Raw genomic sequence first — 132,637 nt, 5'->3', positions numbered from 1 at the left:
GTGTACACCACTTTTCCAGCTTCAGGCCTCTCTGCTCCACTTCTCCCCTCTTCTTCTGTCTTTCCTCCCATCACCAGGGCTCCCAAGATTCCCACAACCCTCTCCTCCTCATTTTCTTACTCTCTCACTCTTTTTCTCTGTGTCTCTTGCTGTGTCAGGATCCCAGTTGTGAACCTCTGAGGTGACTGTTTTTCCGTATGGTAAACATTTCTATGGGGCCCGAGGAGGAACATCAACATGACCAGAGGGTGGTGCCTGCAGCGCTGTTTTATTTTCTCTGTAACTGTGAAATGAATTCAGGGATCCCAGGTATCCAGCCATCACAAACGTCCTTGGCTCCCCTGACGTCTAAAAGACCCATACTCATCTCACTGCTGCTCCCTCCTTCCTTCCCTCCTTCCTCTGTGCTCTATGTAAATTTCTTTTATGTGGCTCTCCGTCACTATAACCTGCTCCCTGTTTTCCATCCCCTTTATGGCCCCGGGCTCTGCCAAGATACCCAACTGCTCTATGTTTCGACCTGCCATGACTAATTCACAAACAAGCAGTTTAACAGCCATGCAGCATCCCATTACTCCTGAAATGCCCTACCTGTGCTTCCACAACTGTTTCCAGTGATTCAGCTACCAATGTGAAGCTGTTCAGTGTTAATTCTAACCCAGCAGACTGGCCTTTCATGAAATGACCCTCCAATTCGGTTCACTTTAGCAGGCTTGTGTCTGGCTTGTAAATGGTTAAAAAAAAAAGCCATTCTCAGCAACTCCAAACACTGAACGGGGTATTTCACAAAGCTGTTTGGCAAGGCTGTAGCCAACAGGCAATGTGTTTAACATGTCACGCTCCAAAAACTGCTGTTTATTCCCCGCTTTGGGCGCCTGAAATGCAAATAGTGTGGCTTTTTTCCTCTGCAGTGTGTAGAGGAGGCTGTTCTGTTTCAGTTTTTCCTCATGATTTGTTCTCTTAATTATCTGGCTAACGTTCACCTCTTTGTCGAGCCTTTGTGAGCACCCTTTGTTCCTGCTGGACTGTGTAGAGGTGTGCTAAGCATAGAGCACTTCTAGAGGTGGGGATAAAATATTCACAACGGGAATGGATAGAAGAGGCATTCTTGCTGAAAACTGACGATTCCCAAAGGTTTTGAATGGTGCGCAACAAAGACAGATTTTTGTCGCTGAGGAAGTGAGCATCTGTGAACTGTGTGTGTGATCAAAGGACTGATGTTACCACAACAAGGAATCTTTTCCACCTGACAGCCAAGTATCTCAATCTGGAAAACAAAACCGCCATCACTTCCTTTCATTATCAAGTCAGTGAACATCAGCTGTCTGGGGTGCACCAAAGGAAAGCAGTACATCAAGGAGCATCATTTCTGTCTCTCCAATGATTCTGCATGTATACAGTAAGAAAACCTGTGAGAGTTGCTTCAAATCTATTATTTATAAATGTCTATTTTATCTATCAGTGAGTGATATCTAACAGAACCTTTCAAAGCCAAATGTCAGTTTGTGTTTGGCAACTTTTCTAAGCGTCTTTGAGACATGAACCCCCCACTTACACACATTTCCACTACAGACATAGTGCTGGTGGCGTCATACGTGGCTCGTGCAATCCTCCAGATACCCAGTCTTGTGATTTTTAGTAGCATTTAGAAATGTGGTCTTTCTGTACCATGGAAGTTAAATAAAGACTCAACACTGGCGTTTTAGCTTTGTGTCTATCTGTTTATTTCTGCGCATGTTGAATGAATTCCCCTGGGAGCTGGGCGACCCGCAATGCTTTATGGGAGTAACAAAGCTTTACACCGTGCATTTTAATAGCTACCCCTGTATCCTAATCTTTCTTCTCCCTGAAGTGAACATTTAGTCCACCACCTTGCATTGATTTTGAACCATGAGCTTGGCATTAAAAAGTCCTGTATGTGCCAATCATGTTTTTACTAAAGAGGAGCAGCTGAAAAGGAAGAATAAGGCGGCTGCTTGTGTGTGCGTTTCCTTATCTGCCCACCTCATATGGATTCCTCTCGCTGCAGAAAGATTAACAGGATGCTAAGCAAGAATTTCCTATGTACAGTTTTTCAAACAAATGTCAATAAAATCAAGGCTGGCGCAAGTGGAGAAATGCCACAGAGCGTATTGTGATTCTCCACCAGTCTGCTGCACAGCTAGGGCTTTCCATCTCTTCTGGGCATTTTACTGATCAATCAAAGTAATTGATTGGCTTTGTTCCACGCGGAAGTTTTAATGACCGTCTAGTTATGAGACACATATCAGCAGACGCTGCAGCAATCTGGAAACCACGGTGAAAAAACAACAAAACACTAATGCGGAAGTGAGGTGCGACTTGTGTATGCAGAACCATCGCTCAAACGCTCACACCTTTAATAAACTCACATGACCCGCCTGCCTCTTTCTCTCCAAATTACACATGCGTCAGCTAACCCCTTTTTCACCGAGAAACACGTTGAGAGGTGTACAGCTGTTAGAATTCACAGCTCCAGTCTGGTAAAGACTGAACAAATGAAGATCAATCACACTGACTGAAATTAACACCACTATTTATAGAGGTGAGAGGGACGTTGGAGGGGAGGAGCGGGATGGAGAGAGATGCGGGGGTTAAATGAAACAGGATCGTAATTTCCCTGTCAATTTCTCTCTCACTGTTGCTGCTGGCCAGCTAATTGCAGGATGACGAGCAAAGAATTTTGAGAAATGGACAGGGCAGGCATGATGAAGGCAATTTTGATAGCGTGATGGAGGTACAAGAGAGGGAGGCAGGCACTTTCAACAGGCAATTTTGACATTGAAATGGAAGCTCTGGGCAAAACATACTCGTATGAAATATGAATGCACTTTGTGTGTGTGGATGTGTGTGTAGCCATGCTGGTTGCGCACTGGGGAAGCCTCAGCTCTATAATACATTAGTCTCTTTGGGGACATGCCCTAATTAATGGCTTGACCTCCTAACGGGTAGCCCCCTTCTGCGAGTTAACATTTAGCTGTGCAGCCTCCAGAGATGCACTTTGAAGTGCATTTAATAAAAGAAGTGACAGTGACATTAATGAGACAGTCGGGATAAGTACAGGGCTTCGTTTTATTTCCCCGACAATTTATATTCTGATTTTACATGTCTCAACTCAGCAGAGAGAAAAAATACAAAGCAACATAGAATTAATCTAAACCATAAGAACATTTTTAAACCAACAGAGATACACACATACGCATCAAATACACTGATCCTGTTTCTGGTCAAAGGCAACTGACTCCTGCTGCAGACTGTTCTGTATTGATGTGTTACAAGTGCTGTGTGTGTGAGTGTGTGTGTGTATGGTGTGTGTGTATAGACGCACACACTCACAGGCAGCCTGTTAGGCTATTAAGAACTGCTAGAGTGGATGTCACACCTGTCATTTCCATCAGCCAGTGTGTGCCTCTGAATCTTTCAAGGTGAGTTTTCGGTGACAAGAAAAGTTCCAATGAAGCTTCCTGGTTTTACTGGTGAGTGAGTGTAGTGGGAGAAGGGTGTCCGTCAACGTTGGTCACATTGTTAAATGTATCCGTTTGTCCGTCAACACGTCCATGTGTCCGTTAATCAGTGAGTGTCCATCAGTGCCGCCGTCTCCACATCTCAGTCTCTCGTCTTCAGTTGGACTTGGACCAGATCTTCCCACTGCCGCGCAGCCTGAGCGGGAAACAATCAGTGAGCTTTGGGATTTATCAAAGTAATGTTGCAATTTACATCTTTACTTTCCACTTGCACTACTAAACCAGCATTTTACTGACGCAGCATTGGAGCAAAAGTATCTTTGTGTTAGACTATGTAGTATCAGCATTTAGTATTTTTGCATTTTGAAATTGATCTCAGTGGATTTTCTATTTCTGCCAATTAAAAAGAATTTTTGCAAAGAACCTACTTCTAATAATAACTGCTGCACTATCAGTCCCATCCTTTAAATAGCTTCATAAAAGAATGGTGTCAAAACTCATTTTAATTTGAGGATTGAGGTTAAGCTATCATTAATTTGGATTTCAAAACATTAAGTGGATCTTCATTTGAATGAAGTGCAGTGCTGAGTGATGAAAATTATGGGGCTGTATGCTTCATCAAAATGTGACAGGCAGCCAGAAAATAATCACTGCTTTCTGTTTGGCAGCGACAACATTAACAGCGGATGAGCAAAGCATCTCCTCTGATCACTGGAGGGGGACACAGTTCTTTCGGGAGGAGACGGCGTGGGGCTCTTGTATATCCAGTGACATTTCACAATCCAGGACAGATATGAAATTAGCCATCGGTAATTGGGCCGGATGGAAGCAGAACAGAAAGAGTCCCTGATAGCGAGGTTAGAACACCGCTGCAAAACACTAATGTGCATCTGATAATAAAGCTACTTCATGCAGACACATGCTCACACACAGACAAACCACTTACACTGGCAGCTGGCTTTTTAAAGTTTATGGAGAAAAAAAAATTGGAAACATAGAGGTTCTCTGGTGAATTAACTTTGCTCTCTAAAACATTGGACTAATGGCTTTAATTTAGTGTTTGAAGTAGAGTCTTTCTAGTGCTGTGGTTATAACTAGGTAAATTCGTATTTATAAAGCACCTTTCAAAAAAAGCAGTTACAGAGTGCTTTACAGAACAAAAGCACGAGCAGCAATATGAGAAACTTAATGTACAAAACATCCACATGCAGCTTTTTGTTCCAATTTTGTTACTTGTAAGAATAAATACTATTTCTCGCTTGAAAAAACTTCAATACAAACTTGATTTAAGAGCGCAACGACAATTCTGAATAAAACATCACTTCAGTAAATTATTCTACATGGCCAAACATATTTTATGTGTTCAATTTCTAAAATGTTTGGGAAAGCCTCTGAAAAATGAATGCAATTTCTATGCAAACTCTTGGCAGTCCCTTGTGAATAAAACAAAGTACATAAATATGATGCTCAGAGAGGTTCGTTCACGGGACTGTACTTGGCTGCCTCCCCATGCGGAGCCACACACCTCTGCACAATCACAGAAAACACAAAGGTGATGTCACAGTACTCACCCTTTCACCTTTGAACTTTTTTTGCCTGGTTGTCGAGGTTCCTGAGAGGAGGCAGGGTCTCGTGGCTCCGCAGGCTGGTCGGCGTCCTGATTGGAGGCAGCTCCAGCAGGGGCGGGGCCTGATGACGGAGAGGCGGCACTGGCCTTTAACGTTTTCTGTAGGTTTGAGACCTGAGGGAAAAGTGAACACAGATTAACAATTAAAAGAGACGGGATGCGATAAGGATAGGCTCACAATCTTACAAGTCTGTCTGAAAACAATAGCCAGATCCCCGAATGTGCATTGAAGCAGGTTTTGTTTGCTGCAATTGTTGCTACTGTTTAGACTGGCCATGAAGGGTTAGGGTTATTCCTATTCCTCATTCCTATTGCACTTCCAATGTCAGTGATGAGGACAGTCCTCATTCAGTGTAAAAATGTATTGAAACGTTTATATATTAAACTAATATGAAGCTTCAGCAGTCTGAGTTGGTCAAATTAAGTGCATTCCTCCTGTGGTTACCGTCCATTTATTACAAATTTCCCTCTTTGTGTTTCCACAGACAAAAGTTTCCTCTTTTCTTGCTGAGCTGCAGAGACACAAAAACTGAATTTTGTACTAAAAAGACTGTAACCTTGCATGACATGAACATGAATATTTCCCCTATCAATTTCAAGCACATTAGGAGGGGATCTCTTCACAGGCAGTATGACCAAGAGTAATGATGACAGCAAGCAAAATATGTTTCGGTGTTCATATGGGCACCTGGCTGTTGTCTTATGACAGACGTGCACAACAGTGAGCATACCCATTAAAGTTAGGGCTATGAACCTGCTGCTGTCAAACAAGAAGCAAAAAAGAGGAAGGCTGTGCAGTCAGAGAGAACTAAAATACCACGAGTAGCTTGAAGCTTAAAAACACAGATGCGGAAGAGGGAAAAGTCACATTTATTGGATTTTCTGGGGGGAAGGAGTGAGAGAACTGCAGGCTGAAGCGATGAGAGACTGACCTCTGTTTCCACTTGGACTTTGACCTTTAACTGGCTCTCTCTGTATTGGTTTGCCCTCGAGACCTGCTCCTCAATACCGCACAGCACTGCCTCACACCCTGTACACCTGAGGGAGGAAAGGCAGGCGTGGTGGGAGGTAGAGAGCCGATTGTTAGTTAGGAAAGGAGAAATAAATCTAAAGTGTGTGCACACAGTGTATCTCAGGGGTGATACTGACCACTCCTGCAGTGTGTTGACTATGTTTGGGAGCTCGTTGGGGCCGAGGTCACGACCCACGCTGCAGTCTACCTCCACCTGCTGATTCCTCTGGTCCAGCTTGCCCTGGATGATGTCACAGTAAACGGCCTCTATCAGCAGGTCCTCCAGCTCCCGCACATTCTTCAGCTCAAGCTGTTGCAGGAGCAGCGAGTACGGCAGGCACTGAGGGGAGAAAACGACACAACAAGGCTTTAATCCTCATACTCTTCCTTTGTAACCAAGGTATACAGGCAGATAATTTGATTCCATTTTAACGCTTTAATGGAAAATGACGTAAAATGTTACAGTAAAATTGCCTGTTTTGTCTAAATGTCACTGCCGGAGGAAGATGAAAGGAGAATTTGGACAATTTAACAATCCTCCACTAGACAATTAGAGAGTTCAAGCCTACAAGCAGGGAGAGCAGTGACATATTATAGAGAAAAACAGGGGCAGGAGCGAAAGGAACAGTGGTAGTGGAAAAAAAAAAAAAGGACAGAGCTGGTGAGAATAATGAATCAATTATTTATGAGGAGCAGAGAAAGAAAAGGGCATAAGCTGTATGGTTGGAAGGTTCAAATGAGAAATGTCTTTAAAAAAGAACATTTAATACTTTATCATGCTCATGGAGGGAGGGGAAGGAAGTCCAAAATGACATGAGCAGCAGTGGCTGGTAACTTTTTACTGGGAAACTTGAGACTGAAAGGCTTCTTGTTAGCTGATGTAAAAACAGCCATGAGCTTAAAATCACAGCCAACCTTACATTAACATTTTAAAATCATTTGGATCATGTGTCTGAACAAAATAGCAAAGCCATTTTAAAAGGCAGAGCTGTTAAAACATCATTAACATCTTGCTTCATGAAGCCTAAAGCAATATGGTGGCTGCGCTTCTCTGTGAAAACTGCAAAGAGAAAAAAGTGCAGCAGTACCTTGAGGTTAGACGCCAGGCTGATGATGGACAGATGGCGGAGTTTGTTTCTCTGTGCGGGGGTCAACTCTGGAAGTGAAGCTGCTCTCTCTACAGCAGCAGGCAATAAAGGAATAAGACAAAGAGAATTGAAAAAATATACCAGTGCAGTGTGTAAGTGTCACTTTACTGCGGGTCAAACAGTCACACATAATCGAGGCACTACTTATTACTTTGAAGTGTAATGTTACGCAGAGACACGCAGCTGAGCAGTGGAGGTGTTTAAGCAGTCAGAGTGGAGAGCTGGGAGGCAGTCGGTCTCCAGCGACCGTGTCTCCCGCTGCCATGCTCCCCTGGTGACAGGACTCAGCAAGACGGCAGCTCTGACAGCTCCTCTAAGGTCTCCACTACGCAGCTCTATGAAAGTAAATGTGCTCCCTGTCGGCTTGACTCAAAGAAGGGAACAATAAAGTAGGCTACATTCTTTTTCCAGGCTATTGGTTGATGTTCAGCATAAAATTAGACATAATTAACATTCTACTTCTTGTTGATGCTTCCCGATGCATTACACAGACGGAAAATTAAGTCACAAAAGATCAGTATATTGTCTGTTTCTGCCAGTACTGCTGCGAAACAGACAATTCTCAGCCAATCAGACTGCTTGATGAAAAGTTTCCCAAATAGAAAACAGATAAAAGCACTCCGGTAACTCTGTCTCTAAATAACCTGCCTGCAGTGTCTCAGGTGAGGGTGTTTAAGCCTCTGTGTAAAGGTGCCTGGCTTGCAGCAAAGCTCATAATAAAAGAGTTGCAGGGCTGCTCTATAACTTATTAACACTGTGCTGCCACTGCAATACCTTTGTAGTCGCAGTAGGTTCCGTAGGCAAAGAGGTTGAGGAGCTGGTACACTGGTGCATGAGGGCCATTCTCCAGCTGCGGTTTAGAGAGAGGGAAGATATGTGGGCAGAGAAAGAGATGTGGCAGGACACAAAAGTAATGAGACTCTACATAGAAACTGTATAACTTCATTTTATCCATGCACAATGAACAACTCTGAGGAGAGGTCTTGCTCAGTGAGTGAGAGAGAAAGAGAGAGAGAGAAAGAAAGAGAAAGAGAAAGAGAAAGAGACCACATGAAGACCTGACTTTTTATATTCAGGCTGGATTCATCTGAGAAGAGCTGCAACCACATCAAAATATGTCTCAAATGACCTTTTCTGATCAAACTCCCTTTTCAATTATTCCAATAACAGAATGAATCATTTCCACAGTGTTTGCTGACTCGATGCTATCTGCTAAAGTCCTTCTTGGCCAGGGAGTTTTGCAGCATTTTATATTGTGATTTAACTGACCCACCATATGAATTCTTCACTCTGTTCAAACGGCTTCACCTGTTACAGTAAACACCTGGAGAGGAACTGACTTAGCTTAGCAAAAATCCCCACCACAGGTGCAAACTGTTACGTCACCACAATTATTCTATTTACGTGTCCATGATCTGACACATCTGATTTCTACGAATGCAACGCTGATTTGACAAGTGTTGTGCACGTCATGGAAAACAGCAAAGAGCAAAAGAAAGCGCTGTTAAGCCACAAATATTCTTTGAAAAGAAGATGCCTGTAAATGCAAGCATTTATTCATCCCCCAAGAGGAAGGTTGTATGTGGGAAAATATTGAGCTATGAAATGATAAAACTTCAGAAATCCTCTGACTAGATTGCTGCTGCAAACAGATAAAAATAATATAACAGGCCAACTTCAGAAGTATTACCGGCTGTTTCATTCATATTCCTCAGGACCGGACCTGCTATGAGTCATTAGGGAAACAGCGAGGTAAAGCATTGTGTTACAACAGTATTTTCATTGTCTGAACCATCAAGACATTTCTGTGTCTTCACTGTGTCTCTCTGTGTTTCTCTCGCTCACTGTTTTGACATGGCTAGTCTCCCTCCCTCTGTGAGTGGCCAATGAAACAGTGCTGCAGATTTTACACCTGCTTTTTGCAGACATTAAATTTCACACACTATGTGCCTGTACATTCTGCATCTTCCATTTTACCTGTGAAAACATTGGTGTGGTCTTTTAGTAAATAAAGACAAAGGCAATTAGACTGTTCAGTGCATGAAAAGGAACCCAATGCTTTGTAAATATCCCCGCTGGTCTGGCTTTTTCTCCATCGTTTCCAGGGTTGTCCTTAAAGAATGGAACAATAGTGCTGCACAATCCTACTCTACTGAGACGTTTCACTTCCAAAATAGGGTGTTAACTGCGTATTCTGATGCATGCTTAACATCTATCATATTCCATATATAGATTGGGGGGAGGGGGGAGTTTGGTGCTTGAGCATTGGTGCTCAAAATCATACGCATTTCCACTTGCATCACTGATAAAAATGGTCCAGTGTGGTTAGGAAACACACTTGTGTTGTGATGTTACACTTAACAGTGTGGTCACATGCATCCCCCCCCGAATGTGGTGTGGTTGATCAAATTCTCCGTGTGTCCTGAATACATTAAGACTTATTGGATTAACAGTCCAGTTGTGATTGAGATAGATTTTTTACATGGCAGGTCTGAAAAGGTCCCCAAAAGACACAAGTGGCTGAGGAAGATAAAGTGTGAGAGCTTGTGTTTACCTCTCTGACATTTGGCAGCTCCAGGATGTCAGAGAAGACGTAGAGGCCGGGGGTCTCCAGCAGAGAGCTGACAGCCTGGGCCAGTGCTGAGCCTGACAGAGACAGGAGCTGCTCCACCTCCATCTGACGCCAGGGCACACGGGACAGAGACACGGTTAGCAGGTTAGACAAGTACTACAGGGAGGCTCATAAGAGCAGGGGATGTAGGACGCACACGTGTGATAGAAATCATGGAAATAACATCTCTCTTACTGTCTTGCCACTTTGTTATGGGGGTGGAAAAATATCGTCTAAGGGCACCATGTCACAGTCTTTCATGAATACACTATTAACAATCACAAAGCTCTATTAATGAACAACAGGACTCCTCAGCATGTAGGTATCTTTGTCATATCCATTGAAACATAGTCCAGCCAATTGCGGCTTGTTGAAAGGACAGAGAATTGAACAAACAATAGTCCCTTTTCATTTAACGTCCAACAGCCAAGTACTCTTGACCAAAGCACTTAACCCTCAAATTACCTGGAGAGCTTTTCAGATAGTGGAAGAGCAGCTGCACTAGGTAGCACCAATGCGGGCAACAAATGTAATGAATGCAAAGCAGTGCATGTATATTCATCAGAACCCATTCCTTGCACAGAGAGACGATGCAAATGCACTTTGGGCTGAGGGCAACACCAGAATAATTAGCTAAATGGTAACAGGAATCCGCCTGTGCCTCGGGCTGATAAATCAGCCTGCAGAAAGCGAATCCTGGAAAAAACAAAAACAAACAAATAAAAAAATAGACATGTCCTGACGCCAAACCTCATGCCAATGCTTGTGTAGTTTGTCCTGACTCCGGCTTTGTAATAAAAATGGCCCACATATAAAAACAGCATGGATAGGATGTCAGTCTGATTCTATTTGTGCATTCCTCCAATTCAAAACTGACAAGAATCTCAATGTGAAGAGATGTCCTGATGACTTTCATGGGGTATTTTAAGATATGAATCCCAGAAGACAAATTTCGAGACGCAAGGGATATTTAGTCTTGCAGATGCACGATAAAAATCATTGCAGTTGCATCAGACTGGTTTTATTACCTGAGGCCATTTCCTAAAATTAATGCATCAGAGAGTCTGGACTGACTCGACCGCTGTGATAAGACTAGTCTGACTGGTTCTTATTCATTTGAGTCTGTGCTGATAGAGCTGATGGATTGCACAATGTAAGATCTTATGAATCTAGTGCACACATGCACATCTTGCATATGTTGTCCCACTGGCTCACCATCAAGAAGGTCTAAAGACCATTTTCTCAGGCAAGCTGAACAGACGAGCAGGCATGTGTTGCAGCCAAACAAATTAACCTGCACTATTTGAGAAACAGCACCTCTTTTAATTTCAGGATTTTTTAAAAGTCAAATCAAGCTCTGTGAGGCTGGATCGGATCCATCTGTGTATTTCTATTGAATTTAAAAGTGGGGAAAGAACTGGCTGCATATCAGTGAGGGATAGATGGAGGTAGTCAATATGCAGGATGTAGCTGTTCAGATACAGTGTATACTGGTGACCACTGATATAAACATAAATACCAATAAAATAGGAAATAACACTAACAATGCTAGAAATAACTCATTTAATTCCAAGACTCCAAAAGGGCAAAGAGAGACATAGTTACTCACTGTGATACATTATTTTGTCATGCAGCAATGGCCTTAGAAAATGACTGCAATATTGTTGCTCTACGCTGTTCTCAATTCATTTAGCCGTACCAGCCTTAATTTATTGTCATCTAGATGTTTTAATTACATACATACAAAAATAATGTATATACAAAAAACTACTGTTCACCCAGTACCTCCTTTGTTTTGCTGTTATCATTGCTTTATTGTTATTTGTACTGTTAAGGAGCTTTGATTTAAAAATAAAGTTAATAAAGTTTAATAAAAGATTTCATAAAATCATTTTTAAAAAAGCAAGGCTACTACAAAAAAAACTGTTAAAAAATGGATTTGGAAGCTGTCAGCTTCAACTGTTTTATACTCATTATAACAGCACTTACTCCAATAGACTCCCAACTCTAATAAAAAGTGGAACATGTATCTTTTCCTTAATCCTCTTCTGCCAAATTGGATGTTAAGATCACTGCAAGCCACTTCTCACACTTGAGGAAAAAATTTACCAAGTGAAACTTTGTGAATTAATTTAACCCAGAATTTAATTTCAACAGATATGTGCTGGTTTGCTGATGAGCAAGCCGACTTCAGACAATCATATCCTCGTACAATACAACTGTAACTCAAATTCTCTCCATACAGCAGAGAGAGAAAAAACCCTGATTTAACCCCTTAACAATGAGCAGTCTGCAGTGGATCAGTCAGTGAGGGACAGCCAAACAATGTCTATACAAAGAAAGATCTCAAAACGTTACCAATTCTGTCAGGCTTAACTTTGGGAAGGTGAGTAGAAAATGATGTACAACACGTGGATGTAATAACGCAGTCATAAAAACATGGAGTCTTGAGTTTTCACTCAGCATGAACATCATATAAAGTCAATGAAACAAGCCAAAACAGAATATACAGTAAATTATTCTGTCAAACAGTATTTGATATAATGACTTTTATAATCTTATATCTGAAGGCTACTTAGGGGAAAACAAAATGGTAAAATTATTCTAAATGGTTAATTACATGTGGGCAGTGGTCATATGAGCATTACAATGTTCCAGAAAGAAGTGATACTTCTAAAAATGCTAAAAAAATATATGGGAGAAAAAGTTTAGTTTCCGGAAAATGTCTCAGTAAATCAATGTTATTTAAATAATCTGTCAATCTGTCTTTTCACTTATTTGATCAGACAAATCAATCATCTGCTTGTGCTGATGCTGTGGCACTTTAAGTCTCAGACAGTCACGGGCAGACTTGTGTTAACATTGTTAAATGGCACAGTCAAACAGATACTATTTGCTGTAAGCACTCACTTATATATTAAAAAGATAGAAATTCAACCAAAACCTTAAGTGTTGCTTTAACCGGTCATGTGAGATGTTGATGAGGGAATCAGGTGGCTAAATAGTTAAAGTCAGGCTTGCTAAGCCGAGCCCCCAGCCCTTGTATCAACGTTAGCTACACCGCTAAGTCACCCTGCATTAAAGCTAATGACCTTATCTGTCAACAAACATTAATAAACATGGCACATGACGTTCTTAATGTACAAAACCTATATGTCGTTTCGGATAAGAGTGGTTTTAAACAATCTACTGACTGTTCTCATTGACATTTGTGTTAGTTTAAGCTCAATGTGTCATGCTAGCTTGGTTGCTAACGGCTAACCAACAGCAAGGCTCCACTTGACCGTTGACGTTAGGCCTCAGTTCATTTTAAGCCACTCTAGTGATTTAAATCATACCGCCACACTGCATGAATAACCGTGAAATAAGATGCACCCGTACATGTTTCCGTAAGTGTGTTGAAATAGGGCTGTGTGTGCTGAATTTTACCTTGTTGTGTCGGTTTCTGGCAGACAGCCTCTCTCTCTCTCTCGATTGTTCAGTTCCGCTGTCAGCACACGTACGACAACAAAGCAACGTAAGCTTTGATTGGATGATCCAGTGCGGTGGGCGGGACAAGCGGAGCTGTCAATCAGCATCTGTTCTACCAGCGGATCAGGGAGAACAGCGACATCCAGCGGTGATGTGATTTATATCACCTGGAGCAGTAAACATGGAGATTAGGAGGCCCGCGATAAATCTGAGGGCTTCACAAAACGACTCCAGATTCATTCATGTCATGTTATGACTAGACTAAGTAACTATTTCTAAAATAATTTGCAGTTTTAAGTCTCCCAAAGAGGATCTGCTGAGACAGACAATAATTACGCCTAAACGTCTTGGACACAGTGACACCATTCATGGCATTCAACATTGCAGGCCAGTATGAAGAGTTTCTTTCTAACATCAGACCTAAATGATATCTCAAAATCAAACTATTTTTGATTTGAAGGCTATTTTATTGTAAATTGATTCATTCCAAAAAGTGTCCCTGGTGTCATTATCAACCCAAGTCTCAATTTCCATTTAAATTTGACATCCTTGTTTAAAGTCATAGCAATGTTTTGTCTTTTAGATTTACTTAATTACTCTGAATAGATTAAAAAAATTCCTCAAATAAGTGGTATCTCAACAAAATGCAGACAGCTTTTCCACAACAACAAAAACATATCCAGTGTATATCTTGTATGAGTCAAATATTACCTTTTGCTATGCAAACATTACAGACTTCTATTTACTGTAATCCCAAACATGTTACCATTGATTTTAGGTTTTTCTGTGATATCCCTGTGTAGTTTCCAGACTGTCTGGCTCTGCAGTATTTTCAGCTGTATGAGGATTCAGTTGAGCTGAATGGCATCCATCTGGCAGATCCGTTCATAAATGTGATCACAAGGAATATCAAACCATGTCTCTGAGTGGCTATCCATGGTGGCACATTCCTCTCTATGTCCCCCCCACCTTACTGGTGGTTATCTGGCTCTGAGCCCCACTGATCCCAATATCTGTGACAGACGGAGAGAGGAGGACAGGGGGGCTGATAGGGTAAGCTACAAACAACAACCGTGAACATTTCTGACAAATGTGAAAAACAGGCTCAGCTGGACTAAGCCTTTGATTCACTGATGACATTCTTGAACTCCAATTTATCTGAGATTTTGATTGGGCATTGTTGTGTTTTTTTTCATGTTTCTCGATCCATTTTTAATTTCCCTGTGTATAGGCCAGGTAAAACAAGCTGTTTACTTAGCTCTGGATGGTGCAGCTTCTTCCTACACAGTTTATTCACTATCATAAAAATCTAAAGTTTTAAATTAAACACACAAGGAAACACACGTCATTGACATTCCCTAGACTCAAACCCCAAATCCTCAACCTAAACCTATTTTTGATCTAAACTCTAAACCAAGTTTTTTATAACCTTTACTAGTTTTTTATAGGAGGGAGGACTCTTCATTTTCCAAAACAGTTTAGTCAGAATAAACCTCTTCTCGACGTCAGATTACAGAGCACTTACAGGTTGGATTTGGATCATGGAAACGCCTTTTTCATGTCACAGTAGGGAAAAGCACAGGTGTAAATAATAACATTAACAATGGCCGGATTCTATTTAGCTGCTTCAGTTTCAGGGTCCTGCTGACCTTCGTGCCAGCTTGCTGTCACGCCGTCATGGCTTACTGTGGGACACTTGAACAGAACAGAGCCATCGCTAATGTTATAACACCTTGTGCTTCTCCTGCTATGACAAATCAAAATGTCTGCTGTGTCCTTAATTTAGTCCTGACTTCTTAAACTATGCCTTTGGCAAAAGTAAAGATGGGATAAAGTGACCTCGTCTTGAAAAGGTGTCTTTAAGTTTCCCTTTTTTGTACACAAATACACACACACACACACACACGCACACACACACACACGTCTTTTTTTCTCCGACCCAATTAAGGGGAATGAGGAACACCTGTGCCAGTCAGCAGGACTCCGCATAAGTGTTCATTTCTGTCTATGAATTTTGTTGATAAGTTGTGTTGAGTTCAGCCTTACACAAACTCTCTCTCTCTCACACACACACACACACACACACACACACACACACACACACATGCTGTTCCATGGAGTGCAGTATGATAAGATGGCTGTGCTGTAGATAGATAGATAGATAGATAGATAGATAGAGTCTTATAGTTTTTATGATATATCCCCTGGGAACCATGCACGTATTTACAAAAATTTCATGACAATCCACCCAGTAGATGTTGATGTTGCCACCCAGCATGGATGGGTGACTAGCGTGACTAAAACCTAATGTAATTTTCAACTTCTCCCTCTTCAAATACGCAATGCTCCTCTGCACAGTCTGTGAATCTAAGATTTTATTGCTGCTGTCGCTGGTATAATTGAGTTTATATGAGCTCCCTTGCGGCGGTAAAGAATTAACATTTACAACATGAACTTCCTCTGGTTTCATTGCCTGATATTTTTCCACATTTGTGTGTCCTCTGTTTATGTTGTCGCTTACCCTTTGCCTATTAAAACATATTTCTTAATGTGTTAAGAAATGATGATGTCTAAGAAGAGGGGTTGATGTGATAGTTACTAAGAAAGACAATAGATATAAATATATTATCATTAAAACATAAAGCCAGACACAAACAATTTCTCAGGATGAGTTAAAGTATATACATATGATAAAGTATTACCACTCGTCAGGTTCAAAGAAACTGAAAGTCACACCTCGTACTGTCCCTAATTCATTCAACTCAATGTGTTTTATCTTGATTAACTGTAAGCATGAGTGTCACTGTGGTTAGTGAATTACGTCACATTTGACAAGAATGATGAATATTAGTTCTTCTTGATAAAACGAACAAATCCAAGCCCTCTGATGTAAACACACAGGTGCAGGTGTGCGGGTTCAATGTCAGTAATAGGCTACCTAGATTTCACAACACACCACTGCAGTGAACAACACATGTGGTTTACTGTGCAGCTAATGTACCATTATAAAGCAAATAAAAAGCTGTCTACCTAATTAAAGTGAAAGCATTTATATTAAGAGATTACTTGACCCTCAAAAGAAATATCTTACCTCTAGGAATACTGGCCAATTCATTGTGATAGAGTACATAATGTAGGCCTCTATTCCATATTCATAAAGTAGAACTAATTCTATTTTCCTATAATATGTTGCAAATCCAGTTAGCACAGAAATTGTTAGATGTCTCTTTTTTTATTTCCTTCTCTTGTTGCAAGTCATCATTTTCAGATACTAAAATTGTGCTCAATAGCTTCTGTGTGTGTCTGTGTGTGTGTGACGGTAATAAATCAAGCACGTACATCCCCAGTGGTGTTTGTTTTAAATGAGAGTGTGTCCTCACAAGCACATTATCAGGCTGAGCTGCCAGAGACAGTTGGCCCTGCAGGAGAAATATTTCACAATTATGGACTTTTGTGCTTTTTCTATTACATGACCCTCACTGGACTGGAGAGAGCCCTTTATCTTTTTTATTGCCAATTATAGGTGTCCAAAAGCACAGTGAGCTGAAATAAAGAGGGAATAATCAGCAAGAGTGAGGAATGGAGCGAGACTTACAGACAGAGAGACAGACAGGCAGATATGCATTCTTAGACTGGAGCGCAGGAAGATGTAAGACAGTGTTTACGGAGCACTGTGAGCACAACGGTGGCGCAGATGGAGGCCAAAAAGCCAATAACCATCAGGACAGCAGTCTGACTCCTCAAACACTCAACGCCCCGCTTCAGTCCCCGGGAGCCTGATTAGACACAAAACAGTCCACAGCATGGTGGCTGTCAATTCACCACTTTGGTGGGGGGTTTTTTTGGACTATGAGGAAAAGGAGACAGCAGAGCAGAACTATTTGACTGGAATTTTGCTTCATAACATTTACTTTTCCCAATAGATACATCTGCACATCTGCTGAAAGTAGCATCAGGTGGATACTTGATTTGTGTCTATTAATATTACATATATGCATACAAATACAAATTCACAAGTGGATGTAGACCGATTTAGACATGGCAAAGTAATCAGATCCTTCACGTAGGTAAAGCTAGCAATGCCACACTGTAAAAATACAAGTAAAAGTCCTGTATTGCTACTTTTACCTAAGTAAAGAATCTGAATACTTCTTTCACCACTGTATACATAGCGGAGTACAATAAAACGTTCAGTGTCCGACCACTGAAATGCAGTAAACCAGAGGTTGCATTACAAAGAAAGAAAATGTAAAAAAAAGAATATAAAATTGAACTTAAACGTACATATATTCTACCGCTTGTTTTCTCATACATGAAATGTCTCAGTATTTTTGATACATATATGCACAAAATATCGTTGCTGTGTTTGGTTTATGTGTTTATCGCTGCTCCCTCCAGGTGTCGCCTCTGTGAACTCCTGCAGGCTGATGTAGTTTCTCTTTCCTCCATGGCTGTGACGCCCTTGTTAATGCCCTATCTCACTTTGTCTCTCTGCACTGTACCTCCTCTGGTCCCTACAGGCTTTGGTATCTCCTTTCCCAAGCAGTGATATTTCTCCTTGAAATTGAATTTGTCCCTGCTGGTTGATTTATCAAAGCACGTCCCTCCACCTACAATTCTGCTGCATTGCTGTAACAAGTGTGTCCAGAGCAGTCCTGTGTAGTTAAACCATCCTGCACCCAAAGAATTTCAGTTATTTTCTGGAGAACAAGAGACTCCTAAATTAATCCAAACTGGACAGTTCTTTCTGCAGTTCGTTGGGTCTGTCTGGTGTATTTCTGGTTGTTGCTCTGGCGATTCACTGTCATCTTGTCCTCTATTGCGTAGTCTCTGTAGCTTCTTCACTCCTGTGCTCTGGAGAAAAGCAGTGATTCTGGATGTACCAGATGTGTGATAGATTACACAGCACTTTACATGGGCGTATGGGTCAGTATGGGAGAAAAAAGTTTGCAAAGAAAAAAAAAACTGCCAGTACCTTAAATTTCCTGACATTAATTAAAAAAAACTAAAATTGGTACTGCGACAGGGACAGCAGCAGGGAGCTGTGTGCGTCCTGTGTGTGAGTTGTTAAGAAAGAGGGGGCCAAGCTCTGAATCAAGCACAAAATACACAGATTCAGTTGATGAGAATTTGTGGTGATGTGCAACCACAAATTTTAGCTTAGTAGTCACTGCAATGGGCTCAGAGATAAACACTAAATACCCCATCCTCTGACTTAATTAGTTTTGTTTGAATAACAAAAGCTCGTGAAGTAGAGGAGCTGACAATGGACTGCCAGAAGCTGCCAAGAAAAAAATAATAAATGGGACATATACCAAAAAAATGTTGACAGTCTGTTGGAGCAACAGAGTGGGCATCTGGTGTGTGTGTGTGTGTATGTGTGGTGTAGAGGTGATATTCTTGCAGCTGCTCCACTAACGAAGAGAATACAAATAATTCTCAACACACACATGTTTACTTAGGTCACTTTTGGGGACACTCATGTTCTGGAGACCTACCCTAACCTCTACTTGCCTAAACATGACCCATATTCTAACCTACTCTAACCTTATCCATTGACACACAAATATGTTTTACCAATTGGGGACACAGCTTTCGCACAATCCCTCACAACTCAAATGGTCTTGAGTCTGATGTGTGTCCCTGAAAGTGGCTTAAGTCAAACCCACACACACGAGATGGTGATAAATGCTAAGTCATATTTTTATGCCTCCATCTTTGCCTATTTAAAAGAAGCAGGAAACAGGGAGGCAACTTTGGTCATGTAAATAATGCCCGACCTGCACGCCAGAGCACCATCATCAAATGTTTGTTCGTTTAATCCAATATGGCAGACCATTGATGGTTTGGCTACAAGACACTGTACCATCTGAGTTTACATGCTTTGATGATCACGAACATGCCAATCTGTCTGGTCGGTCTGTGCAATCTGTACTTTCTGTCCCCTGCTCTTTCGCACACAAACTGCTCTACAAAACACCCAGAGAGCAGAGAGACGAAAGCAAAGTTTGTGATATTCAACTAGCTGACAAATATGATGTACCTCATCAAAAAGATCTGTAAGACCGCCTTATACAGTGTGCACAAGTGATGTGTGTGGGTCTGGTTGTACGTACCCTAATGCTGTATCTGCACGGTTATACTCCATGCTATCCGACTCTTCAGGGAGTCAGAGGCTATACCATCCTTTATGTTCTGACCGGCCTGCTGATTTCTGAAGACCCGTGTCAGGCTGCAGACGGTCCAGAGGGAGAGCTGGCTTTTGTAAAGCTGAGACGGGACCTTTTGACGGCATGCTGCCGACAGCTGTTGGTGCATTACTCCACCCTGCCATCCAACTGCCTGGCCCCAGGTGCTGTATTTTCCTCTTCCAGCAGATGGACGATAAATCATCAATTGTTTGTATACGTTATTCTACAATCACACAAGTGTTCTGCAATTTTCTGTAAACCATCTGTAAACTTGACTTTTTCTTAGTTAACCAGGGTTTGCTTGTTTCAGTGACACATGTAGTCTCCCACAGTGATCAACAGGACCAGGTGTCCTGACGGCTGGCTTCATGAAAGGGACTGATGCTTCTTCCTCAGCACTGACTGAGTGAGTAAAGCCTGGCAGACATCTTGCCATCAAAGCATTAAGTATTTGTTTTTTCTATATTTGAACTAGTGGTAGATCCTCTATGTATGAAACAACTAAAATTAAGACTCTTCTCATTATAAGACAATATGCTGCAAGTACTTTAAGTAATTTTCAGTCATGAACAAAAATAATGGGTACAAATATCCCAATGAATTAAAGTCAAAGCCAATGAAGGTTCAATGGCTGCTGACAGTATTTCCTAATTTTAAAAAAAGTCCAAAATTCCCACTGAAAAAAAATTGAATACGTCTACAAAATGAAACAATCATTTTGAACCCGGCTCTATCCACTGTTTAGGTTTCTGTTCTGCATATGTATGCAAATTATTACTAAGCATATTAAAATATAAAATTTCAGAAAATTTGTAATACAAAATAAAATTAATGAAGTTAATGTAAGTGATTAAATGGGGAAGTATCATGGTAGTATCTGTCAGTTAAAATATTTACACTGGTCACCTGTAGTGTGTCCCCTTATGTTAAGAACTTCATTCACACAAACACACAATCCCTCACTGATTTTTTTTTTTTTTCGGTCTGCCCGCTGTTTAGATTTTGGAAAGTGAGGACAAAAGAGCCAGACAACAACATGCCTGGTGGGGCTGATGGAGAGGACAGCTACACTCTGAGCTGGTACGATGTTCCCTGTTCCTTTTTGTATCGGCGAATCTGTCAGAAGGACGTCATCCCGCTCCACTGAGCCCCACCACACCACTGCAGGACCACCAGTATGAAAGATATCGATACTTTATTCAAAAACTTAAGTGGCAATGTTTTTACAGTTACATTCTGACAAGAAGGCCCTATTTTGATTTAAGTAATAAAGCATCCAAATTGTGTATTTAGTATCTATAAATGCAATATTATAGAGCGTCCTATGAAAATACATGACATTGCATGACAAAAAATAAATGTGAATGAAATGAAAATATAATACAAACAGTTATTAATGGTAGTAATCTTAAACAATTATGTTCAAATGATAATTAGATGGAACATGAGTTTCCTTGATCAATTCTGTGAAACAATACAAATATAAAAACAGTCCAAAGTTTCCCATATGTACAACTGTTAATCACACATTTTTCTAATAACTCAGTTTTACCTGACACTTCAACAATGACTGAACTTTCAGATCCTTATCAAACACACATAACAGAGGATCACTATTTAGTAGATATGACATAAAATCCATCTTATCTGGACAGAAATTCAATTGCTTGCGACGTCCTCTTGAAAATGTCTTTGTGCGAGATATCATGTTCTGTAGAATCCTTTGGGCTTGGGGCTGAAACAGAGAGTCAAGAGGTTTCCGTTTGAGTTGCGGAAAGAGACGTAGAGCTACAAAGAGCAAGGTTCACATGTTTATTTTGTTTTTTTTTTGTTTGTATCTTCAAAAAACACCTCAAGGCTAAAAGTATTATTCAAATGTTCAGTGCTGGTGAGTGTGAATGTGTGCTTGGAGCCATTTCAGCAGCCCAGGAAATGGTTGTTACATACTTTTTGCATTGGCAGAGTCGATGCCTGAGGTGTGTCAACTTCCGCTAATGTCAGCCAGAGAGAGAGAGAAACAGAATGAGATGAATGTTAATGCCACAACACTAATCCACTGTGATGTGACATAAAAGGAATATGGATGGTTTGACTGTACCTTTCTGCGTCGGTAGAGGATGAAAAAAAGGATGAGAAGGATGATGATGACTGTGACGCTACATATGATCACCAGCATCCACACACTCAGTTTGGCTTTTTCTGTATACAATAGAAACAGACAGTCACCAAACGATAAACAGTACAGAGAAGACATCATGTAAAACCAGGTTTCTGCTGTAAAAGACTGTGGCCACAAGGTCATGCTCATGTCATATTTCCTGCTCCCCTCTGACTTCCTGCACTCACCGATCTTCAGCGTTATCACAGCCGACGTCAGCAGTGTGTTGTTCTGCCGCAGCTCACACCTCCACTTTCCGCCATCTCCCATCCCCACTTCCGGGATGGTGAGATGGGTGTGTTGATGGTCAGGTCCCAGAGACGACAGGGACGATTGTTCAGGTGGAATCCATTTCAGTTGCAGGTCAGAGGGCAGAGAATGGCCGATGCCGCAAGTCAGATTGACCTGCTGGCCGGAAATTAATTCTTTTCCCGGGGTGGAGATGACTAGAGAGAGAGAGGAGGGGCACAAAGGAAGAACAAAGACATAAAAATATTTGTCAATATTAATACAACAGGCTTGGAAAACTGTGCGCTGTAAAATCATCTGCAGCCCTAAAGTAACTTTGTCAAGGCATCAATACCTTTCATTTGATTTAGTTTTGTGATGTAGGATCCTACTGGCTGATTGGTTAAAAGCATCTTAGTACGATGTACAAACAGATGAACAAGCATTGGATGTCAGGTATCATAAAATAAATTAAATAATTGAAATTCAAAAACCCAAAGTTTTGTACAGTCATTGACACATAATATACCAGTATCTACATCTGGGCAACCATTCATGTGACTCTTTTTTCAACTTCAAACTGACACCAACTAAACGACGCTATTCGTTACCTACAGCTATACATAGCAATCAGTAATTTCTAACCAATTTAGAACAGTATAAATTTCATCCAGCCAGCTTGAACACAATTAAACAAACCAATCACAAGCCGCTATAGATATACACACATCCACTTATAGCACCATTTTTGCCAGGGGGCTAAAGTGGGAGAAAACCACTAAAACTTTAGTTGGACTCCAGTGGGACTTAGTAAAACTAGCAGGTTCAAAGGCAAATCAGGGGATCCAGATTTGCTAGATGTACCGCTGCCTGAAATTAATCCATTACATCTGTGGTTTCTTATCAATGTTCCTGATTAAATAATAGTTTAGATAAAAATAAGAATTCTTTGATTTACACCATAAATCCTCGGAACAAAGAGTCCAATTAAAATTCATTGTGCTATCACACTCCTCTGACAGAGGGAAAGCTTGTTATACTCTATTAAAGCAAGTGGAGCTCGACAAGTGTATTAGCTACTGAATTAGACACATGTCACACCAGGGACACTTCCAAGTAAACTTTGCAGCAGAGAGATGAAAACACTTGCACATTATAACAGAGCACAACCAGGAGGGGTGGTTGTCTCCACCTTGTTATGAATTACAATTAGGAGTGAGCAAAGAAAGTGGACATCAAAAAGATAAACGAGAGCACTGCGAACAAACACAATTTCATTTGACAAATGTGAGGGCAGCACAGAGCCGGGCGTGTACAAAGCAATTTGTTTTGACTTACTTTGCAGCACCTTTACGTGTATGGTTCTGTTCAGGGCCAAACCATTGTTAAATTCCAGGGTGCACACATAGTCTCCTTTGTCCTCTTCTTTCCCTCGATTTCTGGTCAAAGACAAATTTCGTCCTTTTAGATCCTGTACAGGAGTCAGTCCTCTGTGTTGGTCTGGCTTCCAGGTCAGTGGATCCTCCAGAGACAGGGAGAATAGCCTCTGAGGATTCAGGCCTGGTTTAGGGAAGAAGTCCCAGTGAATTCCTTGGATGCCCTTAGCTTTGATTTGTTCCCAGGAGATGCGAGCAGGAATGGAACAGGGGATGGTGAGAGGTGAGGATTTAGATGTATACTGATGATGTGGTGAAGGTGGGGAGAGGTCTAAATAAAGAGGAAAAGAGAAATAATGGTAATTATATAAATTATAGTATACTAATGTAAAATGAATGCAAACATGCTGTGTACACAGTTACTCACCCATAACTGTAACAGAGATTTTGGCTTTGTATTCTTTTTTATCATTTGTCACTACACAGGTCCACTGGCCATTGTATTCACCACTGGCTCTAACGGTGAGCAGTCCACGGTTATTCATTTTCTGTCCCTGGGGATTTAGCCAGTATATCTGCGGCTTCCGCTGATGAGTCTCCACAGTGCAGGCCAGAGACAGACTGTCTCCAGGCAGCAGAAGAGAGTGTGGGCTCATAGTCACTAGAACAGAAATTGAGCCAGGTATAGGAAACATACAAACAAAAAATAGGATTTTCTTTCTACATGTTGTACATAATTCTGTATTTTGACTTTTATTTGATTGTACATCTCCACAAAGTACGCATAATTTAACAAATAGAAATACAGGTAAGAACTTAATCAACCTTTTAGTAAGTAAGAAAACAGCCTTGTTTTTTGCTTTAATATCATGTTTTATGAGTTTGCCCGTTGGACTTGGAAAGGCCAAAAGGTTGATACATTAAACCTACAGCTCTTAGCTCAAGAAATGAAAAAAGTTGAAAAAAATGAAAATAGATTTTATTATTATTATATATATACAGTATATTATATTATTATCAACATAACCTGTGGGAAATCTGTATGCCGTTCTCCTGTATAATAGCCATTTTAAATGAAAATGTATCAGGGTGAATGAGACATGAACAGATCACCTTTTGCTCTTACCATTGACTCTGAGTAATCTATATGTGGCGATTGGGGCTGGAGTATTCAATATTTTACACAAAACAGTCACAAAGTGTTCTTGTTGGATGTTTTTGATTGTCAGTGAGTGGTCGGACATGGACAAATGGCCAGTCCAGTGTCCATCTGCAAGGCAAGAATTAAATGAAAAAAGTACCTTTATTTGCAAATTATAGTAAATAATTTTATAATTTAGAGCTGTTTGGTTTGTTGATGGTATAAACATATTAAATCTGTGAGTAGCTCAACACATTGTTCACCTGCGTTGATGTTGTTTGCACCATGGGGATGGCGCCAGCCAAGTGAAATGTCTTTACCATACAACCAGTACAAATAACTTTGAAAATCATTGTCCACTGGAGCCTTAAGGGTAACCGTCTCTCCCACCTGAGCATATATCACCTCCTCTGCCCCTACGAATGAGAGGGATGTTATGTGTTAGCACACAAAACCAAACAGTTCTGTCCTCAAATGAAAATAAATTAATCATCAGCAATCAGTGCATCTTACCTGTTGTTGACTTGAGCACAGCGATGAGAATGAGGATGGACTGAATTAAGTTCTTCATCTCAGTCACATGTCTGAAAAACAGTTATTGCAGGTAAGATACTGTACACTTGATACACTTAATTTGTATAGCAACTTCCATACATCCAATGTAAGTGAAAGTGATTTACGCGATATTTACATTACAAAAATGTAATAAAATGAGTGATGAATTAAAACTGTTTCTTAAACCAGCTAGTCTAACAATGCTAGAATTTGCTCTTTTACTCATTTTACGAATAACAGCTGCATCTATATACAAAATCAAGTCTATTCACTGTCTATTTGAATGAATCAATTTCTTTGCATCAAAACGTGCTCGACATAGTATGCGTTTTGTTATATTTCTAAGGTCTTTGAGCAGTCTGTGAGCTTTCTTAAGTTTAAGATTAATTATCCACACTTATCTTCTGCATTTCAAGCATTTTGAAACCACTGAAATTTCTGCCTAATTTAATACAAAAAATGTTATCCATCCGAGATGTAATACTCAAGCAGTCCAGTGTTCATCAAGCATTGTAGATATATACAATTATATGATGTCTGCATAGCTGTGAAATTTCACAACATATTGTTGTATAGCTTTGCCAAAATAGAGTGTGTGCAGTAGGAAAAGCAGTGGACACCGTCAGCACTTTTGAAGTCATTAAAGATTCTCACTAAGGAAGTTTTTGTGCTCTGGAACAGTCTGGAAGTCTGATTTTATAATTGTTGTATACTCTTGTCATTTAACTGGCTGTTTAAGTGTTTAAATACTGCTTTTTTATGATTTGGCTTAAAACTTTACTAAACCAGCATTTTTTGCAGTCCGTTTTAAAAACCTTGTAATAAATCTCAACTTTGTGAAGCTTAGACTAAGCTTCATGTTTTGACTGTACATAAAAGAAATAACCTGTTGCATGGTTCTTCAGTTGGATTTAAATGGATTGTAAAATTAAGCATCAGAGCATGCAGTTTGAACACTTGATTTAATAAGTTATTGACAAATTTAGAAATAATATCTGAAATGTAGTATTCCAGCAAATTAATAATGTAGAGACATCCTTACTTAATCATATTATTTAGCATATATACAAAACTTTGCTGCAAAGTGAAATAAATCAGCAGGAAGCAACGAGGAGTTTGTGGTGGTCTCAGATTTGGAGAGATTGGAGAGGTGTTGACAAAGTTGAGAGTAGGCGGCCTGTGGTGGGTTTTGAATGAGAAGAAACAGACAAATGTTGAAGGGAAGAGACACAGAGCGTACGCTGTGGTGGGCCTTGATTTAGTTAAGGTGCAGATTCTTATCCCAAACCTCCCCCTCTGCCTCACACACCCTCTCTCTTCCTCCCTTGTTCCACGAAAGACGGATCTCTCCACGCTTAAAAAGAGAAAAGAAAAGAGACCACAGCACCAGTAGCAGACCTAGACTGTGGTTTAAAGTAGATGTTTCTCTCTTCTCTCTACCTGTCTCACTCCCTTCTCTCCTCTCTTTCTCCCCTCCACTTTTATCTCTAGTGTATACAGTATGCCATGATCGTGCACTAAAAACATTACTTTATTTTCACCTTTAGACCCTCTAAATTGATCATTTTCAGATCTATTTTGAATTAAACCACCTAAAATAGAAATAAAAATGAGAAATCAATGAATACAATTTCTAGTTTGTTTGAATGACTCTGAATGTAGTCATACAGACCAGACAGTTTCACATGATAAAGATAAAGCTGTTGGTTCATGGTTAAGGCCAAAAGCGGGCGCAAGAGTTAGAATTATCTGTTAAGATTTTATTTTACACTGTGATTAAATAAAATCTTACATCAAAATCAACACAGTTTATAATGTTTGTTAGGTCTTTTGCCTCTCGATAAAAATACATTATTATTACATATGGGTGGGAAGACATGATGAGTATTGGTCTCGGGTTCTGTTGGTACATTTGTGCAAAAACTAACAAAACAATATCTAAGCTAATAGAAATAGGAAAATTAAAGTCCAACATTTGCAGATATTTAGATAATTTCATGTACTAATTAACTTTTAATTGGTTTATCCTCTCTCTCTTAAACTATTACAACAACACTTGAAACTATGCATATCAAAAAGGCTTGCAATTGCTTTTAGCAAATATTTTTGTGGCATAAAAATATTAAAGTTTGAGCACTATAGTGGTCTTGGGGTTACGGAGTTAACTATAGACAGATAGGCCACAGTTTGTGTCCATCTGGCATTTTATTCTTCATTTATCTTGCCTCATTTCGTGTCATAAAATGCCCAGAAATTATCTCTTTGTCTCACTACTGGAGGCAGAATCTGTTCAAAAACAATATGCGATGTTCAGTGAAAATCAAAGTCATAGGATAAGCATTGCAAATGTATCAAATCCACACAGTCCTTTTTATTGTACTTATATCAACACAATATATTGATAAAATCCAGCGCATGGTTTTACATTATATGCTGTAATCATCCATCTGGGGCCTCACATTTAAAATATGGGAACGTTAAGGTACTTAGTTGTCAAAACTGTTTAAAAAGCTTTTGGTTTGCTACATAATTTTAAAAAAGTCGCATTAAACACTGAAATGTGAGGTGCTGTGTGTCAAGGAGAAATATCTCAAAGCAAGTGAGTTATGTATGTTTCCAATGTATCTATAAAAGTTCAAGGACTGTAAAGGTGTGAATATGCTATATGTTTCAAAACTGTCAGTTGATATTTGATAGAGAATAAATAAATAAATTAAGTTAATATTATTTATTAGATCTGAGATCAGAGTTTGTAAGCAAATCAGAAAAAGGGAAGACTGGAGACAGGCTGAAGTTGATAGACGTTCAAAGTCACCACACCTGTGGAGCTTTAACCCAGAAACTAAGAGGAACGTATCTGTAGTCAGTGTGGAGCTTCAACAAAGAGCAGAGATGGAGGGGGAAGGGGAGGGGGAGGGTCAGACACAGTGGAGAGGTGAAGGAGGGGAGGAGAGTGAGCAGAAAAAGAACAAGGAAACACAGGCAGGATTACTGTATAATTTATTGACTCCTGGTTTTCACTATTCAAATTCTTGCTTTAAAATCTTCCTTAATCAATTACACACAGAATTCGTTTAAGTAGGAAACAAAACAGTTGGAACAGAATTAACTGAAAACTCATTAAGTTTTCTTGCAACCTGTAAATTGTTTCCGATATAACTACCACTGAAAGATCAGTGCAATACAAATTAACATAACGGTATGTCAACATATTTTGTCTACTGTCATATTGTAGTAAAGGTCCATGTAAAACAAATATACCAATATAAGTACTTACAAAATGTCCTAATAAATTAATTTTGACCTTATAATTCATAAATTGTGTGTCTAGCGTTTGTCCATTTTGTATTGGTCACTTGGCCCGAGCTGAGATGGCTGCTCGTGAATTTCAACAAAGTATGACGCAAGAAAAAAGCAAAACAACAAATATATTCAAACACTTCAAAGTGATTTAAGGGACAATTTTAGAAAAGTAGGTTTTTGTGATGTTTGTTGTTGTTCCTTTTCATGTTTAATATTCAAACATTTCTTTCAGTTTTATTTAAAGGATTGCTTTTGCGTGCTTTTAATTATTACATTATGTTTTGGCGCTGTAATGAGATAAATTTATAAAACACCCCATGACATCTTGGCCCCACTGAGTCCGCTGAGGTCTCACAGGTTTATGATTCAAATTTCGACACTGACATTTAGTGTATACAGTAATTTTATATTTTGAAATATATATTACTGTGTATGTGTGTAATAAGTGTTAAAAGAGTTAAAAAAAAAAAAAAAAAAGACAATATACTCACAACTGTTGTTAGGTGCAGAATGTCCGTCTGTGTTCAGTGATCTGGAGTCAGGTGGAAATGTTGAATATTTATCAAACAAACCCTCTTTTTAAATGCCGTTGCACCTCCCTCGCCACCGATTGGTCTGGAAACAAAGCACACAGCCGCAGATCAAACCCAAAATCAGAATACTGACCTTTGATTGGTTGTTACAGAGGAGGAGGGCAAGATCTCGTCTGCGTGTTTTTTACTATCTTTAAACTAATAACTAAGTTTGAACTAATAACTAGTGTGTTTAGGTAAAAAGAATGTATACGCTGCAGTATAACATAGGATAAAAACAAACCCGTCATCTGAGCAGTGTAATGGTGCCACATTTTAATTCGTAAATTCTACTGTACTCGTCATTTTCTTTGTTCCTTTTTACTTTTTAATGTGTCCAACGGATAAACAAATAAACTATTCATAATTGGCTAAAATTGTCATTGGAGCTACTGCTTGATAACAAATGTACCAAAAATTTGCAAAGGGTCTCACTGGACTCATTATCTATCTTTAACACGTTCCAAATAGCACACGGGCGGCGTACGGTCTAATTTATTATAATTGCTCGTTGATTTTCCCCTGGTCATATAATAATACTGATTTAGATACATAATTAGTATGCCAGGATTCAAGCCATGAACTGCCGGACAAATCTTCACAAAAGCAATTGATAAATGCAAATTAAAAATGCCACATTTCACAAAAAGAAAGATAAAGTGCATAAGGGAAAAAGAAATTATTTGGGGGAAATTGCCTTGCTGGGAAGGCTGTAGAGAGAGATGTTAACATCTGAGTTTAATATACATGTGGTGAAATAGATATATCACAAAACACAATGCATTTCATCTTCTCCTCTATAGGATCGCCATGTTACAACTGCAACACCATTCCCACAAGAAACATGATTTTCCTTGTCAATACAACCGAGTCAAACTGCTCTTGCATATGTAAAATTACTGAATATCAACCACAGAGACATAGATAGGACCAAAAATGTCCACAATATTTTATTAAAACCCCATGAGTAACTTCAAAAGTTATATAATTCAGTTTTTGCCTGTTTGATTACCTGAAACATATAATCTTAATCTGTTTAGAACCGTGTTCCATTGAGGATTTATCACACCGATATTGAGGCAAACGTTTTTTGACTACACAAAACCTCGTGTGCATCATTTCAGATACATTTCCTTGTAATTCAGCATGCCATGTTTAAATCTTTGATAGCGTGAAGAATTTGACTGGAATTCAAATGAAAGGTCTGAACAAATTCTCATCCACACGAGTCTGTGAACAACAGACAAACGGACAAACGGTCCGTGCAGGTAGAACAAATTAACAGTTTTCAGTAAATGTCTTCGACCAGTTCAGTCCTTGTCTTCTACTCTGATTAATGATGAATTCAGTGGTAATAAACAAGCTGATCAGAATTAAGAAAACAAATGAGAGCAGCCCGGGGTTTTAAAAATTGAACTCCGTAAATGCAAAGTCCAGGTTTCACCCCTAAATAAATTCTAGTTTGCGCTCTTGTGGAGCAGCTTCTGGTGGACCCCGCACTACGAACCCAAGGAATGAATATTTCTACGTTTACATTTTTGTAACAAAGATTAGTTGTTTTGCAACCCTATACAATACATTTTACATAGTATACAGGCCTCCGGTCTTGTTAAATGTAAAATCAGTGTTTTACTTCATATCTCCTTGGGTGTTTTGGTGATGTGACGGAATTTTACATTGTAAAATTCAGATTACACTCTGTATGGCACAGTAATTCTTGTAATACTCATTGGGTACGTGTACAGCTGTGTGATAGCTTAACACCTGCTTGTGCTTAACTGCGCTCCTAAGCTGCTGTAGAGTTGTGTCTGCACTCAATACAACAATAATCTAACATCTGTGGCTCTGTCTGTTGTCTGAGGTTCCCTCTAACAGTTTGCTGTGGTCTTCACTGAAGACATAACAATTGCACAGATCCTTACTGTTACAACAACCTTCCCTTTACAACTTATTAATAGGGGCTAAATGTTGAGAAGAAAACGCCTCTAATAATTATTTCTACATTTCAAACGAATCGCAAGTGTTTAAAGTTTCTGAAAAGGTAAAGGAGTGTAAGTGAAACTGGGATGGAAGCCCTAAGTTCGTTTTTGTTTGGTTCTTCTCAGCGAGGCTTGATAACCAGTTTAAAACTGTTTCATTAAACCTCAAAATACACAAAACCAGAAAAAGAGCTCCACAAAATGGGCACTTTTGTAGAATTGAATGCTTCAGTGAATCAGAAATAGACAGAACAAATTCTTTAAAACACAGATAGCGTGAAGGTTTAAGGTTCATTTGAATGTATTTTTTCTTGCAAGCACGTTGAAACGTTAGTGTTTGGGTGCTATAACAAAGCAGCGATTCTTCCTCATACAGTAATGAGGTGATCTGTCCAGCTCGTCCCAAGTTAACTAATGACAGCTACAGGGATCAGTTAAGGTGCTAGAGCTGCAGAAACACGCTGCCGGGGTGGTTTCGAGACATGAACCACAACAAGGACAAAACAAACATCTCACACACGTCTCATGTTTCTCTCTGAGGTTTGTCTGCCTGCTTCTGTACTGCCGCCATGAAGGGCTCACACCTGCTTCTGTTCCCTTTGAGCTCGAAATGAAACAAGCTCTTTGTTTGCTCCTTAGAACAAATCCTTCACGTTATGGCTACCACACAGAAACATTTACCTCCTGGTGGGCCTGGTGTGAATGAATATTCTCCGAAAAGGAGAATCTGGACGTAAATGGTCCAAATTTGACAGGAGTATTCTTTGTCAGTGGGTACATGTAGACTGTTTTTGAGCTGTGATTTTGATGGAAAACACCTGAAAGTGAGGACTCCCTCGTTAGTCACACACTAAACGAGGGCGTTTGCACCATATCGTGTCATTACTGAAAGAGAAAAAGACAGACCAAAGTGTGGGCCACCAGCAAGAATGAAGGGTGATTCACTTTTTTCATGTATATCTCTTGTTTCCTCATCCTCCTTTCTCTCCTACAGAGGGTTTCCCTCAATATGCGACCTCTATTTTCTATCTCCAACTGGTTGTTGTTGTTTTTTGTACTTCATAACAGTAACATAAATAACAAATGGTGTGTGATCTAAACAGAGTCAGCCAGCTAAACAGCCCCATGACAATAGGAAGGTACACAGTCTGTACTGTATGTGTTATTGTCTGCGACTGCTCTGATGTTTCAGAAGTAAACAAAATGTCAGTGGAAACGAGGCCGAGAATCAGAAACAAGTGACATTCTGCTCAATGACTGAAAGCTGTTTGCCTGTCAGTTCATGAGGGAAACATCATTCAAGTTTCTTTGAAACCTCAGTTGTGAAACAGAAGAGGAAGACAGAAAAGTTATTTTCTGTCTCTCCCACTCACCACTTCACCTCCATCACTCGTACACATGTATGATGGTTAAGATGTATGCGTGTGTTACTGCATTGTTTGTAGGCTGCTGGTTAATCACTTCATCTGAATGGAAAAAGAGATTATTAGTTTCCAGTTAGTGTAGATTTAAACACAAGCAGCACTGTCATGTTTGTGTGTTATTCCTAAGAAAAGCAAATTAAGCAGAATAATTTTTATCATAGGAAAATGACATCATGGTTCAGCAAGAGACAGGCACAGATCATGTTAATGCACATTGTTACTGCAAAGCTGCCACTGGCATACATTTAATGGTGACGTTGGTTGAACCATGGAAAAACTGCTGTACAGTCCCACAGCGCCTACATACATGTAAGCAGCAAGAACTGTTTCTGTAGTTGAAGTGACTATATTCCTGTAAACAAACAATTTGACCGTCATCCATCCAAACCGCTTAGACCTCTCCACTGAGGAGCTAATTGCCCATGAAAAGTGGGGTCTGTTGAGGGTCATAGATACAAAATAATGATTAAAATGCAAACCGTGTCGTCAGCTACGCACTCTATCTCAATGAAAACACTTCAGACCCCCTCCAGTGAAAATCCATTTTCGATGTCACACGCATAAACATTTCCTTACTGATGCTTCACAGTACATTCAGGTTTAGTATATGTACATTTGGCTCTACATTATGCCGTGTGTTCAGCATAATGTTAAGGACATGTACAGCATACATAACTGCATTATAATGCGTTTGGTCGGATGACCCCTAAGGTAGTCGTTAAAGTGCATCAAATTACAGCGTCATGCACGGTTTAGTTCAAGCTATGGACGTTTGTAGCATGTCATACTGCATTGCGTGTTCTGTCAGCTATAAAATGAAGGCAAAAAATGTCTCAGAGTAAAATCGCTCCTTCACTTACAGTAAAAAATAAAACATTTACAGTTTGAAACAGACGACTGTTTTGGGAAGGTTAGCTACCCGCCAGGAGCCTGTAGGTGACAACAGTTTGTAATAAAAAAAATGCAATAAATTCCACAACTGTTGCTTGAAAACTATGTCACTACATCAATCCAGTAGCTTCAACATTTAAAAATAAATATAGTAATTAAATTCGGCTTTATTGTCAGATTTCTTGGACATTACAAGCAGAGACTGTAGTGCAAATATTGGGTAAAAAAAACCATGTTTATACAGCTTTAACGCTCAGTGTCCGACATACACCAGCGCAGGGATCCCCTTCCATCTGCCTCATAGAGCAGCTTTATAACAGTCTAACCCTCATGCTTCATTTCCTGGTTCAGTGTTCGTTACCCCTGGCCTGCGGGGAATATCTTCTGGTTTAGAAGTGTAACATTAAAGGTGCAAAGCTTACACACATCAGCAACACTGGGGATGGATCACTCAACTTTCATCCCATTACATATTATTATTATTATTATCATTATTATCTATTACAAAAATAGAATAGATAGAAAATAGATCACTTCAGTGTGAGACTGGCCAGTGATCAATTACAATCTACCAATTGTTTAAGCACTGACTCCACTTATCAGAAGCTGTACTGAAAACTGCGTGGACCTCAAGCGACACATGAGGGGAGTTTACAGGACGGGGAATCACCTATCAGATGATGGTTTTAAATTGAAGGACTGAGGATTGTTTGTACATCGTAAAGTAAGCAGTTTGCACCTGCAGTTGGAGCACAGGTGGCTGTTTGGAGCTCTGTTAGCTGTCTCCTCTTGCTCTGAAAACTCACGTATCAACACGCAGATTGCTGCACCTCTTTTGTGGCCAAATGCTGCTGATTGGCATTCAGCATGGTGGCAGGATTTGCTACACAACAAATGTACCAGGTGTTTACATAGCTTTGTTCAAATAATGCCAGTGTTCACAGTAAGTAACCGTCATTTACTGTGTATCGTTATTTTTTCAGGTATATCAGGAAAATGACATTCTTCAATTGGACTCCCAATGCGTTGCACCGATAGAATGGAAATACAAGAAGGAGGGACATACACTGTTTCACAAATTTCAGTTTCACTTTGAATGACTGTGTGTGTGTATTCAAGACAGACAATGAGAAAAAGAACTGACTAATAGCCATGAAAAGGGAATCCTATTTTCTCACATGAAAACACCCCCAGTGCAACACAGACATTATATTTTCACAACAGAGTCAGGGAAACACAGCTTGGTAATCACCAACAGAATAGACAAAAAAACACACATGAAGCATTCAAATATTTAAGCTGACATGCTCCTACAATACATGGCTTTTTTCTTTCACTATATATGGTGTTGTAGTAGTAATTACATCTTTCATTATTTTGGCTCTTCAGTACTGGACGTACTGTATCATAAAGCAATGATTGAGATTCAAGTGCGAACCTCCAGCTCCATGTTTCTCTGAAGATGTTATTGGGTGATCTGTGTAGAACTCACAGCCCTTTGCTGCACGTAATCCCCTTAATTTTAGGACTCTGCAGCAAAACAAATGGTCTTCAACAAGCACCTTTCTATGGCCAAACGTGGTATTGATGTTATTGAGGGGCCAAGTCAGTCACCTGGAGTCAGCACAGCTGCACATCTGTTTACAGAAGACCAAGCAGATGGTGAAAGCCCCCAAAACCAGCAAGGCATGAAGATCTCTGCAGCGCAGGACTGGCAGAGCGTTGCCAGGTGAGATAACAAGTGACTACAGATATCTGTTGGTCGCACCTGGTCAAACCACTAAATACAAAATATTGCATACGAAAACTCAAATTAGGTTGTCTATTTAACGTTTAATTTGACAAAATATATATTTGGTCCATTAAGATTGTGTCAGAGATTTGACTTTTCCATATACAGATTAGTTGACGTGAACAAATTATTATTAACAACAAATTAAGACCGATCATCAACTTTTGAATCTCTGTTCAATTAATTCAAATTAAATGTGCCAGATCAGCGAGTCAACACAACAAAAATGTATCAAAGTCCTTTGACTTGAACCGTAACCCCGACTAAGGTTACAAATTTAAATGTTCACGTAAAACAAATATACATACAGAAGACACCGTCTGTATTAACAGCACAATGTTACGTCTTCTAATCTGTCCTTTAAACATCTTGTCGTAGTGATTACCGCATGGACTAACATGGAAGAGGTTAGCTGATCTCTCCTGTGACCATTAATGCTGTTAAACAATTTGCGTTAATGCACCCGGGTAGAAAGCATATTAGCTTGAACTGCATTCAGTTCGATTCAAAATACTTTACACGTCCCGCAATGTGCAATTTGATGCAAGCGGGTTTTAAGAAAACAAATACACACAAAAAATTAATTCACACGCATAAAAATAAGCCAAACACACCAAATGTGTCAATGTAAAGAAAAAGTGGCCAATCCACAGCTGCCCACCAGCACGAAAGAACATCAGGTCATTGTTATTCGGTGCATCCCTGTGTGCGCACTTTATACAGTAGAAGTACAACATGTAGCTCTGCAACTGCGTTAGGTCAGGCTTGTTTTGTCCTGAAAAAGGTTGATGTTATTCTTAACATTTCCTATGTTCATGGGAAACAAATTATGTGAGTCATATGTTGATAATATGCAGACTTTTTTTGTTCCAGGATAATTACACCAAATAGACTTTTCAGGCTCCAAAATGCCTTTGAATTACAGCATCAGTTAGCAGCGTGTATAGTCACTTTTAAACTATTGTACACAATGATGAATCAATCAAACATGGACTGTAAATTTGTTTTAAAGCTTTATAGCAGGACTATGTTGTTTGTTCATCTTAATGAAAATGCCTCAGTTAAGCTCCCGCTGTTTACAATCAATGCTCCGCGCGTCAGGGTGAATTTTTTTGCCACATTTTGTTTGTGCACTGTGACAAGCGCATGTGCGTATACATCATAGTATATTATATACCGCCTTTTCTCAAGACATTATCGAAAGCTTCTTGGAAGTATTTATTGACCCAGCCGACTGCTGGTATACGCAACAGATAATGTGCAGTGCCACAAACCTGTTAGAGGTCAGTTCTGGCTTCTCATTCATTTGACGCATACAAAAATATTTCACAGGCATTATCAGTGCCCTAGAATACATAAACAAATCAAGTTAACATGATTGTTTTGCCCTAAAGCTGTTTCAAGTTAGCAGCAAACAGCCATTATGGGGAAAAAATCTTTAATTTAAATGATTACTCCTGAAATAACACATTATTTGCAACAAATAACTGTAGAATGTAAATACAAGCAATTGTTGGGAATAGAAAGACTTCAGTTTCAGACTGTCAGCAACAACTATTTTCAAGTGCTGATGAACAACAATACATTATTCAAATATTTTTTATCAATGGCGTTTAACAGCTGCAACAGTCGTTTTTCATGTCAGACAGTTTGCAGGCCCCAAAGCTCCTCGCCATAGCAACAGCTGGCACCAAAGGTTCACAGGAACAGCATATCACATACATTAAACATTACCAATCTCCTGGATTTGACATTGTTCACATTTCCAGAGGTTTGTTCCGTGACAACACACTTAGTTTGAGTAGCACTCGCACACAGCAAACCATCAATGCTAACGATTGCAAAACCAGCAAAATGTTGCTGTCGCGATTGCATAAGTTTTGATCTTTACACTCTTTGGTAACACAGATTTCTATTTTAGGTATTTTTGATGTGAGGTGTTGAAATCATCCTCGGGACTGACACCAGAAACAGCACAACACAAAGACTAGTAAAATCTGAGCACGGTCAGATCCATGGATTGACACTGATACATTAACATTATCATTATGATTTAAGACTGATGATGTAACAAACAGCAAATCATTCAGCATCGTTTTACTTGATCTAACTCATCAGTGATTTTATCAGCTAAATATCGCAGGCCATTCAGATGTTCTGGCTTGTCATTTTCTTATAATAATTTGAGATCATTTGTATCTGTTTTTTGAGGCAAAACACGAACAACACAGACAAATCCAGATCAAGGCTAAAGCAATTCAATCAGTATGTGGAACAAGACAGAGTGTTTTGATAAATGTGGCCTTGGACGAGACCAGATTTCAGTACTACAGCATTGCCCCTCGGTGCCCCTTTGCTCCTGTCTATGAGAGAGGATCTCAGGCAGCGACTGGGAGATTTCAGTATTTGTCGAAACATTTTTTGCCCTCCTACACAGACATCCTGACCCTGTATCTTACCTCTATAAGAATGTCCTTAAATCATCTTTAAATAAGCAGAATACCAACTATATATGATGTTTGTTTAGGAGTACTCACATGTGATGTTCTCAGTGCAGCGATGAGTTCAGCTCTGACATTTGGTAGGCTGTTTGTACTGTAGGTGTCTCTTTCACACACACACAGGAAGTCAGACAGCACTATGATCCCATACCCTCTGTTATGTGCTAAATGGATTACATAGATTAGGATTACATGGTCTCACACACACACACCGTGCAGTGGTTTTGTAAAGTTGGTTAACGTTAAGGTTTAAATATCAGAATTTCATTACTGACACATAAAATATTTTTTCACTGTTATATACACAAGTAAGTACGTGTGCATGTATGTATGTATGTATGTATGTATGTCGTTGGTGGTCTTGTGTTACTCTGTGAAACAGGTGTTTGCTCTGTTTCATTAGATGTAGCGCTGCACTGGTGTCAACACCTGCGTTGTCCTGCCCCAGTTGTGGTGAATATAGAGCTTCTGAACCAATGCAGGCTCCACCTGAAGCATATCATGGCCCAGAAGAGTAACAGTCAAGCTTGATATTATGTTGAACAGGGTAAAAGTTACAATTTGTAACATGTTTATTATTCTAAACCCCTTATTGATATTATCTATGGCTGGCAGAAATTGCCATTCAGCGTACACCCCGTCAGAAATGACCCCTTCTGTACCTCAGGGGATGCACGTTCAGCTTTATCTCACTAGACGTTTCTCTGTTCTGTTACACGAGGGTACAAACACTTTCACAAATTTTGCAACTGGGTATTCCTTTTAGTTTATTGACTGAAGCAGAAAGACATGACATTTCAAAAGAGTATTTTTTTTTTTTTACAGCCTACAGAAATAAAGACAAAATGTACAAAAAAAAACACACAGGGACACAAGAAGAAAATATATCTGAATCAGCTGAATAAAATGTAAGATGGAAGGCATTAGAAGTTGACAGTGCTGTATTCAAGGATAGTCTTAACATGTTAATATGGTGTAATTGATGTAAAACATACAGTCTGTTGCTGTTCATTCTTGCAGTGGAAGAGCCCATTTGCATTCAGTCCACTGGTTATATTTGGTGAAAAAGCTCAAAGTGCCCACATCGTTATATTTGATTTTTATTTTCATCAAGAGCATTCAAAAGCGCATTTACATTCATGCCATATTCACAGTGGGGTTTTCTTTGACTCCCTCTCGCTTTATCTCCATCTATTCCTCTTTCCTCTCCTCTCACTCTCTCTCTCTCTTCCTTTCTTTCTGTCTGTCTCTCTTTTCTTCGATCTGCCTTTCATGTCACTCCATTAGGAGGGGTTGCAGAGGGGGGGCGGATGGCTTCTCTCTCCGGCGTCCTTGCTGCGGTTTTGCTGCAGCTGTTGGGCTGTGATAAAGAGAGGAAAGAGGAGAAGTTTTCACACTAATTATGACACAATAATGAAGTACTCGGTAAAAGGCACGGTGAAATTGAAGGTCAAACAGTCATTAGTATAAAGTGAATAGAGTCTAATAGAAAGCATCTGTAAAGTGAGCACAGATTACTGGAGAGGGGATAAAGTACTTTTTTTTACTAGATAGAAGAAAGTTAAGAACATTTACCGGTTACACTGGCAGTACTGCTTGGACTTCAGTGGCTGGCGGCTGTTCTTCATCTTGTGCAATTCTCTCTGTAGCAGAAGAAAAAAAACACATCAGAATATTTTGGCTAGCTTCAGTAACCTATCCTCCTTCATTTCACCTACTAATGTTAATCTACAAAGCAGCACATGGAGATTCCCTGGTTGATTTTCTTTACTTGCCTTCTTCCTTCTGATCCGCTTGCACAAGACAATGACAAGGACCAGGAGGAGAACCACGACCAGGCAGCCGACACCAATTGCAACCCACACCCACCACTTGAGCCCCAGCAGAAGAGCATCGGACAAAGGGTCAATAGCACCTGTTGACCCATGAAAACAGATCAAGGCGAGGATAATGGATCAAAGACACATCCAGTGAAGAATCACTTCCTCCAGTTGTGTGCTCATAGTCAAAAGCTCTACACAAGCAAACGCAGCCAATACGTACAGTCGATGCAGGTTGTTTTAGGGTTGGCATTCGTGATCAGAGAAGGGAGTGGTGGAGGTGTAGGAGCAGGCTCTGAAAGCAAAAAAAAACAGCATTTGCTTTTGCCAGTGGCCACACAGGTAGCTTTTATTTAGGTGAAAACCACATGCAAAGACTTTGGTAAAAGCCAGCGTCCTACCTTTAACTTTGATGTTTAGGCTCTCGCTGTACTTCTTGTCATGGGAGAATGTACAGTTCCAGGTCCCTGCATCTGAGCGGGCCACAGGTTTCAGCTGAACTGTCTGTGACCCTGTGTGCTGTCCATCTGGCCTCGTCCACTGCACTGTAGAGCCTGGGTCCAGACCTGCTACGTTACACTGGAGCGTAGCCTCACTCCCCAGCTGGAGTACGCCAGAGGGGCTGGCCGAGACTGACACAGAGCAGGACAACAGACGGGAGCGAGCATGCAGTGAGAATCACAAAGAGAAAAGTGGAGGCCATGCTGAAAGAAGGTCTTCATCCAGGTGCTCAGTGGTGCATACAGTCTGTGCTAACAGTCCCCTGCTAATTCAAATAACCTGGTTCTGTCCCAATTTAATAAACTCCTGGTTGCACACATTTTAAATTATGGGCTGGTCTTATGTGGTCATTGTCCCCAAATCTTTATCTGTCATACGTGGTGCTTCACCTGACACCTGTTTCGCAACCTGACTGGGGGGAGGATGAGGAGAGGAAGGTTTTGAAATGCGCTGGAAAATTTCTGTTCTGTTTTGTACGGTTTGCACTATACTGTTGTTGAAAGAAAAAATATGAGGGAAAAAATTGTGTGTGTCTTCTGCACTGAAGGTCAACCATTTCTTTTTTTAAAACAAATTCCTGGAAAGCCACTTTAGTTGTTTGGTAAATTTGCTGAACTTATTCTGATTAGTAAACTCTTTGCTTGAAGAGTCACAATCATTGCTCATATTTAATGTGATTTTTCTAATTCAGTTGAAAGGCTATTCTGAATTACTGGCCTATCTTAAAATGTTGTGGTAATCCAAACCACCAGTATAGGTGTAAATTGGGAGGATTTTCATTCAACACAATACGAAGAGTAAACCCCGCTGACTTTGTGCTCTGAGGAATGCTTCGACGAGAATCATTCATGTTTGTTTTGGGTCCTCTGCTTACCTGAGACCACAAGAAGTGTATGTTCATAAGGATTCGAATCTGCTTTGCATGTGAACTTTCCGGCATCTTCTCCCTTCACTCTAGAGATCACCAGACTCGTGCTCTTCATTCTGGACCTTTCCACTATGTGATGTGAGCCTAATGCAGAAAATACATGTAGCGTAATTAGCAACAGTGACGTTTTCAAAAGAACATGTTGTGCTGTAAAATACAGAATCATAAATGTCTTTATACCTTTGCGTTGTTGGCCAGACTTCCCATTAGTGCTAATGATCATGTTACTTCCGTAATTCCACACCAGGACGTGAGAGTAGGCCCTGGCGCCACACTCTAAGGTGACAGTCTGCCCTGGGTGTGTGACGATTACTTTGGCTGCAGCAGAGAGTGCACCCAGCACTGAGGAGACACGACCACATTCAACACTTCACTTTGTGAGATAGTCAAGGACAAAGTCAACCAAGAATTCAGTGTATCAGCAGGAGGACAGACTGATGGCTTTGATCTCATTACGTTTAAGTTGGACACTAATAATAATGAATTTGAAGTGAAAGGGTGATTTATCAGCTTAATTTGGGGAATATTGTTGACATCTGAGATGGGTAAAGCAAAACTGCAGCCATTTTCCCAGGTGCAGTCAACATAAAGGCACATATTAGGATGTGGTTTAATGGCAACTGATTAACCTTCTATTTGAAAGAATTAGTTACAATGATTTCTCAGAGCTCACTCACCACATCCAAACCACACGACTGTCTTCATTTTGAATGTTGGATCTAAAACTTCGGTCAAGACAAAATTATTAGAAGAAGAACAAATATAATGCAGTAGTTCAAAGTGTAAGAGCAAACATTTCCAGGTTTGAGGTACCACACAGAGCTCTTGTTTGAGATGAGCACTTTACAAAAAAACATGTGCTCTCTAACCGCCAAGCTAGCTCTCTACTTCCTTCCTGTTTTTTCCTCTTGTATTAAAAAATTTAAAACTTGCTCTGTAGACTTGCATTAAAAAATGACACAACTGTCACTGGGAAACATTCTAGCATATGTTACAGCTTTTTGTATTTAGTTACCATCCTCAATAGCACGTAAAGGTGCCGTAGATCTGTCTAGATCTATCAAATCGTACATCAGACAAAATACGTTTGTTTAAAAAAACAACAATGTAATTGGTGTCCAGTTTTGTTACCAACAAAACAACTGAATCAAAGAAACTCTCATTGAAAATGCTGGCAAACCATTTATCACTTTGAGTTCTCTGGTTAGTGTGAAAGGTTTAAAAATTACATTTAGGTTCGCTGTGCTTAAATTTACTTCAACAATTTTATAATTTCATCATATCATTTTAAAGCCACAAACTATATCTTCGTATTTGAGTTATTTTGGACAGTCGGGACAATTGCAGTCTGACCAGATAATTAATACGAATCAAATTTAATCTAAAAGGTTTCATTCATCGAATTATCGATGTGTTACACCTCACTGTCAGACAATAATCAGAAATTGAGAATATAAAGAATCTTTAAAGCTTAAAATTGATTTGACCTTGACATACAACCTAAAGGGTTGGTCGTTAATGGTTAAGCACATTTTACTTTTCTCCACATTAAAAAGCTCCAACACTAAAGATTCTAAAACAAATATGTTAGAATTACATATACAGGAGAGAACAGATAACGGCAGCCTATAAAATGTTTGATACACGTTTGTAATTAAATTAGTTTGCCATTGTTAGTTGTCCATCATTTTGTTATGTGCTACATTACGGAGAAAAAGAAAAATTGTCAGAAATTTCATTTTACAAAATACAAAAACAAAAAAACTTGATTTCATAATCTAGTTTGAGATGACTTACCTTAACTTTGAGGCTGTGCAGACTCTTTTTTGCAGTTATTGAAGGCCAAAATCTTTCCTCATCGTCTATGTGCTTCACTTCGTCGAAAACAAGAGCGCAAGGATGCAAAAACTGTAGAAGGCGGAAGACGTCTAAAAAGGAACCTGCACTTTGGAAAGTTGTAGGCCAATGCAAACCTCAGCTCTGTGGGTTTGCTCTTCATGCCTGTTCCTTCTCTAAACTCAAACTAGGTCTGGGATTCTGTACAGAGTACAGTTTTTACCTGAAGCCGAGGAAGTTTCTGCAGAGAGGATTAAAAACTAATTTATAAATAACTTAGAGGACACGAGCGTTAACTGTGATCTGTTAAGCTCCCCTCTACTTGTACGATTGAGACAATTCATTGCTCATTTTTGATGACAATGTCAAAATCACAATTTTTTTAGAAGTGATACTAAGTCCATGCTGACACATTCAAACAGAAAAGAGGCAGAATGACAGAAAGACAATTCTTTATTTGTCACAGCAGAAGTAACAAAGGATTTGTTTGCAAAATAAAAACAAAATAAAACAAAAGTCACCCAGATATCACCCTCAGCACACTTTTAAGAAAAAAACTAATTGGTTTTGTGTTTTGAATTTTTTTTATTTCCTTTTTTGTAACACACATTGGAGTTGTTTATTTGTTTGATTTACTGACACATCCTCTCATCGTGGATGTTGACCAAGTCTTACTTCCTCACTGTAATGGGTAGAGGAGGAGCTGATGCCAGGCTAAACTGGTGGCACCAAGCGGCAACGGTCCAATAGAAGAGGAGGGGGCTGGAGGCGACATAGTTTGATGGGGAGGGTCAGTGACTACTGATGGCAGTGGAAATCAATTGTCTGGGCACGCAATAACGGTGATAGTTAAGCAAACTTATTAGTAAGGAGTGAATGGAGTCAGCAGCCAAAGTCCCTCTAATGCCGGGAAGCCTGTTCCATGAAGCCGGTTTTCTGAATTATCTGGATCCATTTTCTGAGTGAAACCTGGAGCGGGTGTTTAACAGATCTCAGATGGTTCTCACTTTTACTCCGTTGTCCAGTAACTACCTGAATCTGCTTCTCTGAACAGGCCCACAGTTTGTAGTCAACAGACTAAAAGAAAAATCTCCCCCCCAACACCTTATCTGTACATCTGCACCAATTTATTTAACTGTGTATATACGCGATCTGAGAGATTTATTTACACTTTTGCCAGCTGTGAAGCGTGCCAGGGCATTTGTAAGAGCTTGGTGGGGTGCGACTATGAATGCTGTCTTGTGTGTTTGTGATAGCGTCCACGTTTCACCTCCCTCACCCAACGTGTCGCGCTCCTTTGTCTCATTCAGCCACCCTCCGGTAGAAGTAGAGGTATCCCAGGTCTTTGGGAGGTTTCTCTGAAGCACACACCTTCTGATCGTTGAAGATGACCCACCTGTGACACAGAGGGATCGTTCAGTTCACACGGAGCAGTCAGCATTTTTGAGTAATCTTAGGTCATTTAAGTCCTGCATTCGAAGGAGCATCCACTAGTGGAGATGGGATGTTTTATGTTACCAAAACATAAAGTTAATCTGGGATTTTCTTCATAAATGGCTGCAAACCATTGCAACATCAATTCTGTTACACTTCACACTGTGTTCACATCAGCAGCCTTTATTGTTCAGACCAGACGTGGAGTATGGTGCCCCCTGCTTGAGGCTCCATAAAACAACTACTTCAGTATTATTGGATATCATTTTTAAAGACATTGAATGAATGAATAAACTGATTACAGAGCAGAAAGCGTAGAATTTGTGAGACTGTAACTCTGTTAGACATTTTTGTTTCATTAGAACATTGGATCTGCATGAAATTTTTTTTTCAGGATCTGACACTTGATGTATGATATTTTTGAACAGTTGGTCATGACTTTTAAATGTTGAAGCTTTGAAACACTTACTGCTGATCCTTCTTGATGTGACAGACGTAGTGGCCACACATTGTGCTCGTCCCCATGTGACTGATGAACGCAAACAGCTCATACTCTGGATAAAAGAAAGAAACCATGAGTTCAGTTTTAATTAGAACATATATTGGATGCATATTATAACATATGAAGGGTGAAAGAACATTAGACATTAATGGGACTCACTGCCTGGTCCATCTCTGACACGAGGCCCAGGCGGAGGATCCCTGCCACCCTCGCTCTCTGCGGCTGAGCGGCCACCTTCAGACACATCCATGGACTCCAGGTCATCAAGGTGGGAGAAGATCCAGTCCACTGCCCGGTCCAAGATGTTGCTCTGCACAAACAAACACCAGTTAAAACAGTTGTGATAATTAAGGAAAGCATTTAAAATACTATTGAAGTTCACTTCTATAAGGAGACAAATGTTTGATAACATCATAGTAATATAACAGAGCAGAAAACAAGAGAGCAGAGCAATACCGCAGAACTCTCCAGCTTTGCTTACCTCAATCATTGGGGTCATCTGGTATCTGCAGTTCTATGCCCGACAAGTTTGTTTGTATAAAAGTGACCCATCAACAAATATATCTCGATATAAAATCCAAGTACTTGAAGTAAAGTCGTGCTACTCATATTTGTGGAGGTATTCAGGCCAACAGAGCCTCTCCAAGACTGATGTTAAGCATGGCTACATTACTGTCTGGATAAGGAGGGAGCAAGCGGCATGCAAAATCAGTCTAAGTGGACAGAGTTTGATTCTAACCGTGGCTCGAAGTGCTTTGGTTGCCTGGTCTCGGCTGAAGCCCATGGAGACGATGGTTGCCAGGTGCTCCTCAGAGAGAGTCTCGGTGGGCGTGGTCCCGGCACCGGAGCTGCAGCCTGGCAACACCAGGGGGGCAGAGAAGTCTGCAGCCAATCGGAAAGAGGAGAACATGACGGGTGAGCGGAGCAGTCAGACACATAATTTGCTTTCTGGTAAATTCCCACGGCTCTGCGCACCTGGGTCGTCCATATGGCTCATGATCCAATTCATGGCAGCGTCGATTCCAGTGTTCCCAGTGTAGTACACTGCTTTTCTGCAGGCCTCTGGTGGGAATCCCATTTCACATAGCTGGGACACAGTGGAGTCATCAAGGACTGGAGCTGGAGTGTGTTGAGAGGAAAAAGTAGAATTACTTGGATATACTATTTTTTGTTTGCAAAAACAGATTATTTACAAAAGGAAAAACGTTGTTCTGTTTTTGTGCCAGGAGAACTTCCTTAATATTAACAAAAAATGACAATAATTTGTATAACTCATATATTCCAAAAGCAGAACCAGTAAAATATTGCCTCTTTAACATGAAATGTAACTCAAATCACTTCACATGATGCAAAAGTAAACAAATAATATGGCAACGGAAGGACTCAAGAAAACAGAAAGGGCAGAAAAGAAGAAAAGGAGGAAACAAATAAGACAAATAAGAGCATCAGAGGAAGAAGGAACAGAGCAGAAAAGACAGACAGACTAACACAGCAGTGGGGAGTAGAGCGAGTCGTCCTCCTCGTTGCCATGGGAACCCAGGATACCTTTAACCTCCACATCTGGGGTCATGAGTGGGGGTGGGGCCACCTCTGGCAGAAGCTCCTCCCCGGGCTGCTGGCCAATTGCACGTAGTGCGCTCAGGTCCAGAGTATCAGGAACGTCAATGCTCACATCTGCTCAGAAGAAAATCAGACAGTGTTAAAGACTACTTTATATTTTAAATTACCCATCATCCACTGTAGTACAGTTGTTTTCCACACCTTAAAGAATCAGTTGGTAACTTGTACATGAATATAAAAATTGTTTTTTGTTTTAACAGTCTTAAAACTGTCACTATATCCTGACAGTAGTACATGAGACATGTAATCTGCTCCTTTAGCTCCTAATGGTATTTGCAATAACCTCCAATGCCCAAAGAAAAACAATCAGACATACACGCGGAGGAGTCTCTCAGTTAAGTTCAGCATCTTAAGTGGCTTCAGGAGGAGTTGTGCGTTATTTCAGTTCTGTGGGAATAATTTGTGTTTCGTTCTCACTTCAGATACACGAGGGAAAAGCGCCACAAAGCACTGTGATATGTCGACTCTCTGGCAAGCAGCAGATTGCAAGCCAGCCTGTTTCAAAAGGCCATTTGCAGAGTTACCGTTGTTGGGGTTAGGTTTGGTGCTTTAAATTTTCTTTTTGCAAAACACAGATTTGCCCTCTGTTAGGAATGTACACTTCTGTGTTTTTTGACAATATTTATATTTCATAAAATGTAATAATATCTTTGCTCACCCAGTTTCTTGGGAACCCAGTCGAGGCCAAAGGTGAACTTCTTAATCTGAATGACCAGGTGGTCAGGGAAAGAGGCAAAGCGGGTCGTTCTGGCAAAGAAGACAAAAGATGTTATTAATGAATATTGTGTTTCCATTAATCACTTTCAGTATGTGTGGCTGTCGTTCTTCATACTTGGTAGCAGTAGTCTTGGTCTGCACAGCTGAGCTCCAGAAGTCTGTGAGGATCTCTGGTTCACTGAGGGCCGCCATGCAAGCTGTAAAGGGGATTTGTGCACGTACTGTAGGAGCTGAGGAGTCCCCCTCCTCACGCCGGCGCTCCGCCTCCTGAAGCTCTTCTGTTAGAGGAATATGGACATGGTTGAGACACAACAACTTGTAAACCACTGTGTTCAAGACATCAAACCAATAATTTGTTCTTAAAGTAGTAATAGAACTCAATATAAAAAGCATATGCCTATGTCTATAGATGTGGAAAAATGCCTTTTTATGATTAAAAATAATTCAGGATTACGTCCGGCATGTATGGAGCTGTAATCTAACTGCATTAAAGTACATATACATACACACACACACACACACACACCAATATTTTCATAGGATATATGCTACATAGGTGCTATGCTACACTTGGCCTCTGCATTCCCTTGATGGCACGACTCACACCACTGGTCATGTGTACAACTGGACATTATGAGTTTGTGAGGACTATGTATCCCATCAGCCATTCACCTGTGTTGGTAGCCTGGTCCATCGGCACAGGCAGCTGGACGATGTAATCCACTCGCTGTGTGTACTTTGCTTTCTGTGACTGCTGACACACAATCTTCTCCTCCACCAGGAATCTGAAGGCTTCAGATGGGTTTGACCCAGAGCGACAGTTCCTCTGTGAATGAAAAGAAGTAATAATATAAGAGAGAAGCTGGGGACCAAAAAGAAAAGCAGAGTGAGAGAGTTACTTTACCTCAACCATGTTTATGAAGTGCAATAAAAACTCCTGAGCATCCTGTTGTCGATTGGTGGAGAACTCAGGGTGGCCTCGCCCAACAAGTGCTTTGAACATTCGTGGTGCTATGCCGATTTGGTCTCCCTGCAAACAAAGCACCCACAGTGAGATTTGTGAACGGTGAGGTCTAATGTTAGGTAGACCACATTCTCACATATATTTCTGAGAGTAAATCCCTCGTGTGCAATGAATATCCAAATCCAAGACTTGTAAATCCACTGTGACTGATTGTTTCTTCTTACCCTGGGTTCAGATGCACCATTTTCATCTCCAGGGTCTGGTGCTGGTTTGGAATACTCTCCTGACAACAGACCGTAGCCGAGCTTGGCTCTGTAATAAACAAACAAGGCTGACATCACTGCACATCCTGCACTATACCAGAGTCTCACAAAGGAGGAGAATTTATATACATACACACTGTATATATATATATATATATTTGGTTTTCAAATAATAGTGGAATGTCTAATCAGGAGGGAGACCGTCTGATCTCTGATGGGAATTTTAAAAAGGTTTTTGAACAGCAACAAAAGTAGAGACTGTTTAGAATTAGGTCACATACACATCAAATCTGACGGATTTCAATTTGAAGTGGAAACATTCGATTGTGGTGTAAAATAAGGCGGAAGAGTGCAAAGGTACTGGATAGGCCATACACATTAGCAATGCAGACAATGCCAAACTAAGGTTTCACTTTTGTTTTCACGATTAAACAAACCATTTTAGATGAAACACAGTAGGAGCAAGGCTCTTTTATTCATGCAGAAGTATAGAGCTAAAATGACAATGAGGCCAAGTGTCAATATGGGCATAATAATAATATATCTGTCTAAGCTCAGCTGATATCAATGGAGCATTTCTACTTCAAGGTAACCTGCATTATAAACAAAATCTCAGAAACCAAGCTTCCTAAAGACGAGTCTGTAATTGGCTCTGTGGCTGACAGCTGGCACAGTATAATTATGCCTGTGAATGTTTCTTTAATCTACTGTGCATGACGACAAAATGGAAAAGAGGGCAAGATATGTGCTAAAATGCATGTGTGTGGAAATTTACTACAAGAGAGGACATCTGGGGGGGAAAAAAAGCCTTGTGGAATTTGTAATATTATATCAAAACATCCTTTTTTCCTGTGCTACCACTCAGGGGCATTAACAGCATCAAATTATAATACAAGAGCTCATAGAAAATAACGAGACATTAGGAGAGGACACTCACACTTGGGTTTTGAAGTCCTGGGTGGGGTCACTTGGGGCATCATCAATGATCTTATCAATGTTAGACACGTACCTGGAAGACATGAATGGAGGGATATGAAACACTTTTTTTTCTTTACATTACATTTCTTAATGCTGCATGGTGTGAAAAGTGTCACAACTTATATTTAAGTAATCAGGAATAATTATTTCACCTCTACTGTGGTAATAATCAACTTCATTGCAATACTTTAATTGCAGTCTGCAGTAAGAGTTAACACCTAGGACAAACAGGAGGATGGGGGAAACCAGTAAAAGAAGGTACTGACTTGCTCTGGAAGTCTGGAATGGTGAAGAGCACTTGCATGACAGAGTTGAGGTAGCAGCTGTTGCCCAGGTTCTTCATGCCAGTCAAGCCAGGGCCAAACAAGGGCCGTAAGGTGGTCCCTGACTCCTGGATCACCTCCCACTCCCCCACACGTTGGTTCACAGCAATCTCCAGCTCTGTCATTGTTCGCTCAGTCTGAGAGCAGAGAAGTCAAAGGGGGCAAGTGAATGAAGGATAACTTCAGCAGGGCACAAGCAGATGAAATTCTGAGCATAAGCCTTCATATATGAAGGCAAGCTTTGAGAATGATGAGCAAAATCAGCCAAAACAAAGTAGTAATAACAGCGGGCAGATGAGGAAACTATAAAACACATCATCACAGCATTAAGTGATGCTCTTTATCTTCTGCTCCACTGTAACACAATTCCTCCACCCCCTGTCTGTGCAGCATAGTTATGTGTGTGTGCTGCAATACGTTAGCAAGAAACAACATTACAGCACACAGTGAGCGGTACAGAGATCTTAGACTGCAACAGCTGTGAGGCTACACTTTGCATGAGAGGAGAAGCAGGTGGCAAAGAAATCAATGGCAGAAAGCAATCAAAAGAAACAGGTGTGGAGGAAAATAAACTGGAGAAAATAGGTGGGTATAATAGTGGCTATGCTGTTAAGAGCACAAATCGAGAAGTATGACCGTATTATTATTTAAATCCATCAATAATAATAGTGTAATTATTCTAACCTTAAACAACATTTAACATGTTACATAAACATATACACAAGTAACAGTTAACTGGCCAGAAAAAATGAGGGGAAAACAGACAGAAAAGGGGGCCAATTATTCAATAATATCACTTTACTGTGGTATTAGTCTTTTAAGTGCTGCTGGCTCTCTAACACTGCAGCTGGATTTTAGTCCACTTAGTAATACTGTGTAATCAATGGCTGCTCCATGAGGCAGAGCCAGCCATACATATCTGGATATCCGCCAACCGAAAAAAAAAAAAAAAATCCAATATCTCTGACTAAAATTGTAGCACTTCAGTCGTAGGGCTGAGTAATACTTCTGTTTACAAGAACTTGATCTGATGTTGAACACAGTGAGCCAATTGGAAAAATGGGAAGATGTGATGTTTGCAACTGTCAATGAGAGTCTACTTCTACTGACGATAGCCAAAATGCAGAACTTGCCTTCTCCATGGTCATCATGTCGATGCCAAAGTGAGCTAGGTGCTCTGGTAACTTGGAATCCAGTACCATGTCATCTTCATCATAGGAATACACATCTGGACATACAAAACAGTGTTGGCAATTAAGAGGGGAACGACAGACAAAGTAAACAAACTTGCATTGTAGCTTACAAGATATGAGCAGACTTTGTTGTTAGCAATGGTACTGAAGACTAAGGCCAGCCACATCAACAGCTAGATGGACCAAAATGATATTTACATGCTGTTTAATGCACTGCAACTGGCAACCAGCTAATTACTAATTTCACCAGTAAGCAGTGTATTTTTCCCCAGTGAATGTTTGACTGGTGGCTCATTTAAATAGCTAAGGTGTAGGACAACGTGTGTTCATGTTTGTAAGTTAGATGAGACCTAAGCATGAAAGGTAATGTGAGTTGTTATTCAAAGTCTGTGGCTCTTGTGTCGCGTAGTAGGCTGGTGTCTGGCTGCTAGTCAGTCAGTGTTATTGTCTGATCCTTACCTGCTCCATCAGGAGTGATGGTACCAAGTTTGACAGCAAGTGGGTATCCTGTCTCCTGGAAGTGGAGAAGGGCATGGTTGTTGCCCCCAGAGCCATCAAAATACCTGCGACCACACAGCACTTTGCCGTCCGTCAGGTTCATCCAAATATTCTCCTGGAGGTCACACACCTCGCACCGCCAGCCACTAGGATGAAGAAAAGACATGTAACACAAACTCCCCACAACACATGTCCTAAAATAGCTGTCTGGCAGTGCACGAGCCAGACAGCTATCTCTATTACAAATGTTATCATAGGAGACAACAACAGTAATGCACTACAGAAATAATGGATCAATGGATCCTAAATGCAAAGGCATCATTGCCAGGACATTTTCCTCAGTGAAATGAATACACCTGCGCAGCCATTTGAGTGTTGCAGTATACAAAGACAGCTATCACATTTGTAGTCTTGCACAGTCTTTCGTCAATTTAGAGTGGAATATAAGAGAAACTTTGTTTATAAAGTCACTCGTCTATGAGGAATGGCATGGTAGAGACAGCTGTGACCTAATGTCTCACCTGGGAGGGATCTTGACTCCATTGTCAAGCTGTTTAAGGTCAACGGCATGCCTCGACTCCTGTCTCACCTCTCCATCCCACTGTTGAACTTGTAAGGTATGAGACACTGAGTCGGCTGCCATGATACCCGCCATTGACAGGGACACCTTGAGGGCCGGCAAAAGAATTGACAGCAACAAATTAGACCTGACTGACAGCTCACGGTGAAACTTCTAAACTACTTGATCACTGAGTGTAACAAACTTCATTATCCATACAGCCCTGTGTATCCCTATGTGCATGTGCTTCCATGTTTTAGTATTAAGGAATATATCTGCAATATATTGAACGAAGTTTAACTTTGCCCATGTTTGGAGCAAACCTAATCAATACATTTTCTCTTTTTTATATAATGACAACGTGATATTTGATATTGTGAAGTTGTACCAGTATCTAATATCTTGTAGCACAGACAGAATGATTACATTTCTCTTGGCAGAATACACGCAAGATATCTCACCCGCTCTTTCACAACATCAGGCATGGTAACAAGGTCCTCTGAAGTCACTTCCTGTCTGTCAGGTAAAATGACCACCTTTACATCCTCCTCATACTGCTCTTGCTCCACATCAAAACCTCCTTCAATACCTGGACAGACCAAAAACAACAACAGAGGCAGAGACAGGTCAGTCTCAAAAGAGGACACCAGTATAGTCTGTGATTTTAAAAGTCCTCACCTATCGCCAATCTGGTTGGCTTTTTCTTAGGCGGGTGTCCAGATCCAGAGTTATTGTCATCCTCCTTCTGTGGGAAAAACACAGGGCATAGATGGGTGTTGAGATTAGTTCACTAGATACGGAAGGAGGTGGAGCTGACGGTGTCAAACTGATGTGTGTCCATGAGAAGTTTACAGCCATCATGAGGAAAATAAATCATAAAGCTGAATATGCTGAAGTATCACCTTAGCCTTGCGAGTCCGGGTGATATGGAAGTAAGCCCTCTGGCCAGTCCGAGCATGGTGCCTGTCCACATACTGGCTGCCAAAGCCCAGGAAGCTGTTCATGCACACATACAGGCCTCCTTCACTCTCCTGTAAGAGAAAACACGGGCAATGTTAAACGTCAAAACATGTCCTTATCTGTCACCATTATAACACAAAACTGGGAAGTTAAAATTGGAGGCAATGTGTGGGTCTAAACCGTGGTCTTAACCATGTCACATTATCAATTACTGTAGTGTAGCCAACTAACCTAGCTCTCCTGTCAGCCTGTTCACGCATGTAATTCAGCTCAACAGAGGTTTATTGTTATCTAAGTCCTCAAGAAACCCTAACACAGTGATTTAGATACCATGGGCTAGGTTGCATTAAAGAGTGTCAACAGTCTTGCCACAGTTGTGTCCAAAAAACGAAAGTTAGCTGGCTAGCTAGCTAGTTTGACAGCACACCCAATCACACCAACATAGCTAGCTAAGAGGCTACAGCAGCTAAGTTTCCATTACAGTGCACTATTAGCTTAGCTTGACGCTAGCTTGCCAGTTACTTGAAACAAGAAAATCTGAGACGCCAGTGCGTCAAAGTAGGACACCACTGCCAAAACGTTAGATTAGACAAAATCAAGACAGAGTGGAGGAGAGTGAGAAATGAAACAGCGCTGTTTGTTGGCTGACGTTTTGATTTGTAAAGGGAAGATGGCTCACCGGCGAGGAAAATGACAAGGCGCATTCGTCTTTGTGGACACGGTCCCCGGGCTTCGGAACCCGAATTGTGGACAAAACCGACATCAAAACCTCACCAACATCCGCCATGACAGGCTAGCTAGTTCCGCCTTTCAGTGGGACACTTGCTCCTCTGAGTTTGGACCTCCAGCCTCTAGATTCCCCGGCTCGGAAGAGTGCCCGTTACCTAGCCCGTCTTCAGCTGCCTGTGTTTGGCTGAATGAATCATGAGATGCTGCCTTGTGTTGAGGGAAGGCCCAACAAACTCAGTTACCCACACGCCGACGGGCTGCGGCGCGTTACCGTAATCTGCAGGATAGCGGCACCTGTCGTAATTTTGAAAGGCGGTAGATTTACATTCACATCGCATCTACCAAAGCTTAGTTACTGCCTGGAATTATATCCGATTATAGGGTATCAATTAATTAAATTATTAATGGTTTAGTGTTCACCATACAGTAGAAAATTATTCATTCAGTTGTGTATTTGTATACTTACGGTAACATCCGTTGAAGTCGTCTAACGGCTTCCCCCAGTGGCCACGTGGAGGTACTGTAGCCTGATAATAAACTAAACATTCACATTAATTAGCTCAAAACGAGTCAGTAAATTGCATTTAGATTGATTTAAAGAGCAGTTATTAAGTATGGGGAGATGTTAGCGTGGAGCAGCGGTGAAAGTATCGTTTGAAATGATAGGCCCTACTTTCTGCAAACAGGAGGAAACTTTGTGGATGTCACCCTCCTAAATATTTCCGTAGTCCCTCCTCTTCTCCCAGCTCCTCTCCTCCACGGGGTTCGTGTCTCGGACCATGGCGCTGCACTCTGGTTATTCCACTGTATACGTGGCGTTTATTTTGGTTACTGCAGCATTACTTAATATAACCTCAGCACACCCTGGGAGCTCTAACCTGCTGTCGCTTCTGCAGCCCTATGATTTTCTGTACTACAGCGGAGTCCGTGCGTATTTTGGTGAGGAGTGGGCCAAGGCTGCGGAGCTGCTGGAGAAATCCATCGCGACCAAGGAGTCACTGTTCAGAGCCCGCAGGCAGTGTCATGATGACTGTGTGGCAGCAGGGAGAGAGGCACTCAATAAACTGGGTAAGTTATGAACTATCAGGTATTATGTGTGTGTGTGTGTGTGTGTGTGTGTGTGTGTGTGTGTGTGTGTGTGTTTTAAATGAAGCCATGTTTACATGCGACTCTTTATATTCAAACCTTGGTGTGCACATTAGTTGTCACAGCACAGCGGGTCACCTAAAGACTGTTTGAAGACTGTTTAGTAGTCTAAAGACAGAGGTGAAGTGATGAGATAAGAAAAGTCAATAAACACAATTTTGTGTAACAGAAATACTGTGTTCTTAATTTCTTATTAATCCCTTTAATCATCTCAGATATATCTTGGGGGTAACTGTGAACTAACCTAACCTATCCAATGGATATATTTTTAAAAACACATCTTTGCCTGAAGTTATCACATTTGTTTGCAGTTTGCCAGACTAACTGCTTTGGATCAAAGATTAGATTAATTTAAAAAAATTAGATTAATATGAAGTCACTGGCAGCTTCCCTCATTCTTATTTTCTGAATGTGTGGCTCAAATATGAGTATGACTTTAAGAACTGAAGAGTCCATTGCAAAATCGAAAAGGAGTAGAAAAACATAAAAACTAGGTTGATTACCTTAGAAATCATATTATCTTTTATTATCAAAGTATAGTTTCAAACAGTATATACTCAAAAATGTTGTCGATGCATAAAAAATGTTTAGCATTCACACATTAGCATCTTTAGTATAAATGATGGACGATGTTCGATGGTATACTCCACGACCAAAAATGATTTTCTGTGTTTTCTGTGTTGTTAGACTCTGAAGACGGGAGGATGTGGGACCTCTGGGTCTTGGACTGGGTGCAGCAGAGGGCTGAATGTTTGAGGTTCTGTATCGGACGCTCCGTCACACCTGCGGGACAGCTCCCTGTTTCCACCGACATAGAGTATGAATTCGGTAGTCGCAACCCTTACAACTTTCTGCAGGTCACATACTACAAGGTAAGCTATTCTGCAGGCAGCCATAAAGGTCTAAGACATACTAATACGTGTCGATTTCTCATCACTGCTGATCACATGTTACATTGCTGTCTGTCTATAACTTCAATCACATGCCTCTCTTCCTGCACATCAGTTGGAAAAGTTGCAGAAGGCGGCATCAGCGGCTCATACCTACTTTGTGGCCAACCCCAGCCACCTGGAGATGAGGAACAACATTGAGAAGTACAGAAGGATGGAGGGAGTGACCGAGGAGGCCTTCCAGGACAGAGAGATTGAGAGTGAGAAACACTGGGTGAGGACGGCAGGATGAAGGAGAGAGGAATGGTGTGACTGCTGCAGGAGGGAACAGAGTTTTATATACCCAAGTGTGGCACCAGAGCCATGGCCTGAGGGACTGAATTCCTCTCTCTTACCTTCACTTTCTCTTGTCAAACCGTGCAATCCAAACCTGGTTTCACTCACTGACGACCTCTGCAACTTATTTGGTCTATTCAGGCACACTTGTTGTGACATGATGAGACATGCTTGTAATGGCATGCACTCATTTCTCAAAATTTGGCAAGACTTAGTTTCTTCAACAAACAGCCTTAAGATGTTAATACTTTTATTTCCTTATAATAAAAAGCCAGTCTAGCAGCATCTCCCTGTTGAATATATCTTCTTTTTTCAGGTCCTGTATGATTCTGCGGTTCAGCATGAGGCCTCCTCTGACTGGGTGCAAGCAGCAGAGAAATGGCGAATGTGCGTGAATGAAACACTGCGGCAGACAGCGGAGTGCCGGTTGCAGTGCGAGGTGGCCTCCCAGCGGCTGCCTGAGGACAGGGGAGTGGACAGTGTTGACGGCGTGTTCGAGAAGGCTGCAGGTAAGACAAAAGAACACAAAGCCCCCTAGACTGATGCTTGACATTTCTGCGGTAAACCCGGCAGAAAGAGAAACAGAAAGTGCCCTCTTGCCTCACTGTTTTTCTTCTCCGTGTAGCTCTTTCCCTCTCCCTGCTCTCGTGCCGGCAGTCCTGCGTGACTCAGGTTGCCACAAGACCTGTAAGGATTTCTGCTCAGGAGGACTTCCTGCCCTCACAGCTGGAGCATCTGCATATTGCACAGTTTAAAGGTCAGGCTTCATAGGTCAAACTGATGTTTATTCATGATACAGCGTGTGTGTGTGTCTTCCTCTGAGTTTTCTTTACCTCAGTATCACAACACATTCATTTGCAACCCTTTAGTGCCACTTCTTGTTTCTTACTAACCCTGCTTTCCCACAGCCGGTGACATTCGTGGAGCAGTGCAGACTCTTCGCTCTCTCCTCCTATTTTACCCCTCTGACAAGGACTCCTTAGACAACCTGCAGCTCTACTATGAGACACTAGGAGGAGACACAGAGTCACAGGGCACACAGCCTGCTCAGGTACCACTCAGTGGCCATTACATTAAATCATCTGCACACATCATATTTCTGTCTCATTTTCTTACTTTTGTTCATGCTGACTTATGTGTGTGCGTGTTTGTCATACAGGAGATTGTCAGATATGTCAGTCACTCTTTGGAGGAGAAGCAGCTTCTGTATTTTGGTATGGAGAACCTTGACTTCACTTTCAATGACCCGGTAAGCACTGTGGCAAATACACATCATTTTGATCCACAGTCTTACATCCACATGTTGAATGACCGCTTTTCCATTTAGGATCTTTGGACTCCAGAGGATGTTGTACCTGAATCACGGAGGGATGTCTGGAGGTGAGAAAGACGGGACGAAATCCATTCAGTGCTTTAGTAAACGTTAAGGTAAAGTCAGACTCAGTACTGTTTTGTGTTTCACTTTCAGAACTGAAAAAGAGAAAATTAATGAGAAAATGAGAGAAGAAGAGCAGCAGGAAGAAGTGGATGACAGTGGATTTTTTGCAGGTAAAATCAGCTCACCCTCTTGTTTCAGCCTGTAGCCGTTAAGAATTTACCAATTCCATCTTATTTGTCCTCTCTCCAGGTGGTTCAGTCCCTCAGGTGGGTGTGACCATCGCCATGGATGATGAGGTTCTGAACGGGACCAATCGCGTTGTACTCAACGGAGTCATGACCGAGAAGGAGTGTGACAGGATACTGCAGTTAGCAACAGTAAGTCTCAGAGAAAGAGAGAAAGAGTCAGGCCTTCTCAGACAGAAACAGGAAGACTCTCACATACCATTTCACCTCGTGCCTGACAGGCTGCAGCATCTGCTGGGGACGGTTACCGAGGACGACGGTCTCCGCATACGCCTCATGAGACGTTTGAGGGCCTGACCGTCCTCCGAGCTCTAAAGGTGGGTGAAGCGGCAGACAGGAAACAGGGAGACAGAGGAGGGTATGGCATACAACAAAGGTCGCCTGGAATTGAACTAGCAACCATGTGGCCAGGTGGCATGTGCCATAACTATTTAGCTGCGGATATGGCATGTTTTTGAGTGAACCTGAATAACTTGTACTCAAAATTAAAGAGCCAAATGTGAGTTATTTAAAGAAGTAAGCATATTGGTGTGCAATGGTGCGCTCATGCTTGACCATTTTTTATGAAGTTGGTATTTTTTCAACATAATCCGAACTTCTTTTGCAGTTGGCTCAGGATGGCCTGGTGAACCAGTCGGACGCCAGGCTGTTACATGAGCTGGGTGAGAGAGCGAGAGTCCTGCTGCACTCCTACTTCAGGAGCCCCTCAGGACTGTTTGTCTCTTTCACGCACCTGGTCTGCCGCAGTGCTATCGCAGGTAAAACCAATATTACCCACATCTGTCTTGAGGGAGATTTATTACTATTTATTTATATAAGACTGACCATGTGGAGCTAAAACTATAGGATTTCACAGAGGTTTGACTTTTATACTGTGAACATAAACGGATTCTTTTGAATTGTTTGATTTTTTTATGCCCTAAGGTGACCAGGAGGGAAGACTGGACCTGTCTCACCCTGTCCATGTTGACAACTGTCTCCTTGAGCCGGAGACCAAACAGTGCTGGAGGGAACCACCAGCATTCATACACAGAGACCTTAGGTACACAAAATAATCATTGAGGGCAAGAGCAGCGAAAACACATCAGCCAAATAGAGAAATTGTATTAGTCATGCTGTGTAAAACAATATCAGCATAATGGAGATGAATTCTATTTTAAGATATGTTTATTTTATTTGCCTCAGCAGAAGTATTGAGAATAAAATTAAATTCAAAGCTTAACTGGCACAGATCATAATGGTTGTTTGTTTTTATGGCTGAATACCCTGTTTGTCTCACAGCGCCATTCTCTACCTCAATGACAACTTTGACGGAGGAGAGTTGTTCTTCACTAACAGGGATGCCAAGACAGTAACAGTGAGTCACCTTTCAACCTTAGGTCACTTCATTTAATGATTTTTAAACGATCTTAAGAATATCTGTTGGACCTGGTGACCTGGTTTTCCTCCTCCTCCGTGTCTCCAGGCTCGAGTAAAACCCAGCTGCGGCCGACTCGTGGGTTTCTCCTCAGGTCCAGTGAATCCACATGGTGTTACTGCAGTGACCAGCGGCCGGCGGTGCGCGCTGGCCCTCTGGTTCACAAAGGAGAAGCTCTACAGGGACATGGTGAGCATTTAGACGACACAGCGATGACCTCCACCTCAGACCTGACCTGCATGTGTCCTGCAGTCATGTGGCTGCTGATGCCGTGACACCGGTGTCGGATGACGAGACCAGCTGGAGAGCAATGCAAATCTGGTGGATGTTTCATGTTTTAGCATTCACAGCGCCCAGTTTGTGATCATACCATGTCAGTGTCCTTTAGATTTATCATGTGTCTGTAGCCGTATCATTTTTCTCAACCAAGGATGTTCGAGAATTATAATTTGATATATTTCAATTTGTAGACATCATATTTTGGCTGCTGTGTCTTGAAATAGTTATAGTAGCTTACACAGTTAAGAATATTCATCCAGAAAGTATAAGGATATGAATTACAATTACTCTTAACAGGAATAAAAGTAATCAGTCACTTGCAGTCACTTTTCCTGGCATAGCAGCCTCTGGAAATCAATATTTTATCTGTTATTGCCTCACTTATGTTTCTCTTCCTCAGGAGCGAGAGGAAGCAGAGGCCATGTGGGCAGCAGATGGACAGAGCGTTGTGAAAAAGGACAAGGAGAAGGCAGAGGGCAGCAACACCGCCGGCCGGAACGCTCGGAGCCAAGCACCGACAGAGAGGAGCAGAGGGAGAGGCAGGGTGACGGGGGGCAGAGATGAGCTGTGAGAGCCGCAACAAACCTTACAGACTGAACCATCCAAGCTGGAATACATTCATATCTGCACTCACTCTGGTGGACCAGCCTGCCATCCCATATCAAGGCCACTACACCAACCATGAACACTGTTTTTTATGATTTTTCAGTTTTAAACCAGACATTCATTCCCTTCATCTTGCTGCCTTTTCATGTAAAGCTGCTTGCATGTTTGTATATACTGTATTGATACTGTATATGATGAAGGTAAGTGAGAGGAAACGTCCTTTCTTCTCGCAAATGTCTATCTGTATTTTTGTTTTAGCAGCTTTACTGACTGATATTATTGTCTTTCAAAATGAAGAGATTAAAAGAAGTAAATCTAACTCTTTACAATGTTGCATGTCTGCTACATACCACATTACTAGGAACTATAAGAGCATTAGAGACAAAGAGGACAAAAAGGGGGCAGAAAAGTTAAAGCAAGGCTGTGTAATCTATTAAGTGATTACCTCACACCCTCTGTGGCTGCCTGCTGATTAAAATTGAAAAAAACTAAAGGGTTAATAGTTTGTCTGCCTGTTAAGAGTAGAAGCATGTGATAAGATGGGCGATTAGACAGCGACGTAGCAGTGGGAAACTGTAAAAGTAGTTACATTAGTGCAGTACGTCAGAAACTACAGTCTGAGGCGGTAAGAGGGAGCAGAGAGAGAGAGAGAGAGAGAGAGGTGCACAGGGGGGAAAATGATAGAAATAGAGAGATTACTGTTAATCCCTCATAAATGAGTGCATTTGTTTATGAAGCTTAAAAAATCTCCCATTTAGAATATGGAATAATAATCCAGTGAGAGATCATTTAATCATTCACATCCAGCACAGTGACACTCAACCACCCACTTCCATCTTATCCTTCCCATTACAACCAGTTCCTCCTTTCAGTCCCCTCCTCCGTTTTCGCCTAGTGCATTAGGTACCCAGTCAAGTACTGTTTATGGCCCATATTAACACTCTCACTCCCCCCTGTGTTATAATCCCCCGTCGCTGCAAAATTGGGTCGGCAGGCCCGTTTAATGGAGCTTGGGTTTTAACCTTTTCACTCCCTCACACGCTGAAACCGTGCTGCACCCTAAAAGTCTGCATTAATCTTCTCTTAAGTAGGTGTTACATCTATATAATGCATCTTAGACGTGCTCACACTAAGCGCCCTGGCTATCTACTGTCAGTTACACACTTGACAGAAAAGCATGAAATCTACATCTGTATGATGTCATCCTCCCATATTTTGTATGATTATAAGCAATTATGTAAGGCCTAATAGCGCAGTTATAAAACTGTCATTATAACTGACTGCTGTGTGTAGTGAGTAGTTTACGTGATCGCTCATCCCTTATGTCGCACTTCCGCACATTAATTATCCTACTATTTGTGGCCCAAACAACTTACTGGGTGTCTGCTGATGATTTCTGGCCCTCCTGTATGACGCAGTACATCACTTTTAGATGAAATTCAAACACGAGATTCAGTAGGATAAATGAGGATCAAAATTCATGAATTTGTTCTACATTCATGTCACAATAGTTGTTTGTGACTGACTGATATGTCCTTTAATCCAGGCACCCCTCCTCCCCACTCCTCCCACTTACCCCATTTATTCAAAACAAGGGCAAAGGTTCAGTGACCCTTGCTGTGCTTTATAAACAAAAAAAAATCTCATAACAATGAGGCAGTGCTTGTACAAACCTCATATGACATTAAAAACTAAGCTACAAATAGTAAAATGAAAGATATTATAGTAGGGATAATGCTCAAGATCAAGACATCACTGGTCTTAAAATAGTAACCCAAAACAACACACTCTCTCCAGCTGTCTTTATCCCAGTTCGTGTCTGTGCGCCTGCTTACACATATTTTTTTCTTTTGGTTTTACGCTCCATCTCAGAGCTTGTCGTGCCCTGACTCCATTTCTCCAAATCCAGGGTCAGCTCAGCCAGCTCAGCAGTCTGTTTCTGTCGTCACTGTGCTTGAGTGAGCAAAGGTCAACACTTTCAAACTACAGAACTGAGTTTATCCACACTGAATCATAGAATAACAATAGAATAATAGCATCACAACACAAGCCCAAACACACAGTCTACACTGTCGAAGGGTCACAAAGATGCTGTTGCCCATTCATTAACATCATTAAGATCATGGTCGAAGCTCGTTTCACCACGTTTGTTCACAGCAAACTACTACTATCTATTCTAGACACAATGCACAGTATACAATAAGCAAACATGGTTGCTGACTCGCTCTCCTGACCATCAAAAGGCCAGTTTTGTGGAGAAACAGATGGGCTCTTGCCTTAATAACGCAGCCGGTATTCCACAAGGCGCAAGTCAAACTTAGTCTCTTACTTGAGGCCACTTCAGCAGCTGATCGAAGGGGCTTTCTCCCAGGCCTTTTGGATGAAATGTGGTCCCAGTATTCAGAGAAACACCCTGCTGTCTGAAGTGCTCATGATAGTGCAAGAAGTGCTGTTTCGCAACTAACATAGGTGATTCACTTTATGAGTTGATGTGCAACAGCAGTGAGGATCACACTGACAGAGAAGGGCAAAAAAAAGAGGCACCTTTAAGTTTAGGCACCCTTTTGTACGTGGGGGGCATTTGAGTCAAACATGGATACCTTCAGGTGTGACATTAGGTCAAAAATGACAAAGGAAAAGAGAAAATAGTATTTTGACACTGAGAATGAAGAGGAGAATAGACAGTTACAGTAGCACATATCCTGCACATTATAAGTCCATGCCTGGAGGTACTGTTTGAAAAGTGAGAATGAACCAGAAAGGCCTCTCTCCTTGATCCTGCATCACCACTGTACCCTGTCTGATCTCCGCTCTGCCATTCTCCCTCTCTGCCCATAAACCTTCTAATATTAGCTTCATCTTGGGTTTACAAAACACAAACCCTCCGGCCCGTCATAGATCTTTTAAAGACTACCTCAGCACCATAAAAAGACATGTTCCCAGGTCTTCTATTTATCTTCTTTCCCCTCCCCTCCATGATTTCCATCTCTTAGTTTTTGATTCGGATTCACCCCTGCTCATGTCTTGTGACCCCATAAGCACGCTCTACACCTTGTTTGGTTTCCCCCACTGTCTCGTCTCCCTTTCTGGCTCTTTTACCCCCACCATCACCACCCACCACCCCACCCCACCTCTTTCTGTCCATCCCAGGGTTTATCCCCTCATCACTGATCTCCTTTCATCCCTCCAATCCTCATCTGTTCCTCATAGGAGCAGTGGAGAGAGTGAGTGACGGAGGAATATCCCACTGTGTGTGATACCAAAAGTGAATGAGCGGGAGAAAGTGTGGCAACAGGCGGGCTGAACTTATGACAACGACCAGAGGGAGACGGCTGGAGGAAGAGTGATTAAAGATCTACCAAAACACCCTGAGAGGAGTCTCCTAATTGGTGAGTGGATGGTGATATGTTGCTGTTTACATATTTTGTTCTGGGTAGTTGAGAAGTTGTGTCATGCTGCTCAGATGATGGAATGTGATTCAAACTGTCAAATAAACATTTATCACTTTAAATAATTTGACAAAAATCCCTAAAATTGGAGGAATATTTTGACTGTCATGATGATATATCCTGAAACTACGATCCTTAAACCAAAAAAAATGCAGATTCCTAAATTTGAAAGTTTCTATATAAGTTGCTCTATTTTCTAAATGCAGCATGCCAACAATATCATAGATTTGTGGTCTTATGTGGCATATGTTAAAAAAAATATTAAGGTAAAATATCGAGATGGCATTTAAAATCATACTGACACACATTTAATGCACTTACGTGTCTCTTATCTTTTGTTTGTGGCTCGCACAACAGAAGGATTTACATGGGATCAGCATACAATGCTGGTTTTGTCTTGTAGATTTCTAATCTGACAAAAAACAAATTCCTCTTGCTGTCTCATTTTTAAATCTCTCAAACATAATCTGTGCGATACATTGTTATTATGGCTGTATCATGCATGGTGTCAAATTTAGATTCATAGTGGTACAATTTTATTTTGAAATTACTGTCTACACTTTTTAAAAGAGATAAATACCCTGTTAATTTAGACTGGGCTTGGACCAAGTAGTTAAATCTTCCATATAGTGTAATTTTATATGGTATATGTTGTGACATAACATATTAGCGTTTAAGGAAACGCTATGCAGAAGCTGATGATGGATAAAAAAACAGACAGGTATGTCTGTTTTTGGCTAATCCAGTGACTTAAGTACCTAGCAAAAAAAAAGGTACATTATCACATCCATCCATCCATTGTCTACACCGCTTATCCTTCAGGGTCGTGGGGGGGGGGGGGGGCTTGAGCCAATCCCAGCTGACTTTGAGCGAGAGGCGGGTTACAACCTGGACTGGTCGCCAGTCAGTCACAGGGCCAACACACAGAGACAGGCAAGCATTCACACTCACACCTGCGAGCAATTTAGAGTGACCAGTTAACCTAACCTGCATGTCTTTGGGAGAAAGTCGGAGAAAACCCACACAAGCACAGGGAGAATCTGCAAACTCCAAACAGACAGGTTCAAGGTTCAAGGCTGGAACCTTTTTGCTGTGAGGCAACCACCGCACCACCATGCTGCCCACATTATCACACTGAATACAAACATCATAGAACAATAGAACATTATCATTAACTAATTTAGGTCATTTATTTACAGTACAACATTGCCCATGACAGCCTTCTACTTAATGGCGAACTACCACAGTATAAACAATCTGGTAAAATCCCTGTTGGTAGACACATTATTTTGATATCTCAGTTTCAAATGCAAATGTTACTTTAGTATTAACAGGCTATGAGGGATACAGAAAAAAAGAAAAGACATAACCTACAATGATCAAATAAACAAGAGGCATGTTGTGAGATCACGTTTTGAACCTTCAGTGGTCAGACTCAAGTTCATAGGCCCAGTCACACCAAAAACATCCCATTCCCACAACTCTCTCTACATCCTGTTCCACCTCCTCCATCTGCCCCTCCCTTATTCTCATCCCACTATCTGCCCCCCCATCCCTTTCTCCATCTCTTATCCAGATGCAAAGAGCAGTCAGTAATCGGATGAGAGCAGATTTGATTCAAAAGGCTTCCCTTAAAATCTCAGCCAGTAGGATTTAAAACTCACTCTCCTGCCTCGCCTCTTACCCTCCACCCCTCCCTCTCCTCCCCTCCCCTCCCGCTGCCCCCTCTTCTCTCCGGCTCTGTTAATGCACTTCACCACCCAGCAACCCCTAGCACTCATTTAATCACATGGAACAATGGCAAGGTCCCAGGAACAGAGTGGCAAAAGGGTAATAGCTCGACTAAAACACTCAAACATTCATTACAACACTCATTATCAAAGCAATTTCCTAACTGGAACAAAGGCCTAAAATCCCCTGTTACCAACTTCAGGGACAATATAGTCATCAGCAGTTTAAGGCAGGACACCCATACTGTAGCTTCTGGGGTATTTGGAGCACTGGACTACTATAAGGGCCATAAATCAGCACATTATTTCATTTTAACACGTTTCAGGCCATCTTCCAATCACTGTGAGCATTACAGATAAAGGATTGAGCCCACCGTCACACAATTAAAGCAAATCTTTCTTTTACAGAGTCACTCCCTCCGTCACTCCCTTCCTCTCCTTTTCACTTCAAGCAAATTAGAGGCAAATCCACTTGGTCATGTGTTTTGACAGGGACACTCATTCAAATAGTGAGAGAGAGAGAGAGAGAGAGAGAGAGAGAGAGAGAGATTGCTGCAGGGACTCATACGATAAGATCAACGCAAGTATTCAATCCTATCAGTTTTCAAGGTAAGATAAAGGAAATAGCACCATGACAATTGGTTCGTCACAAGACAGAAAAGTCATTTGTAATATCTGCACGTGTACAGTAGGAGGAGGGTGTTGTTGGTGAGGTTGTGCTGCTTGAGGTTAGTGTCAAGTCCCTTTGAACGACTCTGTATCTGTAAAAATCAGTTTGAGATCGTGACTGTGCCTTTTCACTTGTGCCTTGATTACATTTATCACACTGTATGAGTTTGTCCATTAGGTGATTGGTTTACTGCAAAACATTGCTCATTTAATCACGACATTAGCAAATTCAATAGCCATCAACATTAGGCGAGAACTCACTGGACTGTTAAATGGCACCAACTACTTGTCACTGCTGTGAATTTGTTGAGAAGTGAGAGGTGACTGGCTGAGACACTGATGACATTATTACAGGACATACTGGTTTGTGTGTACATTCAGGGTGAGGATGTGTGCTCTCAAAGTCTCACATCTTTTGAAGAACAAATACTTTCTCTGTTAATGTCATGCTTGCATATTCAGACAGCCTGCATGTGTTTGTGTGAGCACATGAGTGCATACGTAGGTTTGTTCTGTGAGTTTCTGCGTGTGCTCCTGCGTGTTTATGACAGTTTGCAAAGTAGACCACGGCCAGTTTGACTTGCAAAATAGCACTTACTTGGAGAGAGGAGCTCAAGAGGCTTAATTATCATTCAGGTAGGTGCAGGTAAAATTCCATCATGACGTATTTATACAGGGAAATCTACTACTAGGCAATAAATGTACAGATCACAACTATTTTCTTGAATTATTCCTTGGTAACTTAATCTTGCTTTTGTTGTCTCCCCAACTCTCTTCTTCTTCATTTCAGGAATATCCGCTTTCCTTCCATCTCTCCCTGTCTCCATTGGTGACAGTGCCTAACAACCATCGCCATGGGTGAAATGGAGCAATTGCGAAAGGAGGCAGATAGTCTCAAAGACCAGATCACTGTCAGTAGGCCCTTCCAAAGAGCTACACATATATATGAATATATACATATATATACAAAACCATATCATAACACAGGAATGCTGGCAGTAACCTGACTACCTGTGTTTGTGTCTGCTCTGCAGGCAGCTCGTAAGGCGGTGCAGGACTCCACACTGCAAGAAGCAGCAAATGGGATCAACGTGGTGGGTCGTGTCCAGTTGAAAACCAGGAAAACACTAAGGGGTCACCTTGCCAAGATCTACGCTATGCACTGGGGCACTGATTCCACGTAAATACACAGCACATCATGCACACATTGAAAGACCACCACCACCTATTTAACAGCCAAGATCTGTTAATTTTTTTATCAAATTTAGAACAAAATTAGAGTGAGGAGGGCCAATAAATGCAAGAGGGAATTCTGATTGGTAAATTAGATTTGTGAAGTACACTATACTGTAACTGGATGAATTAACTTGTGCCTCACTTTGGTTTTTCAGCTGAAACTTGGAGCTTACATGTCTTTCTCTATCTTTCTGTGTTTGCCTCATCATATCGTCGTTGTTACATCACCAGGCTGTGTGTCAGTGCCTCACAAGATGGAAAACTCATAGTGTGGGATAGCATTACAACCAACAAGGTAGGAAAGAGCATCGGAGAGGTGTATCATAATTACAGTAATGGTGAATGAGAGTATGCAATATTAAGCCATGGATTTGATTTCCCAGCTGAAACTTAGCCAGCAGTAACTGTGACCTCATTTCTTAAAGCCCCCTAACACTTGGCATAAAATCTTAAGAATCTCTCTTAAACAACATATATTAATGACTAAAGAAGCCACCAGCAAGTTTTTTAAAATTATTTTATAAATAGTTTTTATCAAGAGTGACACTGATTTAAAGTGACTGAACAACAAATCATCAGTCATCAGATTGAAATAGTTTTTCTGATGTCCTGCCCACACAGAGAAAAAAAGAGAAATCTTTAACGTTATATAACAGCACAAAGCAAAGCTGTATAACTTTCTACTAACCAAGAACAATGCAAAGCAGGCACAGCCAACTAGCTAACTGTAACCTAAGCTAAGCCAAGGTTAGCCAGCTAGCTGTAATTTAGCTATGTGGCATGGATCTGGCATTTGTTGCTTCATAACATTAACTGATGAAGTTATTTGTAATCAGCAAGCTAGTTCGCATCATGGACCCAATAGTCCAAAGAGAATAAAGTATGATGCCAGTCAACTACGCTCAGTTTTGTGAATGTCACATCGTTGTTTTGGCCAAGGCCCAGGATGCTCACTCACGCCTGCAGTGTGCGAGGATACTGACTGCAGTTCACTTAACGTCCACCGCTGTCATTAATAATGACAATTATCTAAAAACTCCACATAGTGCCTTTAAAAAATACATTTTAAGGGCCTTTGAGTGTGTGTGGTTTACGTTCAGATTCAGTCCATTTGGTTTCAGTGGTTGAGGACAAGAGTTTCACCTTCTTCTATGTCCCACCAGGTGAATGCCATCCCTCTCAAGTCATCGTGGGTGATGACTTGTGCCTATGCACCTTCGGGAAACCTAGTGGCTTGTGGTGGTCTGGACAACATGTGCTCCATTTACAACCTCAAGGGCAAGGATGGGAATGTCAAGGTCATGCGTGAGCTGGCGGCACACACAGGTAGGACAACACAGTTTGGAAATGAAATCTCTTGAAGTCTCAGATTCTCTTATGTTGGACTGAATGAGACCTTCTTAGATTTCTTTTTATTCACTTACACTGTGTTTTGAGGTTCCTCATGCTGTACTCCTTTGTTTGCCCAGGTTACCTGTCCTGCTGTCGTTTCCTCAGTGACAGTGAGATCATCACCAGCTCTGGAGACTGCACTTGGTAAGAATAAAGTGTGAGTAACTGAACTAAAGACTGTGTTCCTACTTCCCTCTCTGTAAATTAAACAGAAACAAATTGGTCTGTCTCCTTCTAGCGTACTATGGGACATTGAGACAGGGACCCAAAAGACCGTCTTTGCAGGACACCAGGGAGACTGCATGTCCCTGGCCGTTTCCCCAGACTTCAAGTTCTTCATCTCAGGGGCATGTGACTTCACGGCCAAGCTGTGGGACATCAGGGAGAGCACTTGCAGACAGACCTTTGGAGGCCATGAGAGTGACATCAATGCAATTGGGGTGAGGCTAAGGAAGTTTTCCACCCTTACTTCTTTACCTGATCAGAGGCATAGTTTCTAATCAATTCTTTTTCTTCCAGTTCTTCCCCAATGGTAATGCCGTGATAACAGGGTCGGACGATGCCACCTGTAAGCTGTACGACCTGCGAGCCGACCAGGACCTCATCACCTATCAGGACTCCACAATCATGTGTGGTGTGACCTCCCTGGCCCCGTCCCTGTCTGGACGCCTGTTACTGGCTGGCTACGACGATTTCAACGTCAACATCTGGGACGCACTTAAATCTGAGAGAGTCGGTAAGTATCGGTGGAAAAAAAGTGGACTTAGCAATCGATCTTAGAGCTTCCAAAACTTCCAGTGTTTAACTCCTAATATGGGATGGAGTGTTCTGCAACTGAGTAATTTCAGTGGCTTTTTCAGGGCATTTTATTCAGCTTACAGCATGTTTTTTCTTCTGTGCCATGGTCCAGGAGTGCTGGCTGGTCACGACAACAGAGTGAGCTGTATCGGAGTGTCCTCAGATGGGATGGCATGTTGCACAGGATCCTGGGACAGCTTCCTCAAGATATGGAACTGAAGCTGTTCCTCACCAGCGAGCAGAGAGAGAGAGCAGTTAACATCTGCCTGGGAGAAAGTGAAGAAGATAAAAAAAAAAAGAAATTGGAGTTTTAGGGAGGGATTAGGGACAAGGAGGGTGAGATAGGGTGAGAAGAGGGTATTTTAATTGTGCCAAGTCCTATCTGATGTTTGAGAGGGGTTGTAATGTGTCTCTCTGTGTCACATTGCGCTCTCACCTTTCTTCTCACTTTATGGGGAAATCTGGGGTGCGACACGGGGCGGGGGTCTCGGAAAAGATCATTCCTCTTAATAGTTTAATATATTGCGGTTTAAAAAGTCGATAACGTATGCACATTTATCGCAGCAATTCAGAGATCACCTACTGAGAACAGTTGCCAAATGGAAATGGTAGCACACTGGATGAGATAGAACTGAATATGTGTCAAGTTACAGCCTGTGTAGATTCACACTAGCTATACTAATATGATGTGTTTTATATCAAAGCATAAGTTATGTCATATCAATAATATGAGCATTTGCGTTTTTGTTTCAGACTGTTGTTTGTTCTTAGTTTTGGTAGTTTCCCTAGATGCTTACTTTACTTTCTCTTCATTTTCTAATTTTAACTAAAATGGAGTTATAGTTTGCAGATGTCTACAGTAGTGTTTGAGTTGTTTCGTAAGTGATTGATGGACAATATTTACCAGGATTTGGGGTCTCATTATTTGGCCTACCCCCTGTCAATAGTTAGTGCTTTGGGTAAACTGTTGAACTGGCAGATGGGATAATAAAACGGTTGGCATGGTTCACTAAGCACTTACAAAAAAAATAATGACCCCATTGTCTCAGGAGTTTAGTATGAGTGTTATATGGATGATAATGTCTATTGTGTGCATATGAGCAATACATCTGAACCTGTATATGACCGCTTACCTTTCCTTCTGCATGGTGCAAGATAAACTTGAAGGACAGTTTGTGTACAGAAAAAAAGAAAATCTGCACTAAATTCTGACTAGAATTTGGACTGCCACTTTTCCAACACTGGATACACAAAGTAAAGCAATACGACCTTTCTTAAAGACTGACTAATAAACACAAGATTCTGCATCACACAAGTCTTTAGTGTTGATTTCTGACATGCTGACTAATTTTTTTGTAAAAAAAACATGTTCATATTTATATCCCGCTGGATATAAATGGGGCATAAAATATGGCTTTTTTCATTTGAGATGACAGTCTGGTGGTTTTTAGTTCTTTCAGTCTATGAAGGAATTTTGATATTTGGTAAAACAAGAAAAAAAGACAAATGTAGCATTTTTATGGATAAACTTAAAATGTCATGGTTCATTTACAGTCTCCCTCTAGTGTTCATCACTGAAGCTTGACTAAAAATGGAGAAGAGGCGAATAATGCAATACCAATATGTCAAAATCAGGAGGGGTGTAATTCAAACAGCAGTCGCATGAAATATGAGATCTGCGGTTTTCCTTTTCACATGAACACATTTAGTGTCAAGCTTTTATTCTGTTTGTGCAGAAACAAAGACTGACAAAATGACAATGACAATTTCAGAGTCGAACAAAATTAAGTTATAAAAGGGTATCAGATGAATAACCCATAACAGAAACAACAGAAAAAATAGCTTACAACCAATACAAAAGATTTAAGGCTGAAGTATGAAGGTAAATAATTTTATTCATATTTACAAGCGGACAAAAGGATAGGAAAAATGATAGAGGACCACTCAAAGTGAAAGTTAAAGTAATCAGTTTAAGAAAGCTGTACACATAAAGGACTGTTTAAGAGATATAAAAGTGGCAGGATTCTGTACATGTTGCTGCAGTGAATCATCTGTTCTCCTTATCCAAAGACACTGCCAGCACTCTGCGGTCCATCTGTCCAGGCCTCTCAGGGGTGGACACCTTCAGCTTCATCTGGACAGAGGGGAGGACACATTAGCTCAGCAGTGGATTTTGGACAACTAAATTACTCAGACAATCTAGGTTCAGACCAAGTTTGAGTAAATAAGGAATGTATGTATCATTAGCAGTGAGCGCATGCTTGTATACAGTACCTGAGGACGTTGGTCCCTGGGCGAGTTGGTCTCCTTAAGGATCTGCAGCGGGGAGCGTCCCTCAGTACCTTAAAAAAAAAAAAAAAGAAAAGAAAAGAGAGGAAACGTCAAGCAACAACTTCTTATAATTTAGAATGAGAAGCTACAAACTTCCTACACACCTTTCTGCTTCAGTTTTCCAGACTGTCCCTTGTTTTCATTGCTTACGTTCTTCACGGCCACGCGGACAGCAAGAGGAGAGGAGCCTCCTTTTCCACTGAGCTTCTGCACTCCTCTGGCTCTCAGCCCAGTGGCGCCAAAACCTTTTCCCAACCACTGCGGCTTGAACACCACCTGACTGGGGCTCTTTGAGTCAAAGGTGGGGCAGCGGATGCCGGTGCAGGGCTGTGGCGGCTCTGAGCTGGGCCCAGTCGGCGCCTCTGATGGAGCAGATGCAGGAGGCAAAGACAATTCTTTAACAAGCTCTTTGGCTTCGCCAGAGGATGGCAGTTGCTCTGCTTCCTGTGCAGGGGACACCTGAGCTGGGGATTCATCTGAATCAGTGGGTAGGAAAGGCTCAGCAAGGGACTCTGGTTCAACAGTGACAGAGGGAACAGCATAAGAATGATCCACACCACTCCTGAGTGGCTCCACTTCCACATTAGGCACTGGGGATGAAGCACTGTCACGGTGCACCTCAAAGATGTGGGACGAGGTTGCTCCCTCATGGCAAGTTATCAGGCTCATGCTCAGTCTTTTGTGAAGAGGAGATTCTCTTGCTTCTTCAGCCTCCTCCAGGCTAATGTCGGTCTCAGTTTCTACCTCCACCTCCAACTGAGGCTCCTCAAGCAGCACAAAGGGGCTCGAGTCACCTACACTTTGGAGCGGGGGCATTACGGGGGTGGCCAGAAGGTTAGCGTGCTCAGCCAGGGAGCCAATGGTGCAGGAGGGCTGAGGAGTCAGGAGGGGATCAGAGGAAGCCAACTCTTCACCATTAAAGACCTCCTCTTCAATGGCATCATTGAAGCATTTCTGAGGGACTTCAGGTGCTTTGCCTTCAGTCTCATTGTGGAAAAGCATGCCGAGACGGTGAGCAAAGGACCCAACTGTCGCTGTGGAGGCAAATGGAAGGTCATTATGTTACAGGACATTCTGCAGATGAGAAAGGCCACACTTAAGACTTATTCTCTACCAAAGAGTTACCTCTCATGACTTCTCTGACAGGGGTGCGGGTAATGCCGATGGTAGGTGAGCGGGGATCAGTGAATGCCAGTGGACACTCACTCTTCACCTGAGCAGCAGCTTTGGGCACAAGCCCATTGACCTAGAAAAAAAAAAATGGTACAGTTAAGACGTTTTCTTTTTTCTTTTTAAGTTTCCCTCCCCCACAGCTGAAAACATGTGTGGTAGTAAGTCAGCCAGGTAACCTACCTGAATGGGTGTTCGATCAACCTCTGCTGAAGGAGAGCGTGGATCCATCAGATGACTGATTCGAATGTTTTTGATGGCTGGTTCTGGTTTTATTGGTGCAGATGCAGCCATTTTGCTCTCACTGGTTCCCATGACACTTATTAAAAAGTTAACTGCCTCACAGGTAGATACAACAGAACAGTTTTATACCAAAGCAAAACAATAAAAAGCAACACAAGAACACATTGAGAACAAACATGGCCACAAAAGACCATCTCAGCAAAAAAAATATATATAGTTAAGTTACTTAAGGGTCCAGGGACTTTCTTGTCATTTCAGAACCAAAACTTTGAGCATTAGCATATTTCCACACACTGAACAACCGCTGCTTTCCAGGCGACATTCAAGTTATAGTCACTGTAATACAGTGTTACATGCGGTAAGTAAATCAAGGCATGAAAATGTTAAACAGCCCACAGGGAGAGAACATAATGTCAACTGTTGCATTAATTCATTACGAATAAAAACAATTTTATATTTGCAGTTGGCTGAAAATGAAATAACCGGCTAACAAGCTACGGTTAGCTTAGCTAAGGTCAGGTCAGGTTAGTTGGCGTAAGGTTTCACTTTTTCATTCTTTAATTCAGTATAAATATTGTGTTAGTAACCGCTGACAGTAAGGACTTTGAAACGTGCAGAATACTTGAATCGACGGAGTTGTACAGTTTTAAATATATTCTCTGGCTCACCTTTTACAAGACGAAGAAAGTCGCTCAGAAGTGCTGCTTAACCTCGTTTCACTTATTCCACACAGGAGAGATAAACAAGGGAAGCTCTCGTCTTTTAAAACATTTAAATGGCGGGGTTGCGTGGATGTTATTTTTAAATGAACCAATCGGCGTGCGCTTCCGCTCCAGCTCCTCGGCGCTGATTGGCTTAGAGCAGAGCGTTCTAGAACTGGGCGGGGCGTACCGCTGATAACAGTTTGAAAGTTCAGATGAAGGCGAGCTTTGTTTTTCACGTCAGGGGAGAAAAATGAAATGTCAGGGTGGAGAAATCCTCCTGAAACACGCCTCTGCCTAATCAAACTGCCCAAGTTTGAGTTTGTGATAAGTCAGTGTTTTTTAGGACATCAGGGATAAAAAAAAAAGCACAAGAATATATCACGAATTAGTTCATTATTTGTGGAAATGCACGATGAAAAAGATCTAATTTTACTTTTCTTTAGATATTGACTTGAATGTGGAAGCTGGAGTGTTACAATGGAATAATATAAACTTGTGAATTAATAAAGTAAAAGTAAATAAAAAATGATTCTATTAAAATATCCGATTCATAATTCTACGGATAAAACACTGACTGGACACTGGATAAATTACTGACTTCAAAATGGAATCGCAAAATTATTTTTTAAAAAGGCTGGTAAATGTTACTTTTTCTACTTACTTATTTATCATATTTCATCTCACAAGTCTTTTGCTACCAATTTCCTATTTACTACATACTGAGATCACATAAATTTAAAGATGGCTCCTTCTTGCAAGCAGTGCAGTGAGCCCCAGTTCAACCCATAGAGCAGTAACTGGAGCAAAAATAAAAAAAATGAAAATGAAATGAAAAGTGAAATTTAAAAGCTTTCTAAAAATGAATCTATTCGGATTAAATTCTACTTTGTCACACACTCCAAGTCCCTTATGTAAATCAACAAACTGACTAAAGGGAATGAATTTTAAGCAAAAACTCAGTATTTAAATGTGAGTCTGTTTTCTCATATTATTGTCCTTATTCATAATAAAACAATTTAGATTTACTTGGTGAAAGTGTTTCAAACTTCAACATTCACACAACTATCTATTATTTCTTATAAGATTTGTTAAATTAGTCTCTTATCATCAGCACACACTTCTTATGTTGTTGGTGCTAAACTATTTTGTTTAGTGATAAAAAATTAATAAACATTTAAAATAATAATGATAATAACATACAGATGTTTGGAATCAAAGCTTTATTGCTGAATATTATATTAAACATTGCAGTCAGGATTTAACTAGCCTGAAAACAATTATAGTGCAACAATTATGTTACAATACACAATATGGCATATAGCATTATTTTACAATGAAGCAAATTGTTTTACAAGAGCAATATGAAAAAAACAAGAGAGGGAGGCGCCCAGAGAAATCATTCTCAATGATATTACAGTTATATGATGTTATCATCCAATGCACGATTAATATTCCCCACCCGACCCAAAACGCGCTCGCTCGCACACACACACACACACACACACACACACACACACACACACACACACACACACACACACACACACACACACACACACACACACACACACACACACACACACACACACACACACACACACACACACACACACTTATTATAACAGTAACAGTCCCTCTGGTTGTCAGTTCATTGTCCTGGCTGATAATCGATTACTAAAAAATTAAACAAAGTATCAAAAATGAGAAGCTTCTGTAGCACTTCTGATTATAGGGTCTGAACTCTGGACTGGCATAATCCTTCTCTTGGGAGCACTTTTGACAAAAAGCAGTATTCTTGATTTCACAATAATATTGTACCTTTAATCTACATATCATAGTGAGTACACAGTTCAACCTACAACCTGCTGTTAAGAAACAGTGAGAGAACTGGATGTACTAATAAACTTAACCGTCCGCACTGATGGTTACTGATCACTTCACGGACTGACCCAATCTTCATCATGTACTTTCTTCAGTGAGAACAAATTCAAAAGCAAAGTGTCATTTCGTTAAACTCAGGTCTCACGATCAACAGAGTAGGAGGAAAACGTGATAAATACAGTGACATGACTGTATTACTGTTCGTTGGGTCGTCCAGGTAGAGACTAATACTGCAATATTCAAAATAAGTCATTTAAGCGCACACGACCATGAGATGATGTCTCTAGGATAGTGGATGATTCACAGTGTCTTCCTCCTCCGTTTCTCTGTAACCGTTACCACTCTGACTCCTCTCAGCTTCATTCACTCACCCAGACATTTACCTCCCAGAGAAACACACTCACACTCAATAAGCCCCCCCCTAGCTCGTCTTCATTCAGTCCCACCCTCCACCTCTCTCTGGCAGAAGTGAGCCAGCAACGTGTCCAAGTCCCGCCGGTCAGCAGCAGCGTACAGTGAGCTCTCTCCCATCATGCTGAGAGCCATGCGCAATGTGGACCAGATGTTGTCAGACATCATGGTGGCTGCGGCGCCGCCAGGCCCCCTTGCAGCTCTTGCTCCATCCCCAGCGGCCTGGCGCTGCAGAGATAGAGCTTCGAGGAAGTGCTCCACAGCCTCCCTGAGGATAAAGGACCAAGAGCGCAGGGAAGAATGAGCAGCTGACTTTGGCTACATTAACTATGACATTTATGAGTTTCTGATCTAATCAAAATAAATTACTACAGCTTTTCGTAATTACTTTGAACGCATTAAGATAATAGTGGGAACAATATAATATATAATATGTAATAATCAAATACAGTAATCAAATTAAAAAGTCTTTATGATATGTGATTTTTTTTAATCTACCCAAAATAATAGAAACGGCACCATTTGGTCTAATACAATACAATTCAACAGCACCACAAACTGCAGCCTCCAAAATTAAATGAAATCATCATCTCTCTGAAACGTTTTCAACAAAAACTGAATATTACAACCTTCATAAAAAGGGAGGATTTATTTCAGAGCTGTTGTAAGAAATAGCTGCAGTTTTAGCTGCACCCATTAAACTGGCAAATGAGTGTATTTCACAAAACTGCTGTTTCCATCCCAGTAATTGCACTGCATCTGGGTTTGATAGGTGCCAATTTTACACCACCAGATACGATAAGAAAGCACAATCAAGTCAAAGATAATTTGCTGTTATCTAATCTGAAACTAACGCAAGACAAACATGACGGTTTCTGCGCACTTGATGTTCATTTCATCCTTTTTGTAGAAATGTTTTTATTAGCTCATGTTTTGGTTTGACTTGTTCATTTGTTTGTTTGGCCACATAGTAATTCTATGACAGAAATAGAAATGTGTGTTCACACTTTCATACCATAGCAGCGCAGTGTGTGCATTTATTCAGTGTTTCTGAGTTGGTCTGAAAGCGGTGTAAATCATTCATGGTTGAAAGATTTACACCCCTCATTAGTATTTAACAATGTAATTAACAATTGAAAACTGACAAATGTTTGCCCTTTTTCAAATGAAATACACATTTTCTCCCTCACCTGTGTGCTCCTAGGTTGACACAGCTGATTCCCAAGTTGTAGCGACTACGGACAAAACCGGGCTGCAGTTCCAGAGCTCTCCTGTAGGCGGCCACAGCCTCTTCTGAGCGGCTTCCATTGGCGAGCGTGGCACCCAACTTATTCCATAGCAGGTAGTCCTGATGGAGACAAAAGACAAAGAGCTCAGAGACAGACAGCATGCTGTGCGAGGATGAACGTCAGGCTCTCAGTGCTGGCTTCTACGCTAACCTGTGGTGTGACAGAGAGAGCAGCGCTGAAACAGTCCACTGCCTTGTCGTATTCTCCGCTGAGGTTGAAGAGAACTCCCAGACCACACTGCAGCTGGGGGTCCACCTGGGCGGGGTCAGAGTTGGCTGCATGCAGGAACAGGGACTGGACATCAGTAAACAAAGATCTGTGCAGGGAAAACAAAAAGAAAGGGGCAAACAGAGAGTCAGAAAAAGTCAACACTATTAAAAGCATTTTGGACTCACTGGCTTTGCATGTTGTTTTAAACCAGAAATCATTCTGTATGATTCTGAATGCGTGCGTGATACTCACTCTGGCAGCAGTGACCCGAACCTATCTCTCTCCTTGTCTCTTTGTCTGGCACCATCGTTTTGGGTTTCGTGCTCATGCTGCTCCCACACAGAACGGTACTTTGGATTGTGCTTTAGCCAATCACGAAGAGTCTCACAGGCCTGCCTGTGCAGCGATTCGTTAGTGAAGCTGACAGCCAACGCCATCAGAGCCGTCAGGTTGTCATTTTTCAGCTCTATACACCTAATGACAGAGGAGAGAATGACAAATGTTAGAAATTGTCAAATACTTGATTAATTACATCAAAATTCCCAATTACATTTTCGCATTAGATCTTTAGCTGAACCCGTGGAAAGAGAGGAAACTGGAAAACGTGGTGACCAGTCACAAAACCTGAGGTAGAAGATTACTATACACTCCTATCAATAAGGTAACAGGATTGAATCTATTGCCATTATCGACTCATTTTGCTCTTTATGCAACTATTTGAATTTTGCCATGGATGTTTACTCAAAAGGCACAGTAGAAAAGCAGCTTGAGCAAACAGCCACAGAGCTCATTATTAAATTACAAGTGAATCTGGATTCATTAGAAAAGTACCACGAGGATCATAATGTTTACAATTTCCAAACAACGTCTACAAAGAAAACAGGTGATTGCATATATATATATATCTCAACAAAAATCCTCCAGAGGAACTTTAATTGAAACTCAGATGCTCTGCTTTTATGTTATCTCCATCTGTTACTTAATGTCAACAGCATTTTACAATTGTGATATCTAACCTGCGGAGGGCGCTGATGGCAGCAAATTCTTGCTCATTCTCTGCTTGACAGGTTCCCAGATATTGCCAAGCCTGCGATTTATGAAAAGAAATACACACACCACAACATCATTACAATTGTGGGGAAACAAACAAGGGTAAAAACACAAGTAAAGGGACTTTTTGGACTGTTTTCACGTTTATCAATAAGAGGGCAATCAGTTGGAAAAACACATGAAACCACAGGCTACAAGAGTCTCACCAGCTGGTTGTCTGGTTCTCTCTGTACAGCGCTTTCAAAGAACCGTACGGCACCTGGGATGTCCCCCGCCTCCATCCTCTTCACTCCCTCTGACAAAGGGTCCGGGTGGGACAGGTAAGGGTTGTCCTCTTCAAACTGATACCCCTGGGACGAACACAAGGAAAACACAAGAGTATCATTCAGCATTTCTATGTGACCATTTCTAACAAAGGATCATGCAGATTTAAATACAAGAAAAACAGTGACAACGACTTTATGTGCAAGAATCCTCAAACATGCAGCCACAGATAGTATTTCTCAGCGGCTGCCTGTTCTGAGCAGGCTGACAGCTACCTTATCATAAGAAGTGCTGAGTAGCTGATCGAAGTCAGACAGCCAGGGATGGCTCTCTGCATCCCTCTTGGCCATCTCCTCCCACTCCTGCTGCAGCTTCTCCCAGAAATCCACATCACTCTGACAAAATGACAATGATACACATCATTACTTCGCAGTCTCCTCGCAACATATATCATCCTGCATCGTAGATGTATTTGACCTTTACTTTTCCAGGGGACTGATGTGAGTGTATTGATGTGTTTTCCAGCATAACCAAGTCAAAAGAGAGAGTGTTTTTTTTTTTTTCTCAAACCAGATTAAGTTACTTAATCAAGGGCACCTTGATGCCGGTCAGTTGGCGAAGGATTCCCTGCCTATTCAGTTTCCATTTTCTGTGTGTCTTCCAGGACACCCGTTTGCTTTTAACCTCTAGGTTACCACTGCTCCCAATTAACATACAGTGTTAGTTTTCTTTTTCAATCAATCAATCTTTATTTATTGCTATAGCACCAATACAGTGATAACAGTGTTATCTCAAGATGCTTTCCATATAGAGCAGGTCTAGACCAAACTCTCTAACTAAGAGAGAGACCCAACAATTCATGAATTAAAAATTAATGATTCAAGAATCCCCACATGAGTAAGCATCAGGTGTGAGACAACAGTCGCAGTAAAAACTCTCAGGCTCAGAGGTGGGGGGCTTTCTGTCGGGGTCCATGTTGGGTGGAGGTTAGAGTTTTAGTCGTCATTGATTCTTGTCTCACCTCCACTGCAGCTTTCGCTTCTTGGAACTCCGGTCCTGATGTGGCAAACTGATCTACCCAGGCTTCAGCCGACTCCTCCGACACCTGAAAAGCAATGACAGTGTTTGACTTTAGTCGGCAGCTGCAGATTATGACAAATGTTATTTGATCTGAGGATGAGGACCCTAAAACAGGAAAATTATAAAAAGGGAAGTGAATGGAAAGGAGGAAAAGATGAAAGAAAAAACAACACAGAAAAAGCTAATCTTCTCCTACTCCTTTCTTAAATTTCTCCGGGTTTTTTTATCAGATACAAATGCACCCAACAGCAACCAAGTAATTGAGTGCTGAGTGTATCTTATTGTTTATGTGTGGTAAAATTTAAACATGTCAATAACTGCAGCTAGAAAAAAAAACACCTATCGCTACCACGACCACAGAGGTCCTACCTGCCTGACGACCTTGGCCCACTTCTGTGCTTGTTTAGCTTTAACTTTTTCAATCTTCTCATTGTTCTCTGGGAGTTCCAAGGGAAGACTCCCTCCCCCCGTCTCCGTCAGGAACTATGGCGGGAGGCGAGGAGGGGTGGCGGTGGGGAATGGGGCAATGTTTTGAGGAGGAGGGAACGGTTGGTGAGGAGGTTTTTTTTGGAGGGGTGGGCAGAGTGGGAGTAAATTTTAAGTAGTAAGGAAGAGTAGATGAATGGAGGTTGTTAATTGAGGGAATGGCAAGCCGAGAATTTGAAGGCAGGTCGAAAAATGGGAAAAGCACATGTAAGAGTTAGAGGGCAATTAAATACAATGGACTCATGGTGATATTCCTCATAAAGAGCTGCACATGCACTGTATAATGTGGAAGCTCATTTCCGCCAGGAAAAGAAGAAGAAAAAAAGTTGGAGTAAAAGTTGGACATGATAAAAATAAATGTAGTGGTCAATCAAAATTGAGTGAGTAAGTAAGTTTTTAGTAAGTACCACCTAGTAACACCTAATAACTCAAGATTTTTGAGTATTTAATGGATAATAAACACGAATTATGAGTTACCAAGTCAAATGATGAAATAAGAAGTCAGAATTTCGACTTAATATCTCAATTTTTTGTCTAATCATTTTCAATTATTATCTTTTTTATATATATATTATTATCTATTTTTCATATCTAACTTTTAGTGTATTTTTTCTTTTCTTGGCAGAAATGGGCTTCCATAGCATCATGATTTTAGGGGAAAATCTAGTAAAAATTCAAAATGTGGCATCAGCCCTTTTCTGCCTGAACTGAATGAAGTGAAAGTAATCACTTACAACCCCAGTAAAATCAAGAACTGAGGGTCAAAATGGGAATAACCAGAGCTTGACTGTACACATTAAAAAACTAAATGTGTAAGAAGAGAAGCAGGCAGAGGAACCCTCTCTTTGCTGAACAAATTCCTTCTGTAATGCTGTGCAGCCTTAAGCTTCATATTACAGGGAGTGCAGTGGCTGCTTTTGGTTAAATTTTTGGAAAATGTTACTCTGCATCAGATACTGGGGTGATGAGTCACAAGGCAAAGCCTATACTGTGCAAAAGTGAACCAACGTACTTCTCCAATGTATTTCCAGTTGCAACCACCCCCTCCTCAGTGGCCAGTGACCCGTACCTGGTTGAGGTTGGAGGCCCAGTTCTGAGCCTCCTCGGCCTGAGCTTTATCTGTGAGCTGTTTGTCTGTTCTGCTCTCCACTGTCACACTGCCCTCGCCAATCTGCCTAATGAATCGCAGGAACTACACAACGAAAAAAAAATGACAGCAAAAAAGCATTTACGATTGCCATTACTAATTGGTCAGGTTTACACTAATATGCAACTAGTTTCCTTCCAAATCAACAACTTTCTACCCAAATTAACACAAAAATCGTTTTAAAAAAAACACAATAAAACGTAAGTCAACAATACTACCAATGCGCTATGCTCCCAAAGAACTACTTTACAAAATGTTGAAGAAAAAGAGAAAAGATATGGTGATAGATGTGTATAAAAAGAATGATATGTTGTATAAAAAGAATCCAGTTGCTGTCAGGTACACATCAAGTCGCCTCTCACCTCTGTGTTTTGTAACTTGGGGTCTTCAACCTTTGAAACAAGCTCATTGGCTGTTTGCCTCAACTCGTCTCCTGGTTGATACTCCTTTGTCCTGTCGGATTAACAACATGAAACTGCTGATATCATGCTGTAATAAGCTCTACAATAAAAAGATACAGTTCTATTCTATTCTGCATATGTAGGCTGGAACAAATCCATTCAGGCTGAGGAGTGTACTTCGCAATGTTGTCTAAGTGTGTTCTTTTGAGGTCAATGCACTAGGTTGATCATTAGACATACTGCATGTAATGTAAGGCTCTTAACTTGAGCAAAACATCATCAGCTTAGCCCACACAAGGTTAAATGTTTGAAAAATTAAAATTCAAGAACATTATCAAGGTTCAGATTCAAATGCTCTCTCAACCTGTGCTCCTATTCTCCTTCACTCCCCCTTAGTGCCTTGCCTATGCTACACATTCACTGCAGTGTGACTGAAGCATAAATTTATCTAAGCCATTTTTAATCACATATTTTCAACGCTCTCTCTGCATGTGCCCCATCCCCTGCTCGAACCATTCGTTTTCCTTGTCTCCCAGGTCTCCCAGCCACAACTTCTCCTCTGACTGCTCCAGATACTCCTCTGCCCAGCGTCCAGGATCTGGAGCAGAGAAAAAAAACAAAAAAGAAAGAAAACACAGTAGGTAGTAAAAATGACATACAATGCAAGAGCAAAAGGCAAATTTGCTCTGATGTCAGCAAAAATTGCTGACATATGACAGACCGATGATGACTCCAGAAAGATAAAGGGGCATCAAGCATGCGTGTTTCCAGAGATCAAGAAAGAGCAACTCAAGCTCAAGTTACCTGCAGCCTCAGCGATAAATTCTTTCGTCCAATCAGCATCTGCTGCATCACCAAGAGCGGCGAGCCCCGGTGCTGAGGCAGAGTCAGGACCGGAGAGGAACTCGGCCGCCCAGTCACCAGAGAGGGCCAACGCTGCCACGTCTGGAGCTATGACATGAAAACATGTGGTTCTTAAAATGCACGAAACTGTTTGTGTACAGACTTGAACACTGGAGAAAATACCTGGAACTGGTGTGCAAAATACATGATAGACAATAATAATAATGCAGTGTACCTCTCTGTGGAGCTTGTCTGTAGCTCTGCTGGTCAATCTGCTGCATTTCCTCCAGCAGCTGACCCATGTCAAAGGTGTGTGGGGGTCGTGGGGGCGCCTGAAGGAACTCATTCACCAGCTGGAGCAAAAAAAAGAACATCTTACTGAAAACATCTCACAACAGCCGCTAAAGATTATTCTACCTTTTAGAGACTATATTAAGAAATTGCAGCCAGCATACACAGAGCCACACACCTAAACTTGCATCAGAGTGGAGAGCTTTTGTAAAACATTATACAGTATTACTGTCAACACAATATTCTGAATATGGAGAGGAACATGAGCACTGACCTCTTCCTCAGTTGCAATTTCAATGGGAGTGGAGGGGATCTGAGGATAAAAGAGGGGGAAAATGCAGTAAGAGAATAACTACTACTGACTGTTGTCAAGCAGCAATTTAAAAATGAGTTAAATATGTTTTGGAAATATTCAGCTGACAAAGTCAGCCATATGAACCACTTCTGGATATCTCTATCCGTTACTCACTGTAGGTGTTGAGCGGTGCCGCCATGCCCCCCCTTCCTTGGCCATGTGACTGGTCAACTTCATGAGGGGATTGGCTCCCCCACATTCTGCCTCCACCAACTCTCGCATCGCCATGGCAACACAAGGACGAGGCAAACCCAATGAGACCACCTGAGAGCTGAGAAGAAAATGAACAGATGTATCGTTCAATTTCTGCTTCGGACAATAGCACAAAATTCAGTTTGTGTTGAAGACAGTTAACGGCATTGGATTTTTTAGGAATTAGAGCAACACCGAATCACTCATTAGTGTGATAAATTCAAGGAAATTCAACACGTTAACTGCACAGTATTAGGTTTAATTCCAAAAGCAGCAGTTCAGGTTCCCCACAACAAATTATACAAAACCAAAATGACATTCTGCACCAACAAGGTCACCTCTGTCTAACCAAAGACATGAAAACTTTTTATCTTAAGAAAAAATTTGAAAACAAAATCTTACACATCCAGTGACATCGCCTACTTTAAATATAAAACCTATAGAAATCACAGCATGTTATACACACGTATTAGTTCAGGTAATCCCCAGTACTGTTGTGCATCATCTCAAACACTCTAATAACATCTCTGTGCTTCTGACCCCATTAAAAGTTGAACTCTTGAGGATGTTCACACTGCACAAATAGTCTGATGTCACGTAACCAAATTCAAGCTCCATCTGCTGTTTTCCGTGTCCTTTTCTGGCTTAGCGTGAACCATTAATAATGTGAATGTGATGGCCCAGCAGGCACAGACATTCAGTGCATATTCCACTCAGCTAATCTCGTAAGTTCAAAACATTTTAGCTATCAACTCCACAGTAGCCCTTACAAGGAGAAAAATTTAAATTAAATTCTATCACCATAATGTTAAAACCAAAATTCACGCACATGGCTGCGCATTGAACCTAAGTACTACTTTGCTGCGACACACGCAATACGTCCACAGCACGGAATATGAAAAAGCTGCTATTGAATTATTGGTTATCTGGTTTACTTATTCTTAAATGAGATATTTCTTAAACATTTTTTTAAAAATTCAGGCTATTTCATTTACGCATTTTTGTTGAAATGCTGAAATAACATTTACTTTTTGAAAAAATTTGCTTATTTTGTTAAATGAATTAAAGGGTTTTGTAGAAAATCCTGTTTGTATCACCAAAATGTCAAGTAATTTTTTTCACTGCCCTAAGTGAACAAATTCTTTGATATTTTGGTTCTGGCACCATACTGTGGTTATTATATATTAGTTTAAAACATCATTTTAAATGATACCCAGACCTGACACCATGTCGTAGTATCACTATTTTATTGACATTAAGTCCTATTTCGTGCTCATTTATCTGATGATCACTCACCTGATCCTGCAAGAACAAAATATGAGCAATAGAAAAATCCGTATGATGATGATTGAGGTCCTTGATGCAAATACTGAAAATGACTAAATGCGGTGAAACGCTGCTGCTCAACTCACTGACCTATATCCAAGCCCAGGGATGAACAGCTGACAAACTGTTATTCATGCTGGCGTACTCAACTTCTCTAACCTCCCTGGAGGGATACGTAATGGTTACAATTTCCATAATGAACTGTCAGGAATAGAAATTTAATTCCCCATCTACTCCGCCAGGCTCTATTCACCTAAAAACACCACTGAAAAATATGACACAAGACAGTCCACTCTACAGGTGGGCTGTCCATCACTCTTTTGGTCTAGGATATAGATTGAATATTTTATTCCTACTGGTTCAAACAGCTGCTGTATTAGGGTCAAAGTAAGAGGATTAGAAAAAGATATTAATACACACACCATCACAGATAGGCCACTGTGACACCTGCTTACTTGCTCACTTAACCATGGATGCACTGAACTGTGACAGAAGGCTGTGTTACACATTCACACTTTTAATGTGAACATTATTTTAGTCACAGAAAAAAAACATGTGGAGCTGTGCAGCCCAGAAAGCAGCGCACTGCCAGGATGATCCAGGTACTCACCCACTGGTTTGTAGCAGCTGTCAAACCAGTAAGCTGACTGGGAGCAGCCAGTGTGCACTGGGAATAACTAGCATTGTTTTGCCCGAGGCTAACAGCAACATTAGCTTGGTAAACGTCACTCAGGGTATCTCTTCTCCTGCTGCTCATTAAACAAAGAAGATTTTCACAATGAACGACCCGTTTGGCTCTCAGCTACAGCCAGTGTAGCTAAATGTTAGCTAAAGGTACTAGCTAGCTGTGGGGCCAGGGCAGAGCAGCGCTGGCTGTGGCCGGAGAGGCATGAATAGACGGGTAACATGATGTTCATCTCACCGCCGACAGCTGCTGCTGGAGCCGACCCGCCTGGCCCTCCTCTCCGGTCTGTCCTCTCCGTCTGGTCCCACAACCGCACCAGAACAAAAGTTGCCGCAGTGCCAAATCTCCCTGAGACCGTCTGAAAACCAGCCGCTGTGCGTTTCTACCACCTCTCTTTTATTTACCTTCCTCCTCCATGACCCACAAAACCCCTCACCGAGCGAGTGTCTGCCGATCTTACGGCGGTTCCTTATTCTCAGAGCGGCTCACGTCAGAAGACGGACGTAAGGAGACGGCGTTACGTAAAAAATAAAAATGGCGCAGGGAGGTCGAAGTCCAGGCAGCCAGGAGTGTGGCTACCAGGTGCAGAAACAGTAGTACAGACGAAAAGACTGTCTTACATTTTTAGTTTACAGAGAAAGAATGCATTTAATTAAAAAGCCATGGTGTAAGGATGGAAGCAGTATTCAAATACTATCAGTAAAAGTAGAAATTCAACAGTGTAAAAATACACAATTAGGCTACAAGTAGGCTAGAAGTCCATCAAAATGTAACTAATGGAAGTAACATCAACAAAACATTTATTATATTATATTACAGTGATGGAAAATAACTATGCACATTTAATCAACTGATTCAATTAAGTGCAGATTTTAGATATTTTCAATTTTAACCCAATATTTCTTTGTTATAAATGTGTAAAGAAAGTTGGTAAAATAATCTTCACATCCACCAGCTGAAACATTATAATGTTACTTGCAGGCATATGCATCAATAATATGAATACAGTAATATCAACCTCCTACAGACCATTCTGCATAATGAGTCCTTGATGAGTTTTGGTATATACTGATAATAGCTTTAATTAAGTAAATACTGTGAATGCAGTACTTTTCCATATAAAATGTTTTTATAATGTAGCAGCAACTGTTACTTGTACTAGAAATATCTGAATCCTGCCATCACCACTGATTATATACTGTAGTATAGGAATATTAAAGGTGCATTGTGTCATGTGTAAGCAGCAGTTTGTACACTGTTGGTTAATTTTAAACAGTGCTTTATGTTTGGCAAACATGTCATGAAAAGTAACCAGTAACTCCAGCTGTCAGGTAAAAAACAGTAAGTAACAAGCACAATATTTCCTACTGAAAGTGGTAAAGTGAGAACTCTAACAAGAAAGCTCTGTCATGTAGACTTCATATAGTGTTTTATTATGAATTTTGTAATGTTTTCTGACAGTTCTCAATAACAATTAGTCAGCATAATCCATTTCATCATTGTATCAGTAATTACAGGTAATGTTCCAATAGTAACATAGTAATAATATAAGTTATTAATCAATGCAATGTTTATTCCTTCTTAACATCACACTCAAAAATGACAGGCTTTATTTACTGACAGGTTTAGCACTGCACATTGATAGGCTACACAGACAGACAGCAAGAGACACAGAGGGAAGGGTGAAGGAAAAAGGCAGGGGGAGCGGGAGGGAAGGTGAGGAGAAGCACACAGTTGTACATTCATTGAACCAAAGATATCGGATGGAACAAAAAGAAGGAAAAAAATAAAGGTTTTGTTTTGTGAATAAATGACCTGGAACCGTGGAAGATGAAATGAGTGAGACATACCAAAGTATCACAACAATGTGCCCTCCTTTTTCTGTGATTCAGATATTGACAAGTTCTTAAATTACAACAATATTACACACAAATTAAGAGACACTCATCAAGCCAGGGATTATCATCCTTATCACTACTATTATTATTATTATTATTATACTGTTTTCTGATGCTGTAAAGATGATTACTCAAATGGGGAAAAATGTAAATCATAATCTGCTCCCTCTCAAAGTGTGCAGAAAAGAGTGGCTGCAATAATAATAGTAATAACAATAATATCATAGTATTCATCATTGTATGTACAGAAAATTCATTACAATCAATACAATCAAAACTGCCCAAGCTGAGCTGACATTCTGGAAACAGCAGGGGTAGCGTTAAGTGTGAGTGTGTGTGTGTTTTTGTCTGTGTTTGCATGTGACGTCTTGCAGTTATTGTAAGAGCAGTGTGCAGTGAGTGAAACAGTGCATTTAGAGACATTCCAGCGGTCACTGTGAGGGGGTCAGAGGTCAGGTTACACCAGTTTTTTTCATTTTTTTCATTGTAAACTGCGACGTTTTGTCATTTAGCGGCACATGCCGAGACTTTGCAAAGACTCCACGCTGAACTAGAAACCACAGTGAAGTAGCACGGACTCAACACCTACAGGCTTTTACTCTATCCTTGGAGTGTTACTTAAGTACCAACTTGTGTAAAGGATAAGGTGTGCGGTTGATAGTCCTCAAATCTCATCTGATCATCAGCCTCATATAAAATACACTCAGGCGCTGAAGCACTAAAGTAGTCACTATACCAAAGGAAAAACACCTGCAAGCGTTTTTTAGTTAATATGAACAAGTGGGAGAGTGACCGTAATGTCTGACCTCACTGTCTTCACTCTGTGGTTAACGGTGGTCGAGGAATGTGCTGAGAGAGAGGAAGCAAAGGGGGCGGAAAGAGCTTGTGCACAGACTTCTCTAGTCAGTCTAATAAGGGAGTGCAGAGACATGATGGGATCAAGGCTTCGTGTCTTTGCCTATGGATCTGTTCAAGGCCTGCATGTTGCGGATTGTTGCAGTTTTCATTTTGTAAAGATTTCATTTTGTGTTCACTAACAAAAGATAGAATACAATCTTTTTTTTTTTAAAAAAAAGAAGAACAAACTAAAAAAAATCAAAAGCAGTCTCATTCAACCAGTGTTACACTATAAAGACACATTACCATCTTGTGATTTAAAACTGGTGCACCACGTACAGTTTTGGTGGGGTTTGCTCAGGCGGTTAAATTACATTAACTGTATACATTGTGCCATTGAACATTTAGGTGGAGAACAACTGCCTGTTGTTGGCTATAGGTCACATATGGCGTTGAGTGTCAAGAGTATTACAGTGACTGTGTTGTGCGTAGTGTTTGTAAGCATACATTCCTTATACTAGTGGTGTCAGCAGTTGTTGATATTAAAAGTGTTGGAGTGTGTGACTGGTGAGCCGGTTTGTGGTTTCCATGAGAACTGGTGCAGAGACACATGTGGCTCAGTAGCGGCGAGTGCTGCCGTCCCTCCCCTCCTTCTTGATGATGATTCGCTGGTCGTCGCTTGCATCGTCAGGTGACTCCGCCACCTCCTCGTCCTCCTCTCCCTCTCCCTCCGTGTCAGCAGAGATGCCCATACGAGACTCATAGGACTGTGTGAAAGAGCGACGTGTGTGAATGAAAAGAGGAGCATAATGGGTGTGCTCATTTATTAACGATCACGTCTTTCAACATCAGTAACTTTTTTTTTTTTACCTCCATAGGGTTGACGATGATGGTGAGGGCAGAGTCGTCCCATTGGCTGTTACCCTCCTTAGCCCCGCCCCTGGAACCTTCACCACGGCGATGGATAGAGCGAATTCGGAAAACGCCAAGGATCACCATGACAACCAGGAAACCCACACACACCATTATGATGACGGTGGCGGCTCCTGGAACCACTGTAAAAAAGAAAAATGCATCATAAAATCATCAAAGTTTAAAGAATAAGTCTGATAATATTCTATAGTTTTCTCATTGTTGACAAATAATCACTAGAGAACCCAATGTGAACTAATCCACGACTGAAAATAGTCCCCATCAAATGCAGCTGTTTGAGCAATCAGTCTTGAAACTATATATTTGTGACCAGTTTTTCATTTACATCTTCAGACATGAACAGGACAGTGGAGTCCTTTGAAGGAAATAAGCCTTTTTGTGGATGCTCCCTGATTTGCCTTCATATCCAGAGTGTACAAACTCATGGATGCCATTTGTTTTTTTTGCCGCTCTATGTGACGTTTAAATGTCTGCTGACCCAGTTACCAAACACCTATGAGAACCACATTTTGATTCAAAGCTCTGCTGCTGAATGATTTGCCCCAATCTTGGTGTGAAAATATGAAAAACAGCACACAATCATTGAAACATACCACCTCTTTAAAGGCTGATTTAAAATCTATCCTTTGCTGTAGTGTCAGACTGTGTAGGCAACACAATTCAACCTGATAATACTATTTGCTGTGTAGATGTAGTTATTGTACAAACTAAACAGCAATTATTGATAACGCTGCCAAATGTGCACACTGTTCTTTATACTGGCTGCACATAAAATTCAGAGTAAAATTCATCATCTTGTGATTACCTCTAGAGCTCTGCACGGCCAGGCACCTGCCTTTGTTAGAGTGCTGCTGCAGCCTGTAGGTCTCTGGGGGTCTTTTGATTTGGATTAGATGGTTGTTCTCCACTGCAGGCTTAAAACTAAAGAAGACTCTGCCTTTGAGGTTACGGCACTGAAATTCTCTCCCTTTGGACTGAGAGGGGCCCAGTGGATTTTTCTTGTAAACAAACTAAAGATGTGTTTACATTCTGTGTTACGCGCCAAAATTCATTGTGTGCATCCTTGAGGTCTAACAATCGTGTTGAGTGAATTCAATTCCTGGCAGAGCTTAGTTTTTAAGTACCTGAGTCCTCCATAGATTTGTCTGTCTGCACAAGATAAATAAAATGTGGATCCACTAAAAACAGCTCCATGGCACAACTAGAGGTCTAAACACCACAGGGAATCTTAAAGATTGCTGATCACAAGTTTAAAAACAAGTTTAAAAAGCAGCTTGTGAGATGGGACTTTCTTTAGTGTTTTTCATTTTCATTTCTGTTTTATTTATTACTTTTATTTATTTAAGATAACTTTTTTTTGTTAATTATTGCCTCTATTTGATAGTCACAGTGTAGAGAGAGGCAGGAAACAAGGACACTCTAATTTTGTGACTGTATTTTATATCTTTCATTCATTTTCTTATTGTGAAGCTTGTTGTGACATCTGGTCCACAGAGGTGCTGTAATAATAAATGTTACTGATCAAACTACAGGACGGGAAAAGCCGACGAGAGCGAGACGTCACCTGAGTTGCGGTGTGGATTGGGCAGGGTGTGTCCACTCAGCTCTCCAGCGTGGTGGGATGGATGGAGAAACTGCTGCTGGGAGGCCAGCAGGTGGGATGGGTGGTACAGACTGTCCAGAGAGTGGAGGAAGTTCACCTGAACGAAGGAGGAGAGAAACACAGAAGAAGAAAGAATGACCTCACTGGCTAAGTGGCTAAACTGCAATCTCATGGCTCTGTTACTTACATATACTGCTCCCAAAGGTCAAGACTGAGCGTCCACGCTCACATCTAAAGGATGTTTGTTCATGTCAGTGTCAGGGCTGTTATATGTTATGTGAATGATGCGTCCTCTCACCTCCAGAGTCAACTCATTGCTGGTGTATCTGCCATTCATCTCAGAGCAAGACAGGCGGAACCGCCTCTCAAAGCGGGCCGAGCCTTTGGCCAGTCGGTAGCGGACTGAGCGAAGGACGTCCTCGTACACAGAGATGGATTCGGCACCTTGAGGGAGCGCAGAACAAAAAGCAAACAGCACAAAAAAGATGACAGGGAGTCAATACTGAAATGATAACTGTAGAGAAAGGGGGGAGTAGTCTGCAGCTACTTAATGACAGCTGGGGGTGGCTATATGGGATGGATGACTTAGTGCATTGGGAGTCTATTGTGCTAAATTTCAAAGAACTGAGTGAAAAAGTTTTAGGTTCTTATAGCAACGTAACATGTTCTTCCAAAGTTCAAACAGCTCTGCTTATTTCAGATGAGAGATTCTCTGAGTTTTGTTTGTGCTTCACTCACTGTTATAACTGGACAGGGCTCATTGGACAAATCCGGATTTAAGAATATTTGAATAAAAATGTGACAACAATTGAGGGCTAATTGTCTCTGCCGACTAACCAATGGTAAGCTATATTTTTTCCAAACTGCCACTGTGGTTTATTTTGTAATGAATATTTAATGTTACAGAGAAATACTTCAGAGGCTTTGAAGCATAGAGACAAAAACAGACAATAACGGATCATTTAATTCAGACTTTCTGTCATATTATCTGTTTCATGTTGTTTTTCTGTGACTTACTGTTATTGCTGCCTGTCTGCGTCAGGACAAGATTTGTAATTGTCTATGGTGCTCTCCTAGTTCAAAACGGACAACCGTACCTGTGATGGCAATATAAGCAGTAGTGTTGATGATTTCCAGTCCCCTCTCTCGCACAACATCCATGTCCACCAGGAGCTCCTCCCTCTCTGGGTTCAGCTCCTCGCCCAGCGGCTGGACCTCACAGCCATCCAACGTGTGAGCCACGGCGTCAGACATGAGCGCTAAGAGGCGATGGAAAGGAAACAACATCATCATCACCAAAAATGTAAGATACAAAGGATGCAGACCACAGATGGTCTCATTTCCATATACAGACACAGAAGCGCTGAGCAAGGCTACACGCTGAGCAAGGCTACACGCTGAACAAACACAAAAAATTTCCTTAAATTAGTCCAAAGATGAGGTGCTGGGGTCCCTTGATGTGTGACTCACCTCCACCCTCCATCCCCTGTGCAGCTGTGTTGACGGCATGAGACAAGGAACAGACGATCCGGAGCTCAGGGAAAAGGGGGACACCACGGGGACCTTCAAACTCGGGGGCAGGACGAGCCAGATGAGGGCCGACCCCAGACAGAGAGATCTGAGGGGCGTCGGGCTGGAGAACCACCAGGTATCCCTCCAGCTGCTTGAGGGACAGGCAGCTCTCCTCGTTGAAACATCTGTCAGGGGGGGAGGGAAGCGCGTGTTGTCAGACAGAGACAAAACCTCTCCAGACTCTCCTGGCTGAAACTTTCATGCTGCTAAAGCCAACTGCAATCGTTTAGCCAGACTAGCAATGTGGGCTGTTGGTCCACCTGTTTGGTCCAGACATCTCTGAAAAACATCTCTGCAGATATTGGATGCGTTGCATTGAAGATTTGTACAGACATTCATGGTCTTTACTACTAACTTCTGCACCACCTTGAGTTTGACATAGATTTTTACGAGACAGATACAAACATTATAGCCCCCATCAGGGTGAATTATAACAAATTTGGTAATGTTTTAAACTAACAGCATTGATTTAGCCGTGCGCTCCTGTTAGATCAACAGACTTTTGAAAGGCTTTATACAGCTTTTTTCATGTATACAGCATTTATTCCCACGACCAGTAAACAGACATTGATGTCTAAAATCAGCGGCATTCCCTTTGAACTTCCCATATAGTGCCATCATCAGATCGAATTTTTAACTTGTCCTATGCTTTGATTTTTGACCAAATAGCAAACTTCATGACACTCCCATCAGCCCCAAGTGTACATGCTGTTGAGTGCTAATTAACAAGTGCTAGCATGCTAACATGTTAAACTAAGATGGTAAGAGTTATCATTGTGCCATCTAGCATGTTAGCCTGCTGATGTTAGCATGTAACTCAAAGCCACACAAGCATAGACTTTCAAATGAGCAATAATGTGACAGAGTGAAGACAAAAAAGTGTAAATCCAGTGCAAACTTTTCTCAATGCAGTTCCCTAATTCCACCATGACTGTGGTAAACATCGGTCCGTTGTAACACTGAAAGTAGCAAATGTCAAACCACAGTAGCTTTGGCTGTTACAAATTTTATTTTCCCGTCAGAGAGGGAGAGCAAATCAGATTGATGACAGGCTGCTTACATATATTTATTCATCTGCACTATAATTAAGATTCACATTTGAAAGGGGATTAAGCAGCAGAGTATGTGTGTGTCACTTTTTCACTATCAGAGTGAGCAGCTGCTTCTATCGGCCTCTCCAGAAGGGCCTGCTGTTCAGCCATCTGGGTAACTCCTGGCCTCAAATCAGTCTAATCTTCACACACGCAATAAAACACGCTGGAGAAAAAAAAACTCTGGTACACTTGAGCTGAAACCAGGGGGGGAAAAAAATCTGTCCATGACCTTGAATCGTTGGGATCTTAAAAACAGTCAGGGGGGGGGGAACTACAGCACAGACTTGTGGCCTGGTAATCATTTTATCTTATAAAAATGCGACAAAACAACAGCCCCAAAGGACATAATAAGAATATCTGTACAGCCGGAGAGTTTGATGAGATCTGACTTGTCAGCAAGGAGCTAGCTCTTGTATAAATATATATAAAATCGCACATAGTATACGTGCTGGACTGTTCCTCCCAAGGTGAATTAATATTTCATCAGCTAAAAGTGACTGCTAAAGCTAGAGAGCCAGTTCGCAGTTGTTAAGCATAGTTGAGCACTGACCCGGAAACAGAGTTTTTGTGCTTTCTATTTTCACAGCCAGGTGATTCAGAGTTATGCATACTCAAGCAGGGATTGTTCAGGGGCCGAACAATGGCAATGTTAAGGATCCAATTTTAGTTTGATCATGCACAGCTTTACTGTAAATCTCAAAATTTTAACCACTTTTCAGTAGGAAACATGCTGAAACATTTCTCAAGAGGTGTTCAGGGATACAGAAAAGCATCCAGGCTGTATGAATAGTGTCTCGTAGGGTTAAATTAAGGGAGTAACATGATGTTGATAGATAGAAATAACTCTTTCTTTTTAAATAATCTTCACTAAAAAGTGAAACAACTGGCTAAACAGCATCTTCAAATGAATCCTGCAACAACCTCAATTACTATAAAACCAGGCAGAGTGAATTCTCTGTCGAAGCAAAAGTTGCTGGTGGCCAAATGAACAAAGAGATAAGATATTCCTTGTTATCTCTTCCTTTGACATATTCTCTATATAATCATCTCTTTTATGCCACGCCAGTCCTTATCACAGCTGAGGCAAGGTCCACGTTTGATGAGTTCAAAGTCAAAGGAAATGGCAGCGGCGCCAGAGTCCAGAGAGCGACACTTCATTTGACTGCTTCAGACTGTTCTTAGGTCCTCACTAAACTGCTGTCTGATGTGTCGTTTAATGTTCAGATATTTCCAGTGTGATAATTCACATTTGTAGTGTCACTTTCCCTCTGACTTTCAATCAAAGAACACATTACTAAAGTTAAGTTGCCTGTGAATATTAGGGCATGTTTTTTGTTGCATTCTGGCCTGTTCAGTTTGCTGCCAGTGGCTGAATCAATATCTCAGCTGCTTCTATAACTGATCTTCATCTGTATGGTTGTGAATCCACAATGGTTATTTATTAGTGCATATGTATGTAAAATACATGCTATTCTCCATCTCCACCAGTGTCTCTGACTATCCTGACATTAAAACTTTAAAGAGAGCCCGTATTCCTCTTGCTGAGCCATAAAAATACTTAGGAATTCGCCTTGACAGCTGACTATCATTTAGGATTCGTACTCAACATTTGACTCAAAAATTAAAAATCAAACAAGGCGTCTTGTATAGGATTAAAGGATTTCTGTCTTCTTCTAACTGTAAAACTACTGTGCAGTCAGCCTACATGTCTGTCTTTGACTGTGACTGAGGCTTTGATGGACTTCCCTACAGTGAAGAACAAACAGCTGTCTCATGTTATTCATTCATAAAGCTCTACTGCTGAAGCTCCCAAACTGACTCACATCTCTTCCCCCAATTTAATCTAATAACTACAGCACACGATCCAGCACACTTAACTTCAGATACTCTTCACGTACACACTCATGTTGGCAGAAAAGGTTTCAGGTATTTTGCACCCTTTAAATGGGATGAACTGCAATCTGCCCTCAAACTAGACTCATACATTCATCTTGGAGAATTAAAAGCCTTTTTATCTGATGTTCTCTATTATTCTTGCAACTGTTAATTGTTGTTTATTGTGTCATTGTGTGGTTTCTTTTTTTGCTGATTGTGTTTTTGTGAATGCTGCTTGTTCACAGGTCTCTCTTAAAAAAGATAAACAGATTACAGATAAAATTTAAAGAAATAAATGTGTGCGTTCGTGTGTGTTTCTTGTACCTGAGCGAGGTGGTTAGCTTGAGGGGTCGGACACCAGGGGTGGCGAAGCGTAGAGAGTTTCTGTAGGTGACCTGCTGCACTGCACGGTTAAAGCTCTCAATGTCGTCTCCCTCCAGCACCAAAACTGACTGGCTGGGGTTCACATGAACCTGCAAGATCAAAGGAGAAGCTTTAAAAAACGAAGTTACCATTCATTTAGATAAGATGAACAAAAGGGAAACTTTGTTCAGGGATTCATCTTCTTGAATCTCATTCAAAAGCAAAGAAATAATAGTAATACTGATAACTTTTTGACCCATTTTGCACATATAGTTTATCCCTGAGTAATTATATTGAACACAAAAATATATAATTTAAATCTATATGTATATATTCAAAATATATATTTACAATCTATAAATGTCTCAAACACAACAAACCAGCACTAGAGGAGGTTAGAAACACATTTGGCAATGTAACAAGTTGTGTTTGCAATTAATGGATAACCTCACAATTTTTCAAGTCTGCTGTAATAAATCAAAATTAGATTATGATTTCCTCTCTGGCAAAACTGTATGTGCTCTTTTAAAAAGCTTGACACCTCATATGCATAAAATACTTAACACAATGCAATGAGTAGTTATGTCACAACTTTGAAATAAGACACCATAATAAGACACTCTCTGTCCTCATCTCGGCCCTCAGTCCTGACGATTGTGCCACTATAATGCAAGTTGGCAGTTTGCATGTCGGCTCAGGTTCATGTGGTTGATTAATGAATGTTTTTGCAGGTTTTGAGAGTGGGTGCAGTTATTATAAAACCCTGAGTAGTAACACACACACATACACACTGCGTGCCTGACAGTCACTGATGGGTCTCACTGTCATCACGAAATGTTCAGGAAATTGACTAATTCCTGAAAATTAAAATTTGACATTTAATTAAATGTTCATATGTTATATGTTCATATATTACAAAGTCTCTGTGCTGACTTCATTTTAGCCAAAGTGTTTATATAAAGTATATATAAAACATATATCAGTGCCACAAAGCTAATATGATGTTATCCAGCTAACTTGAATTTGCTCACACACACAATACTATTGTTGCTCAATACTATTGTTTTTCATGAAAGGTGGCGGATGGTTGTTATATTGATCTTTCGACCTTTATCATGAAATGTGTCATGTGCTTCTGGGTGGTAGCGTTGTGTGTGTAAAGCCTCCGAGATAACGGGCCAACAACATAAAGTCGCTCTGAGCCACAGTCCTCAGGTCCAGGTGATTCTTCACAGTGGGTGAAATGACGGAAGATGAATGTAGTTTACTGGAGAAAGCACAGGGGCACTCCAACTACAGTAGTCCTCTCCACTTTACTCATTGATTTAACAACATTAAAGAGATTCATTTGATGGAGAATGCAATTCCATGCAAGCATAAAGAGATCCTCCAGTTTAAATAAACAGCAAGTGGTTATTAATGAAGATGGTTCTGAATTAGTCATCAAATCATTTTCTGTATTTTTACATCTTCAAATATTTGACTTGGGGCCGACCATATCCTCTGGGTGACATAACAAAATGTATTAATACTTTTTGTAAGCTAGTATTAAACCACCTATTAGAAAGCACCAGAATAGAGGAAAATAACATCTTCTCTATTAAAGACTTTCTGGGGAAGGGCCCACAGACCCCCAACAATGTCTCACTCACATTTTCTATGCTTCCAGCACACATGGACAGCAAAGTCTGTATTTTGTAAACCTTATTCTAGAAAGATTTTGTATACTTGGCATATACAAGTATACAAGATGACAGATCGGCCGTAAATCTGTAAATCTCTCTATAAAGGGGCAGTCTACAGTTATCTGAGCCATTACCTTCATGCCAGAGCCCAGAGTCTCCAGGTCTCCAAAGTCCAGGCCCTCCCTGCAGGCATACAGACACTCCACCACACTGTGAGGCTCCACACTGCCGGGTCGCACCGTCACCCCCGATAACAGGCCGTGGTATCCACCCACATATTTCACTAAAGACCACGGACAGTCCAGTATGAACACATACTATAACAACACATTTATATTCTAATACGCACATAAATAAACACACACAGCACAATAAGAGGCTGCACGCCTTCATGCTGACAACAGCATGAAAACAGGAAGGTCACCTGAGTCTTTCCCCTCTGGGATGCTGTTGTTTAGTATCTCCTTCTGCTTCTCTTCGGGCTCTGCAGGGAAAACCAGCGAGGGGCAAAGGGGAACAGAAACAGAGAAGACAATAAGGCACGCTAAGAAAGATACTCAAATGTACTTAAGTGTGAAAAGCAAGTGAAAGGAGGACTGAAGGTGCCTGAGATTGGCAGGAAGAAAAAACAATATATATATATATATATATGTGTGAAGAATAAGACGAGCAGCCACGAGTGAGAAAATACAAGCCAGAAAACTGTAGATGATATTCAAAATGCAGCGTCTCATTATCTAGCAGCAGCTGTTGCCAAGCAGGCAGCAGAGCAACTTCCACTGTGTGGATATGTGTGTCAGAGTGTGAATGTGTGTGTGTTTCAGTTAATTGGCAGCCAGAGTTTGCCATTTTAACCAGCGGCTGGGGTGTAAGTGGCTGATAGCTGTCTGGCCCTCGTGTTGTTCTGCGGCCCTGAATAATTGATAAGTCAGTTATATTATTAGCCCTCAAACACAAAATGCATCAACCAAATTATAAGTAAGTGAAATGAGCGAGTGAAAGGCGTGAGGCTAAAAGTCTCTGCAGATTGTTTTCAGATGCCTTGTGAAGTTTAGGGCGGTGCTGGTAATTATGCCAGAAGTAGCAGCCTGCTATCTTTGGTGATTTAAATGAAATTTCGGTGCCGAAGGAATGCAAAGGAGGAAGGAAACGGCACAACTGCTGCTCACAGCATTTATGCAAAAGAAAAGAAAAAAGAAAGATTCCTCGCTCTCTGCTTGAATTCATTTCTGTCAAAGTCCATCATTAAGCTGGAATAAAATATGTGTCAGTTGTGGATTCACTGAGCATAAATTTCAGTGTCTTACCCCAGCAGGCGCCGATGAACATCCTCTGGCGGGGGGCGGGGTTGGGGATGGCTCCGTTGTCATGGATGAGGGCGGGGTCGAAGGTCACACCATCGACGTATAGGGTCACCGAGGGGAACTGGACACTGAGTGAAAGATGATGCCACTCGCTATCACACACCTGTTGGACAGAGACGATATGGAGTCAAAACCAGTGTGAATCAGTGGTGGATGAAGTCTTCAGGTTTTAATTAAGTAAAAACACTGATAAAACAGTGTCAAAATCATCCTGTTCTGCAGGAAAATGGCTCCTTGGTCTGATATATTATTATGTATTACATCCTATTTAATGTTGCTATTGTTGTTCCAGGGTGAGGAGCTACTTTATATATAGTAAGGTATGAAATGGGTATGAATGGTTCCCAACCAAAAGCCCCCCCCCAGGGGCACTAGATAAATCTTGTGGGTTGTGAGATGATTAATGAGAGAAGAGAAAAGAAGAAAAACACAAATTTATTTCTGAATCTTTGCTTCTTTTGTGAATTATCGGATGATTTTATCTCTTTGTGCCTCAAACACCATCTGTGCAGTTTAAAGGTGAGATGTCTCTTTGGTGGAGCTGCTATCTACTCACAGACATCTGAAATGTGACAAGGGGCCACAACGAGGCACTGTTTTTCTGTGAGGGGCCACGTCCAAAAAGGTTTGGAGCCACTGCTTTGATTGTGCTGTATTTTACAAACCTTCGATGTCTCCTAATGTAAAATCTCAATCTGAAAAGTGACTATTGTTGTCGCATAAATGTAGTGCAGTAAAAAGTACAATATTTTCCACTGAGATGTAGTGAAGCGAGAGTGTAACGTATCATAAAACGGAGTAAAACACAAGTACCTACAAAATGTATGAAGTAAATGTACTGTTACATTCCAGGAGTGGTGCATATTTCATCGATGTGTATTCCTTTACACATTTGTTTTATCTTTCCCCATAGATGTGGCGACATCAGAAGGAATGAAAAGAAGGAGGACGAGGGAACGATAAAGACAGAGGGGCAGTAATAAGATATCGTGGTTCAGACAGAGGGATTTGACAAATCTTCTCTGTATCAGCTCAGCATCCTTTAATCCACGCTGCTTCAATCTGTCTGGGACCAGTGGCTTCAGTCAAAACAAACCCCCCCCCCATAAAACAAACACACACACACAACCACACACACTCATATGCATGCAGGTACATAACCATTCTCTTTTACATATGTTCTGATGCCTGCGCCGCTGTTAACTGTTAAAATACGAATATGATGCTGTTGTATACGGTTCACCTGAGAAGTTAAGATGTTAAGGTTCATGTGAATTTTTCCACAGACATATGTCATTTGGAAGTACACATAAATACTTAATACCTTTTTGTTCATTTGTTATTTCATATGTATTATCAGAAGATGGATGTTTCATATGATATCAGCGTCTTGTAATCTCATGGGGGATGGACCAGATGCACAGAAATAAAAACTACCTAATTATTACGTTTCCTCCATTTCAGTTGAATTTCCAGGTACAAATAAAAAAGAACCAGTGAAAGCGAGGACATCAAAGCAAAGTGTTGCAGTTCCCCCAGTACCTGCTCCAGTTTCCACAAGAACTTGACGGGCCGTGCGGCTGAGACGTCGGGCCAGTAGAAGAGAGAGAGGCGGCAGCCGTGGACGGAGAGGGAATAGTGGGAGTAGGAGTCGTCTGCAGAGCCGACACAGAGCAGGAGAGCAGAGGAGCAGAAAATAATTGGTTAGTCAGTGTGGTCGTGTCAAACCGCCTTATTGTTACCGGGCAATTCTTCAGGGAAAACCACAGCGTGAAATAAAAATGTGCGATGAGTTTATCATAGATTTGGACCTCTGTTTCATCTCCCTCACTTGTGAATTTTATTGCCGTTGCTGGACATGCTGCTTTTTAACAGTTGAAAATATTCACGATACGCACAATTTTCTGCCTGGCACGATTACAGTGTTTTACTTCTCGTCTGGTGTCCATATGGCTGCTGAAGTGGAGCAGTTGGGTTTAAATGTGTTTCTCAAGAGCACCTTGATAGTAGTACTTGAAGATATAAACAGTTTTATGCTTTGTTTCTTTTCTCAGCTGTGATTTCCCCTTCAGGTCTGGGGATTTGAGTGGGTAACCTTCTGGAAGGTTAGATGTCTGAGGTGTAAATGGAAACATGAAAACGCTGGGTTTTTTTTAGCTTTCTTTACCAGAGCTGCCCACGATATTCTCCTCACGTTTGAAAACAGCCTTAAAATTCCTTCAAATGCTAATAAAACTCTGCAAGATAACGCACCGTTCTTGACAGTGCTGCACACAATCGTCTCCTCCTCCTTGCGGTTTCCTCTGGTCTGAGTGGTCGCAGCCTGGATGTTGGCGCCACCCCTTCGCATCCACAGCTGCAGGGTGAAGTGGTCGCCTGATAACGCAGAGACAACCGAATCTGGCACCACGGCAACGTGGTTGGACCCGTTGAAGGAGAAGACCAGAGATGAATCAGAAGAGGGGAGAGTGGGCAGAGCTGAGGTCCAGTTGGCAGCAGGGGACGGAGGTGGGAGGAGGTCAACCTCACCCCTCACAGCACCTGGTGAAGAAAAGAGAGAGAGAGAGAGAGAGAGAGAGAGAGAGAGAGAGAGAGAGAGGATCAATAAAAAGAAGGACCCTGCCGTCTGAATATTCAGAAAACCTGTAAACCAGAACTCACCACACAGCCGTCGCACAGATCTGTCAGAGTAGCTGTCTCTGTCACAGCCCTTCCCGATGTGGCCGGTCTGGAGCTCTACGGTGGCCTGGATGTTCCACACAGTCTCTTCACAGGTCTCCAGATGCAGGCTGGGGAACAGGGGGATGCTACCTGACCCAGGTGTGTACTCCACACGCTTGGTCCATCCTGGAAAAAAATTGCAATATTACACGCCAGCCACAGCCTGACATGTCATACAACATTTAGATTCAAATAGTGTGGGAAAGCAAATAATATACACACTAAGGCTCCAATAACTGACGCTTTCTTTTCTCTCCTCCCCAACATGCAAACAATTCCCAGTTGAGGTCTTTGTGTTAGCCAATGTATCAGTTTACCTTTTTTTCAAATATATACATTTTTAATGTGTTATATACAATGTCACGGCAGCTGGAAACAGAAATATTAAGATGTGAAACTAAATTGAAATTGTACTGCACTGTATGAGATTCTTAAATCAAAATAAAATGTAATGATTCACAACCCAGACAGGCCGCCAATTATAGCCTGCGCCTGCTCATCCTGTGGAGGAATCTAATGTCACAGAAAGTACAGTAGTAGTGTGTATGATTCTATTAATACGTCGTCATCGCTTCATTAATTGCCTTCCGCTGATATTACTCAGCTTCAGCACTTCCTCTTTAAAACACAGCTCTCGATATAAACACGCAAAAGTGATTCATCCAACCGGCAGCCCACGCACTCTCCAGCTACATGTAAAAGTGATAGTTTCAACTAAAAAGCAACACATTGGATGACTAAAACACATCTCTGAGGCCAAGGATGATAATCAGGACAGATTGTTTACCGATCCAGCCGGGTTTGCAGGACGGCTTAACCGTGACAACAACCTGGGCATCGGCCTGAGCACGGTTCTTTCCACAGTCGAAGGCGGTCACCCAGAAGGTGTGAACACGCTGACGCTTCGAATCCAATGGCTCTGTGTTCTTAATGTTACCTAGGAGACAGAGAGAGAGAGACAAAGAAAGAGAGGACAAGAGAAAAAATAAACAAAGAATAAAAGGGAAACCGAAATAGAGGGGTTAGTCATCAACAACAAGCTTGCGTAATTGAAAGCCCAGCAGAAATGAGCACTCATTGATAAAGCCTCTATCATTGCGCATACATATTAACAGAGCCACTATCCCTTTCAGTGCACTATATCAGCAATAGAAAGAGAGGAAGATAAACTGCATAGAACAAAATGGAAATTGCAGGTTTTTTTCCTGTTATTAGAGATAAAGGCAGCGGCGAGTATCTGTGATAGGCTGACAGCGCTCAGCATGCCAGCTGACAGACAATAGGTAAGACAGAAGATGCTGTGACATGGTGGGGGGAGAAACAGAGGGATGACAGAGATAGTGGCAGCAACAGAGAAGAGACATGTAACGAAAAAAGAAAAAAAGACAATGACAAGCCAACAGCATTTGAACAAGGTTGGAACAAAAGGTCTCTGTGCTGCCGTACCAGTCTGGCCCAAAAAAAGAAAGGAGCTGCTCATCCTCTGCAAAACCCTCCAAGTCTGGGACGATTCTGCAGAGTCACACTAAAACAGGGCCCTCCGCAGCTGCTGTGTCACACATTACTATTGATCTCCCACCAGCCAGTCAATGGATATAATAGAGAGAAGAAGAATTTAGGGAATCCGGGGACAAAACGATGCTGATGTTAAACTGAACAGCTGATGCAATGTTTATGCAGAGACAGAACAATGCTACGCCCACACAAAGTCTATTTTAACATCTTATGGTATCTACCTGTGAGCAGAATTAAGTACCTGCAAGTCTTTTCACTCTGTCGCTATGCAGACATCAATATCTCAGAGGTGTCTGGTGTGCGTGTTTTTCATGTATTGAGAACATCCAGAGTTTAGGTGTTGAATACTTAATTGAATACCGAATTTAGAGATTCTGCTTGCAACCAAGGCTACACAGAGAAGATGGAGCTGAGAGCAAATACGGAAAATAATGTGGAGACTGGAGGGGGGATTGTATGTCTGTAGCAGAGAAAGACAAATATTGATACGTCTATGAGATTTACTGCGAAAGGATAAACCATATCTCACCATCGTTGTCAATAGCGAAGGGCACATTGGGAGTGATGATGTCATAGAAGCAAATCTGGCTGTACTGCGGGGAGCAGTCGGCATCCAGAGCCTCCACACGCACGATTCGGTCAAACAGACGCCCTTCTGGGACCGAAGCCTCGTAGCGATGCTCAACGAACACAGGGGAGAACTCATTGACGTCGTTTACACGAACATGCACGGTGGCCCTGAGGGGAGGAAGAGTGGGAGGCAAAACACAAGCGGGGAGAGAGATGAGTTATTGTGACAACGGGAAGCAGAAATGGCTGGATGGGCTTTGCAGTGCACAGCCAGAGGGACGCCAGACAGTGACTGTAATTATTGTTAAAAAAACATTAAATATCTTCTGTTGAAATTGGGAGGAGGAGGAGGAGGAGGAGGAGGAAGAGGAGGAGGAAGAGGAGGAGGAGGAGGAGAGAGCGGGCTAACTTGTGGGATTTCTTGCTGTTGACTCCATCAGGCCCCTCTCCGCAGTCGTAGGCCTGGATGGTGAAGCTGTGCTCCCGCTGGCTCTCACAGTCCAGTGGCTCCTTGGAGCGGACCAGACCCTCGCCGGTGGAGCGGTCCAGAACCACTGCTTCAAACTGGACCGAACCTGAACCCGAGGGGCCATTATGGACCCGGAAGCCACAGATTTCACCTGGGAGAGAGAGGGAGACGGTGTGAGGGGAAATAACTCAAATGTATCAGATTATAGGCACTATAAACACAAGTTAATCATCTTGTCAGTTTTCATAAATAAGAAAAGTTATTCATGCTTTCATTCATCTAGTGAACTGATTATTGTATTTACCTGCCTGGCTTTTACCTTATCCCACAGCTTATACAGAAGGCTGCAGCCTTAACTATGAACCAGAGCAAATAAGAGAGATTATGTAACCTCCAGCTGATTTTAAAATTTATTTTTTTAGGTTATACTCTTAATTACTTTTAAAGCCCTCCAGCAAACATGGGATCCTGCTACAAAACTCTGCCGTCTAGACTCAAAAGCAAAGGGGACTGTACTTACTGTCAAACTTCGGAACAGCCTTCCTCTCAAAAATTCATCTTCCTACCTCAGTGATTATTTCTACTAAAAAAAAGCCCATTTCTGCACTAACTTAACTTCTTTTTATTGCCATAATCACCTGTGTTATTTCAGTGTCCTTTTTCCTGTGTCTGTGAAACAGCTAAAGTCAATCAGTGACATATAACCAGAAACTCAATAAATCAGCCGACAGTCTAGTCCAAATGTCCACAATGCACTTATAATGTCAAACCAATCAGCGCTGAGCCGCCCAGAGAGGGGAAATATCATTTCCTCATTGATTCAGCATTGAAAAAATGTAAAAATACAGCATCAATTATTATTTTTTTATTGTGACTATTTATTCGAATATCTGGACTTAAAATCGTATCGTCCTTTTCAGAGTATCAGAAGAGTGCAGAGAATTATCTGGAGCATCCCTTTAAGTGGCAGTCATACAAGCAATAATTATAAGAATAGAATAAAAAAGACTGCAGCTGAGACTCGAAATAAAACCCTTACTATAGCAGCTGATCTTCCCTGGCAGACAAAAGTTGCACGTAGGGAAGGTTCTTGCTCGAACACCTAATTTTCTCTTCCTCCTTGACACGAGCCCGGCCCAATAAATTCCAGGGAGTGCTTGAGTAATTCTAGTTGATCTATTATAATTTGACTGAACATGGTTATTTCCAGGGCTCGGGGCGCAAGCACGATAACCTTATTTCATCAGGCTGCAAAAGGCAGAGCGCTGCTGACTTGCTCCTGAGATGAAGGGTTGAATTACACTATGATGGTCTAAAAATAGTGGACTCTGTGACCGAATACATTGCCTTTAATAATCAGACTGTCTGGTGGGAAATATGGCCGGAAATGGCAGCAGCCTGATAGCTCCAAACTTCAGGGGTTTCATGTTTACTATTAAACTCCGAGCAAGGCCTGGTGAGATAATTTTCAATTTGGCCTGGTGAGATAATATTCAATTTGGCTGGGGCGAGCGCTTGATTTGACCTATTTTTCACTGCAGCCACTTGTGTGGATGTTCAAGCAAATTCATGGAATGGTTCAAATATTTCCAAGCATTTTTCTTGCCAGCTCTCGCATTCCTATATTCTTCCATGCTGTTTATTGCTATTGGTGTTACCAGCGTAGTGTAGTGGAGCATCTTTGTCCAGGGCGAAGAGAGGAGGATTGAGCAGCACAGTGTTGTCGTTCTCCATGACAATCCCCTGGTACTCTGTCTCGATCCATGGCTTGTGCTTATTGGCTGCACGGCACAGAGAAGAGACCAAAGAGGATTTGGGTTAAATGGAGCAATTAGAAGAAACCAACGTATCTATTTTTAACCCTCCATTATGGGCGAGGACATGGCGAGAGTGTGCATGAGTGGAAAAATACACAATGTGTGAGTGTGTGTGTGACAACAAAGACAGTTTAAGCGCATTCGCACCCTCTCAGATTTACCCTCGTTCTTCTTTTCTCTGAACAGACCTCCTTCTCTCGTTCATGACAAGCGCCACTCTGCTCACCTCCCTGCTTGGCAGTATAATTAAAGCCAGTCAGATTTCACCTTATCACACACAGAGAGGTATATTGCTCATATCAATCAGGCAAACTGGCCTGCCACAGACGCTGCACAATAATGTGCTGAAAACAGCCGAGTCAAAATCAAATGCCTGAGGTTTACTGTGAATTTAACCTTTAATTGCGAATTAATTATTCATCCCTGTGCTGAATGTTCTATGCTGAATGATCAAAGCCCAAGTTAATGAGCCAGAAGGATGACAATTTTACACTCCAGCAAAGAGCAAAAACAAAAGCCGGAGTGCCTCCCCTCTGTTGTCCTCAATCTCGTAACGCTGAAGCTACAGAGTCTGAAATCAGACAGAGGCGCAAGACTCGTGTTTAGCAATTGCTTTGTTGTCTACACAATGAATTTTCCAGAAATCTGACTGGAACCAACTCTGCCGTCTTGTCTGTGAGAGGAGAGACGACAGGGGAGGAAGCTGCAGATTCCGAATCTGATCAAACTTCTCTCTCAGGGCTTTTTCAATTACAGAGACAATACTTTTTTTGATACCTTTGAGATGCCAGAACAACTACTCAAGTACTCCATTCAAGTACACTTTGGATGTATTTTACTTGAGTGTTTCCAATTTATGTGACTTTTTACTTGACAGACAGAGCTAATAGTTTCTAGTTCAGCTCAGCTCAGTAGCAGTAAAACATGAGTAATAATAATCCAACAATGTAATATGCCACTCTGGAGGAGGCCATTCTGCTGCCTAAACAGCGCCAGTTGAATCTAAACCAGTGTGTTAAGTTGCTCTTAAAGCAATTTTTTCTGATAAAACTTCAAGTCAAATTTGAATGCAGTACCTTAACTTGTAAAGGGGATATTTTTACACTGGGGAACCGAAACAATTAGATGACTAATGGAGGCGATCGACAGAAAAATAAAAACAGACTACAGAAGTTTGATAATTCAATGAACGTTTAAGTAATTTTTGAAGAAAAAATACCAATCATTACCCAGCTGCTGCTTCTCAGACGTGAGGATTTGCTGCTTTTTTTCATCTCATGTGCTAATTAAGTGAACATCTCTGGGTTTTGTACTGTTGGTGGTGCAAAACAAGCAATTTGAGGTCGTTAACTGGGCTCTAGAAAACTGAAACGGCTACAGTCCAATATTTTCTGACTTTTCATAGACCAAGTGATTAATAGAGGAAATGATTGAGATTAATTGACAGTGAAAATTAATTTTAATTGCAGGCCCAGCTTCTTTTGCTTGAGTAAAAGGTCTCAGCACCTTTTCCACCACAGATTTCTTTTCCATTAAATACATTTTTCACTCAACAGAAGAAGCTAAAATGTCATAAAACGTCCATAAATGTCCAGACACAAGCGGCTGAACAAGAATTTAGCCTGAATAAAATGGTCTGAAATTGGCAAAATCACAATTTAATAAGTTAAGCACACAAATCCGACCCAGCTTTTCATGCCAGACGCTTAATGGCGCCTTGTGTTTCAGGCAAATTTTTGTTTGTATCAAAAAAAGTATTGAGGATCAATAATCAGGCCTAATCAAAGGTATACATCCTCTCCTCTCAAGGTCCAGCCTGACACCGTCTCCTCCTCCGGCCCCTCCTCCTCCTCTATTTCCAGTCCTCTGCCATGTCTCTTTTTCGGTCATTTATCTCCCGCCCTCTGTCCCCTCGGCTGATCCCCTCCCTCCCTCCCGCCTCTGCTCTGCTATATAGCATTAATCTGAGCATCAGGCCTGTGGATTACATCCGGGATTACAGATTGAGAGGCATCCTATTCCATCTCTCTCTGCCTCTCCTGGCGCTCTTCCTCTCTCTGTCACTCTGTCGCTCCATGACACTCACCCACACCTCTTCGTCTGTCTCCCACACACTCACGCAAACACATACAGTGTATATACACACTTGCTCCAGTGTCTCGCACTTTCCTTTTCCCTCTCCCTCGTGTCACCTGATCGCACGTACCACCTCTCTCTCCACCGCCACCTCCTCCACCACCTCCTCCTCCCTCCTTATCGGCCTGCGTCTTTTCAGCCACGTCCTCTCCTGTCTCAGCTCCTTCTCCTCTGTCTTCCCTAACATTTCCCCTGCCCCCCCTCCTCCCCTCTCTCTGACGCTCCATCTCTCCTTCAATCTCCCCCTCTTCTCTGCATCGCTCTCCTCTGCCTCCTTCTCTGACATTCTCCCTCCACGCTGTCTGTTTCATTCGCCTTCCCCCAGCAAGATAATCATTGGAACAATGATGTTGAATCACAGTCATGGTTATCCAGGATGATAAATCTGCTATAGAGGAGGAAACAGATTTATCATCTTCTCAGACTCACAGCACTGGCAAAAACAGGCACATGCACACTGGGTCATGAACAGGAAACAGAAAATGTATAAACACGTACGAATGTAGTCTCAAGTGCACCGTTTATGTAATGCGGAAAACTCAAGTTGTGTCCAGTTGTTACACTCATGAGGGATAGCAATACAGTCATCAGGAGCATTTCAGGGCAAAACAGCCATGGCCCTGCCCGAGCACCTTGACAGCTCTGCGTGCTCCCATGGCTCCCGTCTAAACCATCATCTCAACATTTCACAATTAACAGTCGAACGGATGAGGAACTGACCTTTGTTGCCATTGGCAACCGAAGTCAAGCAAAGGAGGAAGAAGGAGAGAAAATTCATTCTGTCCATCTGAGGGAGGAGAGGAAAGAAAAAGGTAGAGGGGGCAACAGGGTGGGGTGAGGAGGGGGGGGGGGGGTAACAGTACATGCATCAACAACTGATCAGCACTGGAAGAGACAGGTACAGTAACAAGACAGAAACAGATCAGGCCTATCAGATGGTGCACAGAGGGGTTTAACCTTGCTGTGGTGTGTCATGTATGTAAGCCTACATAATAATGAGCTAAATGTGAAGCTGCATATCAAATCAGCCTTAATAAGCCAATAATGCATCACTGTTTCACCATAATGCTGATTTCTTTCCTCAGCATCAGTCTGACAAGCCTGCAGTTGCAGAGCCCAGAGCAGCCTATGGAGCATACCTGGTCGTGAGCGCGTGTGTGTGTGTGTGTGTGTGTGTGTGTCACCAGATTAGGCTTTGCATGTGGCTGAGTGGGTGTTTTCCCATGTCTTAATTGTGGTTTGTTTGGTTAAAAAAAAAATGCAGAGCTCTGCTGCCTTGTGGCCACAACAGAAAAAAAAGAGTCCTTGGGGCTTTCAGCTCTCATTGACATAACAAGCCTCTACGTTTTTCCATTGCTGCAGTCCTTGACCACATATAAATATGGAAGATTACACCAAAAAAGAGGAATGATATTTCTGTATATATCAGGAGACTATCTGTGCACAGGTTGTTCAGGCTGCACATACATCCAAGAGCAGAGAAACATGCTATGCGACAACAATCAGCTCGTTTACATTACAGGCTGGTATTGACACACATTACCAGCTTGGGCTCCATGACAGCCTATGGCCATATTGAGAGCTCATCCTAGAGCCAGGAGAGGACATGTCGCAGAAATTCAGGCTTGCTGAGGCAGAAACCGGCCGCTTTTGACATTACCGTGGTGAGTGCGGTGATGCTCCTGGTTGGTACCCAGCCTCTACGCTCGCAGCATCCGCCTCTCACGCCCCTGCCGCTCGGCTCGGCAATCCTCCGCAGGCTGACACCAAACCAAACCTTCAGGTGGAGAGGACGCACGGATGCTCTCTCTCTCTCACGCACACACAGCAAGAAAGGACAGAAAGGGGTGCGATTCAGGCGCGGTGAGGAGATGTGAGGACGGCTAAGACGCCGATGGATGCCCTTGTTTTTTCGGCTCTACGGAGAAGAGGAGCAGGAGGAAAAAACGGTGGGAATATTACGCTGCCGTCCCCTCCCTCTCGGCGTTTCTTAACCCGCCCACACTGCGTCCTTCTCCCTCTCTCCCTCCCTCTCCCTCTCTCTCTCTCTGTACCAGTCTGCTTCCCTGGCTGTTTTTTGCTGTTGAACGCACATTGAGAGTGACTCAGACCTCAGCACAGCAATTCATCCCGTCACGTTGGGGTCTGCTCGATGAGAGACGCACTTAACCCCGTTTTGTCCGCGTGTTAATTCCCCATTTCCCACTGCCCGAGCATCCCCATGACCACACTGCAAAATGACGTCATGTCACACCTTTTTGCCCTGTGCTCCTTGTGAGACACACACGAAGGCAAACACACACACACACACACACACACACACTCTATAACTACTCAGAGTCCTTGTTTGAAATGCAGCATTTTAATCAACATTATAAAACTGTATCTGAAAATCACCCCCTCCCTCCCCTCCCCTCCCCCCCTCAAATCCCCACTTTTCTTTTCCTTTGTACATTTGGTAGGAATAAGGCAAAAAAGTAGTCTCTTGAAATAGCAATTCACATCAATTAATAATCACCATGTCATGTATATAAATATGACTAAAATCTGGGCTGTTGCTACAGTGAGGTTCGTCCTACCCACACGTGTGTGTTGAGGGACGGCAGCAGGGCCTTCCTTCAGCATGCCGTGGATCAGACAATCCAGCCACCCCCAAAAAATGTAATTCAACGAAACAATACAAAGAGGCGTTCCCACAGTGGGACGGGATTCTTCTACCTTACACTCTTTTTTAATCACCACCTGCTGTTAAAAACAGAAGAACCAAGGGTGAGACATAAAAGTGGACCCCCCCCCCTTCCATTTTCTGTTTATTGTGCTTCCAGTTTAAAATGAGACAGTTCCTCAGTTCAAAAGCAGCCTGTGCCCCCCTATTAATGGAGATCAGAGTGAATGTGGGATGAGCCAAAATGATCAACTGTAGTGACTGAATGGTTGGGCAGTGTTAAAAAGTCTCCTTCTGAAATCATTCACTTTCACATCTGTGCATTTCAGGGCTGAGGGCCGGGCTTGGAGCAGCGCCGACAGAGGAGTGGCGTAGACTGAGCAGAGGGAAAGGAGGGTACGCGGCAACGAGAAAATACCAGGAAGTTCACACAAGGAAAGGCAGAACAATGCAAACTCTCTCATGAAATCTTATCCAAAGCTACAAAATGTTCTTTTTCATAAAAGCTGCTAAAACTCTATAAAATCAAGTCTTTTTTTCCCCCATCACAAATCAAATTGAAACCAAAACAAATGTACTGCAAAAACATTCATTAATACAAGGCCATTTTGAGTTGGGGGATTAGTGTTCAGTGTGGGATTTACAGTGCTTGTGCAACCACTGGCAGCCATTTTTGCAAACCAACTCCCCCTTATTATTATTATTATTATTGTTATTATTATTATTATGATGATCATTACTACCATCTGTCTTTAGCAGAAAGCCGTATGCATCTTGTATTATTACATTAGAAAGTGCCACATATGCTGGCGCTGTGCTTAAACCTCCTGTGAAAACTTTCTGCTGCTAAAATGCGGGTGCTGGACGTGAGATAGAGAAAAAAACAAAAAACAAAAAACAACCACAAAACACATTGGAGCCAATGACTCTGAACCAGTGACTGGTGGGTGCAGTTCTGTGTCGACAGCATGTAAGTCTCTCAAGTTCAAGTCCCACGTTTCTTTAAAAAAAGAAGAAGCAGAAAAAAGAAAAAAAAAAAAAAACAACAACAGGAAATCGCCCCTGATTGGCTCACAATTACCCCATGTGGCACGATGGTCATTTCCTGTAAACATTTCTCAAAATGTTTATAAAAACACCCTCCCATTTAAAACACAAAAATATATAGAAATTTATTTTTACATGGACACATATATACATATATATCTATATATAGATATATATATAGAGATATATATGAATATATATTACTAAAGGCCTTAAAATATTTTCCATTCTGCTCCTTGAAAGTCACAGTTCCCTTCAGTGGATATTTAGCCTTAGATGGACCTGGAAGGAAACAGAGATATTTTAACATTTATTCGCAGCTTTTAAAACATTATTGACTGACACAAAATGACAAAACATAAGGCCTGCGCTTGCTTACCGTGCCAGCTCTCAGTACCAAGTTTTAATCCTGCTTCGTCTGGCTCCGTTCTTTCTTAGGTACCAGCGCCTTACGGAGGTATGGCATGATTAAAAAGGCTACGAGGAAGAATACGTGACCGCAGAAATAGACGGAGGAGTACACCTGAAAAACAAAAGGCGACAGAACAGTCTAATTCAAACCTTCATTCACACATCCACAGAGTCATGAGGACACCTGCTCTGTCTCCTGTCAGAGAGTTTAGAGTCATTCTTTACTCGAATCAATGGTCTGAGCACAGAGGGTGTCTGAGCTGTACAGGCTGTACAGCGCAATGGCAATTTTTTTGATTTTGAGCTACACAAATAAAGTTGACTTGATTCAACTCCATTTGTCATGATGAAATATAAAACGCCTGCCAGCCTGATAACTCTCCAGAGTTGTAAAATCCTCTCCCATAGTATTACAAACAGTTGTGCAGTGTTTTGGTATCTGATAAAGCTTCTATTACTCAAACCAGCATTCCTGGGGCCTTTTGCAATCACTGTGTTTGTTTGGATTAGTTCAATGTGTCAAGAAGATAATGATCTCATATTTCAAATAAAAGCTTGCATCTTGCAAATTTGGTGACACGGGCCTCTGGATTGTGTTTCAACATGTTCCTACTCCTTGGTATTATCTTAATACCTGTTTTCAGTCTGAACGGCCTGTAATTCAAACTGCGTTGCCTCAAACCTGGACGGCGACACCCAAAACTTAATGTTACAAGCGAGAGCAACCGTAGTTCCCCCGTGACCAGAGAGGCCCCTGAGAGCTGTGAGTTACCTTGAGCCATTTGTCGTAGGTGAAGATGCAGAATGGCACGAGGGGGTAGCCCATGAAGAGCCAGTGGATAAACTGCTGGACTACATAGATGAGAGGGTAGAGAGAGCTGTTGGCCAGCTTCGTCAGCAAGGGACTATCCTTCACGAGTGCCAGGGCCTGTCTCACACACACACACACACACAGGCAGACACATATTCCATAATGGTTATAGTAATACAATAAAAGAGTCTGTGTATAATAAACTGATGTGAAAATGTGACTGGAGTCAATATTTAATTACAAGCAGATTCAGCAGTGAGGTGAATTTGATCAATAGTCTATTTAATACCAAGAGGCCGTCTCTTATGAAAAAGAAAACAATGAGTTTATATGATGCAGTCAAAGTGCAAATATAGCTTTTATTGAAAAAAATAAGCCTAACACTAAGGGTACAGAGAAGAACAAATTTTCCACCCACTTAGACAAATACCCAGATGGCTTGAGCTTCCTACACATAATTATCTTTAGGTTAGCACATTGTGCCCTGTATCTCTGGTATACCTGTCTCTCTACAGTGATGATGAAGAACTCCATGGAGAAGCACAGGATGTATCCCGAGTGAAGACCATGCCAAATCGTCAGAAAGAGGAGAGTGGCCATGTGAGACAGGGTCTTGTTGCCCAGGAACTTCAACCGCTTGAAGACATGTCTTAAAAAAAGAAGAGGAAAAAAAAAAAGTCAAGAGTTGATGGATAATCTCTTTGTGACTAAAAATCTGGATAAGGGCAGTGGAGAATGCTTAATACATCAGCCATCACTGCCTACATGGCAAGCACTCACTTACCTGGAAGTTGTTGTTGCATAGCAACTGAGGTTATATTAAAACATTTCAACGACTTCACATCCTCTACAAGGGTACTCATCAATTCAATGCTAGCCCAGACTCTATAATATCTTAGACAAGTGCACACACACACATTATGTTTTCAATACCCAAACCAGTTTTCCCCCCTTACAGCACATTAGCAGAATTAGCTGTGGAGAGTTGAGCCAATAGGTGCATGAAGCACTACTGTTTAAAAGCCTTGCTCGTGGCCTTTAAGCCATCAGTGTGCCTCAGACAAAGTGCTTGTCATTTTGCACGCATTTTGCACGCTCTCTTGACGCAGCAACTGGTCAAGTGCACAGGTGGGACAGTAAGCAGGATTTAAGCTTCTCTGTCAAGCTTCATTTTTTCACCCTTCACTCAAATACGTCTGCCAGTTTTGGTGTGTTAAACCCAAGTACAATTCACTGGTGACAGCTGACATTTCACCCCGCCTTTGCGTGTGGCCATTCCTGTTCCTATTCCACAGACAAACTCCAGTAGCAGTTTCAGACGCAAACTGACCCCCCCTTTAATGTTCATAGTTCTATCCAGCCAGAGGAAGAAGGCTCAATACATACAACATCAAACTTAACTCCTGAACTCCTTAAATGTGTGCTGAGAGAATTATAACTCAGATGTGGGCTCGTATGTGACTATAAATAGACATTTCTTTGTGGGTCAGACAATGAGAGCATTGTATGTGTTAAGTCTGTATTTTATCTAGCAAGGACACCAGAGCTCCCCACCAGTATCATAAACTCACCTATATCTTATAAAGTTACCCATTGAGAGAATTTTCATTTCCATTTTGGAGAGGTGTCACTCTTCCTCCTCCCCTCTCTGTGTCGCATGCAGTTTTGGATGATAGAAAGTGAGCTGTGGTAGCTAATGCATTCAGCTCAAATGGACCATGTAATAAACTCTATGTTCAATAAATTTCTTTGCTCACTGCGGTCATCACCAAATGAAGTCATACGCTGCTGCTGCAAAAGTGCCTTTAATTGTCTGAAAAGTGCAAACTTTTAAACCCCTCCCAGGATGCACGCACCCTCCCCGTCATGGTTGTTCTGGTGTTAAAACAAACCCGTGAGGCCCTCTTTGTAAAACATTGCCACATGTGCATAGTGGATTGAACTGTCATCCCCTCTACTCCGCTGTTATCATCTGAGTAAATACTTAACGTTTACGACACCACTTTGAATACAAGCTGGAGAGCGTCACAGATTTGTGGCTCAATACTGACCTGGCAGCCCAGGCGTTTGTGTTGATGTTGAAGGAGGAGATGGTTCCCCCAAAGAGCGGCGTGGTCTCAAAGAGCCACACCTTCATGTTGGCACAGGCGTCCCACTGGTGTTTACCATCCACTACGCCATTGTAGCCCAGTCCAGATAATATACATACACCCTCCTGCAACATACAAAACACACATCATCTTCGTCGTTTGCTCATGTAAGATCACGCTGTGAAGCACAAAAACCCGATCGACTGGGCTGTTACTCTGGAGTGGGTGTGCCATTAAAAAACTAATTATTTAGGCACGACTGTGTGTTAAGGTATGAAAGTTTTACTGTGTGCTCTCTCACAGCAAGTGTTAAGCCGGGTAGAGTATGCAAATACAGCTTAATATAAGTCAGGTTTATGTTGGGCACCGAATCAGTAGGCTGTTTGCTATGAAGACAAAACTGCATTTTTCTTGCACATGTTTGCAGATTAAGAGGCTACTTACCGCTATAACCCAACAGCTGACATATTTATATAAAATGACTTTAGCCCACAGCAGTATAAACACACAGCGATACCAGAAGGGCTGGGCCTGTTGGAAAGGACACAGTTTTATTATTTGGCCAATGAGAAAGACATCCTGAAACTCTTGCATTGAAAAGCATTAAGCACATGCAGTGATTATTTTTGAATATATTGTCATTCTCACCTCATACTCATCTGTTAAGAAGTAGCTGTCTGAGTAATAGGGACTAAATATTGCATACATCACCAGGCAGAGGAAGCCTAGAGCAAACCTCTTCATAGCTGGTATAATGCTGTAAGAGACAGACACAACATGAGATGGCAATGATGTTAACTGCAGAGCTGCGTCACTGCATAGACAGTCTTTGAGCCCATCATTTCTTTTCATTGCTCTTCCTTTTCTGAATCTTTTACCTGTTTGGAGGATTTCCAGGACAGTCGGTGAGCTCCCCTGCTACCAGCCTCTGGTAGCTGCGCAGTGTAAACTGGGGCCCCACCAGGAAGCCTCCGTAGAAGTAGGAAAAGCCGTACACCTCCAGCAGAGAGGGGGCAGACGGCAGAGCTGCCTTCTTCTGTTCTGCACTCAGCTGGGACTGGAGTTTAAGGATGTGAGAGGAAGAAGACGATGAAAAATAAGGGAGAAGAAGGATCAGGACAGGAAAGAGGGATGAGGGGAGTGGAGGAGGAGAACAGGAAAGGGCAGAGAAGTCATTTTAAAAGCACGCTGATGAGCTCAGGATGTATCTGGTTACATAGGATTCATTTAGAATTTGACCACAACCTAGACTGACCACAAACTCAATAAGACTTAATACTGGCATTTAACTGCAGGCTGTAAACTGTGCACTAAAGAATGACCCTTGGCATTTGAAACACTTTGGCAACAGTGATTTTACAGATTTCCACGTTTATACGTTTGCTCTTCAATATCATAGGTTGTATTGTGTCATTGAGGATAATGCTGCAAATCAACATCTTGTGCATCGATGTGATAAAATAACATAATTGTCAGGAGTCCAAAATTAGACCCAGTATTGGATTAGCCAAAAAAATCCACTCATCTAGTATCTAGTATCTAGTTACAGTCTCAATCGATCTTTTATAAAATTGGCTGCATCATGAAATATTCTGATGTTGTGATACATTATTACACATGATATGACGGACGATTTTATCACCCGCCCCCTCTAAACATCTGCTGCCACTTCTTTGCCCTTTGATGTATCTGCTCTACAGCTCAAAGCACATTTTGGGTGTTGCAGTTATCTCATCATTGCTTTGGTAATCTTATTTTTCAAAATTTTTTTTTGGTTGATTTATCTTCACACTTTTTGGTAGTTCAGTGGGAAGATATGCATCCAGTGGTCAAACCCTTTCCCCAATCCTTCCTTTGAGCTTGCCTGGGGTGTCAGATAACCTTCTTCTGAGTTGTAAGATAGTATTGTTTGCTTTGGAGTAACACAGTATTTAGAGTAATCTTGTGATGGTCTCTGTTTGAGTCAAACTAAATTAAATCTGCTCCCACATGCTGTTCATTAATGGGAAAAGCTACGTTTCCACTCCTACACAGCTATTCACTTATTCTCCTGCACACCTGATTGAATTGACACATGTAGAGCTGAGATGATTAGTCTATTAATTGATTACTTAAGGGACAAAAAACCAACTGTCAACAATTCTGATTTTGAAAGTATTTCTTCAAGCACAAATTCTCTGTTTCCAGCTTCTGAAATGTGAAGATCTGCAGTTTTCAGTGACAGTAAACTTGGCTGGACAAACCAAACAATCTCACTTGTCTTGGCCTCCAGGGAAACTGTAATGAGCACTTTTCACTATTTTCTAATATTCTACAGAGCAAACAATTGACTGATTAAATGAGAAAATAAGTGGCTGATTAGTCAATAATGAAAACAGTCCCACAGGTGTGCAAAGATCACTTTTCTCATATGGTGTTTGTTTGGGTCTTTGTTGTGCTGAGGACCTAATGTTAATACTAGATTTACTTATCACTGTATGACTGTACCAGCTCCTTGCTGCACATTGGTGCACAGCGATCATCTACTTGTTGGTGGTGAAAACTATCAAATATCAAAAACTTCAGCTACGTCTCTTTCATACATGACAGAATTTTTTTTTTTTTTGGGGGGGGGGGGGGACTAACAGGAACTAACAGACATACACAATGAGCAAAACAATCCCAGACAGACAACAACATCAACATATTGACGCATGCTCAAGCAGGCAAATGCAAGAGAGATCAACCAACTCACTGGTTCCTTCCCGCCGTCATAGTAATCAAATGACAAACCTGTAATCAGAAAAGGCAACTGGTGTCAGAAACTATGTTAGAGCGACTAAAGTTGTCATGATCATTTCAATGAACATCTTAAAGCATGCATAGGCCATGTGAGCAGTTTATCAGTGTGTTAATCATTCACTTGAGTACAGAGGGAGATTGCAACAACAGCAACGGGAAGATATCAAATCAAACACGATGAGAAAACATCTGCTTTTCTGAAAGAACTGGGCTTGTCGAGCGGAGCAGGGTAAGGAGAGCTTTGGCCAACTCACCAACGAGTTTGAGCGTGAGTACGCAGTGAGGCATAGTCCATTTGATGTCATACTCCTCCGTCGCTGTGTAGTAATACCCTGCCAGCAGGTAAAGCTACAGGAGGACAGAAGAGACATCCGGTGAGCAAAACTCTGCATTATCAAACAACTCTAAGAGGATGTGCATCACAGTCCTATGTGACTTCAGGAGAAAAGACTGAAGGGAAGGAAATCGCCAACACAAATCAGAGGATGTGTGAAGGTAAAAAAAACTGAAGTGGGCATATTTCCATTTAAAAATGTGGTTTCATTAGCATATGACTGGTTTAAGTGTCAGCAATAAATGCAAGAGCGTGCAAAAATAAAGGCTCCAGCATTCCCACAGGAACCATGTGACTACATCTCAAGATTATTAGCCTTAGTTACAAGTGGCCCTTTGAATACACGAGAGTAACAGCACGCAAGCATAAACAAAGCGTTTAAAGGAAATCAAAGAATGCAGATGCAGAAATCAGATACTGGACTGTGCAGACGAACTGGCAGGCAGCACCAGAGCCACTGCGGTATAAGTGTGAGGGTGGACAAAAGGGAGCTAATGCTATAAAGTAAGGCTGGACGTGTGGAAACGGGGGAGAGGAGGCACTGGGATACCTCACCATTTGAAAGGTAAAGCTGCTCAGGACAGTTGTTACCGTCCTTCCCATGAGCCTCAGCATCAGGAATTGGACAAGGATGCATACTGCGGAGTGATAGAGCTGAGAGCCTGGGAAAGAGACGGACAGAGGGGGGGGGGGGTTGTTGATGATGGTGAGTGCAGTCAAGTGTGACCTGTAGGACTGGACATGACAACAGCATTTTTCCTCCACAGCTCAGTACTGGCAGAGATGGAGAGAGAACAACAAAGCAAATCTACGATACACATTGGACTTGAAATGAGCTTTCAGAGATGGTTGGAAGCGAATGTGTTCCACAAGGAGGAAGATAAAGCAACAGACCTGCTGTAAAATCCAAGTGCAGCCACAAAAGAGTAGAGAGAAGACAAAAGATCAATGTTAACAGTTTGTGTTTACTCCAGCATGCCACCGTCATCCATGACAAAGCTCCATTATGAACTCAATTGACTATCATAGGTCATGTTTAAGCAACGCTACAGGAAATTCAGTGGTTTCCTCTTCTCTTTGGAGAATATTTTCTTCTGATGCGTGAATATCTGCTGGTTTTCTCAGTTCTCCCTGATCCTAAACTGAATTATAGAAAATGTAGAGCTGTCACTATTGATTATTTTCATCATCAATTAAGCTAGATAATAATCAGCAAATTAATTGATTTATCTAATTCATTTTGTCTATGAACTGTCAGAAAACAGTGAAATATGCCCGTTATAATTTACCACAGTCCGAGGAAATCTATTCAGATTACTTGTTTTAATCAACAAACAGTCCAAAACTGCTGAAACAAGCAAATGTTCTGCTTCTTTGCTTGGAAAATTACTAAAAGAGGAATTTGTTATCAAAACAGTTGCTTTAATTGCTCTAAAAATCTTTGGTTTTGAACTGTTGGTTGGACAAAACAAACAATGTGAAAACATCACCTCTGGCTCTTGTTGAAGTTGATGAGCATTTTTCATTATTTTCTAACATTTTACGGACCAAGCACCAAATTGATTAAGCAAGAAAAGAATCGGCAGATTAATCAATGATGAAACTAATCGTTAGAGGCAGCCCTCAGTGTACTTAATAGACCATATATTAAGTTGCACAGAAAGACAGTCTGAGCTACATGGACAAAAATGACATTTGCATATAAATCTCCAGTTGTCAAACCTGCTGGCATAGTTCAGAGCACCACGTTTACTTCCTCATCGACCCAGAAATGAGTCAACACATTGGATGATTCAACCACATGAAAATGTCTCTTAAACTTGACACCCAAAAGCCATTATGCTCCACGCTAAACAGACCAGTGTTTCCTCCAGGTGTTACAGTTTGTCACCAAATATTTGATTTAAAAATTATATTCTGCTGCTTCTGGGATTCCCTTTAGTTTGCAATTGTTCAGTCCATGAACAATCAATTCGTAGATGTTTATAGAAATAAATCTCCCCAAGCCCAAAGGCTAAAATGTTATTCCAAAAGTGTGCAGAGAATTGCTCATTTTCCCGAGCACATTCATTTTTGCTTTGATTTGCTTTGAGTCAATCTGACAGCAGCCAATCATTTTACGAGCAGCGGCGAAAAGTGTTTTTGGCAGCAGAGACTAGCAGACAAAAAGAAAGAGGGACTGGGACTGTCACAGACAGCATCGTGCAAAACATTCAGCTCAGGAAACACAAATCTTATTTCAAAGGTATGAATATCTTTTTTAAAAGTTACCGCTTTAGATTTATTGTACTGATACTCGGTTTAATTTTCTAAAGGGGACCAAGTTTGGTGAAAGATAAATTATGACTTGTTTAGGACTGAACTTTGCTTCAGGCAGGAGTTTGTAGCTGATGCTAACAGACAACGTCAACATTTGCTGTTTGAGTAAATTAAAGGTAGTGTGTGGACTTTTGGGCAACTAGCAGTAGTGGCTATCACCAGAAGCAGCACAGAGTTCAAATTGTTGCTAGTTTTTTTTTTTTTTTACAGCTTAATTATAAGAGAGGCCTGTGAATTCCCTTTTCATCTCACCAAAGTTGAAGGCTGCTAGAGCCAGTCCAGAGAACGTGTGGAACAGGTGAATAACTGTGGCAGGCTGGTAGAACAAGAACCGCCGGTACACCAGAGCACAGGGATACCCTGCAGGACACACACACAGAAATGTAGGGGGAAAAACTGTTAATGGAGCTACGCTGCATTTCCTCATAACAGCTAATAGAGGTGTAGCTGACGCCTTCTGATATTAACAACTCTGACCTTGTGGTAAAAACGTACGCACACAGCAACACATTAGTACCATTAGTGCAAATGAGAAAGGAGAAAGATAACTGCCCTAAGTAGGACAAACACACACTGGTGATCGTGGAAAATCACATTTTAAAATAGGGTCAACCAGTTCAACATGTTCTTGTTCAGATTTTGACTTATCGCAATGAGATTATTCATTGATATTTGTGCTTGTGTACATGTAAATATCTGAAATGTAAACACCCTCTTTCTCAGACTGATGTGACCCTGAAGTGAAAAAATTAATTGAAAGTATGACCCACAGTATAATGTAACTGAGTGGCCAAACGGACCAACATTTGAATTAACTCAGTGGATATCCAGGTGGGGAAGGTACATTCACGAGCACTGCGGCAACTTGGATGCAGCCAAATAGAAATATCAGCTTCATTTGATATTTTATGCAACATTCAAATTTCCATATGCTTCAACTGGCTTCTTTTAAAAGGAAATTCTGTATCTTATTGTCAGCAAATATCATTGAAAAAACAGTAATATTTCATTGAATGAAAGTATTCTTGGTGCAGCCAAAGCCTGATATATTTTATTCCCCTTTGCCATTGACCTCCATTGCTGTCCAAACAATCAATGGGCCACACTGTCGCATTAGGTGACACGGTAACAGTGAAGATTGGCACTGTAGTTTATTTTGAGCCGACCACACATGCACCACCCTGCTGCCATCAATATCCACTAGTGCATATTAACACCAGTGAATTAATATTTGTCTGAAAAGACATTATTTGCTCCTGCTTGGGTAACGTTTGCTTTCAGTGCCCTGCTGTTTGTCAGAGTAAGTGAAAACATTTCTAAAGAGGCCTTGAGAGGCAGATTAACATTAGAGAAATATAGAATAACAACAGTCTTATCCCTTAAAAACGTTCACAATCCAATAAATCAGATACAGAGCGCCTGTAGGGTTAATCAACTGAGTCACTTGTGGCCTCACAGGCTTCTTTTTTTGGTAGCTTTAATGATGCACTTTCAGTAGACAGAGCGAACAAGTATGGATCTGGTATCAAATATCAGATCCCACACTGTGCTTTATTATGTAGTCAGTTTTGCAAAGCAGTTGGTTGACCAAGGCCTAAATCATAGGAGCCTCTGTTATGGCCCCAATGTGTTGGTGCAAGGCAGTTCCTATACGGCCACAGTGTTATGAAAGACACATTGGGCAACACCGGGATATAGTGAACGCAACAGGCTGACGGAAGGGCTTCAGGCATTAGCCTACCAAAGTCTGAACTGAAGGGCCACGTTCAGTCTAACGTGTTGGTGGTGTGAGAGAAACAGACGTGTCCATGTGTCAGAGTAAAGTTCAGAGAGGACAGCATGGAGGACGCCCTCCCCCACCCCACCCCATGCACACACACACACACACACACCTACTCTAGAGTAGTGCTACATGACACAGCCTACATGTCACAGCAGAAGTTGAGGCAAACTTACTGATGACAAGTCAGAGTAAATCTCGACCTTGCCTCCACTTTACTCTACTGGGTGAAAAAGGAGGGTTGAGGGACATATTTTGGCAGCATGTGCTCACTCTCCTTGTCAAAGCATGTCCCTCCCCCACTAACACTGGGGCTTTTATTTTCCTTATGTCCACCAGCCCACAAACAATTTCATCAAACCACAGGAGCTCATTTTTAGTTGCCTGCTTTTCGTCGCTGCCCATCTTACTTGACCCAATTGTCCAGCTTGTTAAATAGTCCAACCTGAAGTTGACACTGACGTTAATAAACGATACTTGGCACCACATTAGTCATCATGTCAGTTCACTGCCACCGTTTAGCCGCTGGTCCTGATGTTTATGTCCACTTGGACGTCTGAGGGTGTGTGCCATTTAATCAAAGGCTCTCTGCAAATTAATCTGCCGGTTCTGGGAAGCCCGTGACAGATTTATCCGGATTCTTATTTAGCTGTGTACACAGCAGTGTACCAAAACAACCGGTGTACAGCCTGTAGCTGTGTCACAGTTGGTCCCTGACTGAGCGTTTTGTTAGCACTGAGTTTAACAATTACACTCAGAAATGCAGCACAGCAGCCCAAAGCTGCCACCGGGAAGACTGTCAGGTCTGCTAGCTACCAGAAAATCACCGTAACAGATTCAACTCACCGATTAAAATAGATAAAATGAGTCGGACCGCTGGCTCCGGGGAACCTAAGGACTCCGACAGATTCTCCAGCAAGGGAGCCGCCATCTTTCTTGTGGGCGGAAACGTCTCTTCGCGACGGTTCAGTGAACTCTACTGACTCACGGCACACATCCACATATACACACACACACACACACACCGCACACACACCACACACACTCCGCTTTTTAAAGGCCCTTCTCGGCTCAGCCTCCTACTAAGTTAAACCGTGTGACTCTCCTCCCACCTCCCCTCCCGCCCGGCTCGGCCCTCTTCACCACTCCTCTGCCGGGACAGTACAGGTAGGATAACTGTGTGCGCGCGCGCCTGTGTGTGTGTGTGAGTGAGCGTGCGTGCGTGCGTGCGTGTGTGTGGAGAGAGCCGGTTAACTAGTGCATGATGGTGTGTGGTTATTAACCCTCTAGTGTAAGTGCGCCCCCATGTGGTGTCTCATAGGAACAGCCTTCCTCCAGACATGTTATAAAACATATACAGCTGCTGGTACTGCCAAAAATCACATGCAGAGTTAATTTTCAGTTATAGCCTCACTAAAACGTTTAATCAGAAACCACGGGGATTGATGGATGGTTATATTCAGAGCTTAATTTGTAAACCAGGAGGTCCTGGAGCACAGGGTGCTGCTGAGGCGGTCAGTGGGAGAGAAAAAACAACATCAAAGGTCCACAGAGCCTGAAGCACAGTGGACAACATCTGGGTGATGGATGTTCAAACTAAACAACACTGAGCAAAGCCGTCTTTAAACAAAGCATCATTTATCTACATTTATTAATCAGAGCATTAACTCGCTCACTCAAAATCAGCAGGAGACGTGTAAAAACAGCTGTTTACAGTTGGTTTGGAGCTCTTTCTTTCTAAAATATATGACTTAAATGGATGTTAAAGTAAACACCAAATAGTAGCCAGAAGATATGAACTCAAACGAGTGGAGGCTGACTGAGCAGAGGTGGATCAGAGGTCCCCACCTACTCTTCCCCCTGGTTCCTCCATCCTCCATCCAGGAGGAGGGTCACTGTTTACATTGATGATACAGATGCTCGGAGTAACCATGGCTACTCCTCCAGCTGGGCATCTCCATCCTAAACTTTAACCAGTTGACAGACCAGCGTCTCACAGAGACAGATGGTCCGCTGTTCAGAGCTGCTGTGAGGAGAGGAGCCACATCGAGCCCTCAGTCTCATGTATTAGAATAAAATATATAACTGTTGCTTGTCATTTTGTCTCCAAACGCTCTTGTGTAGTTTTATATATTATTCTATTGTTTCTTATTTTATTTTTGATATATTTTATTATTTATGCTATTCTTTTATTTTCTAATAATATATATATGTATATTTGCATTATATTTTATTCTTGTACATTTTTTATTTTGTATTTTTTGTACATTGGCATTATATTTTGTATATTTCTATTTATTTATTTATTTTTATTTAATTAATTGTAATTTTTAATTTTGGGGGATGAGTAAAGGTGCATCTTATTCTTAATCTTAAAACTTGTTCTGCTGCAATAATAGCATTTCAGCTGGAGATCAATATCTTATCTTATCTTATAAAAGAGAGTTTTAAACTCAAAATCAGGCCTCCATGAATTAAACACATGTATTATTTGGTCATGTCCATTCTATGCTGAAGCTCTGCAGAAACCTGATAATGACCCACTTGTATGAGTCTGGTGCGTTGGAGCAGTGACATGTGAGGGGGGGGGCTGCAGCATCGAGACTGGGGGCCTTCCAGTAGGATGCACCGGTTTACTCACCGATCTGTCATTACGTGAAATTATTAAGGCTAACAATTACTCTCCTTTATTAGGTCAGGAGATCTATACTTCCACTTGGACGGTATAATATTGATGTTTAACATATTGTGGGGGCTTCTCTTTAAGAAAAGCCTGCTGGAAAAATAACTAAAGAGCAACAATTCCTGCCCTTTAGCTGCAGCCAAGCAGGACTAGTACACCAAAGACATACCCTGTTATTATGGTGTCAAGTCGGATCTACTTAGTAAGTCAGTGAAGGGGAAACAACAACAACTATCTATTAAGTGTACATGAAGAAAAAAGTAACAGTGATGTCTTCAAAAGTCAACGAAATCTGTGTAAGAACGACATTTTACCGCAGTGCATGTCGGGCATTGAAAACTGGGCCGAATAACCTCCAATCAGAGCGCTTCATAGTACACCAGGAAACACAAAGGGGCGGGGCGTTGGTCGTGTCAGCCAATCAAATGGTGGATCGTCATGGGTTCCGCCTCTCAGCTACAGTTCACACTCGTGCTGCACATCCAGTCGATACTCTGATCAATTCATTCGACTGGCGTTGCAGTTGTTGTTGTTGTTAGCAATGCAGTTACAGAAATTAATGTGTATTTATTTTGTAACACGTTCATAATTGAAATAAAATGGATTCACTCGGAGCTTAAATGTCCAGAACGAATCAAGAACGAGGTCCAGAAATACATCAGGTCTAAATAGGCTGGGGTGATCTTATTGATTTACATTTCTGTGCTATTCCTGTCATTGGTTACCAGACTTAACAGATGCAATAGATGCACCAGGGTAGGATCAGCAGTGGATGGAAACTAAGTACAATTACCCAAGTATTGTATTTACAATTTTGAGATGCTTGTACTTTACTTGAGCATTTTCGTTTTCTACATTTACAGAGGCGATCATTGTACTTTTTACTCCAATACATTTATCTCACTCCTTTAGTTATGTGCAGTCAGACTCATGATACAAAATACAAATAAATTACTATAAGTTCAGACTTCATTTAAATCCACAAGCTATCCAGAAGTACATTAAGCAATTAAAATAAAACCCACCTTGCAGCATTCAAATAATGGACACATGAATGCATCAGTAGTTGAAAACCAATTACTCAATCAATAATAATATTCACATATATAATATTCATGTACACTAATGGCCCATTCTGCTTTTTACATTTATATTTAGGTGAAATTTTGAACGCATGACTTCTGCTTGTAACAGAGTATTTCTACACTTAGCACTTGTCACTTCTACTAAAGCAGAGGTGTTTCTTCTTCCACCACCGACCCCATGTTGCGTTTAGACCTCAGGGCCCCATTCTAACAGGTTGTAGAGAAGTTTTACACGCAGCACCTGAACGCAGCATGACATTTTGCTCTTCCCTCTTCCTCAAACAGGCGTGTCGCCGTGAACCAATGGGGCTGGGAGAGAGGAGGGCTCACACCTCCACGGTCATAAGTACCCCGAGCTGCTCCTTAACGTTTGCTCTTCTTGCCCCAGACGAGGTGGATCCTGGTGGACTGTCGGTACCGGTTCTAATTCTCAGCAAACACCCGCGATAAGACGCAAAAAAACCGCAATCATGAGCAGGAAATTCTTCGTCGGTGGAAACTGGAAGATGAACGGCGACAAGAAGAGCCTCGGCGAGCTCATCCAGACCATGAACGGAGGCAAGGTGGACCCTAATGTCGGTATGTGGATCTTCAAACACCCACCAAACCTCATTGAGAATATTCATGATTTTAGCCACCTGGCTCGTGCTGGTCGCTCTGTTAGGCTTTACGTTTCATGTCCCGCGCCTTGTTTCCTCTTTTTGTTCTGTCACGACAACCTCAATCCGAGTCAAAATGGCTCGGTCATTCAACAAATCAATGACACACCATTAACATCGCAGAACTACACCGCCTTCATTTTCCGCCCTGATAAAGTTACCTTTAGTGTGAGCTCTGTATTTTCATATTCTGTTTTTTTTTAACGGAGTTCACGCCGAGCTGCAGACAGAAATGCATGAATGCAGATGACGGACGATCACACGGGGTTTTCACTAAATGTCGGTGGAGGGTGTGCGTTTGCAGCGGCACGTAGTCCAGCAGACCGCTCAGCCTGTGCTGTGACTGTGAAGGGTGCGTTCAAGTCCGGGAAACTGGTGGTGGTGGTGGTACAGTCTCCTATCGTGAGCTTCCCTTGCAAGTTATTTTTAGTCTTCCTTATCGAGGCAGCTGGACAGCTATACAAATACCCTTTTTAAAAAAAAAATAAATAAATTAGCCCTGTTGCTGTCTGCTCCCTGCAGGCTGCAGATAAAACTACACAGACATTACTCTTTTACACCCTGCTGGAAATTATCAGAGGCCGATGAATGCGTCTGGGTCTGTTTCCGTTGTCTGCAGGCCAGTTGTGCTCCTTCTGCAAGTTGGTGTTATGCAACTGTGATGTTGTGTAGCCTGTGCCACTGAAAGGCCTCATCCGCTCAGGAGCAACAGGCCATCCTTGGACCTTGCTCTGTTAATGAATCCACCCCTGTACTGTGGAAACTTCAGTAGACTTTTACCCCTTTGAACTCCATCTCATGACTTTTGTGTGACCTCTGCAGAATGCGGCCATGTAGGCGACCTTTAGGAGGCTGAACTCAGACCTTTACTGCAGAGACGCCTGACTGTGGCCGAGGAGAAATGACCTTTACCACAGCAGTAATAACACTGGTGTGTTTAATATAGACTGTCGTAACACCAAGATATAGTTACATTTTGAATGTCAGTGTCTCGACTCTACTGTACTGTGGTTGACCCATGCAGACTGTTCAACTGTTCGACTGTTCAAAATTGTGTTTACACACAAAGGCAAACATTTTGTGTTTGAGCACAGTACAATGCACATCAGTGTCAAAGCATTACGCCACCAATAGCGAGTTTCCCGATAAAATCTGTCAGTTAGGTAAAAGTAAACAAGTATATTGATGTGTCTCTGAAGCAGTACAACTCTGGTGCTTGTATTTGTGACACCAATAAGCCTTTAACAGCATCTGAAAACAGTAAAATCTTGGATTAAAGATATATTGTTGTAAAGATACAGTACATTTTTGTCCATATTCAGTTGGTTCTTGGGGTGATCACAGTTTTCAGTCCTGTGTTTTGAATTTTGGAGGTGGTTGACCTGCTTGGTAATATTTGGATTATGGATTTGGCCTTCAAACGTCACATTTGGAAAGACTGGGCTAAATGTGTCTCTTTAATCCCCATGGAGGAAAAGTGCATATAGTCTTGGACATGGCAGCAGTTTTAGTGTTGTTCACATTCTGGCACACTGAAGTGTCTATAAACAAGTCCTGGACAACCCCACTGACATCAAGGAAGTCGGCCTAAAATGTCTTTATTTTGTTCTGTGAATAATGCCTCTCTGTTGTACTACATGGACTCCACAGAAGCCATACCTGAGCACTGTTTTCTTCTTCTTTTGCGTTAACAGAGGTGGTGTGTGGTGCTCCGGCAATCTACCTAGACTTTGCCAGATCCAAGCTGGATGCCAAGTTCGGCGTGGCCGCTCAGAACTGCTACAAAGTCCCCAAGGGTGCCTTCACTGGGGAGATCAGGTACGCCATGCACCCACCTTAGGGAAAATAACATTCATGATGAGAAAAGTAGCTCCACAGTCATCATCCTCTGTGTCATTAGATTAAATCACAGATAAAAAATCTTGCTAATATTTCATATCACAGTATTTAAAAGTTTTACATGGAGCAGATTTTATTATTCAGCATCATCTGTCCCCCAGCCCTGCGATGATCAAGGACTGCGGTGTGAACTGGGTGATCCTGGGACACTCTGAGAGACGCCACGTCTTCGGAGAGAGCGATGAGGTAATTCCTCATGATTTTATTATCCTTAGCCATTGCCTGTAATGACGCTAAGTGCTAAATGGTAAGAGCTGCTTTTACATGAGTAGGACACATAGAAGACACATAATCCCTCCTGTGTACAGTTTTTGATCTGGTGTGTGTGTGTGTGTGTTGTGGTAGCTCATTGGTCAGAAGACAGCCCACGCTCTGGAGAGTGGTCTTGGTGTCATCGCCTGCATCGGCGAGAAGCTTGATGAGAGAGAGGGTGGCATCACTGAGAAGGTCGTCTTCGCTCAGACCAAAGTCATCGCAGGTACAAAAACCACCCTGATTCTGTAGAGCTTTATAAGCGCAGGAGGGAGTCCAAATGTTGTAACACATTTCGGGGACAGTTTGCTCAAGCTGGAGTGTGATTGGAAACTTGCGAAATACAAATTCAAGTCTTATCACACGTCTCTCTCACAGACAATGTAAAGGACTGGAGCAAGGTCGTGCTCGCTTATGAGCCTGTGTGGGCCATTGGCACCGGCAAGACCGCTTCCCCACAGCAGGTAAATATCCGTAACTGCTGTTGATGATTGCTACAACCTCTTTCCATACCCCATCATAATCTGAAATATTGTATGTTATCTCAGGCTCAGGAAGTTCATGAGAAACTGAGGGAGTGGATGAAGACCAATGTGTCTGAGGCTGTAGCCAGCTCTGTGAGGATCATCTACGGAGGTCAGTCGGTGTGACCACAAAGTTTGTCCTGGTTGTTGAATAGTTGCTTGAAAAGAAAATGGTCTTGCGTTGTTCTCTCCTAATGACCCTGCTCCTCCTCTCAGGCTCTGTGACTGGCGGCACCTGCAAAGAGCTTGCCTCCCAGAAGGACGTCGACGGTTTCCTCGTGGGCGGAGCCTCCCTCAAGCCAGAGTTTATCGAAATCATCAACGCCAAGGCATAAAAACACGGGCAGCTGCAGTGAGACCAGGTCCAGATCAGAGGCCAGCTCCATTCAGACGATCCACCTCCATCATCCCATACTCTCAGCACTTAGTCCTCTTCCCCTTTTTATTCAAAGTATTTGTGTAATGACGTCATTCCTTCCTTTTCCTTGTATTTTTTTGGTATACTTTGTCATTAAGAAAAGGGACAGGTTGACACATGCACTGTACTGCACTGAAAAGAGTTAAGTCCACTGAGAATAGCCTGTGTGCATACTAACTTCCACACCAAGTGCTCAAGCTGTAAAGACTGACAAATACACCTTGAGGTGGACGGCCAGTCCGCGCCTTTACTTGAAAAGTTTACGAACTTTTTTTTCTGTAAACAGTGTCACAGCTCTTGTCAATCGGATATAAATGTCTTTTTAATATCCGTCTCTTTTTGTGTAATTATGATGTCCTGGTGCTTTTACCTCCCTGTAGACATGCATGATCCACTTTCTCATCGGCTGTTTGGCTGAGAGGAAGTGTCCATTACATGTTAATCATATTGTGTCATGGCCGACGGGTAGGAGGGGTGTGAAGGCTGTAAGGAAACATTATAATAAACCGTTTAGAGACTGTTTTAGTGTGTGTCTTGTTTTGTTTCCCAAAGAAACTCCTCCATATTCTTGATATATAATATTTTTTTTTATCTATATAGGCCAATAGGCTTCATAACTCTGCCTTCAGACTGCTGTGTGTTCACGTACAGATAGTTGTAATCCCGGAGGTATTCTCAGGATGGCAGGGAGAGAGTGTCTCATTACAGAAGTGAACTCCAGTGAAGACAATGCCATGCAGACAAGAATTTGCTGCTATTTATATCTCAGTGCTGAACTAGTGCAGACACGCAGCAGTAAAAGATTCATGTGTCAGGGGAAAGTTGTAGCTTAGCTAATTACAAATTTACATACAGAAACGAGTGTTTATTAGGTTGTAGAATAAAACCCAGAGCGCATGGAGTGTTTCAGTCACCACGTCTTGTGTTTGTTGTGACAAGACTTTATTCCCGCATGAGGTCTGTTATTAGGTGTAAATGCAGCAGGAAGAGTGATCCCAGAGGTGAGCCTGGTTGGTTTATAACTGGTTTCTAAACACTCGGTACTTCTCACTCTTTGATATGCAGAAACATTTTCATCGTACTGGACTCACAGTACACGCACAGGCCAGGGAGCAAAGACACATCTCTCTCAAGTTCCTTCTTAAATGTCTGACAAACCAAAGACAAGATTTTGTTTTTTGATTTCCTTTAATTTGACAGTAAAGGTAGAGATACAGATACGTATGACATGCAATGAAGGTCCCCACACAGAGGGGAAGCAGGGAGGTTTAAGGTAAATGCATCTTTACCACCAGGCCAGATACCTTCAAGAGTGTTGAAGTGTTTTAAGTGGTTAATAAACATAGTATTTATGTAGCAATTATTCAAATAATTAAAGTGTCTATTCTAAACTGTGTTTGAGTAATTTGTCTCTCTGTGGACTTGAGCTGGACTGTCTAACCTTTATTCATACGGGGTAAGTTGGTTTAGTACACATGTTCTTTTGTAACAATGCCCTGGTAAAAGTCACAGTGCCATAACAGAAACCTTCACAATCTGCATATCGGTCAGCAAACACTTGGTTCCTCACTACTATTTGCCTGTGATAGTGTCTTCTATATATTCTCCCTCTGTTGAAACATCCTAGCAACTGAACCACTTCCAGTGACCATGATGTTGCAGGTATGTACGGGAGGAGGACAAAATAATGAGAACACTTGTAGAATATGACATAATTCAATACAATAGTCCATTAAGAAATAGTAACTTATTATTTTTCTCACATATATAAATGTCTATATATTCAGTAACAGCATCAAGCAGTTATGGTGTTGTATGTACATACATACATGCCTCGAGATTGGCCACCCATGGGCCTTTACCGCTTCAGTCTTTAGTTGTGCTCTTTGTGGTGCATATGGCCAAACAAATTTGTTAAGTAATTACCACATATAGGAATGTATATTCTCATCTTGACCTCGTGTGAAATGGGGTAAGACTGTCGAGTAATTTCCCCTTTCAGTAGCAGTAAACTTTCCATTTGGGGCAAGGCAAGGCACATTTTATTTGTATAGCACCATTCAGACACAAGGCAATTCAAAGTGCTTTACCGGGACATAAAACACAATAAAAACAGGACATGGAAACATTAAAATTAGAAAAATTAAATAATGAAAGCACAAGCAAATAAATAGTTAAAGCTTAGGACAAGATGCATATGAAGACAAGCATGTGGATAAATAATTGTAGATTACAAGAAAGTTATATACAGTGGGGCAAAAAAGTATTTAGTCAGCCACCAATTTTGCAAGTTCTCCCACTTAAAAAGATGAGAGAGGCCTGTAATTTTCATCATAGGTACACTTCAACTATGAGAGACAAAATGGGGGGAAAGAATCCAGGAAATCACATTGTAGGATTTTTAATGAATTAATTGGTAAATTCCTCAGTAAAATAAGTATTTGGTCACCTACAAACAAGCAAGATTTCTGGCTCTCACAGACCTGTAACTTCTTCTTTAAGAGGCTCCTCTGTCCTCCACTCGTTACCTGTATTAATGGCACCTGTTTGAACTCGTTATCAGTATAAAAGACACCTGTCCACAACCTCAAACAGTCACACTCCAAACTCCACTATGGCCAAGACTAAAGAGCTGTCAAAGGACACCAGAAACAAAATTGTAGACCTGCACCAGGCTGGGAAGACTGAATCTGCAATAGGTAAGCAGCTTGGTGTGAAGAAATCAACTGTGGGAGCAATTATTAGAAAATGGAAGACATACAAGACCACTGATAATCTCCCTCGATCTGGGGCTCCACGCAAGATCTCACCCCGTGTGGTCAAAACGATCACAAGAACGGTGAGCAAAAATCCCAGAACCACACGGGGGGACCTAGTGAATGACCTGCAGAGAGCTTGGACCAAAGTAACAAAGGCTACCATCAGTAACACTCTACGCCGCCAGGGACTCAAATCCTGCAGTGCCAGACGTGTCCCCCTGCTTAAGCCAGTACATGTCCAGGCCCGTCTGAAGTTTGCTAGAGAGCATTTGGATGATCCAGAAGAGGATTGGGAGAATGTCATATGGTCAGATGAAACCAAAATAGAACTTTTTGGTAAAAACTCAACTTGTCGTGTTTGGAGGAGAAAGAATGCTGAGTTGCATCCAAAGAACACCATACCTACTGTGAATCATGGGGGTGGAAACATCATGCTTTGGGACTGTTTTTC

The 132,637-nt window shown here is 41.5% G+C and overlaps 11 protein-coding genes and 1 non-coding gene across 20 annotated transcripts; 3 read left to right on the top strand and 9 right to left on the bottom strand.

The window, feature by feature from the left end:
- Window positions 1–3,071: 3,071 nt before the first annotated feature.
- On the bottom strand, window positions 3,072–13,371 carry cops7a (COP9 constitutive photomorphogenic homolog subunit 7A). Its single transcript, XM_070835635.1, has 8 exons — window positions 13,310–13,371; window positions 9,824–9,946; window positions 8,044–8,119; window positions 7,210–7,298; window positions 6,259–6,461; window positions 6,042–6,147; window positions 5,054–5,223; window positions 3,072–3,678 (listed from the first exon to the last, which is right to left on the bottom strand). Exons 2-8 carry the CDS (start codon window positions 9,944–9,946, stop codon window positions 3,639–3,641), a joined length of 807 nt encoding a protein of 268 aa, XP_070691736.1. The 5' UTR covers window positions 13,310–13,371; the 3' UTR covers window positions 3,072–3,638.
- Window positions 13,372–20,747: 7,376 nt separating this feature from the next.
- Window positions 20,748–37,525, bottom strand: cd4-1 (CD4-1 molecule). The gene is made up of 11 exons (XM_070835205.1): window positions 37,499–37,525; window positions 28,795–28,918; window positions 24,959–25,029; window positions 24,709–24,861; window positions 24,431–24,574; window positions 23,732–23,965; window positions 23,267–23,635; window positions 21,889–22,146; window positions 21,641–21,741; window positions 21,490–21,533; window positions 20,748–21,277 (listed from the first exon to the last, which is right to left on the bottom strand). The coding sequence occupies exons 3-11, from the start codon at window positions 25,014–25,016 to the stop codon at window positions 21,247–21,249; spliced, it is 1,392 nt and encodes a 463-aa protein (XP_070691306.1). The 5' UTR covers window positions 25,017–25,029; window positions 28,795–28,918; window positions 37,499–37,525; the 3' UTR covers window positions 20,748–21,246.
- A 692-nt stretch (window positions 37,526–38,217) lies between these two features.
- LOC139204920 (T-cell surface glycoprotein CD4-like) lies at window positions 38,218–42,586 on the bottom strand. 4 transcript variants are annotated; one of them, XM_070834946.1, is made up of 9 exons: window positions 42,509–42,586; window positions 41,389–41,430; window positions 40,892–41,053; window positions 40,658–40,795; window positions 39,684–39,914; window positions 39,506–39,577; window positions 39,234–39,377; window positions 39,038–39,101; window positions 38,218–38,822 (listed from the first exon to the last, which is right to left on the bottom strand). In XM_070834946.1, exons 2-9 carry the CDS (start codon window positions 41,414–41,416, stop codon window positions 38,738–38,740), a joined length of 924 nt encoding a protein of 307 aa, XP_070691047.1. In that variant the 5' UTR covers window positions 41,417–41,430; window positions 42,509–42,586; the 3' UTR covers window positions 38,218–38,737. The 4 variants fall into 4 exon arrangements, with proteins under 4 accessions (XP_070691047.1, XP_070691049.1, XP_070691050.1 ...); XM_070834948.1 differs by having other exon boundaries at window positions 41,389–41,436; window positions 42,509–42,577; XM_070834949.1 differs by lacking the exon at window positions 41,389–41,430 and having other exon boundaries at window positions 42,509–42,526.
- Window positions 42,587–42,982: 396 nt separating this feature from the next.
- On the bottom strand, window positions 42,983–53,480 carry usp5 (ubiquitin specific peptidase 5 (isopeptidase T)). Of its 3 annotated transcripts, XM_070834944.1 has the most exons (21): window positions 53,238–53,480; window positions 52,501–52,629; window positions 52,277–52,343; window positions 52,060–52,187; window positions 51,561–51,706; window positions 51,001–51,185; window positions 50,482–50,576; window positions 49,292–49,485; window positions 48,985–49,056; window positions 48,009–48,096; window positions 47,725–47,850; window positions 47,493–47,646; window positions 46,936–47,098; window positions 46,762–46,850; window positions 45,972–46,157; window positions 45,459–45,602; window positions 45,223–45,365; window positions 44,643–44,793; window positions 44,451–44,535; window positions 43,827–43,943; window positions 42,983–43,309 (listed from the first exon to the last, which is right to left on the bottom strand). In XM_070834944.1, the coding sequence occupies exons 1-20, from the start codon at window positions 53,343–53,345 to the stop codon at window positions 43,850–43,852; spliced, it is 2,547 nt and encodes an 848-aa protein (XP_070691045.1). In that variant the 5' UTR covers window positions 53,346–53,480; the 3' UTR covers window positions 42,983–43,309; window positions 43,827–43,849. The 3 variants fall into 3 exon arrangements, with proteins under 3 accessions (XP_070691045.1, XP_070691044.1, XP_070691046.1); XM_070834943.1 differs by having other exon boundaries at window positions 42,983–43,943; XM_070834945.1 differs by having other exon boundaries at window positions 42,983–43,943; window positions 46,029–46,157.
- A 586-nt stretch (window positions 53,481–54,066) lies between these two features.
- Window positions 54,067–59,828, top strand: p3h3 (prolyl 3-hydroxylase 3). The gene is made up of 16 exons (XM_070835638.1): window positions 54,067–54,355; window positions 55,121–55,305; window positions 55,439–55,597; window positions 55,976–56,168; window positions 56,285–56,416; window positions 56,568–56,710; window positions 56,819–56,908; window positions 56,987–57,039; window positions 57,128–57,207; window positions 57,287–57,414; window positions 57,504–57,599; window positions 57,890–58,040; window positions 58,207–58,324; window positions 58,564–58,639; window positions 58,748–58,888; window positions 59,379–59,828. Exons 1-16 carry the CDS (start codon window positions 54,067–54,069, stop codon window positions 59,547–59,549), a joined length of 2,205 nt encoding a protein of 734 aa, XP_070691739.1. The 3' UTR covers window positions 59,550–59,828.
- A 2,946-nt stretch (window positions 59,829–62,774) lies between these two features.
- On the top strand, window positions 62,775–70,155 carry gnb3a (guanine nucleotide binding protein (G protein), beta polypeptide 3a). Its single transcript, XM_070834988.1, has 9 exons — window positions 62,775–62,973; window positions 66,223–66,343; window positions 66,467–66,612; window positions 66,900–66,963; window positions 67,832–67,994; window positions 68,138–68,204; window positions 68,299–68,500; window positions 68,580–68,796; window positions 68,971–70,155. The coding sequence occupies exons 2-9, from the start codon at window positions 66,287–66,289 to the stop codon at window positions 69,075–69,077; spliced, it is 1,023 nt and encodes a 340-aa protein (XP_070691089.1). The 5' UTR covers window positions 62,775–62,973; window positions 66,223–66,286; the 3' UTR covers window positions 69,078–70,155.
- A 578-nt stretch (window positions 70,156–70,733) lies between these two features.
- cdca3 (cell division cycle associated 3) lies at window positions 70,734–73,331 on the bottom strand. 2 transcript variants are annotated; one of them, XM_070835391.1, is made up of 6 exons: window positions 73,271–73,331; window positions 72,543–72,694; window positions 72,315–72,435; window positions 71,294–72,223; window positions 71,133–71,200; window positions 70,734–70,992 (listed from the first exon to the last, which is right to left on the bottom strand). In XM_070835391.1, exons 2-6 carry the CDS (start codon window positions 72,672–72,674, stop codon window positions 70,906–70,908), a joined length of 1,338 nt encoding a protein of 445 aa, XP_070691492.1. In that variant the 5' UTR covers window positions 72,675–72,694; window positions 73,271–73,331; the 3' UTR covers window positions 70,734–70,905. The 2 variants fall into 2 exon arrangements, with proteins under 2 accessions (XP_070691492.1, XP_070691493.1); XM_070835392.1 differs by lacking the exon at window positions 73,271–73,331 and having other exon boundaries at window positions 72,543–72,960.
- Window positions 73,332–74,521: 1,190 nt separating this feature from the next.
- pex5 (peroxisomal biogenesis factor 5) lies at window positions 74,522–85,664 on the bottom strand. 2 transcript variants are annotated; one of them, XM_070835640.1, is made up of 16 exons: window positions 85,455–85,664; window positions 83,129–83,285; window positions 82,934–82,972; window positions 82,604–82,721; window positions 82,330–82,476; window positions 82,039–82,123; window positions 81,487–81,577; window positions 81,047–81,169; window positions 79,433–79,516; window positions 78,687–78,806; window positions 78,354–78,497; window positions 78,114–78,184; window positions 77,350–77,571; window positions 77,038–77,203; window positions 76,789–76,946; window positions 74,522–75,866 (listed from the first exon to the last, which is right to left on the bottom strand). In XM_070835640.1, exons 2-16 carry the CDS (start codon window positions 83,240–83,242, stop codon window positions 75,620–75,622), a joined length of 1,929 nt encoding a protein of 642 aa, XP_070691741.1. In that variant the 5' UTR covers window positions 83,243–83,285; window positions 85,455–85,664; the 3' UTR covers window positions 74,522–75,619. The 2 variants fall into 2 exon arrangements, with proteins under 2 accessions (XP_070691741.1, XP_070691742.1); XM_070835641.1 differs by lacking the exon at window positions 81,047–81,169.
- A 1,014-nt stretch (window positions 85,665–86,678) lies between these two features.
- On the bottom strand, window positions 86,679–109,479 carry clstn3 (calsyntenin 3). Of its 2 annotated transcripts, XM_070835563.1 has the most exons (19): window positions 109,330–109,479; window positions 108,390–108,456; window positions 105,375–105,497; window positions 103,657–103,867; window positions 103,207–103,415; window positions 101,950–102,099; window positions 101,103–101,288; window positions 100,695–100,982; window positions 99,984–100,096; window positions 98,385–98,544; window positions 97,502–97,561; window positions 97,212–97,360; window positions 95,354–95,502; window positions 91,959–92,185; window positions 91,586–91,747; window positions 90,787–90,932; window positions 90,450–90,585; window positions 88,823–89,007; window positions 86,679–88,719 (listed from the first exon to the last, which is right to left on the bottom strand). In XM_070835563.1, the coding sequence occupies exons 2-19, from the start codon at window positions 108,454–108,456 to the stop codon at window positions 88,570–88,572; spliced, it is 2,871 nt and encodes a 956-aa protein (XP_070691664.1). In that variant the 5' UTR covers window positions 109,330–109,479; the 3' UTR covers window positions 86,679–88,569. The 2 variants fall into 2 exon arrangements, with proteins under 2 accessions (XP_070691664.1, XP_070691665.1); XM_070835564.1 differs by lacking the exon at window positions 108,390–108,456.
- Window positions 109,480–111,343: 1,864 nt separating this feature from the next.
- lpcat3 (lysophosphatidylcholine acyltransferase 3) lies at window positions 111,344–123,063 on the bottom strand. Its single transcript, XM_070834754.1, has 13 exons — window positions 122,754–123,063; window positions 120,380–120,487; window positions 118,364–118,470; window positions 117,729–117,822; window positions 117,428–117,465; window positions 115,572–115,750; window positions 115,342–115,450; window positions 115,138–115,224; window positions 114,655–114,818; window positions 113,105–113,252; window positions 112,565–112,720; window positions 111,761–111,904; window positions 111,344–111,663 (listed from the first exon to the last, which is right to left on the bottom strand). The coding sequence occupies exons 1-12, from the start codon at window positions 122,836–122,838 to the stop codon at window positions 111,785–111,787; spliced, it is 1,395 nt and encodes a 464-aa protein (XP_070690855.1). The 5' UTR covers window positions 122,839–123,063; the 3' UTR covers window positions 111,344–111,663; window positions 111,761–111,784.
- Window positions 123,064–124,657: 1,594 nt separating this feature from the next.
- LOC139206217 (U7 small nuclear RNA) lies at window positions 124,658–124,714 on the bottom strand. The gene has a single exon (XR_011584551.1). It is a non-coding gene; the product is annotated as a U7 small nuclear RNA (small nuclear RNA).
- A 1,329-nt stretch (window positions 124,715–126,043) lies between these two features.
- tpi1b (triosephosphate isomerase 1b) lies at window positions 126,044–129,347 on the top strand. The gene is made up of 7 exons (XM_070834755.1): window positions 126,044–126,254; window positions 128,029–128,152; window positions 128,335–128,419; window positions 128,579–128,711; window positions 128,864–128,949; window positions 129,034–129,121; window positions 129,226–129,347. The coding sequence occupies exons 1-7, from the start codon at window positions 126,146–126,148 to the stop codon at window positions 129,342–129,344; spliced, it is 744 nt and encodes a 247-aa protein (XP_070690856.1). The 5' UTR covers window positions 126,044–126,145; the 3' UTR covers window positions 129,345–129,347.
- The last annotated feature ends 3,290 nt before the right edge of the window (window positions 129,348–132,637 follow it).

This window comes from Pempheris klunzingeri, chromosome 8 (genome assembly GCF_042242105.1).
Source record: "Pempheris klunzingeri isolate RE-2024b chromosome 8, fPemKlu1.hap1, whole genome shotgun sequence".
Classification (NCBI taxonomy): domain Eukaryota; kingdom Metazoa; phylum Chordata; class Actinopteri; order Acropomatiformes; family Pempheridae; genus Pempheris; species Pempheris klunzingeri.
The sequence above is the reverse complement of the archived record's forward strand: the minus strand, read 5'-3'. Positions and strand labels throughout refer to the sequence as shown.

Excerpts from the sequence above, each read along its gene's own strand:
- p3h3 (XM_070835638.1), top strand. The coding sequence starts at position 54,067 with ATGGCGCTGCACTCTGGTTATTCCACTGTATACGTGGCGTTTATTTTG. Across the intron at positions 54,356-55,120 it reads AGAGGCACTCAATAAACTGG|ACTCTGAAGACGGGAGGATG; the intron begins GTAAGTTATGAA and ends CTGTGTTGTTAG. Across the intron at positions 57,040-57,127 it reads TCACGGAGGGATGTCTGGAG|AACTGAAAAAGAGAAAATTA; the intron begins GTGAGAAAGACG and ends TTTCACTTTCAG.
- pex5 (XM_070835640.1), bottom strand. The coding sequence starts at position 83,242 with ATGGCGATGCGAGAGTTGGTGGAGGCAGAATGTGGGGGAGCCAATCCC. Across the intron at positions 76,947-77,037 it reads CTCTCTCTGTCACACCACAG|GACTACCTGCTATGGAATAA; the intron begins GTTAGCGTAGAA and ends TGTCTCCATCAG. Across the intron at positions 75,867-76,788 it reads GTCAACCTAGGAGCACACAG|GGAGGCTGTGGAGCACTTCC; the intron begins GTGAGGGAGAAA and ends CTTTATCCTCAG.
- gnb3a (XM_070834988.1), top strand. The coding sequence starts at position 66,287 with ATGGGTGAAATGGAGCAATTGCGAAAGGAGGCAGATAGTCTCAAAGAC. Across the intron at positions 67,995-68,137 it reads TGAGCTGGCGGCACACACAG|GTTACCTGTCCTGCTGTCGT; the intron begins GTAGGACAACAC and ends TTGTTTGCCCAG. Across the intron at positions 68,205-68,298 it reads AGCTCTGGAGACTGCACTTG|CGTACTATGGGACATTGAGA; the intron begins GTAAGAATAAAG and ends GTCTCCTTCTAG.
- clstn3 (XM_070835563.1), bottom strand. The coding sequence starts at position 108,456 with ATGGACAGAATGAATTTTCTCTCCTTCTTCCTCCTTTGCTTGACTTCG. Across the intron at positions 97,562-98,384 it reads GTTCATCGGCGCCTGCTGGG|AGCCCGAAGAGAAGCAGAAG; the intron begins GTAAGACACTGA and ends TTTTCCCTGCAG. Across the intron at positions 91,748-91,958 it reads ACAGGGGATGGAGGGTGGAG|CGCTCATGTCTGACGCCGTG; the intron begins GTGAGTCACACA and ends ATCGCCTCTTAG.
- cdca3 (XM_070835391.1), bottom strand. The coding sequence starts at position 72,674 with ATGGGAACCAGTGAGAGCAAAATGGCTGCATCTGCACCAATAAAACCA. Across the intron at positions 72,436-72,542 it reads TTGATCGAACACCCATTCAG|GTCAATGGGCTTGTGCCCAA; the intron begins GTAGGTTACCTG and ends TTTTTTTTCTAG. Across the intron at positions 72,224-72,314 it reads TGTCAGAGAAGTCATGAGAG|CGACAGTTGGGTCCTTTGCT; the intron begins GTAACTCTTTGG and ends TTGCCTCCACAG.
- tpi1b (XM_070834755.1), top strand. The coding sequence starts at position 126,146 with ATGAGCAGGAAATTCTTCGTCGGTGGAAACTGGAAGATGAACGGCGAC. Across the intron at positions 128,712-128,863 it reads TCAGACCAAAGTCATCGCAG|ACAATGTAAAGGACTGGAGC; the intron begins GTACAAAAACCA and ends TCTCTCTCACAG. Across the intron at positions 129,122-129,225 it reads TGTGAGGATCATCTACGGAG|GCTCTGTGACTGGCGGCACC; the intron begins GTCAGTCGGTGT and ends TCCTCCTCTCAG.
- cops7a (XM_070835635.1), bottom strand. The coding sequence starts at position 9,946 with ATGGAGGTGGAGCAGCTCCTGTCTCTGTCAGGCTCAGCACTGGCCCAG. Across the intron at positions 6,462-7,209 it reads GCCTGGCGTCTAACCTCAAG|TGCCTGCCGTACTCGCTGCT; the intron begins GTACTGCTGCAC and ends TTCTCCCCTCAG. Across the intron at positions 5,224-6,041 it reads AAGTCCAAGTGGAAACAGAG|GTCTCAAACCTACAGAAAAC; the intron begins GTCAGTCTCTCA and ends CTTTTCCCTCAG.
- lpcat3 (XM_070834754.1), bottom strand. The coding sequence starts at position 122,838 with ATGGCGGCTCCCTTGCTGGAGAATCTGTCGGAGTCCTTAGGTTCCCCG. Across the intron at positions 120,488-122,753 it reads CATTTTATCTATTTTAATCG|GGTATCCCTGTGCTCTGGTG; the intron begins GTGAGTTGAATC and ends TGTGTCCTGCAG. Across the intron at positions 115,225-115,341 it reads TCTTAACAGATGAGTATGAG|GCCCAGCCCTTCTGGTATCG; the intron begins GTGAGAATGACA and ends CCTTTCCAACAG.
- cd4-1 (XM_070835205.1), bottom strand. The coding sequence starts at position 25,016 with ATGAAGAACTTAATTCAGTCCATCCTCATTCTCATCGCTGTGCTCAAG. Across the intron at positions 21,742-21,888 it reads TGTGATAACGCTGAAGATCG|AAAAAGCCAAACTGAGTGTG; the intron begins GTGAGTGCAGGA and ends TATTGTATACAG. Across the intron at positions 21,278-21,489 it reads CGACTCTGCCAATGCAAAAA|CCCCAAGCCCAAAGGATTCT; the intron begins GTATGTAACAAC and ends TCTCTGTTTCAG.
- LOC139204920 (XM_070834946.1), bottom strand. The coding sequence starts at position 41,416 with ATGAAGACAGTCGTGTGGTTTGGATGTG. Across the intron at positions 41,054-41,388 it reads AGTCGTGTGGTTTGGATGTG|TGCTGGGTGCACTCTCTGCT; the intron begins GTGAGTGAGCTC and ends GTGTCTCCTCAG. Across the intron at positions 40,796-40,891 it reads GTCTGGCCAACAACGCAAAG|GCTCACATCACATAGTGGAA; the intron begins GTATAAAGACAT and ends TTTCTGCATTAG.
- usp5 (XM_070834943.1), bottom strand. The coding sequence starts at position 53,345 with ATGGCGGATGTTGGTGAGGTTTTGATGTCGGTTTTGTCCACAATTCGG. Across the intron at positions 52,630-53,237 it reads CCTTGTCATTTTCCTCGCCG|GAGAGTGAAGGAGGCCTGTA; the intron begins GTGAGCCATCTT and ends TTTCTCTTACAG. Across the intron at positions 52,344-52,500 it reads CCCGGACTCGCAAGGCTAAG|AAGGAGGATGACAATAACTC; the intron begins GTGATACTTCAG and ends TTTTTCCCACAG.